At 45.6% G+C, this 144,179-nt stretch overlaps 1 protein-coding gene and 1 long non-coding RNA gene across 6 annotated transcripts; one reads left to right on the top strand and one right to left on the bottom strand.

Moving 5' to 3' along the window:
• Window positions 1-25,350: 25,350 nt before the first annotated feature.
• Lbh (LBH regulator of WNT signaling pathway) lies at window positions 25,351-49,306 on the top strand. Of its 2 annotated transcripts, none has more exons than XM_013155986.3 (3): window positions 25,351-25,525; window positions 28,892-28,994; window positions 46,832-49,306. In XM_013155986.3, exons 2-3 carry the CDS (start codon window positions 28,917-28,919, stop codon window positions 47,018-47,020), a joined length of 267 nt encoding a protein of 88 aa, XP_013011440.1. In that variant the 5' UTR covers window positions 25,351-25,525; window positions 28,892-28,916; the 3' UTR covers window positions 47,021-49,306. The 2 variants fall into 2 exon arrangements, with proteins under 2 accessions (XP_013011440.1, XP_003473056.1); XM_003473008.5 differs by lacking the exon at window positions 25,351-25,525 and adding an exon at window positions 26,025-26,244.
• A 14,347-nt stretch (window positions 49,307-63,653) lies between these two features.
• Window positions 63,654-127,402, bottom strand: LOC134471453 (uncharacterized). Of its 4 annotated transcripts, none has more exons than XR_010040914.1 (3): window positions 126,447-127,400; window positions 125,798-126,023; window positions 63,654-63,902 (listed from the first exon to the last, which is right to left on the bottom strand). It is a non-coding gene; the product is annotated as an uncharacterized LOC134471453 (long non-coding RNA). The 4 variants fall into 4 exon arrangements; XR_010040912.1 differs by lacking the exon at window positions 63,654-63,902 and adding an exon at window positions 97,372-97,665 and having other exon boundaries at window positions 126,447-127,398; XR_010040915.1 differs by lacking the exon at window positions 63,654-63,902 and adding an exon at window positions 99,260-106,006 and having other exon boundaries at window positions 126,447-127,402.
• Between the last annotated feature and the right edge of the window lie 16,777 nt (window positions 127,403-144,179).

Below are 144,179 nucleotides of genomic sequence, written 5' to 3'. Positions count from 1 at the left end.
TTATTGTGAATGCAAGTTGGACTTTGTCAAATGTTTTTTTATGCATTTATTGAGATGCTTATATAGTATTTGTCCTTGGTTCTGTTAATATGGTGTATTACATTTATTGATTTGTGTATGTTGAACCATTCTTGCATCCCTGGGATGAATTTTACTGAGTGATGGTATAAAATCTTCTTAATTTGATTCTGTTTGCCTGTTTCTTACTGAGGTTTGGGGGGGGGGTCTTTGTTCATTAGGGAGACTGTAGTTGTCTTTTGATAGGATCCTTCTTTGATTTTATTATCTGGTAATGCTTGCTCCCACAAATGAAACTGGGAGTATTGGCTCCCTTTTAATTTCATTAAAGAGTTTCAAAAGAAGTGACACTATGTATGCTCTAAATTTCCTGTAGAATTCAGCAATGAATCTATCAGGGCCTAGGCTTTTTTTTTTTTTTAAACCGGTACCAGGGATTGAACTCATGACTCTGCTTGCAAGGCAGGCGCTTATGTTGCTGAGCTAAATCCCCAGCCGCTAGGCTTTTCTTTGTTGGTAAGTTTTTGATTACATCTTCAATTTCATTGACTGACATTGGCTTATTTAGAATATTTCTATGGTTTTTGTTCAGCTTTGCTCATTCATATGAATCTAGGAATCTGTTCATTTCTTTATATTTTCCATCTTATTAGAGTAGTTTCTTAAAGTAGGTATTATTGAACTTCTGGATTTCTGCAGGGTCTGTTATGAGTGAATAATTATTTCTAATTGCATGGATTTGAGTCTTTTCTTTCCTCTTTTTGTTAAGTTTGGTTAAGGGTTGTCCACTTAATCTTCCAAAGATTCATTGATTTGATTCATTGATTCTTTGTATTGTTTTCTTAGTTTCTCTTGCATTAATTTCTGCTCTGATCTTTATAATTTCCTCTCATATATGAACTATGGGCTTCATGTGCTCTTCTTTTTCTAGAACCTTGAGGTTCAACATTGTGTTGTTTATTTGTCCTTGCTGTATTTTGCTGATATGAGAATTTATCACTATAATTTCTCTTGTAGGACTGCTTTCATTGCATTCCATAAATTCTGGTATGTTGCATTTACATTATAATTTAGTTGTAGAAGCTCCCTAATTCCTTTCATCTGTGACCCATTGGTTGTTCAAGAGGGTGTTATTTAATTTCTTTGTGTTTATGAAGTTTCTTTTGCTATTGATTTCCAGTTTCATTGCACTACAGTCTGATAATACACATGAGATGATTTCAATTCCTTTGTATTTACTTAAGCATGTTCTGTGAGCTGGTCTTGGTCTATCTGGAGAACATCCCATGTGCAGCTGAGAAGAATGTGCATTCTAATGTTGTGGGGTGGAACACTGTCGGTATCTACTAAGTCTATTTGTTCAAAAGTTTGGTTCAGTTCTGATATTTTTTGCTGAGTATTTTGTCTAGTTGATTTGTGTATTTGGGACACAATGAGGGTTATTAAGGACCCCTCATTACAATTACATTAGTGCCTTACTTGATTTTTATGCCTGTTAGTATTTGTTTTATATAGTTGGGTATGCTGGTATTTAGTGCACATATATTTATGATTGTTATCTCTTCTTGGATTGTTCTCTTTACAAAGATGTAGTGACCTTCTTTTATCTCTCAGTCAGTCTTAGCTTGAAATCCAATTGGTCTGTAAATAGAATAGCTACCCCTGCTTTTTCCCAGGTTCCTATCATGTTAAGTATTGTTTTTCACCTTTTGACTTTTAGTCTATGAATTTAATTTTGAATTAAATGTTTTTCTCATATGCAGCATATTGTTGGATCTTACTTCTTGATATATTCTACCAGTCTGTTTCTCTTGATTGGTGAATTGAGATCATTAACACTGATGGTTACAACCAATATCTATTGACCTATCCTTGTAATATTATTTTCTCTGTTATTGGCTTTCTTTTCTCTCATTTTTAAATTATTTACCTTACCTGGTAGATTCATTTTGTTGAGGTTGATGCCTTTATAGTGCTCATTATCTCTTTCTAGAATATCCTTCAGAGCTTTTGAGGTTTTGGTTTGGTGATCATGAATTTCTTTAGGTGTTGTTATGGAAGTATCTTATCTCTCTATCAGTTTTGAAGAGTTTTGTGGAGTACATCAATCTGGGTTGGAGGTTGTTTTGTTTTAGGGCTTGAAATACTTCACTCCAAGCTCTCCATTACTTCAGGGTTTGTGTTGAGAAGTCGGCTGTGATTCTGATGGGGTTTCCTTCATGTGTGATTTGCTTCTTTTCTCTAACAACTTTTAGTATTCTGTTCTTGCATTGAATTTATGGAATGTTGACTATTATATTTCTAGTGATCATGACTAATTGAAGTTCGGATTCCTTAGTTATCTGACAGTTAAATTCTTTTTCCATGCTTCGGAAGTTGTCTGCCATTACTTCTCTGAACAGGGTTTTTGTGACATTTGTGCTGCCTCCTACTTTTTCACTGACTCAGATTGATCTTATGTTATTCTTTTTTGTATCCTCTGGCAGTTGGTCCCTTGAGTTTTCATGGTCCCTTGCTATTTTTAAGAAATCCTTCTTCTTCATGGGGCTACCAATCACAATTCTGTCTTCTAGACCTGATATTCTGTCCTCATATTGGCTCACTTTGCTGTGTATACTTCCAATGAAATTTTTAATCTCCTGGGTATCTATTTGAATCTATTTCATAAATTTCCTTTTTTCTTATGTTGAGTGCTCATGTATTCAATCATTTTCTTAAGCTCCTCTTTTTTTAAAATCAATTTGATCCAGAATCACTAACCATATCTTTTATTATGGTCACCATCTCTATAGTTATCTGAGACATTATTCCAATTTGATTTTTCTAGAATCTTGTTGGTCTGCTTTGTGATGTCCACTGTTACCACTTCAGAGAGTTCAGGTGGGTGGCTTTCCCACCTCATTGCCCCCTGGGTTTGCCTGTAGTGAGCTGGAAGTCTGGAGATGGCATCTTGCTTAAGTGTCTTCTCATTTTGTACTTCTTTAGTTTAATTTCTCGGTTGATTCTTGCAAATTGCTTTTTTGCTCAGAGATATCTTCCAGGTATACTTGGATTTTGAGTTTTGAGTCTATTTCAAGTTTCTACCTCTTCAGTTTATTGAGGATGAGAATTTGCTGCCTATTTGGACTAATCCCTGGTTCTTTGGCACTACCCTATAGTATTAGTTCTGATCCCTAGGCAATCTCAGTCTTGGAATACCAGGAAGAAATACTGATTAGAACAGTTATGTCACTTTGGCTAAAGTAGTACAATGTACTATAATAGTAGCCTGAAACACAGCCTAGAAAATCACAAAATATGTTAACTATTAATCTGCCACTTTTAACTTTGTGAGCTAGAGTTGTGGTTGTATAACAAAATCTAAAACGAACCAGAAATTTGTACATAGTAAATATACCCTTAAGGTAGCAATTTTGCGTTTAGTGAAGAAAATTTAAAAGAAGTTGGGGAGAGGCATAGAGTAATAGAAGAAGAAGAAAAGAGTAAAAGGAAAGCTAGAGGATGAAGGAAGATAATGTAAACTTTGGGAAACTTGTGAGGAAGACAGGAGGGAAAGAGAGAAGGAAGAAATAAAATAAAAACAGAAGAACAACACAAAAACTACAAACAATATTCACATATATAAAAAGGTAATAGAAAAGAAGAAAATTAAACAAGAATGAAATAAGAAAAAATGCCCACCTCAGAGCATGTCTCTGCTGTCACTGGTAGACAGAGTGCACAGAGCCCAGATCGGTGTTGATTCATCCCAGCAGCCTGCACCTTTTGTCCCTCTGGTTTCTGGCTGTGAACTGGTACCTGATTTGTTAAGCCTGCAGCATTCCATGTGCTCCTGTTGGCTTGAACTTGACGCCTTCACCTCCTGGCAATTGGAACTTGCTTTTATCTCACCCTGACACTGGGAGCCACTAGATGGAACCAACCTGCAGTTCCAAGCTAAAGATGGCTACTGGCCAACTGTTCTCTCTCCTAGGGGACATCTGAATCCAAATAACTCACCAGCCACTGCAATCCAGTGGAGCAATCCAGTGGATACAACTCAGTGAAGCCCTCTGGAGTCAGCAGCAGTCACCATGCTTTTGCAGTGCCTTCTAATATCATTTTTAAAAAAAATCTTCTCCTTTTAACCATGTTTAGGTATACATTCAGTACTAAGTATATTTACAATGTTATGGAACCAATTTCTAAAATGTTCTTTTCTTGCACATGTGAAATGCTATGCAGATTAAACAACTCCCCCATCCCCTCAGCTGGCTTCTCTCCAAGGCGTCTACCAACCAGCTGCCCTCTCCTGGGGGACATCTGAACCCAAATAATTCACCAGCCTCTGCAGTCTGCTGTGTCCACTGCTCAGTTCCAGTGCTGTGCTTTGGCATGGAGGCCTGGGGGGTCAGCAGGAGTCACTGTGTGTCTGCAGGTGCAAGATGCCCCTCCTGAGCAGTGAGTCAGCAAGTCAGAATCGCCATTTTGCTTTCTGTCTCTGAATTTGACTATTCAGGTTCTGCATGTTAATGGGATCACATAGGATTTGTTTTTATAACTGGTTTATTTTACAGAACATCATATTCTCAGAGTTCATCCTGTTATAGTATGTAATAAGATTTGATGCCTTTCTAATATTCTAGTCACTCACGTATAAACAACGTGTACCTCTTTTTTCTACCCATTTATCAGCTGATGGACTTTTAGCTTCCACCTCTTGGCACATGGTAAAACTGCTATGAATATAGATGTGAAAATATCGCTTCAAAATCTTGCCTTCAATTTTTTTGGCTATATACCCAGAAGTAGGATTGCTGGATGAATGGTAGTTCTATTTTTAATTATTTTGAGAAGCCTCTGTACTGTTTCCTATAGCAATCACATCATTTCAAAACCCCAAGACAGTGCACAATGGCTATAATTTCTTTATCCTTGCCAACATTTCATTATTTTCTTGTGATATATCTATGTCTACATCATCTATATCTACATTTTTATCTTTATCCATTATCAAATAGGTTTGAGGTAATATCTCGTGGTTTTCTTTTATATTTCTCTGATGATTAGTGATGTTGAGCATGTGCTTTTTGGCCGGTTGTATGTCATCCTTAGAGATACATTTTAATTCATTTTTAAATCAGTTTTTTTTATTTTTGGCTATCTAGTTATAGGAGTTCTTTATATATTTTGTATATTAGCCCTTTGTCAAGTGTACAAATTGCATATGTTTCCTCTCATTCTATAATTTGCCTTTTAACTTTCTTAATTGTGTGCTCTGATGCATAGAAGTTTTGGTTTGGTATACTTGCATTTGTATATTGTTTCTTTTGTTGCCTGTGCTTTTTGTATAACATCTGATAAATCATTGCTGAGTCCAGTGTCATGAAGTTTTTTGCCCTGTTTTCTTTTAGGAGTTTTAAAGTTTTAGGACTTAAGTATAGATATAGATGTTTAACTAATTTTGAGTTAACTTTTGAATGTGGTATAAGACAAAGGTCCGACTTCATTATTTTTATCCAGTTCTCCCAGCACCATTTGTTTAATAAGAAATTGTCCCTGTCCAGCTTTACCTAATGCTGGTACCACACTTTTTAAAGTACTGTAGATTTGTGATGTGTTTTAAAATCAGGAAGCGGGAGTTCTTTGTCTGTTTCTCTTCATAATAAGGACCTGCTGAAATTTCATATTAAAGGTAGCATGACTTTTTCTATTTCTAAAATAAATGCCATTGGGATTTTCATAAGGATTACATGTAGATCACTTTTGGTATAGCGTGGACATCTTAATATTAGGGCTTCCTATATGAATACAGGATGTCTTTCCATTTATTCTTGCCTTTAAATTTTCTTTCACTAACTTTTGTAATTCTCAGTGTACAAGTCTTATGCATCCTTATTTGATTCGTTTAGAAATACTTTATACTTTTTCATGCTGTTATAAGTGGAATTGATTTCTTAATTTCCTTTTGGGTTGCTCATTTCTTGCGTATGTAAACAACTGATTTTTGTGTATTGATTTTGAGTCAGAGAAACTTATTCACTTTATTGGTTCTAACGGTGTGTGTGTGATCTCCAGGACTTAGTACTTTATTTTAGGATTAGTCATGTTGATGTCATTACCCCTGACTACTGCTTTTATTCCCTTTGATGAAATTACCTACCTCTTTTCAATAGCATATTCCCTTGCTAATGCTCTGGTAGGTTTCTTCCAGCAACAAGCATTTGTATTTCTGTCCCTTTGTGGTCATGTGCACACGTTTCTTTATGGAGTGGGGTTGCTGGACCCAGGCATGTATACAGAAGTCCTTTTCCCAAAGAATGCCCTCCAGCACGGTAATGTCCCTTCACTACCAGCAGTAGTGCATTGTCGGTTTCCATTTTCCCATAAACTGACCAACAGTTTAGCTTCTCCATTTTTCTTGTTTGCCATTTGGGTGGGTGTACCAGGGAATCTTACTCTTCTGATCATGAATGCAGTTGAGCCTCTCTTCCCACCCCTAACTTGGGTTACCTCTTGTTTATCTGTTTAATTTACCTAAATGTTTTATGTTGCTCCTGCTGAATTGCAAAAGGGATCTGGGTATGCTGCACTTGGTGGTTGCAAATATATCTTTTCAGAGTCACACATCTGTCTATACATTTCCTTAGGTGGAAATCATATTTCTGCCATCTTACTTGGGTTTTTCCATCCCAAGGTCCCAAAGATAGTCCACATTCTCGTCTGGAGGTTACCAGGGAAAGTTGGAATGTGTCTGTTTTTCTCCATAGAGTAAGTGAGTTAACCAAATCCACCACCAATCCCCCAAATTCATCTCTTCTTACTGCTTTGGGTTGCTACCTCTCTCCTAACTTACGTTTAGGTTTTGATCTCTTTATTTTGTTTAGCAATGATTCTGGCCCCTATGCCAATACCCCACTGCTTTTAATTTTTGCTATTTCATCATGACTTTGTACTAAGAACAATTTTCTTTAGTCTCACCTTCAAATACTTATGGATAATTTTATTATTTCCAACACATTATAGAAAAAGTTTCTGGAGTTCCTCAAAGCTTTAAAGAAGCTTTAATGAGAATTTTATTAAATTTATAAATGAATTGGGGAAACTTCCATATTAACAATGTTGAAATATTTTTGTCAATGAACATAAATCCTCTATTTTTCTTTCAAATCATCCCTCTGTACACTAACTCTTTTCTGCTTAGAACATACTATGCTTCTGTATAAGAACAATTCCAAATATGTCAAAATTTGGCTTAGTTTGTGTTTGCTATTCTGAAAACGTGCTGTGCTTTTTCTATTGTAATATAATTCTATTGCTGATAGCGATGAAATACTTTTTTAATACAATATGTATCCAGAGAACTTGATGGATCCTTTTATTAGTTTTTATATTTTGATTATGTTGAATTTCTAGTGTGGACCATGAGCACCCCCCCCCCTTCCTTCTTATGCCTCTTATTTATTTTACTGGTCTTCGTTCTTTGGCTAAACCTCTGACATTTGGTAAACGATAGCAGGGACAGCAGGGAATTTTGATAGCAAGAATAAATCTGAAGTCTCTTCACGCATTACGTTTGCTATAGATACATAACAGTAGTGCTATCACTTTAGAAAATATATATTCTATTCTACTTTGATAAGAGATTCTTTTAACATTCAGAATGCCTAGATTTACCAAACTTTCTAATTTTTTTCAAACTTTCTAATTTTTCAAAATAATTATGAATGTTTTGCCTATTAGTCTATCAGTTGAAAATTGCATTAATAATTTATCCCATTTAACTTTCCTAATTTTCAAAAATTTACTTGTTTATAGTTTTTAAGTATACTCCTGCATACAGTTAGCTAACAGTTTGTTTAGAATTTTCAAACAAAGTTTTTTTCATTTCTACCATTTTCATCTGACTTTTCAGTAAAGATTAGATCAGTCTTACAACAAAGGCGGTATTTATTTCTATTTTCTTTAACAATGTATTTGAAGGGATTATCTTATCTTTTACAGTAGATTCAGAAGATACAGTAGATTCAGACCAACCTTAAGAAATGTAGTGGTCTTTGATTATGGGAATTTTTAACTGAATACAGTATTTTACAACTCAATTTGCTATTTATTCTTGTTCCAATTTTGGAATTTTGTATCTTCTATAATTGCATAAGTTTCAGTAATTTTCCAAATTATAATTTTTCATGATCTTGTTAGTCTAAAATTTTTGTTGTGGTGTCTGTTGTATTTTCCATTTTTATTTTATTTTATTTTATTCTGCCTTTTTTTGAGACGGGGTCTCACTACACAGTTCAGGCTGGCCTTGAGCTCACTTTGTGGGCCAGGCTGGTCTTGCAACAATCCTCCTGCATCAGCCTCCTGAGTACTGGGATTACAAGCATGTACCACATACCCAGTTACTTTCCATATTTAAAGCATGGTTTTAGCTTCTCTTTTTTCTTCCAATCTCATCAAGCATTTGTGTAGTTCATTAACTTTAATTTTTTTTAAAGAAAACCAGAAAGCTAGCATATTTTATATCTTTTTGTTGTACTGTATCATTTCTCTAATTTTTAAATTTATATATATTTCCATTTCTTCTTTTTTCTTCAGGTTTATCCTGGAGGACTATTTCCCCTAGATTCCTGTAATGAAAAATTAGCTGCAAGAATGTTTCCGAGGGGCTGGGGATTTAGCTCAGCGGCATAAGCGCCCGCCTTGCAAGCAGGCAGTCGTGAGTTTGATCTCTGGTACCGATAAAAAAGAAAAAGACAAAAAAAAAAAAAAAAAAAAGAATGTTTCCGCAAGAGGTTTTAGATTAGCCATCTAAAGTCTTACTACTCGATACTATTTTTCTTTTACTTATATTTAAATGACAGTTGGTCTATATATAAAATTCTAGGTTTTAAAGTCCTTTTCTAGTTGTCTGTGTCTCATGCCTGTAATCCTAACACTCAGGAGGCTGATGCAGGAGGATTGCTACAAGTTTAAGGCCACTCTGAACTATACAGTGAGACCCTGCCTCAAAAATAAAATAAAATAAATTCCTTTTCCATTAACATTTTAAAATATCACTTCACTGTCTTGCATCCTATTTTGTAGTCAAAGTTTCCTGTCAGTCTGATTTTTCCTTCTTGATCAACTTTTTCAATGTAAATGTTTAGTAAACTTCTGCTGTGTCACTGATGTTCTGAAATTTCATTACTGTATATCCAGATGTGAGCTCCTTTTTGTATCTGTCTTGTTTAACACTGGGAGTCATTTCAATCTGAAGGCTTATATTTGCTTTATTTCTAAGAAATCCTTAGTCACCTTCAAATATATCCTTTTTCCATTGTTTGTTTTCTCCCCTGGCTCTGAAACCTTCGCTCCTAACCTCTGTACCACCTTCCATCTCTGACAAGAGAATCAACTTTTCTCGCACTTGTCTGTGATTGTCTTGTGGGCTTCCACCACACCGTGACAGGCAGAGTTAGGGTCCTGCTTTGTCTCTGCTCCTGGCATCAGTGTCCACTGCGCGCTGAATGACTGAGGGGTGAATGAGCTAAGGGAGTGGAGGAGCGGGGCTGGGCAGGAGGTGTAACAGACACAAAGGAGGAACCGAGTCTTGTGACTGCACTGCACGGCCACACCTCAGCACATGACTCTGTCCGGGTGGCAGCCTCCTGGGCAGACCTCTCCCTGTGGAAGTGAGGAAGTAGGGCAGCCGGCCTGGTCCTGCCCAGGCCAGCCAGCCCAGCCCTGTAATAGTGACCAGAAGTGGTGCCTGCCTTCTCCTCCACTAGCTCTTTCTGCCTCCTTGTTCTGTTCTGACAGCTACGGGACAGCTACGGGAGTCCTGATGGAAGGCCAGCCTGGGTCTCCATCCTCTTCCTTGACCCTCTGTGTTCCTTTCCGTACCTGGAGGAAACATCATACTGCTCTGTGTGTCCCCCAGGGGTGGGGAGAAATCAAGAGAACCTCCATGTGCTCTGGAAGTGTGGAGCCCCACATAATACTCTCACCTGGAGTCTGTCACAGTACACACAGCAGCCCCTGCCCCAGGAGTCTGAGGCTCCAAAGGGAGATCACACAGGGCAATGTGGAGTCCTTGATTTCATCCTGCTGTCCTGGCTCATCCAGGCTCATGGCTACTGGGATCATGGCAAAAGACTTCCTGGGCCAGCGCTAGCCAGATAGAGAAGCATCTCCCTGATGGGGGTTTCAAGCCCCCTTTGGTTCTCCATTTCTCATCATCCCCCCCACTTTTATCCTAACATTTTTCCACACCATCCCCACATCTGTGCCTCCTCTGGTTTCCTTGAGTCTCCACACTGGTTGTTCTGAGCCCGTCCTCTCTTGCCCAGTAGAACTTCTGTGCTATGTCTTTGCATTATAACTTTGCTCTTGGCTTGGCCTAAGCAGAGAAATTTGGTCTAAAGAGGGCCCCTGGATGATCTGGTCTCACTTCTTGGAAATTATAAATATAGTACTTCTCAACAGGGGCACCCGAAGTCTTACCCCAAAGGAGGTACCAGCGATAGAAACATCAGGTCCTCTGGTGGCCTGGTGGGGGAAAACAGGAATAGGTTTGGAGCCCTCCTAGCCACTCTCCTCCCCACCCCATCTGCAGCTTCTCTTGATGGCTGTGCCCAGCAACCCTTGAATATTGGCCAGTTAATGTTATGTTCATCTCCTCAGTTTTATTTTTCAAGGAGGTCTGATGGGATTTCAATATGCTTTTCTTTCAAATCTCTCATCAAAATCTTCCTTTCCTAGAAAAACTATACATTGAGAGAATCCAAGCCTGAGACCGGAAACTAGGGATTGGATTGCCTTGAATATCATTCAACCCTGAACTTGTTTTGGTGAAATTTGCAACATCGTTAAACACTAAACTAGCACCATTAGGGATCACTAATGATTCAACCTTAAATTACAAGGACAGTACCCTGCTATTAACCACGAAGTTCTTTGTCTTGTGTTGAAATTAGTGAGTTTTTCTGACATTTTTTAGTTGGGACATTCAAACTAACTGTATTTTTAGTGTGCCTTTGATATCCTATCTCATAGTAACAATGATAAGTGACATATAAAAGGTGCCTCAAATGTGCCAGGCATTGTGCCAAGTACTTTACACACATTCACCCACTTATTTCTCACAATTATACTATAAGATAGTCACTATTTTTATTACAACAGGGAAAAATAAGACACAAAGGCATTACTGAATTTGCCCAAGATCAGAGTTGGTAAATCATGGAGGTAAAATTCAAACTCAGCAAAATACACCCAAGATATGTAACCATTACCCACTCTATGTTTTGAAGCTCAGAAAAGATTATCGGATGCCCCCTGGTATGTGATTATACCTTTGTGTCTCCTTACAGGAGGGCACCAAGACTCTCTCTCTTCCCCTCTTATCATTATGGTGAGTGTTTGGATTTTACCTTTGCACACGGAGGAGAGTCAGAAGACATGGAGACTTCTGAAGGAGACAGATGATACCAGAAGGAAAAATACTGAAGCTATGTTAGGAGAGGAGAGATAATGTCTGAGTCAAAGTAAAAGGGGTTGGAGCACAGAGAAGGGGAAAAAACTAGGAGTGTTGTGGAGGGCTCAGAAATCATAAGCACGGGCCACATAAACAAAAATAACAAAACGGAATTCAACATCAAAGAGGTTAGTTTTTCCCAAATTAATCTAAAGAATGCCAAATGAAGTCCAACAGGGTTTTTAAAAAAATTTTGTTCTGTTTTACACTAATCACAAAACTCACTTGCAAGAGGAGAGCGCCAAGAATAACTGAGAAACGATTTTGAAAAAGTACAAGGTGGAAGAACTGGCTCTGCCAGATATCAGGATTTATTATCAAAATATTTTGTGAAGAAGACAATACAGTGTCGACATAGCCCAGATTAGCACAGTAGAATAGAGTTCAGCCAGGCTTACCCAGGTTCAGGAACAGGATGGGGCAGAAGTGATATTATACATTAATGTGGAAAGAGTGATTCCTTTCAGACAAAAGTGCTGGGGAACCTTTTGTCCATGTGGAAAACACAACAGAAGATTTCTATGCTGGATTAGATTCCAAGTGGATTAGAGAACCAAAGGGGGGAGGAAAAGCATACTTTTAAAACACACCATCAAAATATAGAAAGATTCTAAAGATAAATATTTCACTAACGACAATAATAAATATTTCAATTCAGATCGATACTTCACTAACAATAGAATATACACAGAGAAAACAGGGACAAAAAAGTTGGTAACTTTGACTCCGTTAAAATTAAAGGATTTTTATAACAAAGTAGAAAACAATCAGATAGCCTGAAAAAGATGATCACGATGAATACAAAATATAAAAAATGTCTCAAATTATCAAGAAAAGACAACATGGTGGGGGTTGAAGGGCAAAGCATATAAATTCATAGAAGAATCCCTGAAGTTCAATAAAGTCTAAAAAGATACATCTTCTCACTATTAATCAAAGAATTCAAATCAAAACAACAGTGAGTTATCATTCACATCCACCAGATCAGCAAAAATGTATGCCGGCAAATGCCAAATATTAGGAAACCACTGTTAAATCATAGAGGCTCATTCACTACTCCCGGGGTTGTAAGGTGATCCAACCAGTCAGGAGAACAATTTGGCAATAACCAGTGAAGCTGAAGGTGATTGTGTCCAGAAATCCCACTCCTAGGCAGAGAGTCAAGAAAGCATGTATGGAGTTGTTCACTGCCACAATGGAAATAACCTAGATATCCATGTGCAGGAGGATGAATAACAAAATTTTATTATAGTCCTACAATGGAATACAACAGCACATGTCAGCATAGATAAAATCTAGCAATTGTAATGCTAAAGGAGAAATACATATCGGTTAATATAGTAATACTCTATATATGATTATATACTATATTATGTAGTAACGTAAAGACATATTTTATATGACAAGTGGGGACTTTGTTTTGCTTTGGTTTTTTGAAGTAAGGTCTTACTGTGACATCCTTGAACTGATTACGTAGCCCAGGCTGCCTTGAACTCAGTAATCTTTCTGCCTCAGCCTCCTGAATGCTAAGATTCCAGGCCTGCACCGTCACATCATGCTTTTGTGAAAAGTTTAAAAGCTGGCGTAGAGCTGAGGATATAGTTCAGTGGCGCAGTGCCTGCTTGGCAGGTGTGTGATTGGGAGTTTGATTGCATGTACAAAAAATCCTGCATAATAATACTTTACAATGAATATACCTAAGTATAGTAAAAACATAAAAACATGCACAAGGATGATTAACATTGGAATCCAGAACAGTGCTTAGTTTCAGGAAAATGGGATAAAGAGGAGTATGGGGTTGGGGCTCGCTTGTATAATATTTACTTTCTTTGAAGTAAAAAGACAGGAAGCAAATAAGGTAATGTATTAATATTTGCTAAGGCTGATGTGGCCATCAGTAATGGCTCTCACTAAATATTCTGGCTGTCTGTCTTCCAAGCAGAGCGGTGCATTCCCCATCCACTGTGAAGTTAACCTGGACACTTCCTTTGTCCAGTAAAATGTGGTTGGATGTGACTTGTATTTCTGGCTTCCCGAGGCAGTGCATAAAACGTTGGGCCACTTGGCAGCCCGGGGACTAAGCTTCTCTCCTCCCCAGTCCCTCAGGAAGTGTGTCACACCCATGCCACCCATGGACAGGAGTTTGGGAGACAAAGGAAACTTGTTTTTCAGCCACTGATTTGGGGGTCACTGCTGTGGCATAACCGAGTCTTCCCTGACAGCATCTCCCATCAACCTTGGGAACCAGAGTCCAGTTTGAAACCAGGAGCTCAGCTCTAGGGAACTCTAAACCAGAACTGTGTGAATGCAACTGTGGTGACTCTGTGTGGCCTTTGGAAAGATCGTTTTACCCTTTGTTTCTGGTTGTCTAGTGTGTCTGGCCAGCACCTTCCTGCAGTCCCCACCAACCAACGACTGTTCATCTCCAGGAGGAAACTTTCCTGCACCAGCTGGCCCAGGCTGTTTTAAGGCTGTCAAGGGCACCGCCTCCCCCAAGTACAAGCTCTAGCAAACAGTTGGGGAGGGGGCAAAGCCATGAGAAAGGGAAGAGAAACTTGCAGCTTGGGCTGATTCTCTCTGTGCTGTGCAGAGAAACACAAGCGGTGCCTGGAAGTCACCATGAAACGTGATGCTTCTGAGAAGTTCCGTGGAAAGAATGACACCATCACCAACCCTTCCCCCCACCCCACCTTTTTTCCAATGGGAGTGAGAAATAAATAGACTGACACATTTTCCAGTCAGGGAGCAATTCTGGAGAGCAAGTTTACCTTGGCATAGGAGCTCAGGTGGGGTGTGAGAAACCTTATCTGTGCCTGCCCAGTAAACAAGAAGCCGCACTCTCCCCAGAGCCTTGGCCACTGAGCAGGTGACGGAGGGAGGCAGGTGAACAGAGCAGGTGAGCAGAGCGAGCCTCGGGCTGGCTGCAGCTACAGCAGAGCCGGTCTGGCCCAGGATCGCCTGTGTTAGGTCAATGTTGACTTAATTTGATCGACAGCCACCTTTACTGACCGTCTGTGGATTGCCAAGGGAAATACCATCAAATCCACAAGTCTCAAAGATAGGTTCTTGTCGTTTAAACTGATGATTCGTAGACTGTAACAGGCACAGGCTCACCCAGAGAATCTCATTAAAATGCAGTTTCTGGTTTGGTAGGTGGGGATGGTCCAGAATTGTTTTTCTAACTACATATCATGGTGCGTGATACAGATGGGACCGATTTGTGGGCTACACGCTGAATTAGCAGACTTCAGACTTTGTTCAAAGGGTCATCTGCATCTTACAGGCAAAGCTAGTTACCGTCCAAGGAGCACTGAGCCGCAGTGCAGGTGCTGTACAGGTGTTTTCTATTCTCTAATCCTTTTACCTCTTCATACAACTCTGCGGGGTGGGTGTTACTGCTCCCGCCCGTTCCTTGGCAGATGAGGAAATTGAAGCCTTGAAAGAGGCTAATTCATGCTTTCTACATGTCGTTTCCAAGAGATCTGATTGCTACCTTCACTCCCCTCCGTGCGATCTGAAATAACCCAAAGACAAAGGATAATAGACACCCTGTGGTGGAGGTGGGCGTCCTCTGCTCCAGGTGATGTACCTCTCCACACCTGGGTGTGAGTAATTCCTTTAGTACAGAATTGCCAGGGCCAAGTACAGGAATTCAGCACTCCTGATATCAGTGTTGGGCCTAGGAAGCCCTGCCTTCAAAATAACAGTTTTCCAAAAAGGTAGATACGACTGGGTTTCCGACCTTCCAGGTACTGATCTGTTCAGTCCTAGGACATGGAGTTGGAGAAAATTCTTACCACCAGGAAGAGTTGCTCTGAGCTATTGGCTTGGAAAGTGCGCCTTGTGAGGGTCATTTGGGACTGCAGGAGAACAATAATAAAATGCCCCAGTGGAAACACCAAAGCAAAAGGCATTTATGACCAGTGTGACCCACCCGAGGATATTTAAACGCCTAAAAGAACTAGGATGTCTCCTTGCAAAAGCAGGAAGAAGCTTGTAATGTGCCTGGACCCCAGAGAGTGAGGAGCTTCCCTGGCTGGTCCTGGTCGTGCCCTTTACTCAAGAAAATTGCAGAAAGGCTGAGACTTTGCTATCAACCCTTCACTCCTGAAAACCTGAATTTTGGTGACCAGGCAGCAATCTGGGTTTGCTCTAGGATTCCCTGAGCACTCTAACCTCACCACTAGTGGCTCCCAGATGTGACTGTGATCTCCACTGTAGGAAGAAGAGGCCACTTTCAGGCACTCTGAAAATCACAGCTACCCTGTACCTGGAAAGTGGCTCCACAGAAGAAAATAGAGTGGCAAATTCCAAGACAAAAGGCAGGTCCCCCCAAAAGGTGTATTTAATTTTATTATTTAAATATATCATTCCAGAAAATATTTGCATTTATAGAAAACCATACAAAAGACAGCAAAGCTGAGAGAGAGAGAGAGAGAGAGAGAGAGAGAGAATACAGAGGGAAGAGAAAATGAAAGGCTGTGTCCAACTGTCACCTTCTTCAGGTCTCCCTCAGTGGTAGCCCAAGCTCAAGTCCTTCCCAGAGAGTCCACTCCGTTGCCTGAGTGAGGCAGGCTGTGGAGGCCCATGTTCAGGGCCAGGCCCAGGGCAAGGCCCTCAGACAGGTAACATCTGCTTCAAACTCCCCTCAGCACTGGTCAAGATTTACTGGACCTGCTGGGCTAAGACCCTCCTGGACCTCTGCCTGTACTTCAGGCTACCTCTTCCCTGTTCATTGGCAGACATCGGTCCCAAGCCTTGTGTCCATAACAGCTTCTGCAGAACTCAGCTGAACCACTCTCCAGGGACCCATGACACAGAGACTTGCCAGGAACCATGACCTCTAAAGAGAAGCCGCAGTGCTGTGGACCCAGGATCTGGAGAAATGATGAACATAGGTGTTGGGGGTGGGGGTAACAACACCCAAATCCAGAGCTGCTACCCCACGAGCATGCGTGGACACACTACCTGTCCAAAACAGGTACAACCCTCTTCTACCCATCCTACCCCCTGATTTTGCTTTCCCAGCTGCTGATTCTACTTGCTAGGGACCCAAACCCAAGAACTCCAAGCCTGTTCCTATCGGGAACCCATCCAGGAACCCCAATAGTCAATATTGGGACGCCGGCCAAGAATCTTGATTATATCGCTAGAATGTCATGAGAAAAATAAAAAACAGAGATAAGTCTCATATTTTAACAGTGTTGGGAAGTCAAAGTCTCTAGATCTGACTTCCTCCCCCTCCCAAACAGTCACTATTGATTTGGTCTATACAGTCATAGGTGGGGCTAGCAAAGGATTATAAGTTATCTAAAGCCTCTGACTCCAGAGGGCATAGATAATCTTATGTTTGAAAGAGTCAATAAAACTCCCAGATGGGTGATATCAACCACCTCAGTCCTCTCCTTTGATCCCACAGGCAAATACACAAAACCAGCCACTATAAATTTGTGATCCCCAACATGTTCCAACATGCTCTCTCCTCTCCCACATCCAAACAGCCCCTGAGTTCTGAAGGTCTCATCACTGTCATCCCCATTTCCCTGTACACCCTGTGCCTTGTGGGTCACCGTGACACCCCTCGGGGGACTCCTTCTCCTCTTGCTATGAGATACTCATGCCTATTGCATGGTCCTGTCGCAATGATGCTCCGCCCACCGCCCACCCTGCCAGTTCCCCGTCCAGAAAGAAGAGAATGTTCTGTTGAAGTCAAGCTCACACTGACACCTGTTTTCCTGCAGTCACCGCGAGGCGTTTGTCGCTGCCTGCAAGAAATACCCAAATATAAACACAAGGTGATAAAACAGGGTGAACTGGAGAAGCGTCTGTTTCTATTTGGACTGTGGTCAGTGTTGTTTCCCTAGCTGAGACCCAAAGAACTGAGCACCTGTTCAAGTGTGGCGATGTCCCTGGAACGTAAGTGTTATAGCTTGTGTCTAGATGTCCCCCCCAAGCCTCATGTGGTTATAGAAGGGCTTTTTCAGAGATGGGTGGATCCAGAATGTGTCACACTAGAACTGATTCATGGTGCAATGCTAGGGTTACAGGTGTGCATGCTGCCCACCCCGAGTACCCTGGATAAGGCAAAAGGGGCAGAGGGACGCTGTTAAGGTCCCTTGCTTGCTTGCTGCCTTCTGGGTGTGGTGAACTGTCTGTCTCTCCTCTTCTCTGCCATGTGCCACTCTGCCTTGGAGCCAGCCAACTATGGACTGAAACTTCCACCAACTGTGAGCTAAATAAGCCTTTCCTCCATGAGAAAAGTGAGACAGTAAGTGGATGTGCTCATAGAGATATGTGTGGTCCTTAGAACAAAAGAGGAGCCAGGAAACTTGCTGGCACTTGACACCATGGTGTCTCTTGATGTTCCTGCTGACACAGGACAGCTCACAGTCCTGTGTGCCAGTAAACAAAGCATCATGCGAGACCCAGCATGAACACACCCCAAAAGGTACTTTGAAGAAGACACGGGAAATCAACCATTCATTTGGCACCATCCCCTGGGGAAAGAACTGGCGTGGCTCCTCTTTCTCAGAAACCAAGAAAGGGTTTTGCTGTCTTTGCTGTTTTTCTGCTAACGAGCAAAAAAATGAAATAGTTGATACGGGTTTCACTTTTCTTTCTTTCTGCTGTCTTCAAACGGCTACAATAGAGGAAAATTCAGTGCTGCACCTTTTCTGCTAGGGGAGCCAAGTGCTTGTCACTATTGTACCTTTACTGCTCTGTAAACTGACAGCGGGGTACATTCAACCCATTTTATGGATGAGTAAACTGAAACCTGACAAGGGAAGGGAGCTGTTGGTCCTTACTAATGTTGTATGTCAATTCATAATGTATAACAATACATCTGGTAGAACCTGTTAATTTTTATTATTTCACAACCTCCTCCTCTACTTCTTCACCTCTTTCTTCCTTTATTCCTCTTCCTCTCCTCCTTTTCCTTCTTCCTCTTTTCCCTTCCCCATCCCTCTCCCTTTTTTTTTTTACAATACAATAGACTGGAACCCAGAAGCATTCTACCGCCAAGCTGCAATCCCAGTACTGTTTAAAGCTTTTGTTTTGCAACAGAGTCTCACTAATTTGCCTAGGCTGGCCTTTGCACTGTGATGCTCCTGCCTTAGCCTCTCAAGTAGCTGGAATTACAGCAGTGCACCATTGTATTCGGCTGTGTATTTTCTTTCTTCCTTCCTTTTTTTAATGCAGAAATAAGCAGGCTTTTGTTGAAGATCATGGGAGGGTCCTGGAGATGAAGGTAATCAAATGATAACAACACTGGGAAGCGAATCCAAAGGAACCTCTCCAGGCAGGAGCAGGAAGCAGAGTCAGGATTTTCACTGGTACCCTCTGCAGACAAAAAGAAGAGGCATCAGGGAGTGCAGAAAGCCCCCAGCCCAGGACAACACAGTGCACTAATTTCTCATGTTTTTCCACACTAGCAACAGAGACTTTGAAAAACCAGGCCAGAAAACAGCCTGGGATTGTACTTCCCATCCTTCTGCTTTCTCTCTCCTGGGCAGGGATGAGTAGAGCATGCTGCCTCCTCAGGCACTGTGACTTCCAGACAAGTCTCCTGGGGGTGAGGGACACAGCTGCCCAGCTGCCACGCCACCCTGCCGGTAGCTGGGGCTGCTAGTGTCTGCCAAGGCCAAGACTTGCCAGACACCTGCTTCCAGCCCTGTATGGAGCTGTGAGACAGTGGCTTATCGTTGGCCTTTGCTTCGGTGGGCACAGGACTTCCAACAGCGAGGCCAGGGCCACTTCTGCTGGTGCATACCAGGGCGAGGGCCCTGGCGGCTGGGGACCCACTTGAAGCAGTCCTCTTCAGTCTGAAGCCTTGACCCTTCTTAGAAGGCAGGCAGGGAGCAAATGACCTGCCCACCCACATCTTTTCTCTCCCTCTCATTAATCACTGGAGCTAAAAATGCTGTTGCCACATTAGAGCGAGGGTCAAGGACTCCAGGGAGGTTTGTTCTGAGGGGCCATGACACATACGTGGTCGATTTGTATGTGTGCCTACTGGTGGCACCTGGCCCAGACTTTTTCCCTGTACCATGATGACCACAATCCTGCATCCTGATTTCCCTCTGCCCTTTCCCTGCCTGAAATGCCACCCTCCTGTGAAGTATTTGAGTTACTGCTGAGACTTCTCTCACTTAGTAGCTGCCTGAGCTCAGGAACTGCAGGATGGGAGTTCCAGGAGGCTGGTAGGAGGGGACCTTGGGTTCCTGAGGTCTGTGAGCTCAAGTGTGAAGCCAGAGGGGAGGGGCGAGGAGGTCTCTGAAGACACAAATCCCCTATGCTAAACTTGACTTACTTAACACATCTACTGAGGTCCCTCCCAGGTGGGAGAGAAACACGGCTATTAACCCAGTTGACAGGCAGAAAGGGAAACTGGATAGATTTCGATAGCACAGGTGACAGAGATTTTTTTCAGCAAGAAATTCTGTGCAAGGTGCACAGTCCTTCATGTAGAGCACAAAGTGCTTTCCTAACAATAGTTATTCCATTTAGTGTGTGCTAATTGGGGTCGCAGGAGGGTCCAGCACCTATTGCAAGCTCCAGATGTTTCTCTGCTCACCCCCAGCTCCCAGCAGCTGGCTGGTTCCTCCCTGACCCTCAAGCCTTGTGCTGCTCTGGTTGGCAGAATGGCCTTTATCTGGCCTCTAGCCTTTGCCACTCTCTCGGAGCCTTGAGCTTTCCTTGCTACAGTTCACTCAGGAGGTGTTTATTGAGCACCTACTGGGTGCCAGGCAGTGGAAGTATAGCAGTTCACAAACAGATACAACACTCACCCTCAGGAGCTTACGTCCTGGTAGTCAGCACCCCTTTCCCTGGCTCTGGGCCTGTGGCAGAATTAGTCATGTCCCACTCCTGGTCGCATGTCTCTGTTGCAGGAATCAGCATCTGGTCTTACAGGGTGCTGGCACCTCAGTCCCTTGTCCCCTCCAGTGTCTGCCACTTGGCCAGCACCACGAGCAGCCTTTTATGTCTTTGTTAGCCACTTAGGCTGAAGGCAGGGGCCCTCATTTGCTTAGGACAACTGCCGTCTCTCCTTAGCACGGTGCTTCTTGGGGGCAGCACCAATGCAATTTAGGGAAACTGTCTTAAGGCCATGTTCACCTGGGAGGCGCACTGTGTGCTCGTGTGGGCTGTGCTTCACTGGGATGGTTTCAGGGGTGATGAAGATGGAAGAGACCAAAAGTTCTCCTAACAAAATTCCTTGCAAACGCCACCACCTGCCTGGCACATCGCGGGTGCTAATGCCTGCTGGAATTGTGGAAAGGGCAGGACGGTATAATATGGACCTAGCTATCTGATCCCGAGGCGGTGCCATGTGGGTGTGAAGTGCGCTGAGCACTCCAGTGGGGCCCGGGGCGGGCTCTGGTTACACCGGAGGTGCTCAAGTGCCTGCTCTCTGGGGCATCACGGGCTGCTGCCTGCTCCTCCAACGCGGGGGGCGGGGGGAGGCGCAGTGGGTGCCAGTCTGCAGGGAGCACTGCCCCTGGGGGAAGCTTAGCTGGCATCCTGTCTACTTGAAAACTGAAAGTGCCTTTCTCGTTGGGAAGCAATTAGAGTGTTTTCCTCTTTTTTCGTAACCCCACAGGTACGGTGAGGTTTCTCCAATGAAAGGAAAGAAGCTTGGGGGGCCTGGGTAGTGAGGAAATCTACACTGTTCTATGTCCCCCAGCTCTTTGTTTCTTCTGAGGACTGCCTCAGCCGGCCCCAGGCACCAGACCTGTGCTATTCCAGCAGGGATCAGCTTGCTGGTGATAGAAAGCCCTCTCTGCTGGCTGAGGAAGTGCATTCCTGGGAGGATGTGGAAAGACAGAAAGCCAGATAGAGCCAGAGCTAGTGCAGGAATGTGAGCACTTCCTTAATTGGACAAGAGAACCTTGAACTGGTTCCAGCTGGAGTGTTTTCTTTTAGGGCCTGAACCCTAAAGATTCCATAGAATTTTCTTTTTCCAAAAAAAAAAAATCCACTTGGTTCAAAGGCCCCTTGATAGAAATAAAGCAAAATCCAGGGCTGAGTCTTTTTGATGTTTGGTGGAAGGCAAAAGTTGATGGGCAGCCAGATTCCAGGCTGCTTCGGGGTTCAGAGGGTTCTGGAGGGAAAGGAGGAGGCATCTCCTGGGGTGATACGTGGCGGGGGCACCCACAGCCTTTGTCTAGGCTACAGAGTCCTGACGCTAAGCACGTTTATGGCGGAGGATCGTTTATGGAAGCAGTTTCTCTGGGCCTTATCAGTACCCTGACATGAACAAAAGGAGACTTCCACGGCCAGCCTGGATTGCTTTAGGAGTCACAGAGAGGTCAGGTATCTTGCCTGGGGACAAAGCAAAGTAAGCCAAAGCCTGCAGGATCTTGTCCGTGAGTTTGAGTGGCTCTGTTCTGTTGACTCCTGACTTCTAATGGCCAAGAAGGGAAGGTGTGTTCGGACTCTGAGGCCTCTGTTACCGTCATGTGCCCCTCCTGGGAGTGCTGGCCGAGGTGTAAGTGAAGATGCTCGGAGACAGGGACCTCAGCAATGGCCACCAGACACGGTATCACTGCTGGCCTCTGACGTCTGCCGCCGACAAGCTGGAAAACCCAACTGAGGGACTCGGGGGGAAAGGACACAGTCCCTGAGCGAAGCTAGTAATAGCCTGCGGCGGATAAATTAACCCCCCTGAACTCTCCTTTCCCCCCAAACACCTGAAAAACAAGCCCCAAGTCTGCTCAGTGCTTTCTAACTTGCCAACTGTTTTCATAATAATCTTCTCATTTTGTCCTTACATCAGCCCACACACATCCTTGCTGTTCAGATTTTTTTATGTACTCAAATGAGTTGTACTGCAAAACTGGTCAGAAACTCCTCCCACCCACTCTTTTCTTCTTTTTCTTCTTTTTTTTAAAACCCTAAGCCTTTGGCTGATATCTCTAAAAAGCTCCTAGATTCCCAGAGTGGGAAACTTGTTTACTGGATAGGTAATACCAGGAGGGCCGGCTTTTGCTATTGGAAATCACCACACTTCTGTATTCAGCTCATTGCTTAGCGGAAAAAACAAACAGCATTCTAGGGAAAACAGGCTTTGGAACTGGCAAGCCCCAGCGTCAGTTTCTCCATCCGTAAAGTGGAGCCATAGTGCCTGTGTCTGAGGCGGTTTTGGAGCAGACAGGCATGTGCCTCAGCGAATATTATTCTTTTCCTTTCTCTATTTTCCTCCCCAAAATCAAATAGCTACTCCATGAAATCCCTCTACCTAGCCCAAAGCTGGTACTGAAGTATTAACCTACCAGTTTCTTTGCTACTAGGCAAATGGAGTTCAATACTGTCTTTCTGCAAGCCAAAGAGATACAACGTGGGTATGTAACACTAAATGAATTTAGACAGAGGCTTCCTTTTCAACTAGAAGAATAAAGAGCATGCATAGCTCAGTTCCAACTGAGGTAAATCTAATAAGTTCTTAAGTTCATTACATTTATTCTTTGAACAATGTTATTTTAGGCAAAAGAAAGAGAGCTGGAAAACAGAACTTAGGCAACATTGGAAAGCAAGAGCTTTCTGACGACACCTAAGATTTTATTGAAGCTGAATTGTAGTTCAGACCTCTGGCTCCTCAGAACAAAGATAGGAGGAGGAAGGGCAGAGGTCTCTAGGTAGTTAGCTCCTTGGGTACTTGTAGACAGTTCTCAGCAAGTGTCAGTGATGGAACGAGGTGGGTTAGAGTCCAGATCTTGGGTTTGATCTTTGCTGCTGACTTCCTGGCAAAAGCATCGCACAGTGTAGCTTTATACGGAAAGAACATTTGACCAGTGGTCTGAAGGCCCAGGTTCCACCTATACCACTTAATACCCTGGTGACCTCGGACATGCCATTTAATCTCTTAAGTGTCTTCTCACTTGTAAAATGAGGAGACTGGGCTGGGTGGTTTGGAAGGTCTCTTTCAGCTCTGAGTTTCTGGGGTTCTAAGTAACTTCATTGGACTGTATGACTGTACCTTCATGTATTCAAGGGCAGGAAGCATTGAAACCTGTCCCACTGGGCATTGGGGAAAAACTCTTTCATGCTGTAATGCCCTGGGTCTTTAGAGAAACAGAGGAAAGTCAATGACACAGAGAACCTAACAGAGAGGGCTACTCAGTGTGTGAGCAACCTGAGAGCTCCAGGGGCTGCCTCGGCCCTTTGTGGCTGACCTTGGGCATGTCTCCTAAGTTATTTCAGCCTCAGTTTGCACATCTGTAACCCAAAGACTCTAAATTAAGCAAGTTAATCTTACCGCACTTTTTTGAAAGCTGAGGTAATGACAATGCTTTGAAAAACTGCAAGGTGCTACGTAAAGAAATCACACTTGCTCCTGTTCAGCCTACCATTTTCTAAATGAATGAATGCATCACTGAAGTATTAGAGGAAAGGAAGAAAGTATTGGCTTGGAAGTTACAACCTAAGGTTTACTTTCCATTCTAATTACTGACAGTTGAAAGTTAGCTGAAACAGGTATTCAAACAAAGTTTTCCAAAGCGTGAGCACCAGGTAATTACCTGGGTGTTCTCCAATGCAGGGAATCTGCCAAAGGCCGCCCTTCCCACCCTCTTCTCCCAAAGGAGCCCACTTTAAGGCATGGAGTGTGTTGGGGAGGATGGGTTTCTAATCATCATCTAATCATCACACATACCTAAAGTCTGGGTGTTGTATGTCACCATGCCTTTTATCGATGTCTTGTCAGAAAGTGCTCCTTGGGAGAGAGCAGAAGGCTTCTGTCCTGCTGGCCTCAGGGCATGATTCAGGTACCACTGAGAAAGTCCCAGCCTGGAAATCAGCTCTCCAGGCACTGATGGCAACTTTGGTTCCCAGGATGACAACATGCTGTATCCAGACAACCCACAGTACAATTTCCCACTCTCTGCAGCAGGCATCAACAGCCCCTTTGTGGGAAGTAACCCTCCTCCCTGAGGGTCTACAGTTAGTACATAAAAGCAGAGCCCTCCCTCAGGACACCCCCCCCCCCCCAGGAGCAGGAATGAAGCTGGTTCTTCGTGGCACCAGTGGATTCGTGCTTTAGCTTGAGGGGTAGGGACAGACCACTGATTTTTCTGTTTGGAGGGACGGCTTATCTTGAAACCACGTTTTATTCGGAAGCATTTTTAACTCAGGTTGTATATGCGAACGATTGGAAATAGCAATGTTCTTTTAATTTATTCTTAATGATCCTTTCTATCAGAGTTGCTTTGGGAGGGCGATGAGCCTTAGGAGGGTCCCTTCTCCTGGCTTCCTCACGGGGCCGCCTGTGAGACAGGTCCCTTTTATCCCATAGTCCTTCTCCCTGAGAGAAGCTCTTTTTACAAACGTAGGTACTGATTCCATACATTCAGGGCCCTTCTTGCAGAGCTGACTTAAGGCAGCTAATTTAACTTTGCTTAGTTTGCAGGACCACTGCTCCCCTTCCTCCAGCCCTCGTATACACAAAGGTTAAGATTAGAAGGCTACTGTATGTGGCTAATTGGAGCAGAGGCCACAGAGAGGCAGCGCTGGGTGCCGGGCCAGATTCCCACGGTTCCGAGTCTGAGGGCTGCGCAGCTTGGCCGCCCGGACAGAAGCTGGAGCTGCAGTTTTTGGTCATTGCATGCGCATTCCTCTGAAGCCCTTTGTTTCTGCTGTTAGGGAGACTCCCTGGGCAGATCCGGGAGGCAAGGCAGAGGAGCGCGCGTGTGCGCCGCCCACTGCGACCCCTACATCCACCGCAGGACCGTGTGTGTGCATGTGCGTGCGTGCGTGCGTGCGTGTGTGTGTGTGTGTGTGTGTGTAGTGGAGGATAAAAAGCCCAGCAGTCACCACATTCTTTCTCCCATGAGCAAAACATCTCAGGGCTGCAGACCAGTCCATTGTAAACCAAATGGTCCCCGCGAGCAGTGGGTCCCCCAGCTCCGCGATCCTACTGCCTTCCCTCTGGCTTGCGCGCAGTTAGCCCAGGATGGACACGGCAATCGAGGGGCCACGGGCCACGATTCCGGGGGAGAGGCCTCATTAATTTGGGTGAGAATCACAGAAGAGGGGTCTGAGGCGTGGGCCGGGGACTGCGAGCGAGTGCCAGGCGGGGCGCGGCGCCCGGTGGCCCGGGTGGAGGAAGGGCGCCCTCCCCCGGTGCAGCCCGGCTCCCGCCGGCCACGTCCTGCGCGGGCCCGTCGCCCTCCTCACGCCCACCGCCGCCGCCTCGGGTCCCCGCGTGTGCGCAGGGAGGGGGCCGCGGAAGCCAACGTGTCTGTGAGCAGGAAGCGGCAGCCACACCGAACTCCAGCCTGGGCGCGCGCGTGTGCGTGTGTGTGAGTCGTGGGGAGAGGGCCGGGCCGAGCCGAGCCGCGGCGAACCGCTGCGCTCCGGGCGCAGAGCCCAGCGCGCCCCCGAGCCGCCGCCCGCCGGAGCTGCGAGCTGAGGCCATTCATGCTTTTGGTGACGTTATTCCAGGAGTGGGTGAGAGGGGGCGGGGCCTCTCCGGGCCAAGCCCCGCCCCCGCCCCTATAAATACGGCTGCTCCGGCTCTTTGTGGGACCGCGAGCTCCGGAGAGTGGGGCGCGCCGTCTGCAAACCGACGCTTCTGGCCGCGGGGCCGTCTCGGGAAGGCGGACCCGCGACGCCTGTACCCACGCTCCGCGCCCGTGTCATCTTCACTCGGGACGCAGTGACCGTTTCTAAATCACAAGGGCGTGGGTCAGCCTCCCCTAGGACTTCATGTCTGTATATTTCTCCATTCACTGGTGAGTATGCTGAGCCCGCGGAGGGCACCCGTCTAGCGGCCGGGGTTGCGGGGCTCCGGTGGGCTCGAGTCGGCTCTGCGCGCGGTGCATCTGAAGGCGTGGGCTCCCAGCGTTACCCCGCCGCCGGAGCCCCTGCAGGAGTCAACGTCAAGGTTGCAAAGGTGGGGGTGGGGGGAAGTGGTGCTAAGAGAGCATCCAGACAAAGGAAGTGAACGCCGAACCTCCACTTCAGGGACTGCTGGAGAGTGTCGGGTGCGGTGGCGGTGGGTGGGGAGAGCCAGGAGTCCCGCCTGAACGCTCCTAATGTGGCTGAATGCGGAGGGCTGCAGGAGACGCACGCCCTGCCTGGGGGTGGGGGCTCTGACTCTCTCCGGACGCCCCCCCCCCCACCTTTTTCTTTTTGTTTGGGTGCAAGTCTCGGCGTCGAAGCCGGCTGCTGGGGTGTGTACGTGTGTGTGTGTGTGGGGGGGGTGATCTGGTGCAGCCGCGGCTTTTGCAGAGCTCTGGGGGTGAGAGGAGGGAGCACTCTCCCCACACCTAACCCACAAGCACCAGGGCACACGCTGCAACCTCTCGACCCCTGCCCTCTCCAAAACCTCTAACACCGACGACGCGCTTTTGTGGGCGCCAGGGCTGGGGAGGAGCCCCCCTCGCTGTGCAGAGGAGCAGCGAGCCGGGACCCTGCTGGAGGAGGCAGCGATTTGCCCCTAACCGGGAAGGATGCAGGGAGAGGCCCCTGTCTGCTGGGACTTGCGGGCAGGCTGTTTCTTCCTTCCTGCGCCGGGGGAGAGGAGGAGCGGCTAGGGCGCGCTTTCAGGTGGCAAAGTGGAGCCGGGTCCCAGATCCCGGCAGGCGCCCAGCCTGGGAAAGCAGGGCTTCAACCAGGCGCGGTGCTTCCTAACCCGGGAACTGGAAAGTTCATGCTTTTCGACTTTCAACTCTTGGGGCCCGCGCCACAGACCCGGGTGAGGACACTCCGGTCCTCTGCGAGGCTCAGAGCCTGGAGAGCTTTCTGTGTGTTCCTCTAGCCCCTTTCTTTGGGGTCGCCTGCTCTGGAGGGAACTCCCCTGAAGCCCAGGTCTGAACCTAAACTGAAGGCCAATCCTAGCATCTTCCTTAGTCTCAAGTCTTGCATCCTAGCCTGGCTCTGAACTCTCAAAACAAAGTAAAAACTGCCCTACCCAGAGGTTCTCGCTCTCTGTCTCTCTGTCTCTGCCTCTCTCTCTGTCTCTCTCTGTGTCTCTCTCTCTTTCTTTTTCTGTGATATGGGGCAGCAGGTGCTTTAAGGTGGAGACTTTGAGCCTCTGCCCTTAAAATTTAGCAAGGTATAGAGCTGGGGATTTGGTTCATCGGTATAAGTGCCTGCCTTGCAAGCACAAGGTCATGAGTTTGATCCCTGGTACCAAAAAAAGAAAAAAAAAAAAAAATAGCAAGGTAGATGTTACAGCCCCTTAGGGCTGTTAGCCCCTGAGAAATTGAGATTTAGCATTATTTTATTGGTCAGAATTTCATAGTTGACAATACTTTTTCCTAGCCGTTAGCCCTTCACATAACCATGAAAGGTGCATTGTAAGCATCTTAGTGACAAACAGCACCTGTAGCTCTTAGAGGTTCTGTGACTTATTTAAGACCATGCAGCTCCAGAGCAGCACAGCCTGGACCACAACCTACTGCTTCTGTAGCCAGATACAATGCCATTTCTACTCTGTGTAGTAACTGAAAAATAAAAATGCCTTAGATATAGTCTCTTTCAAGCCTGTCTTTCATTATTTCTTTTCTTTTTTTTTTAACGACAAGCACAGTCACAGTGTGAAAATACTGGGTGCTGTGTAGTTAGTACCTGGATTTGGAATGTGTATCTGGCATACCAGGACTCTGAGTGTGCCGATGGTTTGTGCAAGGATAATGGAACCTCTGTGTCCTGCTTAGGGAGTACAAAGCACTTTCACATGTCAGCCAGTGGTGGGCCAGCTTGGCCCCTCTGGAAATTTCCTTTGCAATCAATGTCCGGGTATCCTTAAGGCTTTAATCCACGGGATGTTTTTCAAGCTGTGAGCTTGCAGCTGCTGCGGCTGGGGCTAGAGAAGGGGGTTGGATGGCAGATGTGAAGCTTGCAGAAAAGCTGAACCCTTGGGGCTTTAAGTGGGACATTTTGCCAAAAGGAGCAGCAGACAGACAGACATTTAGGAAGGCAGCAGGATTTGGACTTTGTCTCCCCGAGGCTTTGCCTGTAATTCTTATTACATAATAATAATATGCAGTCCCTCTTTGCAAATTCATGGGAGGATTACTTGTATTCTTAGGTGGAGAGGTGAACAGGAGACCTAGCTGAATTTAATACAGACACATGGATTCATCTTTTTTTCCTAGTTCTGGCCTTTAAAAGAAATCCAGAGAGCCTTTAAAAAAATGCATCCAGGGGCTGCAGTGTACAGGAGACGAGGGCAGAGCAGGGGTGCAGACAGTGGGCTTAGTTCGGGGTTGGGGTGGAAGCCCCAAAATGTGGGCCTTGAGGTGCTTCCTCAGGGTGGGAGCTTATGTGGCCCTGAGCCCCTTGTATCCTGTCTCCAGACTGTCTCCTGCTCTCACAGCAGCAAAGCCACTAAGAGAAGTGCATAAGAATTTTTTGTTCTGGGTTTCTTGGCAGCCCTGACTATCTGCGATCAGCCAAGATGACTGAGGTGATGATGAATACCCCATCCATGGAGGAGATTGGCCTCAACCCCCGGAAAGACGGCCTTTCCTATCAGGTGAGTTGAGTGCTTGCTGGGGCTGGAGGCAGACTTGATTTTGCATCTACTGCCTGCCACCTGTAAGAGCAGCATGACCTGGGGAAAGTTCCTTAGTGTCAGTAAGCCTCAGTTTCTTCTTCTCTAAAATGGGGCAACTATAGCCTTCCCCTCACAGGGCTGTGGGAAAGATTGAGTGTGATAAAAGAATAAATGTAGGCATCGGCGTGTCCTGGACACATGCAGGTTCAGCAGACATTAGCCATTGTTATTTTCAGGCCATCCTGGTTTTATGAACTCACCCACTCACGGCAGCAAGAGTGGAAGAGATCAGAGTGGTCTGTTGGGCCAGGCTCTGGACAGCAGGAATGTGGCTGGGCGGGGTAGCTCACAACGCGAGGGTGGTCTGTTAGGGAAACATCTGTGTCAAACACTGCTTACCTCCTCGGGTTGATGATTGAGCAGCTGATTCAGAGTTAAGTTTCAGAGTATTTAGAGTTGAAGAGGGAACTACCTCAGGGGTGCTGTTGCTGGACCTGAGCTGAGAGGTTATCCTCTCTGGTGGATACAGAATGCACAAGGACCACAAAAAGAGACCAAAGAGACACCTTTATCCTCTCACCCCAGTGCCCTTTCTGGCTTGTCATGTCCAGGAGTGACTGAGGACTTGGTTTACCTCCAGGGAAGCGAACTGGGTTCAGATTGTCAAGCATACTTTCTAAGCTGCTGGGGGAGGAAGAGAGGATTTGCAAGGGAAGGCTTTGGGGACTGCCTCCGGCAGACACGTGGGGCTGGCAGGAAGGGCACACACATCAGCGTCCTTGCTCTTTGCCAGCTGTAAGTCAGGCCTTCTCATTCACCCACAGAGCTGAACTCAGGCTGAGCCTCCCCACACCAGGGCTGTGCATCGTGTGTCTGCAGCTTATGTCGGTGCTGGCTAGAGTCTAGACTTACTCTGCTTGGCCGTTCCTTAGAGCTGCTCCAAGGCCATTTAGTTTAGAAAGAAAGAAACCAACAGAAAGTCGAGGTGGGTACAGCGGGATGATCAAAGAGAACCGAGATGAAAGGTAAGGTTGAGAACCAACTTTAGACACACTCGGGAGGTTCAAGGCGGCTCCTGTGCTTTATGTGAATACAGTCAGGCTCCTCTTGCTGGCTGCAAATGAGGATTCCGTTAGCATGCAGCGGTGAAGCCAGCAGAGGGGAGCATGCTCTTTCCTGGGCTGGTTTCATGCCCTCCTCCCCCGAAGTGAGTCTGAGGGTGGCAGTCAGGGGGGGTCCCCCTGCAGAAATTTCCTGGCCCACTTACCCTGGTGTTTTGGAGACCAAGTTTCCAAGCCTCTGAGTCAGACTGAATCTGTTCGTGGTTGCAGGTGAGATTTTCTTTCAGTTCTGGGTTTTAGATTTCCATCACAGAACCTTTCCATGCGTACTCTTTTGGGTGTGTTTTCTATGCTCCTTTTCATTGTGTCCCAGGGCAAGGGGCCTGGCAGTTGGAGGCAGTTTCCCAAGTCCCTGGAATCCTTAAGGCCATTCTTCCGGATCCCAGGGATACTGCAGGTGATAGAAGAAGACTGACTTGGGGCTCCAATGGCAGCAGCAGGGGTGAAATAAAGTCACATGTGGGCTCCTGACGTATCTCAATGCTGCCTGAAGAAAAGATCCTTTACTGTGGTGCTGGACTGAAGGCCCAGATTGCACAACTCCCAGAAAATCTGTCCCTGCCTCCTGGGTAGGCAGGAGCTACCGCCCAGAGCCAAAAGATCTTACCTGGACCCTCATGACAAGCTTGTCACAAGATGATCTCAGAGCTCTTCATTGCCTGATGAAGGGAAAGCGGAGAGGTTGTAGAGTGTGTGTGTGTGTGTGTGTGTGTGTGTGTGTGTGTGTGCGTGCGTGTCAGGGCCTTTACACCGAGCTTACATTCCCACTTCTTTATTTTTATATTCTGTCTTGAGATAGGGTCTTGTTAAGTTTTCAAGGTGGAACTTGAAAGTGCTGGGAGGTTGTGGTGTTTACCATGCAACATTAATGCTTTGTCTGTTCAGCCTGCTACGCTAGGAGCTTGTGGGAAACCAGCTTGTTCATGAAGATCTGAAACACATGCAGCCTGGTTAGTGCAGGTGTGGCCAATCCAGAGGCCATGGCCAATCCAGGAGTGGGTGGCCATGATGAAACTGGACCTAGTCTGAAAAGCCATGGAAGAAGGAGTCAGGGTAGGGCTGGCCTTTGAAAGAAAAAGAGGACTGTGGAAGAGGAATGCTATCTCTCAGTTTTGTGGCAACTTCCGAATACCCCTCAGCTGGGCTCTGTTTGTGCCAAGTGTGGGGCTCTGCGGGGAACTAGTCTGCCAATTGTCCAGTGATGGATATTTTCAGGCTCTGTTCAAAGCTGGTGGCATCCAATGAAAAGCTTTCCCACCAGAGCTCTGAGGGTTGGTTGGGCCTGGCACTTGGCTAGATCGGGTCACTGTGCATGCTTGGGCTTGGCTCAGGGCTGACGGTGGGAATGTCAGAACTGTGTTCTTGGCTTTACTCCTGAGGATAATAATAGTGTGTGGCTTTTAATGAGACCTGTTTTTCCAAGGAACTGAGAGGGGAAAGGAGACATCAATCCCAACTTGGAAGATGAAACAAAATCTCACGTTTGCAACTTGACCTTGAGACAAGGTCAACAGATGAATGGCTGGTTGAACTGTGTTAGTTGTTCACCCACCTTCCATATCAATAATGAAGCCTTCCTGATTTCTCCATGCTAAGTGTGCCCTTTCTTTCACTGCCTGTGGTGTTTTGTGCTTTGGATGCTAGACTGGGCTTCACAGATACAGATCCTGCCTTACCCTCCCCTTGACTGAGTCCCCTGTGACCTCTGTACCCTCCAGCCACCATCTATGTACCAGTACCTTCCCAAGAGATGCAAAGAGGATGCTGGTGGACCCTCCTGACTTAGAAGCTGGCCACTATCACTTCTCACAGGCCTGCTCAGGGCCATGGCTCAGGTGACATATGTCCTCCTCATTCCCTGAAAGATTCAGCTTAGCCCCATCTATTGTCCTGTGGTCATTAGTGACTTTGTGCAAGCGTAAATGAAAATCTTCAGAGCTGATATCTTGTTTTGCTTCCCATCCATTTGGAAGGTCAGTCAAACAAATGAAATCCGCATCTGCATGTTTATTTGGCACGAATGATGGCACCCAATGGTGTGGGTAGTACACACTTACTAGGTAGTACAAGCCTGAGTACCTGTGGAGTGGGTTGTGGGCTCAGAGCTGAGCGAGAGGTCTCCATGAGGATGCAGCTCCCTCAAGATACCACGTCTTTGGCCTCCGAGTCCCCGGTCGGTGGGACAGGGATGTCTGCTGTCCTCGGGAAGAAAGTCAGTGGCTGCCTGGTGGACCCTGTTCCCTCCTTGGCTTCAGGACTTGGAGAATGTAGCATCTGGCAGTGCAGCTCTGACTGTGTCTCCTTCTATTCTATGCCCCCTTGGCCTGGCCTCAGTATGGGGTAGGGTCCAGGGAGTTTGTCTGTGGGAGGTACCCACACCGCACTTACCCAAGGGGCCTTGCTGTCCCTTTCCCTCAAGCACAGGTGCAGAGGCTCCTACGGTGTTATTACCCTTGCTAAAGTCTAGATGCAGTTATGGCTCCATGGTTTTCATTTAAACTTGTCCCTTCTAACGGGTCCGGACCAAGGTCTGACAGCACTGTCCTTCCCTCAGCCCCGGTAAGTCCCTCTCTGCCCAGCACACATGCCTGACTGGCTGCCCTTGTGTCCCATCTGCTATGACTCTTAGTCACCTACACCTACTGCTTGCCATTGTCTCCTAGGCAGGCAGGCTTTGAGGTCACCTTTTCAGGAAGAGGAGGGGGGCTGCCCTGCCAACCAGAAGGGGTAATTTCTTCCTGCACTGTGGTGTTCCTGGGTCCCACACATTCCTTTTGATCTGAGCTGAGGGCTTCTTGCATGAGTCCTTCATGTCACAGGGTAGAGGCAAAGGATAGAAGGAGGAACCACGGTGGGCTGAGCTTTCTTGACTCTGCCTAGTGCAAGCTTCCCACATTCCCAGGACCTCAGCCATAGCTGTACCCAGGGGAGAGGACAGAGGGTTGAGAACTGGCCTCTCTAGGCTAGTACCTCCCAGGCCCTCTTCCCTCTGCAGCTCAGCCACAGGCAACCCTTGCTCTGGCTCCTCCCTCTTTGTCTCTGTAAGAACAGGTTCCACATAGTTCCTGGAGTCAGGCAGAGAGCTTTCCAAACTCTCCTCACATCCGTCTGTGAGGGGCCCATCTTCACAGAGACCTGTAAAGCTTCACCTGTGCTGTGCTGTGTCCTGCGGTACAGAATGCGCAGGTAACATTAGGGATGGGTTCAGCTTCTTTGAACCCAGGGAACCCTAGGGAAATTTCTGCCCAGCAACTCATCTCTGTCCCCGAGCTCCTGCCTTGAGGCCACTCTGGGCATCACCAGCTGCATGGGTGTCCTCCTCCCTATACCCCTCGATGCATTGGTTCCCCAGCTGTGGCACCCCACATGCTCTCCAGAGTCTCAGAGGCCCTGAGGAGTGGCCACACGCAGGTCCCATGGTCCCCAGGAAATCATCTTTCATAACATCAGACTTAAAAAAGCTTCGCTGGTCCCCCGAGAGACATAAAACTAAAATTCCAAAACACTTGGCAGGAGATGGCAGGCCAGGGACACATGTTATGGCCTGCAGGCAAGCTTTCTTTTTCTCATCTGGACTCTCTCCACCTCCCTCCTTGGTGTTGGACAACAGGCACTGAGGGCCACCAACTTGGGAGGCACCAGGAATCCATCTCTCAGAGTGGCCGTGCCTGTTCCTGAGCTGCCAAACACCTGGCTCAGACCAAGTCCACTCCATGTGAGGACCCAGCAGCTTCCTTCCCGAGCTGGAGGCCTGGACACAAAGTCACTTTCAGTGTTGGGATTGAGGCCTGTAGAGAGCTGGAATGGCCCCCCTGGGACTCTCTCCCTCTCCCCACCCTCTTGGTTACAACAGTTGGTCTGTGCAGGGCCCAGGAGAACGTGCTTTCCTCACTCGCTGGCCAGCACACCGGACATCACACTGGACCCTTACAGCCAGCCTGCTCTCAAAGGGCCTGTGTTGGGCCTGACGCCTCCTCTCCAAGTGGTCCTCTGTCATGCCACAGAGCCGAGGGCTCAGACTCTGTCTGTTCCCACAGCGCTGGGCACAGTGTCCTACAAATAGAGGCTGAATGTGTGTTGAATGATTGGCCCCTTTCTTTCACTTTCCCTGCAGGGAGAATAGTCCCTGTACCTTCCAACCCATGGCATGGATTCTTCTAGGGTCAGCATTTTCTCTGGGTTGACCCCCATCTCCCAGGTTGGAGAGAAAGGAGGATTGTGCCATGGAGGAAAGGGATGGGTTTGGGTGGTAAATCTTGTGACCGAAGCCAAGAGCTATTCCTGGGTGTCTAGTGAATGTCCTGAGATGATCTTTCAGGCCCGAGTCCTAAAATAATCCCTGGCGGATATGAAGACAGGACCTCATTCACTCGGGGCCCAGGCTCTCTGGGGCTTCCTTCCTTTGCAGTCGGGCCTTTGTGGCGGTGCCCAGTGGCTCTGCCTCTCCCCTCCCCGCCTGTTCTTCCCACCTTGGCGGGATTTGGTATCAGTAAGTCACATCCTGTGTCTGCTGCTTCACTCTTGGACTTGGTAAAGGGCCTTGTTTGCACAAATTCATCTTGAAAAAAACCTCAAACTTCCCCAAAGTCTCCAAACTGTTGTCAAGCTGGGGCCTTACAGATCCCCTCAGTCCCTTTCTGACTATCCAAAAAGCTCCTCAATTAACCCATCTCTACAGAAGGTCTTAGTGGCTCTGCACTGTGGGTCGCTCCTTTTAAGAAGCTCCAAGCCTTTATCTGAAGCTGTGCTGATTGCTTGCTCCTCAGCAAAGAGTTTTGTTTGAGCCAGTGGGAAGGAGGGGCTCTGGGTCTCATCCATAGAGTAGAATGGACCCGAGTAAAGAGGACCTCACAAACCTCATTCCAGAGTCTGTTCCTATCTAGTCTGACTTTCTTCTAAGTTGACTTAGAAGAGTGGTTTCCAGACAGAATATGTCATTTGGTTTTGTTGTTTTGTTTCTTATCTTTTTGAGACAGGGCCTTGCTATGCAGTTGAGGCTGGCCTTGAACTCACTTTGTAGCCCAGGCTGGCCTAGAGATCACAGCAATTCTCCTGCCTCAGCCTCTCAAGTGCTGGGATTACAGGCATGCGCCAGATAGAAGTTTAAGCATATTTTCAATTCTTCATCTGCCTTTATTTTGAGAGCTTAAAGCCCTTGTCTGATGTGGCCTCTGTGGACAGAAACGTCATGCTGGCCAGTTCCCCACACATACCCACGAGGGACACACACACACACACACACACACACACACTCACACGACTAAAGGGAGGTTGTTAATAATTTCATATTGTCATTCATAAAGTATGTGTTTTGTTATTTTTATGCTTTTCAAATTTTTTGCGCCGGTTGTGAAACTTTTCTCTAGATTTATTTTCCAATCTCACCTTGTATAAATCACGACTGTTAGTACATTAACTTCTTGTGTCTTCTGTTCTGACGCACACGTACCTTTACGGTGCCAAAATCCCATGCTGTTACGCTGTGCAGGTTTATGGAACAGTATCTGTCACCAGTGTCATGGAATTAAAACACATCTACAAAACAATCCCAAACTGTCATTTTCAATAAATGTATAATATGGCCTCATAAAGCTAGAGGATGATCTAGTTCAACTGTTCTACAATTTGTAAAATTTTAGGTCTTTTAAAAACAATGTGGTAATTTGTAGGCAACTATATATAAATATCTGTGCATAAGTTATAGTGCATAATTTTCCTTAGAAAATTATTAGGAGTAGAATTTCTGAGTCAAAAAGCAAAATTGCAACTATGTGTTCACATTTTCCTCATATAAGCTATGTTTATAGAAATTTAGGAAAAACCCAGAGCAGGGCAAAGAGGAAAAAAGCCCGTATTTCTATCTCTAAAACATCTTGGTGTATTTACCTTCAGCATTTTTTGTGTACTTAGATTTAAAAAATGAATATGCATATGCTATATTGAATCACTTTTTACTTGGTATAATACTGTGTTTCTGTTCTTCTTTGGTTTTCTCTGTAAAATGGTATTTTATTTTGTCATGAATCACTTCTTATTGTTGACTTTTTAGGTTGTGGCTATTTTGCCCATACAAAGAACATTATTCTGAACATCTTTTTATATAAATTCCTGCACAGGTCTGATTCATTTCCTTGGAATAAATTCCTGGAAATAGAATTACTGATTCAAAGAAATTCAACTTCATTAAGCTTCTTGATTATATATTATCTTAAAAAACAGACAACATTAATAAGAGTCTATAAAAATTCAAGCTTCCAGCATGGAAATACCTAGCAAACAAGGTCTCAGGGATATAACATCTGTAGAGATGGGTTAATTGAGGAGCTTTTTGGATAGTCAGAAAGGTCTCTGGTTGTTTTAGCATGTTTAGGAGACATTTGTACATCTTCCTGGAGTTTGTTATTTATTTCAGGTATTATTATAATTGATAATGTTGAACAAAGTTTTTCCAGCATTGTAAAATAGCTAGTGATGATATTCTCAACTACAGTAGATATATTGATATACTCCCTGGATTACAGATGTATATGGTCAGCAATTTCTCTGCTTGTCTTTTATTCTATTGATGACACAGGAGTGCCACGTGACCTTGAAGAGACTAATGAAATTGCTTTAGCCTGGAGACCCATGAAATTTATCCGGGTGCATACTTGGTCCCATGAACCATCCTGGAGTCCCTGGGGTTGTAGTTCTGGCCCATGGAATATTCACGGTTGAGAAATATTCCTTCCTTGGGATTAAGGATGCCCTGGGCTCTTAGAGGTAGCTCTAACTATAATGGCTGTCTTGCACCCAGCACCCAAGGGCCTTCTCTCTAACAGGTCTGCCAGGCTCCAGGTGCTTTGCGGATGTGAGCAGCCCAGGCCTGTGTTCAGATGGGGGCCACACACTCTTGGTGGTTTACAGGCAACTTTAAAAATATTAGTAATTTTTATGGCTGCTACCTACAACACCTCTACCTAGTTTTCCATATGTAGTGATAGCACTTGGTTTTTTAAAAACAAATATGTTTTAAACAACCAAGTAAAGAAAAAAACAACATATGTAGGTATAACAGGAGTGGTGAAGGTGATTCAGAAGACGTACACACAGATGCTCCCTGTGACTGGGAAGTTGCCTGTGTGGTTCTAGGGACGTCACTGTTGTTACCATGGTGGACTCTGGTATGGTGTCCTCCCGGATAGATGCATTCATAAAGAGAGGTGATCCTAAATTAGGATGCCTGTATTTCTTTGGTCATTTGCCCCCTTGGATGTGACATCCTTCCTGGCTGTTTATCTTGGCACTTCAGTATTAGAGATGTTCGTGCCAAATTACTTTTTAATAATGCTTCTGTGTACACACTACTCCACGTTTTAACAAAGTGTTAGAGCAGAAAGACAGCTGCCCTGGGGGTTCACAGACACATTCCAGGGGACATGGCAGTGGGGAGGGTTTTCAGGAAGTCCACGTCCACATCCTCGGCTTCCTTGAGTGGCTTTTTTCCACTGCAGTTCCTGAGGACAGGCCTTACTGGCTCCCACCGAGACTGTCCTTTTTCCTATTTATAAGGGAAAGAGCCACCCTGCTCCTGATTCTTTCAAAGTTCTTCTCCAGAGGGGGAACTTAAGGGTCATGAAATCAATGGACCATTCAAAATGGTACTGTCCAGGAAGTCCCAAAAGTCCCACTCCTCCTTCGTGGTAAGCAGCCAATCCAACAGAACCGCACTTCCTGTTTAATAATTGTTTATCATCCACTCATTGGTCAGTTAGATATTCATAATTACAATCAGCCAACCCAGAACTGTTTTTTTAATTAATACAACTTTAAGATCACCATATACATTTTTGAAAAATGTCAATTTATGCGTACAAATATATATTTTGTCACAGCAAAGAATAAAAAACTAAAGACTTCCAAACATAAAAACATAGTGCATTAATAAAAATTCTGTGGAGAAGTAGAACGGAAAGATAGTTTCAGGTAGAGAAGTACTTTCAGATTAGACTTCATAGATTTTAATTTTGTTTACTATGCAATGTTTGATTTCAAATTGTGATATTTATAACTCATTGAGTATATCTGAAACAGTGGTATACCTGTTTTATTTTAAAATGTGAATACTTATAGTATATCAGAATATGCAAACAAAAATGTAGCTATAATGTTCTCTTAGGAAATGTAACCAAAATGTTTGCGCGTCCTGGAACCAGAGTAGATGGGCAGCTTCAGAACTGGCTCAGTCATCATGATACAGGGTGATCTCTCCAGCGGCATGACACTGTGTCACCCAGGGTTCTCTGGACATGGTACTGACATAGAGTTCAGCTCTGAGGGCTAACGGACCCAAACTCTGTATTACTGGTTTCTGAGCTCGGCTTTGTTGCTGTTGGTGCCATCTCTGGCAGCTCATATCAGCTCTTTGGTCCTTGGTTTCCATATGTGTAAGCCAGAATTAATCTCTATTGTTTTTCTTTTCTGTTTTAGTAAGTTGAGTAAAAAGGTGAAAACCTCCATCCTGCTCTTATATCTTCACATGGGATTGAAAACATCTGTTCTCTCTTCCACATGTCAGCCTTTTAGATATTTAATCGTCTGCTCTGTTCTTCCTATGTACAGTGTATGCTGTCTCTCAATCTGGACCTGCGTGGTCATCTTCTAGGCTAACGGTTTCCAAAATTTTTTCAACATTATTCTTTACCCCCCAAAGAGCTTTCTAAGTCTGGATTATGTCTCAATATTTATTGTTGTGGAAATTAAAACAGAATTTCTTTCCATTTTTAACTTAATCCATTTAGAATAATAATAAAATCATTACACATTGATATAAATAACCATATGTTCCTAAAATAAGTTTTCCAAAACAGAAAAGTTTTAATGAGAAAAGAGTCATTGTTTTACATTTTTGCAAACTTATTTCATGTCTGGTTTAATGGAAGATGGCTGGATTCTCCCGGGGTTTCCTATGAGTCAATGCATTGGTTTAAGTAAATGAGGAAAGTCTGGCCTATACAGATATATAGCTAGGAAAAAAAAAAAAACATTTCACAGCCTTTTCCCTTTTGATTCTTCTCCAAAAGTAGTTAGGTAGTTTCTTAAATCTTATGTGGTGACTGAAGTCTTAGCAACCAACATTTTTGTACTTGTACGTTAAGATTAATCTGTTCATCTTGTACATTGGTCCTGCAGGGTTATTCACGGATCATTTGGAAAATGTAGGTTTACTGAGTTGCGTGGTTCTTGCAAATGTTGACGTATTTCGTTATGCAATATTAAAAAATCACATTTGTTAATAGCTCCACTGGTCTCATCAGAATCTTTCAAGCATAAGCTGTCGAGTTCATGGGGACTGATACAAATTTCCCAAAATTCTGCTTTTCACTGGAAAGCTCTATTTTTATCATTGCTGACAAATACTATCAGTCATTTACCTTAAAGCGACAGCTCAGTGTGTTCATTTTAGAGAAAATAGCTTCCAAATACCTAAGATGAAATAACTGTAGTTTGGTCGTCAGTCTGGCTCATTCAACTGGATTGTATAAATGTTTTTCTTCAAGATGATCATTTTATTTTTGTAAGTGGCAGAAATGGTTTAACGTTCCTTTGCACCACCCCAAATACTCAATGTGCATTTAAGTCAATATTTAATAAGAATTAATTTCTACTGCTTCATCAGGGACATTAAGATTGTTCATCGTGAGTGTGAGGTGGTGAAATATGCTTTGCATCCATGCATTAATTGTTGTGAAGGTGCGTGCCACTTCACAGTTACTTTTTACACCATTATGGCAAGTGTTAAGACGGTGGGAAAGGCAAATGACATCTTGGTATGCTCTTGAGATTATTGTAATACGACGAGCACTTCCTCCACGAGAGGATCTTTGAGTTGAACTTTGAGACCTGCCTCTCCAGCTTGAGTAGAATATGTCAGATAAGAGCGTGTTACATCTATGAGCTAGAAAGATGGGTGAATTTCCAGGAGTGTGGCTGTTTGCTTTAGTTGTTAGCATCAGCGCTGCCATTGTGGTCACGAATTTCCGGGCATCTTTTACTCAGCAGGAAACTTTTGTTTGAGGACAAATTTTTTTTTTTTTTAATTTAAAGAAAGATGGGTGATTAGCTAATGACCTCACTTGGTTGACAAGATGAGATGATCTGGTAAAGTGCTGCACAAGTGATAGTGACTGAAAGCCGATCACAGGCCATGGGGCAGAGCTGGGAGGAAGTCTTTAGAGATTTGAAGGAGTCGTTTACTTTTGGGAGTGGGCTTGGGGACTACAAGGTAGGGGTTAGAAAGTCAATTCCAGGCACAAATGGGAAGGCTGTGGGACCAGCTAAATAGTCAAGATTTTTGTCTCTGAAGTGAACAGTGAAGAGATGGTTGAAGTGACAGTTGGGTTAGTCTGGGATTTCTGAGAGAGAGGCAGTCGCCGCATAGGAGCTTTAGAAGATACCAATGAAGGAAGACAGAGACAGAGATCCAGAAGAGTACAGCCTCTGTTTGCTTTCAAGAGGGCAGTGGTGATTCTGTCAATAGATGAAGATATTTGAAATCATCTATGCAGACTTTTCTGACTTCTCTAAAGAACTCTGAGGAGACTCTCTAACATTCCAAAAGCTTCATCAGTTCTCTGGGTCCAGCATTATCAGTAGCAGTGAGTGCTAATTAATTGGAACCTGGACCTCCTGACTTGCAGGATGGGTGTGTGTTTAAGAGATGTTTATGGATGATGGTGTTTATCCCAAGGATTTCCGATTCTTTCAAGCTTCTGGGCTAGAGGCTTAAGTGTCTTTGATCCAGAGGAAGGCGATTCAGCAGTTGTTATAAAGCCCAAATCTCAGCACAAGTGCCCTGTAGGATGCAGTCGGGGGGAAGAGTGGGGTAGGGCCAGGTGAAGAGTCCAGGGCCCCGGTCCAGGGAAGAGTTGATCAAGGTGAGACAGTGAGCTGACTGTCCACCACGCAGACTGGAGTGTATAGTTCTTTCCTTGGGCACCTTAGTAGCTTGTTTTCCTGTGAGCAATTCTTTGTGTTGTGACAGGTATGTGTCACTTTGAAAAGTCAATCAGGTTTAATAACGATAATAGCAAGAGATAAATATTTCCAAGACCCCAGTTTCTTGCTTTCACCTATTGCTTGGAGGCCAAGTGGGGGATATATTATTCATCTGAATTGGCTGCTTCTCATTCATTCCCTTTGGCCTAGCTGGAAGCTAGGAGAGATCTGCGCATTGTTACAAACCAGCCCCTCCTCGGAAGGAATAACCTCACAAGGCCCATCCATTGTTGTTCTGTAGGAACGCCCCTCTCACCCACCACCCCTACCCACCAACTCTGGGAAGCTGAGGGGCAGGAGAGAGCTCACTTACCCCAGTGCGTGCTCCTGGAGGGGGTCAGGGGTTGGGGGGTGTGTTTGCAGTGAGAGCCTCTGGACACCGAGTCTTCTACCCAGCCAGGGTTTGTACCAGGCAGATGTCTCCTTTCCGGCTGGCCTAATCCATTCTCCAGGGGAACAGAGGATCCAGGAAGGAAGCAATCAGGTCCTAGCAAATGAGGTTCTTTGTTCTCCGAGGAACCCACCTGGGGTTTGTGGGCCCACAGTGCTGCTTTTTACTCTTGTCCCAAGTCACAGCTGTCAGCTTTCCAGGTCCTTGGGGACCCCAGGTTTCCCTAATAAGAACCAGCATTAGGACTTTAGGATTTTCAGAACATGCTCTCTTGCATACCTGTATTTGATTCTCTCCAAAGCCCGGTAAGATCAGAATTAGCATGAATCTGAAATTATAGGGAAGGCAGCGAGGAAAATGGGCTGGCTCCTTACTGCAGGGTCGGCCCCGTGTAACCACATCAGCGTTACTGCAAAGTGGAAGATATGACTTCTCATTTTGCTCAGGAGGCAACTGAAGCTCAGAGAAGCTGGCATTGACTTGCCCAGGGTCACAGACACAATAAAAGATGTGGGCAGGGTGGAAACCAGCCTGTGGGAATAGTGAATTTCCATAGCAGGTTTGGAGTTCTTTATTGTGCTCCTGAAGCAACTGGAAAGGGGATTGGCTTTCTGTGTGGTTTTGTACACTGGACCTTGGGGAGCGAGCCCTGGCTCTTTGTTTCAGGCTCTCTACCCCCCCCCGCCCCCCCCACCACCCCTGCCCACCCCATACCACTCCTTTACTCTGTTCCTCCCTAGCAAAGAGGAGCAGATCATCAGCACTGCCTACATCTCGGCTTGCAGGGCTAGTCATCAGCCTCTTGTGTCCAGGTAACCACCTTTCATCTCCTCCACCTGCTGGTGTCTGTTTTCCCTTATTAGCATCCCTTAGCTCCTTGCTGAATGCTCCACCAGCTTTGTGGCCAGCTCTACTTGTTTGTCAGAGATGACGGCTGAGAGACACACACACAAGGGAGGGCGGTTCCGGCCAGAGTCGCTCAGATTTTCCACACCAAGTGCCAAGCATCTCTCTCCTCTCCCCACCCAGAGGCAGCCAGGTCTAGGTCACCTGGCTGCCAGGCAGACAGCTGATAGCTAGAACTCTAAATTTGGGGCCTTTGAAGCCATGGTGTAGCCTTTCAGTTCCCCTCTGTGCAAGAAAAGAGCTGGTTCCCACTGGCAACTTTCATGTCCAAGTGAAAAAGCCATCAATTCCCTCTGGAGCTTGACCAGGCTCACAGCTCTCTGCTCCAAGACCACCCAGATGCTGAGCCATCCAGATGTCCCATCCTGCTTTTGTCTTCAGGTGCTCAGTAGCCACATGTGACCATATTGGACAGCACAGAAAACATTTTCATGACAGCAGAGCACCTGCTAAACAGTTGATCTCAGTAGCCAGAAATTCCAATCTGTTGCCATTAGACTCCATCTCACAGACCCTCTCTTCCTCTGAGAGCATCCTACAGCTCCTTTGACCTTTCAGAGGAATCTATGTGGGTTCCCAAAGTGAGCTACTGGGGTTTGTGGCTGCCCAGCTAAGGCTGCCTCTGCAGAGGCAAGATGCCTACTATACCCACACAGGAGACACGCAAGACAGCGGTGTTCTTGGAGTGCATGATTAACAAGACTTCATTCTATTTGCAAAGGAAGGAACCCGGTTCCTGAGTGACATACAAGCCATCAGCCTGGGCAGCACAGTGTGACAGGTAGATGCAGAGGGAGAAACACATCAGGCTGGTAGTTCTACAGCTGCAGATGGATTCTTCTAGACCTACCTGGTCCTGGGATGAGGGTGGGAAATGCTTCTTTGGAAGTTTCCTTCTGACCCTTTTGGAGATGAGCCTTTGCTAAAGATGGGAGGAAGAAGGATTTTTTTTTTTTTTCTTTTTTACAGTCCAGAGAGAAGGGGAATTTGGGGCTTGGAGGTTTGAGAAGAATCATTTTCTTTTTGGAAAACTCGTGGTTCTGTATTCTCTACCAGCATCTGAAGGCACAGTGAGTGCCAGGCTGACTGGCTACCTTAACCCTACCTGTCACGTGCTTGGCAAGTCTGGTTCGAGTCCTTTTTACCACTGCCTTCCCCGCCCTGTCAAATTACAGTTGCAACCTCTCATTTTTCTTCTGCCTGATGATTAAAAAGCATGACTTAGTGGAAAAATGTCGACCTCTTTTGGGGTCAGCCTCCTAAGCAGCTGCCGGAGATAAGATCGTGCTGGCAAAAGACTCCACAACACTTTGCAAGGTTTTCTGTCTGTTGCGTGAGGCTTTTTGGTCCTGGGTACATGTTGTTTATTTCTGGAGAGAACTACAATTTTCAGAGGCATACATTGGTATAATCTGATAATAAAGAATATATCTGATGGAAGGGTTAGAATAATTATTATAGTGGTTTTTGAAAGATACGATTCACAAGGTTTGTCCAAAAATAGTTTAAAAAATAGCTTCTGCTATAAGCAGTTCAGGGAGCAAAGTTCTTTGGCAACTAAGCAATCTTAAAAGTTCAGTGCTCAGACTTCCCCCAAGGACTTCAAAGACTTAATTGTAGAATTCATGGTATGAAAGGTATTGTTTGGAGTTATTTTAATTACTGCGTTAGTATTACTGTTTCTTGCTTGAGGTTGAATGCTTGCCAGAGTCCTGCCAAACCTGCTCCAGACAAGACATGATGATTTGCATATTGCTTACGTTCTCCAGCACTTTGTCCTCTCCACTTGCCAAGCACTGGTACCTATCAGGAGGACTAAAAGAGCTGGGGGTGGTCGAGAGGATTTGACATGTCATATCATTGATGTTAAGTACATAGTGAGGATCTTGGTTCTCTGGCTTGATCCAACATCTTCAAATGAAGGCTTCATTGAGTTCCTACAGATGTTATTGAGATTCTGCTTGACACAAATTTCGCCCATTACTGTCCACACTTTTGCATCCCCCTGCTTATCTGAGGAACAGACCTAATCCCAGGCTGTGAGGCAATGAGATGGTTTCCTTTCTTACAGTCTTTCTGTCTCTCCTGCCAGGGCCTTGCCTTTTGTCCCTTCCCTCTTCCTTGGGTGATTATAATTAAAGTCAGGTTTTCATTTCTCCCAGATGTGTCACAGGTAGGCCCAAGCTTTTGCTTGGGTTCAAGGGTAGAGACTGGTGAGGAGTTGTGTGAGGTGAAGAGACCATCTTCTCTTGATAGCTCATGGCTCTGTCTCAGGTCCTGAATGCCGGCCTCCCACAGTGGACTGGGCATTGGACTCCCGAGTCCTGCTCACCCTTCCTGATCAGTGTCCCACATGTGAATCAAAGATGTGTACCTCATGGCATCCTGTCTCGTTTTTAGAAAGGCACAGGCACTGGAAAACAGTAGATCAGGGTTGGAATCCCTGTCCAGGGGCCAGGGCAGCGAGGGTGGGCCTTTTAGAGCATTCAGGGATCACAAATTGCCCCCTGCAGCCTGCATGCCGTAGTTTACCACCACTGGTCTAGGGTCTTAGTGCTCCTAGGGTGGCAGCAAGGCCTCCTCAGTAAGGAGATGTCTGAAAGGGTTCTGGAAACTGTGGTGTCTTTTTAACTCATCGAGGTTCCTCTGTCCACTCCCAGAGCTCAAGTTAGGAAGGCACCCTGTGTCACCCCCTAGAAAGAGGGGTTCAGCTCCACTGGAGAAGTGAGAAAGCCCCCAGAGCGCTTACTTGACTGGCTCCCTGCTTGTACATCTTCCAGTGTGTGGGAATACTACTGCCCAAGGGAACATTTCAGGTTGGCCACGTAACAGGACAAAGTGCAGACTTGTGGTCAGTTTCCCTAGGACCCTTTGACAGGTCCAGGCCTGGCCTCTCTCACTTGTTTTCCTTCTGGCTGCCATTATGATACTTTTTATGAGCCCTGTTAAGTCTTTACTGATGCCTGGTCGTGCGGCTGGCTTAAGGTTTAATCCCCAGCAATAGGCCTTTATTGGATAAATAGTTAATAATCGTTGGTCTGCAGGGATGGAGGAGGCTTCTTGAAGCCCATGATTTCCAGATGCCCCACAGGGCCTGGGACATGATTGGAGTGTGACTTGACTTGTCTTGGGGTTAGGGTACAGTAAGATGTGTGCCCTAAGAAGAAGAAGTTGAGAAGGCCTCAGCATTTCTCCTCCCGCGAGGAGACCTCCAGAGCCCGTCTCCATCCAGAAGGAGCAGGCAGCCGCCAGAGATCTTTTCAGCTGAAGGTCTTCACTCATCCCAGACATCCTTGAATGGATCTTCTGACCCCTCTGGCCTTGGGCTTCTTGTCTATCCTTTGGAGAGGTGGGAGGAGATGGCCTCAAAGGTGCCAAAGTGTCTGTGATTTGGGGAGCCCTGACTTCTCAAACCAAGGCTCCTTTCTGACTCCCGGGTATGTCACTGAAGGCTTTGAGTGGCAAGGGACCAGCAGGCGGGTGGATTAAATACTTAAGCTGCTGGGCAAAGAATTGGGTCAGCTGTAGTCACAGGGAGTGTGGGCAAAGAGAATCCAGGGAACCAGATTTGGCCCTTGATTTTATAGTCTGACTTGGGGTTTCTGCTAGCTCTGGGAGAGACACACAGTAGGCTTTAAAAAATAGCCTCACAGTGGGACTCTGGAAAGAGGAGTAGCATCTTCCCAGGGGCCAGGAGGTCCTAAGAGGGAAAAGGAAAAATGCCCTGGATTATTTCGTTCCCAGTTTCCTTGAGACTGGGGGCCTGGACTTGGGCCTCTCCTCGAGGGTAGGATGGTCCTGGGGGCATGGTGAAGGGGTTCAGCAGATCTGGGTTTGAGATTCCTTTCATTTCTAAGTTGTGTGGTCTTGAACAACTTACTTGCCCAAGCCTGCCATTCTTTAAGACTGCATAAACAGCACCTGTTTCTGACTTGCTGGTTTGAAATGTAAAGAACCTGCTTCTAGTTCTTCTAGTAGTTACTGGGTGCCAGTCACTACTGTGGCAGGAAGGAACTTTATGTTTTGGTGGCTGTTGTATGCTTTCTACAATGCTTGCTGCAAAAAGACACGGCTTGCTGTGACAGCGTGATGCTTTTCTCTGGATGTAACAGTGAAACAGTTATATCGACCTTTTGGATTCCGTGGGCTTGTCCCCAAACTTCCCACAGGCTCTGGCTGGGGCCAGTTTCTCCCAGCACTTACACCTCTAGCTCCCGCCTTGTGTCCCCCAAGTGTCCAGAGGGCCGTGTCCAGTCCCCGGCAGGCACCCAGTGCCCTGCATGCACATGAGTGTGAAAAGAAGCCCGATTCCTCTTTCCAAATACACACATGACCAGACGGCTCCTCTGCCTTTATTTCAGATCTTCCCTGACCCGTCAGACTTCGACCGCTGTTGCAAGCTGAAGGATCGCCTCCCCTCCATAGTGGTGGAACCCACAGAGGGGGAAGTGGAAAGCGGGGAGCTCCGGTGGCCTCCGGAGGAGTTCTTGGTGCAGGAGGATGAACAGGACAACTGCGAAGAGACGGGGAAAGAAGGCAAGGAGCAGTAGAGCCCTGCGGGCGTTCCGAGGTCATGCCAGCCAGCATCTGGACCTGAACTGTGTTTTTCCCATCATGATGGAAGAGGAGAGTGAGCCGCGATCATTCTGAAAATGTCAAACGAGGCTTCCGTTCTGCACCTGCAAATCACCCGAGTTGGTTTTCTTTTCTTTTCTCGTCTCTTTTGAAACGTGTTGAGCAGTGGAGCTCTCTGACAACTTGCAGAATCTTCTGAGAAAGGAAGCTGCTGAGAGCCGGGGTGGGGGTATGGGAAAGGCACTAGGGCAGAGATCAGTATCTGGGCTCCAGCAGCCAGAGGCGGGGGGCGGTCTGGTGGGCTGAGGGGGATGGGCAGACAAGCAAGGAACTTTGGGGGCAGGAAGGAAAAAAACCTTATGTGTTAAGAAAACATTGAGCAGAAACCTGCAGCCAGCCAGGAAGTGTTCAGCACACATTCTCTGGTTGCCAGAGCTTCAGAAACCAATGCTTCATCTCGTGCCTCATCTCTGTCTCACCCATCGCCAGCTTTTGCTTTTATTTCGGGTGTGTTGGTCTAAGACAGAGAGGAAGGGACAGGGAAGCAGGAGAAACTGGATGCTTGCAAAACTGGCTAGAGGGATATTCAAGAAAGGAAAGGAAAGGTCACCCTGTCCTTCCTACAGATGCTGCCCCCAACAAGGGCAGGCTCAAGGGAACCCCAAAGACCTGAGGGTTTTAAGAAACAGTGCTTTTACACCCTTCTTCCATTTGCCTCCAGCACTTTGTGAGTGACAGGGCACTTCCCGCCCTTGTTGGTTGATGCTTGGGCATGAAGGTTCCCTTTCTCTGACCCCCTCCCAGACTTGTTCTTAAGAGTCCCACAGAGCAGGGGTGTATAGGGGTAGCTCCCCCGGGGATGCCCTCCTGCAGTGGTCACCACTGCAGCCAGCCAGACAGGTCCACAGCCTGCTGTAGACCACAGCCCACCTGACCGGCAGTGGTGCCCCCGCCCTTTTGGTTCTTGGCTTGACTTTCCGGTGGGAGCTGAGAGAGAGCGTGCTTCTTGGTGGGGAGGTGCATTCGCATGCAGGTCCCTCAGGCTGGCACAGCCCAGGGTGATGGAGCAGGTGTGAAGGGATCCCCGCTTTTCCCTATCTTGTCCCCAGATGTGGGTGGGAGAAAGTGTGGGGAGGGAGCACTCTGGCCCACAACCCACCCCACCTTCCAGTTGTTTCTAACATGGACAGCGGTTGCCTGCAAAAGTCAGCCTCTGGACTCTGCTTCAGTCATGGCCCAGTCACAGCGACCTTCTGGAGCAGCAGGCTGCATCTCTCTTTCAGAGCAGGACTGTGTGGCCAAGCAGTGGAATTACAGCCTTCTTCGGGCCACACTCACCCAAGCAAGGCACAGTGCCCCTTGGGTCTCCAGTTAGCATTGACCCTGGCCTTGGACTTGTGTGTCTAGTGGCGTTTAATACCTCAAGGTCGGGTGGCTGTGGGGCGCGTCAGGGCAGGGGGGTGGGGATGCGCTGCTGACCTGGAGACTTGGTCCTGGCTCCTGAGTCACCGCTGCCCCTGCTGCTCCCTCTGTCCTCTGCCTGTGTCACACACACCAATGGCAATAACTTCTTCTGGCTCCTCCTCCCAGGAGCGGGAGGGCCTGCATTCTGTGCCTCGCAGGCCCCTCTCTTCCTCCTCCTCCTCCTCCTCCTCCTCCTTCTGTTCTGGCTGCAGAGGTCAGTTCACCCTGACGCCCCCTTCTCCCCAGCGTTTCTCATCCCTGGCTTCCCTTCGTGGATGTGGGTCTTGCCTCTTAAATTCCTGTGCTTTGATGTCTTCCTCCTACCCGCTACCCTGGATCATCTGTTGCAGTCTTGACATGTGATGGGAATGTGCTTGTAAACCATGTATCAAGTCGATTCTGTGTATATGTGTGTTCATGGGGTTGGTTTATTCCTTTTGCTGGTCACTAGACCACCGTGTACGACCATCCATGGTCTGAGCAGGCCGGGGGCTGACCGCTCAAGTCAGGCCCCTCCGCAGTTGAGGCTGTTGAGGGGACCCAGCTGCTCTCGGACAGTGGCTGAGCTCCTGTCTGGCCTCCTCTTTTTTTTTTTTTTTAAAGTAATTTGTGTGTATTTCTAACTAATCGTATTGAAAAAAAAAATCCTAGTATTTCAGTAAAATGCCTGTTGTGAGATGAACCTCTGTAACTCCTATCTGTTCTTTTTTGAGGCTCAGGGAGAAACTAGCATTTTTTTTTCCAAACTACTTTTTGTCACTGTGACAGTTGTAAATAAAGTTTGAAAATGCTTTCCACTCTGGTCTAGCTTCCTTTTTTCTTCCTGCTGCACTGGAGTTTGAGTCCATTTGGGCCAGAGGTCCACCTTCACCGGAGACCAGATTGAGAGGAAGCCAAAAGGAGGGAGGCCCCTCCTGTCTGCTGTGACCCCATCCAAGGATTTTTATCCCTGGGCTGGAGAAAAGCCCCCTTTCTTTTCTTTGATGTGAGTGATTCCCAGTTCTGGTACCACGTGAGAATTACCTAGGGAGTTTTAAAAGCAAATACCAGGGCCTTATCCAAAAGATTTGGATTTGAATGCTCTGGGGTGGGCTTCAAGAATTAGTACTTTCTAGAATCACCTGGCAAGATTTTAATCTTGAAGCCAAGGTTTGAATAATTCTTCTAAGGGAAGAGAATCCCAGTACGAAAGGTCAATCCCAAAGGGTTTGGGGGGTGCTTAGATGAGTGATTGTACACAGGTATAGACACAAAGAGATCAAGCAATAATTCAAACTGTTTGAGTGTCCATCACTTCTCAAGTAAGAGATGGGGAACACAAATGACCAGTGGTTTTAGCCAGATAAGGTGGCACGTGCTTGTCATCCCAGCACTCTGGGAGGCTGAGGCAGGAGGATACCAAGTTTGAGCCCAGTTTGGGCAATTTAACAAGACCTTGACTCAAAATATAAAATAAAATAGTGGTGGAATATGTAGCCAGTGCAAAGATCTTGTGTTCAATCTCCAGTCCGAGAAAACCAATTAGTGTTAGTCTTGGCTTTTATAGTAGTTTGAGTGTAAAATGAAACAGCAAATACGGTAAATGTAAAGGAAAAAACTGAGGTTGGGAAGGTCAAAAGGGTGTCAGGAAGAATGACAAGAAGGAATCAGACAGGTGATGAGTAGCAAAGAAACGAGGGGCTTGGAATGCACGGGGGCAATGCTCGCTTCTCCCAGGGAGAGCAGCTTGGCGGGTCGGGGTAGGAAAGGAAATCATGCAGGGGAGCTTCTTAGGCTGGGTGGAAAGCTCAGATTTTATTCTAAGTGCAGGCGCTAGGGTGGTCTGATTGACACTTTTATACAACCTAGCTCAGTAGAAATGGTTGGCATCGGGCAAGACGGAAGCCTGGAGACTGGGAAGCAGGGGCTTTGTGGAGGTCTTATGAGATAGAGTCAGGCTTTGTAGAACAAATCTTGGAACATTTTTCTAACCCAAGACTGAAGTTTTTTTCCTTTCAACCCTCTTCTGGTGCCCTAACCATAATGAATGCAGCTGGTAATCAAGTGATCTATGCTGAGGGTATTTCCCAATATTACTAGAATATCAGTCATGGTGACATTAGTCTTAAGGAAGCCCCTCTAGCTGTGTATCTGCTTCTCTGCAGATATCTTACAGAATTGGCTCATCCTCGTGTTGGTTTGTACATCGCTTCCTTCTGACAGCCTGAGGCTGGAGTTTGTTCGAGTGTGGACTCCTGGAACATGGCCTCTCAGCATTTCTCTTTATTTGAAAATCCTATGAAACTACAGTCAAAAAGGCCATTATGATAACTGAAAATTACCACGGTTTCAGAATCTAAGCTCAAAACACAAAAGCAATTGCATTTCTGTATACTAGTAATGAAAAACAAGAAACAAAAATTTAAAATAGCATTTAGGTTAGCATTAAAAATATAAGCTACTTTTAGGGGTAAATCTGACAAAAGATATACAAAACCTGGTCAACAAAAACTACAAGACTACTTCTGAGAAAATTTAAATAAGGCATGTATAAATGAAAGCTATACTATGTTCATGGGTATGAAGGACGTGCTATGGTTGGGAAGTCAGGTCTTGGACTGGAGGATATCACTCCATAGCACAGTTCTTGCTAGGATTCACAGGTCTTGCTTGGATTTGTGCTCCATCGTTCAAAAAATGTCATTTTAGTTATTTTCCAATTTATAGATGCAACATAATCAAAATATCAGAAAGTTTCTCTTTCTGTAGACATTAATGATCAAACTGTGAAATTCATATATAAGTGCAAAGGACCAGTTAAACATGGTGGTATAAGCTAGTAATCCCAGAATTATGGGGTCTAAACAAGGGGAATCATAAATTCAAGCCTAGCTTGTGAAACCTTAGCAATTTAGTTAAATGCTGTCTTCAAATAAAAATACAAAGAAGGGCCTGAGTGCCCCAGCAAAAATATAAATAGGCAAATAAATAAACAACACAAGTTTGAAAGAAAACACATAGAAGACTTTTTGACTCTGTGTGTGTGTGTGTGTGTGTGTGTTGGGAATCTAACTTAGGACCTTGCACTTGCCAGGCAGGCCCTGCACCACTGAGCTCTGTGTCTGGCTGGGACTTTCTATTTCAAAATGTATTACAAAGTGACAATAATCAAAACAGTATAGTATTGGCTTCAAGATGAAAAAACAGATCAATTTAGTGAAGCCCAGAGGCAGACCCACACATACATGGTTAACTGATTTTTGACAAAAATGCAAAGGTAACTGAGTGGAGAAAGGGTTATCTTCACAGCAAATGGTGTGGAACAACTGGACACACTTAGGCAAACAGCCCCTGGGGTTGGAAACGTGAGTCTTAGTTTCTGTCTCCCCCTTTCTCCACGTGACCTTCTGAACAGAATAATTATTTGCTCAGAAATAAACGTCTCTTCATCCTGTTTTTCATGGTTGGCAGTCTCTTCCATACTGTCCCACTTTGCCCCAGGCCTCCTGAAGGAGGAGCCCTGGGTGACAACTGAGGAGCAATGCTTTCATTCTGGGGATGCTCAGCATCCCACGTGTGATTCAGGGCCTGTCTCTTCGTGTCTAGGCTCTTGTCTGGGAAACGGAGAGAAGACAACTATCTCCTGCTCAGGGCCGTGAAGATGAAGCACTCAGTTGGCCTTCCTCAGGCTCAGTCTTGTGGATTTTCCTAGGTAGAGATGTCTGTCAGGTAGACGGCTCACTGGGTATCTTTGGGGGTGTATAATCTGTACTCTAGATTTGTGGTTTCTGTGTGGTATTGCAATGGCCAGCAGAAACACTGAACTGACACCAGATGTGGAGACAGGTTTATTTACATCAATGGGCCCTGATTGGGATCATTCCCAGAGCATCAGGCCCTGATCTCTGGTGGTCTGGGGCTTACACGGGATAAGCAATCAGGAAGTACAAAGGCACACTAGACCGTCAGTTGGGGATTGGTTTACACAGCGTGCATCATAGTGACCGGCTACGCATCCCAGTGAGCAGTCTTTTCTAAGAGACAGGAGCAACCCGAACTGGATCTAGAACTGTTACTGAGAAACTAAGAAACTGAAGTCTACTTGCTGGGTGGGGAGGTACAGGACATTCATCAGTATAATCTTTAAATCAGAGTATTCGTGAGACAGCTCCCTCCCCTCTGTTCACCTGGATAGAAATTCTCCTTTGAAGAGCAGTTCATTTTCAATATCCTCTGCCACTTTAAGTCAGAACTATGCAAATTCACTCTTTTCTAGTACTGGGTGTCACAGAGCACTGGTTTCCTCCCATTTCTTCTCATGCTCATCACACTTCTGCAAATTGTGGGGTTTTGTGGCTTTGATGTTTTTATACAAACCCCTTCAACAATTCTGGGAATTATAAAGACAGCAGAATTTGGGGACTTCATCTTTTAAATCCCATCGTGGAAGGAAATTCATTATTTGCATTTTGATTTTCTTCCGGTCACTGGCCCGCCTACTTACCAGAAAGTACTCAATGAATTTATTTTTTCCAACAAAGTGAACGTTTTTATGTTACTCTGCAAATGAGAAAGCCGAGGCCGGGGAGGTTTGTGGTGCGCTGCATTTAGACTCAGAAAGAGCAGGGTTAGGATCAATAGTGTGCTGGGAACCGGAGAACAGCCAGCACTGGAGAAAAAAAAGCTCTGGTTTGTACTGTTTGCCCGTTTCCATGGCGTCCAGATTTCCAACATGGTTTAGTCCGTGGACTGAAGATGAAATGGGATCCCACCAGCATGAGCACCCTCAGCAACTCCAGAGTCTTCAAAGCATCGAGAATGTGGGCTCAGCTGCATTTCCTGTGAAAGGGGTCTAACTGTGCAGCCAGGGTGGTGCCTGTTCAGAGAGCTTCTGTAAGTTCTAGAGCTTTTCCTCCGCCCAGAAAAGAGAAACAGCTCCAGAAAGTTATCTGGCATGGTATTTTTCAGGCTGAATCGTGACTCATCATTAGATTGGGAAATCAGCTTACTTGTAGGCTACAACCAGAATTTTTAAAAGAAAAAGAGCACAAAATTCTGGTGGTGGCTCACAGGCCAAACTGAGAAGCAGTCTGAGGAATCTAGCTTTGCAGAAAGCAGAAAGCAGTAGTTGTTCTGAGCAGAATTGCTTGGGGGAAGGACAGAGGCAAGCAGGAAAAGTACTGGGTTCCCCTCTCTGGAGAGGAAATGGGGTGGGGGGGCCCCCAGGGTGGAGCCTGAGTGGCCAGCGTGCTGGGGACAAGCCGGGGAAGGCCACTGCGCTCTTGTTGTCCTCAAGGCCGAGGTCAGGTTCCAGCCAATCGCTGCAACCCGAACCCCGAGGTGGGCGGCCCCAGGCAGGAGGAAAGAGGCTGCAGGAAACCCTAGCTGTGCCCTGGCTGCAGCTGGAGCCCACAGCAGCAGCAGCAGCAGCGACCAGAAAACCTGCAGCAGTGCTATCTGATACAAATAACCCGGGTCGCCGCCGGGCTGTGCAGGCGCACGGATGCTGGCTGAAGGGCTGAAATGTCACCAGGCTGGGGCTGGGAGCGTGCCACTGGGCGCTATAGTGGGCCTTCATTGTTAACTGGAGGGCAATTTTCCTGCCCAGAGTCATTTGAGCTGGGGCCAAGCATGAGGGCCATTTGCCTTCAGGGTCTCTACACCCCTGTCTTCTTGCACAGGGTGATTTCAAAATAAAAAAAGCAATAACAAAAACCCCCACTCTCGCCAGACCTTAAATTCTTCATAACCTTTCTTCTACGTAGATTCATCATCTAAGGGCAGGGCCCAGGAGGTTTTTACCCAAAGGATTGTGTTATACACAAGGTGCTCGACACCGTGAGCTATGAAGTCTTCCCAGCAGCCCTCAGCCTTTGCTTTGGCCAGCGAAGGCTCTGACACTGACCCAAGCATGGACTCTCACCAGTCGCCCAGCGCTCTCTCCAGACTATGAGCTAGGCTTCCTGCTCCCCGTGCCTAACCTCTGCCTGCCAGCCTGCCCTCCTGCATGCAAGTGCAGGGTGTGGTGAGTTGAGGGTCATAGCAAATGTCCCTTATTTTACTACAGCAAAGCCAATCAAGAGCCAGCAGCCAGACAAATACAGTCCCCGCTTGGCTGGTGGTCTCAGTGTCCTGGCTGATCCCCGATTTGAGCCTGGATCTCAACCCCCCTTGCCTACCCCAGCACACGTACATCCCCTCCCCACCGCCCCAGCACTAACAGGATTCAGGACCCCGTGTTCTACGCTTCACAAAGCACATTTCTGTTCTTTCATTCACTTATGTAGCATCGCTTATGAGAAAGCGGACAGAATTCAGAGCATGTGTGTGAAATTGGATGGAATACAAATCGCTTCTGTTTTCCTACAACTGCTAAGTGAAAGTTAGCATTTTTTGTCATTAGGAGTATAAGGAACAAATGACAGTGTGTCAGTAAGCAGCACCTGCCATTTGTCGCTAACACAAATGACAAATGTTTTTGCTTTCATGGTACAGGTATCACGACATAGTATTTGTTGTCACAGTTATTTCAAAATACACTTGCTGCTATATCTTATTAGGCGAAGCTTAATGGAGAAGGATGCTGATGGATGTTTTATGCAAATATATATGTTTTAAGAAATCTTTTGATACTCATACTTTTGAATAGTGATTTTTTAAATTTTCTTTGCCATTGTCAAACAAACAGTTACATACTAACCTGAGAGAGCTGTGCGGGTAAAGACTGCAGGGCAGAGAGAGGCCTGGCTGGGAATACCAGAAAGGGCTTGGCCATCTGGAGAGCCCAGATGCAGGTAACCCTTGTCCCAGGCTCTGGATTCCAGGCTCACTTCTGGTCAGAGAGGAAAGATCTCATCTACCTAAAGCACCGTGGGCTCCTCCTGCACAGCCTGGGGCCAAGCAGGGAGGATTCCCTGTACCTGCTCCACTTCCTTCCAAGCAGTCCAAATGCCACCCATAGCCCCAGGCCTGGGTGATTTTCTGGAATACAGACCTTTCCATGCTAAAACCAGGACAGTCCCAGGTCAAACCAGTGTGGCTGGTCATCCCACTTGAAAGCCAAGCCCCACCCCTTCACCTAGGACTATTCCACCTGCCTGAAACTTGGGCCGTGATTCCCATAAGCATCTTCTCTGTCCATCTCTGTCCTTATCTGTCATCTGTGTCTCTGGTCCTCATGGTCCCTTCTCCACCAATTCCTGCTTTAGCGTCCCACCAGTGTTCCCTGCCAAGTGTTGGGAGTGCTTGTCTTTCCCCTGGGGAGCTGTTGAGTGCCACTCTCCTTCTTGTTTCAAAATGAGGTGTAATTTGCACAAACTGCTCACTTCCCAGATGACTAGCTCAGCCACTGTGCACCCAGGAAACCAGCACCCGGGTCAAGGCATGGTCTATCCCACCCTCGAAGGCTCCCTAGTGTCCTTTCCCTGTCCCCTACACCTCCAAAGGGTAACCACTTCTGTGACTCCTGTCACATGGCTGAGCCTGACCTTCCTGCCAATAGAAGCAGGCCCTTTGCAACCCTCAGGAGCTTTCCAGGCTGAAGTTGTGAGTGGCCCCACTTTATCTGGCAGGACCATGAAGCGGGAAGGGGCAGGGGAGGGTCAGGGGAGGGGAGAGAGAACAACTCATTGAGGCCAGAGGAAAGAGATAGCCTCATTTTCAAATGAAGACTCCAAGTAAGGGACAGCTCATGTAATCACTGCTTTATCTGCCCAGCAAAGATGGGGCTCCGAGACATGTCAAAATTGGCAGAGTTGAGATTAGAACCCAGAACCCCAGACAGATGGTCTCCTTTGAGCCCTGAGATGTATTCTCTGAGTGAAAGCCAGGTCTGCCTTCCCTCAGCTGGCAAGTTTGTGCCAGGGCAAGGCCAATAGGGCACCCTTTGCCTCCTCTGCTCAGCCCTGCCAGATGCCCCTCACACCTGACAAGACCACAGAGGATCACTTCTCACCCTCCTGCAAATCAGACTGGAGGAGGAGCCTTGAAACTCTCCCAAGCCTCCGCCCAGACTCCCACCACCTCTGGGAGCAGGCCCAGGCCCAGGCACTGCTGAAACTCGTCAGGCCATTCCAACAGTCCCAGCCAAGTTTCGATAGCAGAAATGCTCCTTAGACTTTGCAGTGCACATGGGTCTTTTGGAGCTCTCGCTAAAAGGCAGATTCTGTCTCATCCAATGTGGGAGGCGTGAGATTCTGCATTTCCTATGGGAGGCTTGGTGTGTTGATGCTACTGCTTCATGAACCATAGCTTCTAGACCACTCCACCCTTTCCCTTCTGCATCTCAGTTCTTCATGTAAATATATCTTGGAATGATTTGTTTTGCAATTTTTCTTTTAAGCGTAAGGGTCCTCACACACTCAGATAATTATCTATTTGCCTGTCTCTACCAGAAAGGTTACCACAATGGCTTGTAAGCTTTCTGTGGCCAAACACTGTCATCAGGAGCTCTGAGGAGTTACTTCTCCTGCTCATGATCAGCAGTGATGGATGCTTCAGGACCCCGAGGTGGCAGTTCTGACCTCAAGGCTCCAAGACTGTTTTGGACTAAGTCACTGAGTCTTCTTCATTCAACACTCTTTTTAAGAATTGTGAGTATTGAACTTCTGGATCTGATTAAAATTGTAGCCTGGAGATCCAAACCCCTTCTAGTCTTCAGTAAATCGTAGCTATACATTGTATCCTCTAATACACTCCTACTGGTTCTGTTTTTCTGGAGAACTTGGATACAAGTGTGCTATCTCTCAAGGAGCTGCCCTCTTGTTCCCTTGGCTTGACAAGGACAAAGGACAGCAGTGACACACAGCCCAGCTCTAAAGCCAGTGATGCCTCTTGTCATGTCTCACAGCTCTGCTGCCGGCAACCAGTGGACACCGAGGGAAAACAGGTTCTTAGCCTGTGTCCCTGCAGGGGCTGAAGAGGAGCTGCCTGGGATCAGGCCCCAAGGTGGTAGCTGGGCACGTCCCCTGCCTTCCGCAGAGCCCCTGGAGCCCAGGGAGGCCGGCCCCAAGTGGGAGGCAGCTTTGGGTAGTGGTAAGAAAATAGAATTTGGAATTGACAATCTTGAATTCAAATCTCCACTTCCCTACCATTCACTAAGTGGCCGTGAGATTCAATTTTCTTGTTTTTCTCCTCCTCCTCCTTTCCCTCCTCCTCCTCCTCCTCCTCCTCCTTCTTCTTCTTTTAGACAGTGTCTTGCTCTGTAGTTTAGATTGGCCTGAAATTCATTCTGTAGCCCAGGCTGGTCTTAAACTCACGGCAATCCTCCTGCCTCAGCCTCCTGAGTGCTGGGATTATAGGTGTACACCAGTAATTCGATCTTCTATGGTTTAGTTTCATCATCTATAAATTGAAGGAAGGCAAAAACTCATTATGGGAGTTATTATAAAGTAATTTCTCTATAATATGTACTTATGGCAACACAGTCATTCCCTAGTATCTGCAGGAGACTGTCTCCAGGACCTCACTCCCCCCACCATACGGAGGATGCTCAGATCCCTTGTGTAAAATGGTGTGTAAAATGCACACACCTTACCTCCGCCCTCCTGTGTGCTTACATCAATGCTAGGTACTTTACGATACCTGCACAGTGTAAGCCCTATTCACACAGTTTATACTAGATTGTTTAGGACACAAAGGCCAGAAACAAAAGCATTTAATGTTCAGTACAGATACAATTTTTTTAAAGAATTATTTTCAACCCAGACTTGGTGGAATCCTGGGACGGGGCACCTACATGCAGGGAGGGATTAGGCGTGTGTTCAGCTTTCGTCACCTCTTACCATTGTAGGGATGACACGGGACGTGCTGTGGCAGAGGTTAGCCCAACCCCTGGCCTGCAGAAGTTGACCTCAAACACTGCCTCCTGCTTCTTCCTTGATGATGTCATTTCTTTGTTTTAAACTTTTCTATCTGATGGTGCACACCAGGAACACCCAGGGATAACGCTCATCACAGGGCACTTGTGTCTGCACACTATATATATCTTGCTCCTTTCCTCCCATTCCCCTCCCCTCTTCCATCTCTCTTCCCCTCCCTATTTATAAAAGTTTTTTCCCCTTTTTTCTTCTATTTTTTCTTTCATTCCTCCCTCCCTTGTTCTCTTTCTCATTTGAACATTTTCTTGCCATTTCCCTGTATTTATTATACAGTTTGGTCTTTATTTATACTTTTGATTTCCCACACCAGAGAAACCATGAGATATTTGAATGTGAATCCCATTTATTTCACTTAAGAGTGTTGTCTGAAGGTGTAACCATTTAGCTAGGAAATGTGTCAAGCTTATTCTTCTTTGTGGCAGGATAGTACTCCATTATATCAAAAAAATCATTGTTTTTGTCCATTTATTAGTTGATGGGCATTTGGGCTGTCTCCAAGATCTGGCTGTAAAACTGCTGCTATAAAGATGGGTGTGCATAGATCACTGTGGCACGATGCTTTTAATTCTTTTAGAAAGATGCCAAGAAGGAGGGTCGTAGCTGAGTCTCATGGAACCTCTAATTTTAACTTTTTGAGGCATCTCCACAGATTTCCACAGTGGTTGCACCAGTCTACACTTCCCACCAACAGTGGAGAGGAGTTCCTTTTCCCCATAATCCTGCCAGCGTTCATTATTGGTTGATTTCTTGATAATATCCATTCTTTTTGGAGTGAGATGGAATCTCAGGGTTGTTTTAATTTGCATCTCTCAAATGCCCAGTGACGTTGAACATTTTTCAAATATTTGTCCTGTGTACCTCTTCGTCTGAGAAGTGTTTATTTATTTCAGATGCTCAAGTTTTGGAATGGGTCATTAAATCTGGGAGGCCTGATTTTTTAAAAATTCTTTTTATGTTCTAGATATTGGTCTCTTGCTCAAGGAACAGCTGGAAAATATTTTTTCTCCCACTGTGGATCGCCTCCTTAGTCGGTTGGTGGCTTCTCTTGCTGTGCCAAAGCTTTTGAATGAGATCCCAGTTGCTGATTCTTTGTGATATTCTTGTGCATTTGGGTTTTGTTCATAAAGTCTTTGCCTACATCAGTGTCTTCAAGAACTCTCTCCCAGCAGACTTAGTGTTTCCGTCTTAATATTTAGATCTTTGATCCATGTTGATTTTAGTTTAGTGGTGGGGAATGATACAGGTCTAGTTTTAATCTTTGGCATATGGAAAGCTGGTTTCCCCAGCACCATTTATTAAAGAAGCTGTTTTGCTTTCAGTGAAAGTCTTTGGCTCCTTTGTCAGAGATAAGGTGGCTGAGTGCATCTTGAGCTGTTTCCTGCATTTTAAAATCAGTTCCATTAATCCTTGGACCTGTTTTTGTTTTTGCCAGTACCATACTGTACTTACCACAATAGTTTTGTAGTATAATTCAGGGAAGGGATTATGATGCCCCCTGCCTTGCCTTTGTTACCCAGAATAGCTTTTGCTATTCTAGGTCTCTTCCCATTCCAAATTAATTTTAGGATTGCTTTGTCTAATTTTGTGAAATATGCTATTGGAATTTTGATTGGGACTGCATTAAATCTGTATAACAATTTTGAAAGTATGACTATTTTCACTACAAGATGTATCTTTTCATTTTCTGATATTTCCTTTAATCTCTTTTTTCAGAGTACTGTAGTTTTCAATGTAAGTCGTTTACTTTCTTCATTAGATTGATTCCTAGGTTTCATTTTTTTGGATGCTATTGCAAAAGCTACTGTTTCCCTAATTTCTCTCTCAGTGAGTTTGTGATCTGTGTACAGCAATGCAACTGATTTTTGAGTGCTGACTTTGTATCTAGCTATGCTACTGAATTTGGTTATGAAAGCTAGAAGTCTTCTGGTGGAATTTTTGGGGTTTTCTATGTGCAGCATCATGTCATCTGCAAATAATAATTTAACATTTTTCCTTTCTTGTCCTTATTCTCTTTCTTATCTAATTGCTCTGGATAATGTTTCCAGAACTATATTGTGTAAGAGCAGTGACAGTGTACGTCTTTGTTTTGTTTTTTATTTTAGAGTGAAAACTTTTAGTTTTTATCCATTTAGTATGATGTTATCTGTTGGTTTGTAACAGATGGCTTTTGTCAGATTGAGATGAAAATAGAATTTGGAATTTGACAATCGATTCTAATTTTCTGTAGGGTTTTATCATAAATGAGTGTTGGGCTTTGTCAAATGCTTTTTCTGCTTTTATTGAGGTGATCATATTGTGTTGTCCTCTGTGTATTAATTTATTGATTTGTGTATGTTGGAATCCTTTTGCATCCTTGGGATGAATCCTTCTTGGTCATGGTGCATAATCTCGATTGGCTGCATTCTTTTTGCCAGTATCTTATTGAGAATATTTGCATCTATGTTCATTAGAGAGATTGGTCTGTATTCGTCTTTCTTGGTTGGACCCTTCTCTGGTCTTGATCTAGAGTAATGTTTGCTTTTGACGATGTTTTTGATGCCAAACAAACCATTTCTCTGCTCTACCCGCATCTCAGGTAACCCAGGAATGTGGAGTAGGGCTGAACGTCAAGCCATTACTCCTAAATCTTTAACTCCCCATTGGGCTTCCCTCCCCGGCCAGCCTCTTATGGCCATTTGCAGTCTGTATCTTTCCTAAAATTTCTGGGATCCAGAAATCTGTACGCCTCAACTTGGGGCAGTTTTCTTGGGTCTTCAGGGCGGGAAAGAGAAAAATATTGGCACATGAACTGTTCTCCATGGCTCCAGCTCACAAGCTGCTATGGATAATCATTGTTTATCAACTCATTGGAAAAAATGACTACAATTACATTTCATATGTTAACACAAAGGAAATAATGAAAGCTCTACTGGAATGTCTGAGTCATTCTTCAGAGCTTTACAGCTCCAGTTCATTATGACCCGTCTCCTTACTGTGTTCCTCCCTGCAGGGGAGAGGGCAGGGCCACGCAGGCTGGTTGTCTGATGCCTGCCCGCCTGGCCAAGTGCCGTAGACCACCTAACACTACGTTTGGGGACTTACAAGAGCTATGAAAGCTACCAGTGCAGCTTGGAAGGTTATTCTTTTATGATGGGTTGCTCCATTCCTAGAGCTGAACTGGCAACTTGGGTGTGTCTTTTGCACACACCTAAAAACCTGGGTGGATTGAGGAGGAATTAGAGTCAACCAGGAGATCCTGCTGTCACTTGGCGCCAGCGTTTTTGCACAGATGTGAGATGCCAGCTCCTCTGTCAGTTTGTTTATTTCAGAAAGAATTTCTTCTCTTAGAACAGAGCAAGGGATTCATCAGTGACCCATTCACTGATGCACCACACGGACTGCCACCAAAGAGATGTGGAAAGCCTTGGACACCATTGGAAGCCATCATCCTGTGTTGTAGCCCTGGAAACTGGGCAGAAATGAAATGCTGACCCAACCATAAGGCCAAACAGAAAACTCAACAGGGATTTTAAAAGCCTTGCGAGGTCATGAACCCTACTAAGAAACGGATAGAAGTTATAGTCATTCATGTCACAAATGCCACCACAGTGCCAACAAGCTTCAGGGAGTCCACAGGCTTCCCTGGGAGGTGGGTCATCCCTGGAAATGGAAAACTGGACAGGGATTGGTGATCTAAAGAAACCTGGTGATAAACGCATTTGTGAAGTGTCCTGGGATCCCAGAATCCCACATCCCATATTAAACAGGTGCAGAATAGGGTTTCCTCCATAAAAATGAGAAGCAGTTCAGATTCTAAGACCGATGGGTCCCTGTCCCGCGTCATAACCGCTATAGTCACCCTCTCTGGGGAGCTGTCCTTTCTCTTTTGCAAAGATCAAGATGTTCTTTCCAAACCAGGAAATCAGATCAGGTCAACCTCGGCATGAGTGCCCATGGTCAGGGCCTAGCGGTGACTCAGCTTCTCATGGGTCACTCTCTTCTCCGAACACAGGATGATCTCAGATCTCAGCCGAGACTGCAATCTTTGGTCTCAAAGGCAAGGCTGCTGGACAGCAAGGAAGGACAGGTTTCCAGGGCCAGTGCGTAGACTCTGTGATGCCCATGCTTCCAGAATCTTGGCCACTGTCCATCCATTCTTCAGCTTGGCCATGGAATCTGGGCTGAGTGGGTGTTGAGCAACGGGTCCAGACAGGAGAAGTCTGTGTTTGTATAGCAGTTTTATGCCCACCAGTCTGTGAACTTTGGAACACTCATTCACCATAACAATACGGTAATTATCGGTAATGATTTGTCGGCCTTTTATACCCTGTACAAAGTTCTCGGCAGATGTTTTTTATTGTGGAAAGTACAAGTAATATTGACAAGCTTACCTATTTTTAAGTGCACAGCTCAATGGCATTAAGTACATTCACAGTATTGTGCAACCATCATGCCTATCTATTTCCAGACAAGTTTTTTACCATCTCAAAAAGAAACTCAGCTAATTTCCAGCTCTATGAATTTGCTCAATCCAGGAAGTCTCACACAAGTACTTGTTCTTTGGTGTGAATGTATTTTCACTTAGGGTAATGTTGTCTGGGCTTTTCGGTGTTGGAACCAGTAACAGAATTTCATTCATTCGATGCCTGAATGATATTCTATTGTGTTCACAGACAACATTTTATCCATTCATCTGTTGATAGACAGGCACACTGGTATGCATTTGAAACTTGCATTTAATTCCTGGGGGGTCTACACCTATGAGAATAATTGCTGTATTGTACAGTAATTCTCATTCTGTTCTTTCCTTTCTTCCTTGTTTCCTTCCTTTCTTTTCTCTATTTTTTCTTTCTTTATTCCTTTCTTTTCTCTTTCCGTCTCTATCTCTTTTCTTCTCTCTTTTTTCCTTTTAGCCTTTCTTCATTTCTTTCTTCTTTCTTTTTCATGCTAGGCATTGAGCTCTGGGCCTCAGATATGTTAAGACTGACTTCTACCACCAAGCCTCAACCCTGGATCAACTCATTTTATTACAGCCCTTTTAAACACCAGAACACTGAAGTTCAGAGAAATGATCGAGTCTGACAGCTTTGGGGTTGTAAATATTCTTGTGCCCAGAGCTGACACCAAGTGAGGCATTTTGAGTGCAAAAATTTAGGAAGATTCCCGCCTAAATACACGCATCACCTTGCTATGGTTGTGATCAGTAGCAATGCCAATGCATGTGACAGTAAATGTTTTAAAATCAGAAGGAAGAGGATATAATCCAGCTTGGATTCTATTTGTCTTTATATTAATACAGTTCTAAAAGTATAATTATATATGCATATATTTGTCAATTTATGTGTTTAGCTATATATTATATACATATTTTTAATAAAGGAAGTGGTCTCCAAAGGCAAAAATATCTAGAATCACCCAAAGGCATAATGGATTTGGCGTGGAAGCATATATGTGTAATCTCAGCACTCAGGAAGCTGATTCAGGAGGATTGATCAGAGTTTGAGGTCATCCTGGATGACACAGCAGGTTTAAGGCCAGCTTGAATCATAGCAGAAACCTGTCTCAAAAAGAAAAAGAAGAAAGAAACACAAATCAAGGTCATAATGGTCCTTACCAGGATGAACTTTTATTAAGCTCAAGGAGACCAGGACCCAGGAATTAAAGAGTCACGTTTTCAGATTCCTGCAAGTACTGAGCCTGTACTGTCCTGAACCCCAGAGTGAGAGCCTCCTTAAATTCAGTACCCTTGGCACCTGGGCTTCTTTGTCTGAGTCCTGATCCACCGGGTTGCTCCCTGTAGCATACTAGGAAAAATATTTCCAGCAGAGTTCCTCTCTTTGGTCGCAAACATTGTGCCACTAAAGGAAAAAAGGGGGCTGGAGGGTGTCCAGTTTTAATCACAGAAAGGCTACTAAGTGTTTGCCCGTGGAGCACCCCTGGGGAGACCACTGTGACCCCCAACACTTAAAACACTCACACTGCTTCCATTCCTCAGAGCTTGCCGTCTTTCTGTTTGACCTGGAACGTCTCTGCTTGTAATCCTTCCCAAACCATTAGCTAAATCTGCCAGCCCACGGGGCCAAAGGAGGGCAGGTTTCCTTTCTTGAGGGCTCCCGCTGCACTCAGGATCCTGACGCTGTCATCCCTCGGGGGACCCCCTGCAGGCTGCTCTGCCCCTTTGCACGACACGGAGCTCTGTCCTTGCACATCCACTTCTCCAGGGAGAAGGTGTCTGGGAGGAATATATTTTATTTATTAATTGATTCATTCAGCAAATCGTTGAGTGACTACTCTGTGCTCAGGTGCTAGAGGCACACAAGTGAAGAAAACAGTAAAAACAAAACAGAAGAAAGCAAAAACCAACCAACCAAACAAAAACCCTGCCTGCCCCTTTGGCCTTAGCATTCTAGAAGGGAGAGATAAGAAAGAAAATATAAACAGCAAGGTGTAGTGGACCTACTTGTGATAAGTAGCAGGGAAAAAGAAAGCAGGAAAGCTGAATGGAGCTAGGAAATGCAGTTTCAGACTAATCAGAGGAGGTCACGTGGGGAAAGTTACATTTTAGCAAAGACCTGAAAATGTCAGGAAATAAGCTATGTGACTATTTGGGTATTCAAGAGAATGGTAACTGAATGTTCAAAGGCCCTGGGGCTGCTGCATGTCTCTATGGCATCTGCCCCTGGTAACTTTCTCAATGCTGTGACAAAATGCCCAACACCCACAAGTTAAAGGAAGAAAGGTTTATGTAGCTCATCATTTGTAAAGGTTTCATCCATAATCAACTGGCTCCAATACTGAGTGGCTTGGCAGAGGGGCAACCATTCTTGGTGGTGGAAAATAGCAAAATCAGCAAGGGAAGGCAAGATTCTTTCCGTCCCTTATATTGTAGGCAGGCTTCCCACCCTAGGGTGGGGGAGCACTCACACCCTTAATCCCAGCCAGGACTGTGCCAAACCAATCAGCGGACAGATGTATTAATCACCACCCTTAATCCCAGCATCACCGCTCTAGATTCAGCCACCCCTGAAAAAGCCCTGTGATCACAGCGTCTGGGGGAGACACCTGGACACAAGCCGTAACAGCACCCTGTGGGTTGACCTTTCTTTACACTGTGACAGTCTCTTATGTTCCCTAATGGGGACAGTGGCTTTGAGTCCCTGTTCACAAGGACTCCCTTTTCTATGAACAACAGGGGTGGCAGAGTGATGCATAACTGTGTCTCCAACTCTCTGATTGTCTTCCAAGAAAGTCTGGGAATAATCTGGTCTGTTGTTTAATAGGGCTGGGATGTGACCTCTGAAGCCATAGGATGACCCAGACGCATCCCCAACACAGGGAAGCAGAGGAAACAGCAGAGGGAGAAAGAGAGAGACAGAGAGAGAGAGAGACAGAGAGAGAGAGAGACAGAGAGAGAGAGAGACAGAGAGAGAGAGAGAGAGAGACAGAGAGACAGAGAGAGAGACAGAGAGAGAGAGAGAGAGACAGAGACAGAGACAGAGACAGAGACAGAATCAGACAGAGACACAGAGATAGAGATACACAGAGAAAAGACACAGACACAGACAAGGAAAAGCCAGAAGTCCATGCAGACAGAGAGAAATCAAACTCCAGCACAGAGACACAGAAGTGCGGACTCCTGGCTTCCTGCCTCCCTGGTTTCTTCCCTTGGAGTCCCCTGAGGGTCCCACCTCTCTCACTGGCCCTGCCACCCCTGTCTTTCTGCTGAATGGCTGAGCAAGCCCCCGAGAGTCTTCCCCTACTCTTCCTCGTCAGCCCAGGAGGGTCCCCTGTCCTCTGGCCTCTGCCCTCCCAGAGGTGCGGCCTGTCCCAGCCTGAGTCCTGCTGACTTGGGGCAGCAAGGGAGACCAGCAGAGAGCATCCCTGCACCACCCTCTGCACTTCCCCATCCCAGGTGTGTGACCTTGGCCAAGCCGCTGAGGTCTCCGTTCCTCCTTTCCCTTTAATATGGAGGTTGGGGTCACGCCCTGCCTTCCTCCCGGATCCGGGACCACCTCAAAATCTCCACAATGGAACCCGTGTGGGAGTGATCTCCTGGGCATATGCTGCACAAACTCTAGTGGCCACAGCCCCTCGGCCCACACCCAGCTTTAGCTGGCTTCCCTGTGCCCACTGGCCCTGCCCCTTACCTCCACAGACTCACCTCGCCTCTCCTGCCCAGCCAGGTTCCACCCAACCCCTCTGCCGTCCTCCTCTCCCAGCAAAGTCAGGAAGCTGGTTCATTACTGAGCTGTTACTCTGAATCACCCTTCCCACCACCAGCCTGGATTTCCCCTAAAACTCCTTTGATCTATAAAAGCCTCCCTTCCCTGGACAGCTCAATGTACCTGCAACCCTCCCACCTTCCCAGCCTTCCTGAAGGTCCTGCCAGCCCACACGCTCAAGGCACAAAGATGAGACCAGCTACTGCCGGGAATGGCGGACCCTCCACACTATCCGAATCAGTCAGCGCTCACTAGACAAACAGGTTGCAGGCAGGATGTACAAATATATATGAATTTACAAGATGGGCTCACAGTGGCCACCCACAGAGGGTCACAGGATCCAGTCAAGGCCTGGAGCTCACGGCAGTGCCCTGTGTGAGCCTCTGGGAGGAAGCCAAAGGTCCATCAGTGGCAGGCTGAGGAAGCCAGATGATGCCCAAGACGAAGGCCACCAATGGCACACCCTTGAAGAAACAGAAGCGAGCCTGCCTTCGTCATTTCCCTGTGTACCATGCAGGTGACAGGCCACCCTGGGCTGGGTCTTGTGTCTTCAGTAAACCCCTTCAGCCATGCCCAGAACAACTGACCCAGTTTAGCTGGGTGTTCCTTACTCAGGCTGACGCCATCAATTAACTATGACACTATTCTGTCTTCAAAGGTGAAGTACCAAATGCTCCAGGTCAGGTCCTGGCCAGCAGGGGCGTCTGGTGGGCAACGGGGCCAGCTGACCATGAAACTTGCCACGCTGCTCAGCGCTGTCCCGAGTCTAGGTTTTGCTCACTGCCGGTCACCCCTCCTCTTTCCAGTCTCCATCTGCTCTCAATGCCATTGCCCCCTCCTCTAGCTCTGCTAACTTGAAACTCTCCCCTCCTCTAACCATGCTGCCTTCCCGTCCGTCCCCACACTTCGCTTTGAGAAGCTCATTTCCCATTTGTCTCACAGCTTCTCTGACCTCAGGGCCTGGGTTTGGCACACATGGCTCCTCATGACCTCCCCAACATGCACGCTCCCCTCATTCCCTCCAGGTCACCTCGCCAAGAGCACAGAAGCCGCGCCAGGATCCTTAGTCCTTGACACCAGCACCTGTCACCCGTCTCCTGTTGTAACTGAAGACAGAGCCTGACAACTTACCCAGTACTTCCTGCAAGGTGGGACTGTCCCGTCTCCCTGCGTGTCACAGGATCCTTCTTTCCTCTGTATCTTCGGGTCCTGTCTCTCCTTCCCACGGCCATTTCCAGCCCCTGGGTTCTCTTGTGTCCTGAACGTTTCCTTGACCACTGTTCCCGCCATTAGCTGCCACCAGACTCGGGGTGTCCACCCCACTTCCTCCCTCTCATGTACACCAAGTCATCTGTCTCCCAGTGACCAGTGGCACAGATGCCAGATCAGATCCACCGTGTACACCTCCCCCGTTTTGAAGTTCAGAAACGCCTACATGCGAACTGCTGTGGGCTTCAAGACGACCTCCACACACAGCCTCTCCTACCTGCCGCCAGCTCCTCCTGTCCTCGGTCTCCGAGGCTGGAGCGCCTCACGCCAGGCCCTAGACCTTGCTCTGCTCTCCAGCTCCTGCTCTGCCCTTTGCTAAACAACCTGTGTGCATCCCAAGTGCTACTTCCCTACCTGGGACTTTTACAGTCCTACCACAGCCCAGACTCTCCAGGCTCCACCTGTACATCCAGCTGCTTGCGTCTGCTTCGGTGGCTCTCAGGTCCCTCAGACCCAACGCAGCCCAACTCTGATTCATGCATGACGCTCCAGGGCTGACGTCTCTCCAGGGTTCCAGTTCTCCATGAACTGCCCACACCAGGACTCTGGGAGCACTTCTCGGTGACCACTATCTACTCTGCTTCCTAAAACCTCCATTATTTGCTCTCGGTGTGCATCAGAATTATTCGAGGCCGAGCTGCGACCCTCTATCACAGCAACAGCCGCAATCTCCTCCTTCCTGCTCTTCCTCTTTCTCCTCCTTTTCTTAGCAATGCCCTAATTCGAAGGTTCTGGACCCTGGAAATTCATTTGAATCACACACATGGCCAGTACTCACATCTCATGCCAAACAACAGAAAGTGGACTCTCATGCCTTATCCCAGGCTCCTGGAGGACCCTAACCTGTACCTGGGCTGAGAACCACCAGTCCAGTTGGTCTCCCTGGCCTCCGCTGCCCCACCGCACCTCCCACAAACAGCCAGGGGAGTCTTCCTTACATCGCATAGCTCACTGCCTGCTCCCTGGCTCCCAGGACAAAGATCAGCACCTTCCCGGCTGGCCTCTGCCCCCTGGCGCTGCGCGCCTCCTGCAAGCCTGGGCTTCTCTCCTTCCTGGGTCACCTTCAGCTTTTGGAGACCCTGTGCTCCTGCTTCAGGACGACACGCACGCTGTCCCCTCCTCCTGGAGCACCTCGCCTCACAGTTACCTCAGCCCTCGCGGGTCAGCGGTCTCCTGCCTCCTGCTCCGCAGCGCCCACCCCGCCGTCCTGCTTATTCCCCTCCCAGACCCTGCCAGTTGTAACTATTCAGCTATCTGTGTAATATTGTTTCATTTCTGGTTTTGTTTGTTTAATTGTGGTTTTCATTTATGATTTTTAAAAAATTTGGTTTCCTGGGTGCATTTTAGATATACATCATGATCACATTCATCAAAGAGAATTTGTACATGATGTAACATTTTTTCTGTTTTCTTCTTTTTTTCTCCCACCCCCTGCCTGTCCTCCGTATTTGTGTTTGTGATTTTTGTTTGATTTCAGCTGCTCTACTAGAATACATGAGAAAGCATATCTTTCTTCCTTCCCTTTTCTTTCTCTCTCTCTCTCTCTTTCTTTCTTTCTTTCTTTCTTTCTTTCTTTCTTTCATTTTTCTTTCTTTTCCTGTATTCCTAGCACTTAAACCAAAGGCCTGGCACCTAGTAGATATTTAATAAACCTCTATGGAATGACAATGAGCAAACACACTCCTCATACCCCATAGCTTGGCATAATTTCCTTCCACTTAGAATGCACTAACCCTGTCCACAACTTCTGGACTGCCCACCCTGTCCCCTGCAAGCTCCTACTGATCCTTCATGGACCCAGTTTAAAACGCCCTTCTCCACAATCCCTTTCTGGTTTCCTCAGGTAGAGGTAGTTTCTCCTCTGTAAGCTGACAGTCTGCATGGTATTTGATATTTTAGTAACTTTCCCATGGACCTCCCAGTGGCTGCAGCTGGAGCTCAGGGTCTTCTCTTTCTTCTGGAGCTGGTAACTTTGTGGCCAGATGAAGGACAAGCGAAGGAGCTCAATGACTGCACTGTAATTCTAAAGTGAGGAAGCTACACACAGACTGCTCCACAGCATGTGGGCGGGACTCCGCAGTCTCACAAATAGTTCCTATGCTCTACCTCCTCCGGCCAGAGCTCTCTGGATTTTCTGCTTGGGCTTCTCCAGACAGGCTTGGAGCAGTCCTTCAAGGCCCACTGTGGCCTGGTTCTGGAGTGGGAAGGGGTTAGGACCCTGGTCTAGGGGAGTCACAGCTCCGGATCATCCCCCTCTGTCATCACTGACCCGATGTCGCCAGGGAGCCTGATTCTGCTTTCAGGCCCCAGGCTGGCACCGATTTCAAAGCCAGTTGTCTCCACAAGTGGGGAGTAGGGCAGATATCCAGGGCGGAGATGCCTGTGTCAGGGTTCAGGCATCAAGGAAGAGATAGAGGAAGAGATTCTCAGTCGTGCACTCAGCTGCCCTGCCCCACCAGAGCCTGGCATTTTCCACCCGACTGCAGGTGGCAGCCACTCACCCACCAGTGGCACTCAGCCAGAGGAAGCCTCAGAACCACTCCCGGATCAGTGAGTGGCTGGGCAGCTGGGCCGAAGTCAGCTGTGGTGGTTCACGTCTGCTGACCAAGTGGAGAGAAGCTGGGTGCACGGGGAGGGGCTGGCTGGCCACAGGAAGCCATCTGGGGGACACAGCTGGGAGCCACACCCTCCTTGTCCTCCGGCCCACTTTCTCTTCCCTTGACCCGTTCCATTGCCTGGGTGACATGGCGGGGGTGTCAAGGCCTCTGGAGAGGCTGCCTGCCGTGCGGTGGGAGCAGTGCAGAGGGCAGGGGACCTTTCCAGGTGAGAGAGATGGAGCCCAGGTTGACATTGTGGCTGATATCAGCAACAATAGAAGCTGATGTTTACTGACAGTTTCCTAAGCACAGGCCAAGGCCATACAAAGTGGCCCGCTGAAGATCTAGCTCTACCAGGAACGGAAATCTTTCACTTGTGTTTACCTCCTCCAAAGCCCTCTGAGGCCAGATGCAGGTGGCGGATGCAGGGCTGAAGTTCAGGGAAGACACCTAGACCCTCTCCCATGTGGTTTCAAGGTTGGGGAGTCCTTGACCGTGCCCCAGAGACTTTCCAGCAGCTCCCTCACCAGCAGCCCCACCAGCCCCCAATGGGCATGACCCGCAGGTGCCCTCCTCATGGCCAGGCCACCTCTCTCTCCTTCCTGCCCCAGACTGCCCTGCTGTCCCATGGGGAGAGTCATCCTTGACAAATTCCATCTCCACAGCCTGCAGGAATGCAGGCAGGAGGTAGCAGACACATTCTGCCACTTCCTGCAACTCAGGGGGCCCCCAGCCTGCGGGCAGATGGCCTCGCAGTGCCTGGCTGGTGGCCTGGTCTGTAGCACCCCCTGTGCTGGCTCTCCTGGCTTCCTGTCTCCCTCTCCCCTCATCCTTTGCTCTCCCTTCCCAAGCCATGGCTCATTAGGTATAATTGTGCATCATTCACGTTAGGAGACACAATACAGCTGCCAGGCTGAAGAAGAAGCATGAATTCTGTTCTGTGATTCGTAGGAAGGTCACCCTCTCAGCTGGGCAGAAGACAGAGGTAAAAAGCAGAAGCTCAAGCAGAGGTCTCGGTGACAATGGCACCGGGCTGGGTGGAGCTGGGGCTGCACAGACAAACTTGGGGTACTTGTCTATTTGGGGGTTGCATTGCCCTTTTCTGGAAGCAACAGTGAGACAAAGGAATGAAGCCTGCAGCTGTAAAGCTCAGCTATCCCCCCATTTACCGCTGTGGTCTGGTTACATCTGGAGAGCATCACCGGTCCTTTTGAACCCCAAGCACCTTACATGGAAATTCTGTGCTTTCTCAGATTCTGGGGGTCTTAGCGGTGCTGCTTGGATGGGGTCCCTGAAATCCAGTTCTAGAAAAACAATGCCTGCAAGGACTAAGTGTTTCTTTCAGACACGCTCGGGGTCCTGTACGCTGTGCTCCTTGGGATGGATACTCTCAGCCCTGGTGCTCTGCCCCCGAGAAAGGACTTTCCATGAGACCGCCTGTTCCTGGTGCTCAGATCGCTTCCCTGGCCCACTGCTGCTCTCTGCTTGGACTTCCATCCTCAGTGGCCTGACCCTCCTCTTCTGTCAATCTCACTCGCCCCAGCAACCCTAACTTGCTATTTCTGTACCCACGCTACTTTTTAGAGGGCCGAGTGACAGAAACCAATACCAACACACTGGTCACTCAAGGGGGCCCTGCACTGTGCTCAGCTCCCGTGTCCTCTGGGTTGGGACCTGTGCAGATCTGATATCCTTCCCAGTCACTGGACTCACAGCTCTACCTCTGGGCACTTTTCTAGCAGCTGGCGGACCCCGGACAGGAAGATGATACCAGTCTTTGGTTTGCAGGCCAACTCTCTGCTCTCTTCACAGGGTGGGCTCTGCTTCGGCCCCGTTCCACTGTAGCCCCCAGAGGAAAAAGAGCCAGGCTCCCCGGCTCTGAGAAAAGATACGGGAGACAATTTCACTCCTTCCCCTGCAACCACCCGCCTTCTCACCAGTCCCCTGGCAGGAGGATAAGCTTCCCTACGAAGGACAGGCAATCCATTCTTTAGGGCTTTTCCATATCTGCAAAAACATTTTTATTTCGCTTTCATTTTGCAAGATTTTTTTCTTTTTGTTTTGCTAGTATAGAATTCCAGGTTCAGAATGTTTGCTTTCATTCATTAGAAAGGGTCACTAAAAAAGCCCACTGTGGTCTGCACGGCCTTGTCTCCAACCACAGCGTGACTGTCATGTTCTGTGTTTCATGCCTTTCTCCCGGCTGTTTTAAAGATTTTTTTCCTCTGTTGGTGTTTTCAACAATTTGATTATGCACTAGCATGAAAGTTTCCTCGTATTTGTGATGCTTGGAGTTCAGTTTGCTTCCTGCATCCTTTTATCGAGTCAGGAAAATTGTTCGGCTATCATTTCTTCCCTGTAACTTTCTACTCTTACGAGACTGCAATGATTTATATATTAAATCGTTTGACGTTGCTCTGTAGCTCACTGAACACTGTTTATTCTTTCCTTCAGCCTGCAGTGTCTAGTCGATTCTTATTTCCTCCTACTATGTGTTTGCCTCTTGGAGTTTACATTTCTAAAATTTTGTTTTCAATCTAGAAGTTTGATTTGGGTCTTCCTTTATCTATTTGTGTGTGTCTTTCACATTTTTTCTTTTATATGCTCATGACTTTTTTATTTTCCAGAACACAGAGAATATATTTGTATCTGAAAAAACTCATGCACGTTATTTTGATCATCTATATCATATCTGTATTTATTTCTATTTCTGTGTCATGTCTGTTTCACTCGATTAATTCTTCTCCTGACTATGGATTTTATTTTTCTGCTTCTTTGATGCTTGATCATTTTTTTATGGGATATCAGATAATGTCAACTTTGTATTATTGAATGCTAGAGGGTTTTTTTTTTTCCTTTAAATACTTTGAGTTTTATTCTTGGACTTAATTAAGCTAATTGGAAATGATTTGATCTTTCACAACCTGCTTTTAGGCTTTTTGGGGGAGACAAAGCAACCTTTAATTGAGACCCAATTTTTACCATTACTGGTATAGGCAGTGTGTGCCATCAATGATTTTTAAGCAAAAAAGGGGCCCAGTGGGGTTTGCATTTAAGAAAACCACTCTGGCAGCATGATTCTTGTGATAGGTAGCATGGACGGGAAAACAGAGAGAGACCCTTAGTGGAGCTCCCTGCATACCCAGCCAGAGGTGTGAAGAAGCCCAGAGCTCCAACAGCAGCCAAGGCAAGATCCTGGAATGGCAGGACTTGGATCCGTGGTGCTTGATATGGATAACACAAGAGGGAACGGGGTGAATCAGAATGATCTGAGGTCTGTCACTGGGGCTTCCAGTGAATTCTGAGGCAGTGAGATTCCACACACTTTGAACAGGGTTGCCGGAGACCCCAAGTTTCCAGTCACTGCTCTGGCACCTCTCTGTCATACCAGGAGACTGGTGCAGGAGAGGCAGAGCCAGCACCATGCAGTGTAGCACTTCCCCCAGGGGGATCTGCTGGGCCTCTTCTGCCAGCTCAAAGGAATGTCAGTGTTGACAAATGAATGTTACAGGAACGTGCTATTTTAGACTGAACTCCTGCACTGGGGCCCAGCAGAGCAGACTAAAGGTCAAAGTGGATTTACCCACACTGAGTCTATGTCTCTAGACCAAAACTGAGCTGTTATCTGACAATCCAAGAAACCGAGAGTGACAGAGCCAGCCAAATTCCCAAACAGCCTGGTCTCATAGAGTTTATGATGAAGTTCCCTCTGCCTTGATCTTCACGTAATAAAGGTAATTGGGAGTGACCTAATGTGAACGAATCAGTTATTTTTCCATTACTGTCTCTGTGTCTGCTTACAAGGAGAGTAACTTTGACATGACCAACATGTTCTTCACTTTGTTTCTGCTTTTTTCAGCCCTTCTCTGTCTACAAAACCAACCTCTTCTGTTCAGCCCCCTGGAATATTCTGTTTTATGAAATGAAGTGTTGCCTGATTTTAGAATAAAAAATAGTCAATTAAGATCTTTAGCCAAATTGTTGTAATTTTGTTCTTGGATAGTGTCCAGCTGAAGACATTGAAGCACCCATGATTTCTGCTGCCTATGACATCACACACTTTGCTGTTCAAAGGATGATTTTCTCTGTGTACATGTACCATCTGGTGCTCAGGGAGCTTGGCAAATTACGGTCTTTCAGAGCACTATGTTTTTATAATGTGACATGATGCCTCAAAATTACATTAATAGCTCTAGTGCTGTAATTATATTAGACTGGGATCGACAGTTTCTCTCTCTCTCTCTCTCTCTCTCTCTCTCTCTCTCTTTCTTTTCTCTCTCATCTCTCAGATGAAAACAACTTAACGAAGAATTTCATTTATAAAATACTGAAAGGGCCCCTCCGGTTTCCTTTAAACTATCCAGAGAAACTTCCCAAAGACCAGAGTCAAGGCCCAATCTGCAATCCATCCTCTATCCCCATTTTCAGAAAAATATATTCCTGCACAAGCTACATTCTCTGACGCACTAACATATTGTCTAGCAGGAGATCCGAGAACTTTAAAAACATGTTCAACTAGAATCACTACTTTAGGAATTAGAGTATACTTTGCCATGCCAGTGTGAGGAAAGAGTTAAACTTCAAAAAGACAAAAAAGAAAGTTCAGCAAGGGGGACTTACTCACTTCCTCTCTCTTACCTCCTTTAGCAATGAACTTGACCAAGAGTAAACGAGGTGTCTCTGATCAGCTTGTCCGAATATGAAAGTAGCTCTGACCCCGCCAGGTAGTCAGGAAAGCCATGACCTTGTCCTACCTGCAGAGGTGATCGTTTTCCCTAAGATAAGAAGTGTATGGGGCTCCAAGATGGCTGCTAAAGAAAAGGAAATGCTAAACTATCACAGTTGGTTTGCTTTGCAATTTGGTGGAGCTTTCTTTCATTTCCTCTATCTTCTGTGTGTTTCACACATACAAACACACCCAAATATGCCAGCCTAAATATACTGGTACAGCCACACACAGGGTTTGCCGTAGTTCTTAGTGAAGGTCATTAAAAGCAAAAACAAAATGCAAAGCTTTAACTGAAGGTAATAGAGATCTATCTCAACACTAAACATCCTTTTTAAAATGAAAAAGGAAAAGAAAAAACCACCTTAAGGAAGGGGTTAAATTATCCATGTAATTAATGTCCTATCAATTACCTGAAAAGATGTGGGCTCTAAGTCTGCTTTCCAAAGCTAGGAAAATGCTAACCATGGTCTCTGTCTCCTGGCACCAAGCAGCCAGCTCTCAAATGATTCTAAATACCAAAACATGCCCAGGCTGTATTTCTTAAGCCCTGAAGCTGAAATTTCCAACATAACAAACCTGAAAACATTTGGTTTCCAGCAGTGCCTGGATGAGTTCAAGCCTGATTTTGCCCAAGTCTGGGGGAAAAGAATGGAAGGGGAGGAGCCCTAAGTAGGCTGGGTAAGGAGGAAGGGAGGGGGTGGGTGACTGTTAAGGAACAGAGAGAAGAAGCCAAATAACATCCACATGGTGGGCTGAAAAGAGAGACAGCCTCTGAAGGGGTTCAGGCGAGACAATATGTTATTAAAAGATAATTTTCTGAAAAAGATAAAAATCACGATTCACATACAGATATAAAAATAGGCATGATAAAGAATTTATTTATTCTTGCTACCAGGAAACCAGGCAGATGTTCAAAGGAAAACTCAAAAACACACAAATTTAGACGGAATAAAGGAAGAAGTGCAAGATATATTGCAAATGGAATCAAAATTGGTTTTTCTCAAAAGGGAAAGAACTCAATTACAAGACTATCAGACAGGACAGAATTTATGTATCAAAATTTATAGAGCATCGCAGAACAGCTCAAAGACAATGAGCAGTAGGATCTGATAACCCAGAATGCTGTGCTATAGGTGGTGCATAGTTTTCTAACTGAAATTTTTTCCTATGATACTCATAAAAGATTGTTCAGGGAAAATCTCATTCTTTGAGGGGGAGAGCATCCCTTTCTAGAGAGAAGAGTTGTTGAGACTTCTGTGTCAGGGGTTGGGTCAGAAAACAGCAGATGTACCTAGTAATTTTATACTTTTAAATTTAGTCACTACACACACACACACACACACACACACATACACACACACCCCAAATGTGTAATCAAAATTGGAAAGCTAAAGTGACCATCTTGACTGACCGTATAGTCAAGCTTTCACAGATGAGAAGCCTGGACTAGACTGGGAATGGCTCAAGGTCACTCTGTTAGTAACAGTTTCGGATCCTAGAAACCATTATAAAATGGTCACAAAGAATCCATGTAGTCTCAGTTACTTTCTCATCATTGAGGCAAAATACCCAGTACTCCAAATTTTTGGAGGAAAGGTTTGACTCAGATTTTGTGGAGGTTTCAGCCCATGGTCAGCTGACTCCAAGGCAGGGTGGCGAGGTGGAGGAGACACAGCTCATGATGTGCAGGCAGGAGACAGTGAAGCAGAAGCGGTGAACAGCAAAGGCGGGAGCAGCAAGCCTATCTCTCCTGTCGATCCTGCTACAGCTTCCTGTGGGTGCTGCCCACACCCATGGGGAGCGGTTGAATCCAAGAACCATACGTTTAACCCAAGCATCACACCGTCAATCCATATTCACACACCCCAAAACAGCCACCTTTGAAACTCCCCACCTGTGACCACATGAGGCTTTGGGGAGCATCTAGATTCAAACCATGGCACATGTACACAAAATATATGTGCTTAATCAAAATGCATATTCTGGATTGGGTCTAGAATGCTTACCACGTGGGTGACCTGCCTATGGGGCTTACCTAAAGTACACAAAATATACCTCATCTAGTTACAATAAATATAATTGAAATGACAACCTTCTAGCAGTCTTTAAAGGTTTGAATGCCCTTTCTTTCTTTCTTTCTTTCTTTCTTTCTTTCTTTCTTTCTTTCTTTCTCTCTTTCTTTGTTTCTCTCTTTCTTCTTTCTTTTCTTGTTTTTTCTTTTTGGAAACATTTTAATAGCCCATATCACTCAGAAGAAAAAAAAAGGATAAAGAAATTTGAACAATGCATTCTTTTTCCTTGAATGAATTACCCCACAGCAAGGAGAGGCATTCCAGATCATTCTGTTGTTCCTTCAAAAGTTAACTGTTCCAGCATTTAAGAACTGAAAGGCTTGCAGGAATCTTTAGCTGTACAGATGGAAAGAGAAGAGATACGGTGTAATGCCTCCACATCTTAAGCTGTTCTTATTTCTGCTCTCTTATCTTTTACCCAATTCTATAGCCACGACTGAGATAACACTGCGGCTCTAAGGGAGGAGGGTGGGGTGGGAGTAAAACCATCTCATTCTTCAGAAAACTAGAAAGGGAGATCAACATGATTAAATGGAAACCAGAAACAAGGCTTTAAAGAAAAGAGCCCACGTCACTTTTGATCACCATTTTTCTGTAACCCTCTAGGCTGGGGGTGGAGATCTTGAAGGAGAAACTCAGCTCCTGAGTAGATAAAATTGACAAGGGTGAAGACGAAGGCTGAATCACAGGCACTGTGGCCGAGGAAATGGACTGCAGGTTCATCTGTTGTGTGTCTTCCATGCCAGAGATCATCAGATCATCCAGAGCTCCTCCTGAGGTGATTTTCATGAGTTTACAATGTGAAATCATGGCTCATCCACCATTAGGCAGCTCCCTTCTGACAGAGGCCGGTGAGAGCCAGGACCAACGGGGAACCAATCAGAGGTTGTGAGGATTCCTGGCACCAGAATTCAAGGACAGCACGGTGCTGTGAAGGATGACCTGATACCTTTCCTTTGGGGAAACATGCTGGGTGGACCCCACTTCCAAGCACCGTCTGCTTTAGGGATGAGAGTTACATTAAAATGTGCACCTTGATGTCAGGTACCTTCTATTATAATACAGAATCTACTTACTAAAACCTATAAATGTACCACACAAAAAGTGAGCCCCATTAATTTTCCTATTAATTAGTCATAATGGATCAAAATGGGTTCATCAATTATAACAAACACTAATGTTCCATATTAATATTAGTAATAGGGGCACCTAAGAGGAGTGGGAGCTCTCTTTCTTTCTGCAAGCTTAAACTTTTTTCTGAAAAGTATGATGAATTATTAAAAGTTAAAAGCACACGTCAGGCTGTTTCTGCACCTCCGATTGGTGCTTACTGGATGGTTACCCATCAATTGAGACCGTATGTACAAGACAAAAAGCAAACTCTGGGATTAGAGGATATTTCAAGACGGTTTGGTCGTGGGGAGCCCAGGAGTGTGAGAGGCACAGACATGAATGTATCTGCTAGACCAGGAGATAGAAAAAGTCTGGAATTAAGGATGCAAATTCGTGAGGCTCAGCGTCCATTTACACAGCCTTGCAGCACCAAACGTGGCTGTTTCCCGCCCTCGCGCTTGCCCATCGTGTGAACTCCAGATGGCTGCAGGTGGAACAGGGCACCCAGACTCCCCACCACCACGGGGGGGCCTGCTGCTCTGTGTCCTTCCTGCTGCTGGAACACTGCAGTCCGTGTGGGTGAATGAGAGGCTGTGATTCACCAGCCATGGGGCTGGATGGTTTGCTGGCTCTGGGGTGCAATGGATGGATTTTCTGCCCATATTGGGCAGGAAGGAGGAGCATCCTTCCACTCTCACTGGGTGATCCGTTCACACCTGCCACATCATTTGCAGATGACTTCAATCGGCTACAGCAGCCAAGAGAAAAGAGGGACTGTGTGGGCAGAGAGCACTGAATCATCCTGCAGATCTGTCTTCTGAATGCATAAAAATGCTCCCCCGGTGTGTCCTGACCAACTTCTGTGCTCAGTTCCCACACAAACATCCCCTCAGCCTCCTCCTGTTCCTCCTCTGTTCCCTGAATGTCCCCTTCTGCCCACTCCCCTAGGCTCAGGTTAGGGTTAACCTTATGGATCCTGCTGCTCTGGGCTTAGATCTTATTTCAAAATTATATTTCACTTTCTGAGCTTGAAACTTTTCCTCTGCAAAACAATGCTAATATTGCAATGATCTTTTTGACAACTGAGATGATGTGTTTTGAAAAGAGCCTAGCATGCACTAAGAGCTAATAATGTTTTGGAGCATGCGCAGCTTAGCAGATAGTCTTCTAAGCACTTTACACGTTTATTAGCTTGTCTAGTCCTTACAGTACGTCCACATCAACCCTAAGATGCAATTTTGGTGATGAAAAAACAGCTGCAAAGAAGCAAAGTGTTCAAGGTCCCACCCAGAGCTAGCAAATGGTGGAAGCAGAATCTGCCTCCATTCGAGAGTGCTGGATCCGAAGTCTGCCCTTAAGGTTAACCTCAGTGCTTCTCAGGGGTGGTCGCTGAACCACCCCAGAGACACAGCAACAAACTGGTTTGACATGGCCTCGGGGAGGCTTGCTCAAGTCTGGGAACTATTTGCCAACACTTCCCATTCCCTTTCCTTAGATGACATCCCATCCCCTTCCCTCCTTCCACCTCAGCATTAGGAATTTTGTGTGTTATTGTCATTTAGGTTTGGTTTTTCTCATCCCCACTCTAGGGGAAGTACGGTCCCTTGCACAGATCATACAGTTAGTGACATCTGACCAAATCCTGCCCCAGGGCCCCAGTACTCAGCATCTTCACACATGACTCCCACCACATCCTACCTCGTTCTCCCTCTCTCATTCTATGCCCATAAGAGGGCTTCTGAACCCCAAATAGCAAGCTGCACATTATCAGTCCTGCCTGTGAAGATAATCCTGGCTCTAATCCCCAATGTGCCAGTTCAGGGGCTCAGATCCAATGCAACAGTTTTTCGAGGTGCTCCATGATCTGCATTAGGGCAAGCAGCAGAGAAATCCCATGACTGAGTCTTTACCTGGCACCAAGCTCCTGATGTGGGGACCTGAATCTGATAAGCACCCCAGCCCCTTACCACCTGGAGCTTGCCTTTTGGGGTCAGTCTGCTCAAGTTGCAGAGAAATGAACCTGAGCCCCAGACGGTGGCAGAGTCCTCCTCCCCTCCTGGACTGCTTCCATCAGTCTCAGACTTTTGGTCAGTGGGCACCGTTGCTCTTCACAGTCAACCCTTATTGCCACTTTCTCTACCCTTGCCATCGACTCTGAATGCTTAGTGCTGAGATATGCCTCAAGACCATCTTAATCTCAGGTGCTTACCCGCAGCACCTTCTGGAAAGGAGCCCTTTACAGAACAAGGCTCATTTCCTACAAATGCAGAAGAGGCTGCTGTTCCATAAGCCCCCTGGGACAGGCTGCATAGACCAGAAACAGACAGGTGTGCCCCTCCTGTCCCCCCAAGACCCAGCACCCCTTGTGTGGCCTAGAGAAGTCTTTGTACCCAGACCTTTCTCTTCACCTGCCATGCTCCAGACCTGACCTTCCCCCCTTTGGGATTTCCCAGCAGCAGCTCCCTGGGGAGCCCTGGCCTGATGATTCTCGAGTCCCCTGTGGGCCTGAGAGTCCAGGTTAGGTCTGCAGGCAGGGAGGTCAAAGCTAAGGAGCTGTGTCAGGTGACCTAAGGGCCAGCTCAGAATGGGACTTAGCAGTTTGTCCTCCAGCTCTCAACAGACATCTAAGCTACTATTGTTCACACCTTGAGAAGAGAGGAGAGAGACTCTTACATTACGGTCCTGGAAAACAAGGCAAAGAAGGAATGAGCTGCTTACCCCCCAAATACTTCAAATTAGAAGCTTGGTATGAAGCTTGGCCTCTCTAGATACCTTGTCTGTGCTCAGTCTTGTTGCTGGAGCCTGTGGGTCAAGCCAGGGCACTGCAGAAGGAAAGCTGGGTGCTAACCACTGGTACTGGGCCTATGAATCATGCAGCCTGGGGCAGGGTGGGATGGGAAAGAACACAGGCTCCCAAATCCCTGGGACTTGAGCTGGAGGCCCAGCTCAGTTCTTTCCTTGGTATAGGAATTGGGCAATTCATTTATATTCCACTCTTCCTGAGGCTTCATTAAATAGTCTTGTCAGTTGGAGAAACACTAGTTTTGTAAGATTATGGGAGCGTTCTAAGAATGCTGTATGCACAGGGACCAGGTGGCACCGAGCGTCAAGAATTGCCACTCATCTTGCCTGCCCGTCCACCACTCCCCTCGCCCATACCTCGCTTCTTGCTCACATTTGGGTTGATTCTAAGCACTAGGGAAAAAAGGGTGCTCACAGCTGAAATGGCCTGAAACCCAGTAAGAAAACTCGAGGTATGTCAAGGGGGTTGCTTCTGACTGTCAGGAAGGTCAGAGCAAGTGGTACCACTGTAGATGGTGCCCTGGGTACCCTGAGGACCACAGAGTTTGAAATGATTCCTGGATCTTGGAGCAGCATTCCGGTGTCCAAGAACACAGCCCATCCTTGGGGAACTGGAAAGCCAAGGCAGGAGGTGGCTCTCTGGGGACAGAGAGGATAAAAATGGAAAGTTATAAGCTCCCTTTCAAGGATAACTTAATCTGCAGAAGAGTTACCTAGTGGAATAGAAGCTCCTATAAGTCTAGGCTTTGCCTTATATCTGTACCCAGGTCTGTGCTCATAGTGAAGGCCTATAGTATTTCTAAAATTATTAAGTGACTGAGTCTCCAAAGTCTCCAGGGCGTTCACCAATGGATAGCTGGGAAACTCAGATCTAAGTGAATGGCATCGAAGTACCCTTCAGCTTTTTGTGTCTGTAATAGTCACCTCTGAATTTCCATTCAGCCTCTTGTAATTACCACTGTTAACAAGACAAAGATCACTTCCAACACCACAGTTTCCTCTGGCTCCTCCTTGTGCACAGAAACTCCCTTCATCTCCAACCCTGGTAACCACTGATCTATTTTTTGTCCCTATAATTTTGCTTTTTCTAGGATGCAATATAAATAGAATAGTTTGTACCCTTTGGAGACTGGCTTCTTTCACTTAGCGCTGTGTGCCTGAGATTTATTCAGACCAATTTTTTCTCATTATCACAAAGCAGTATCCTACACTGTGGTTGTATCACAGCTCATTTATTTATTCATCCAAAGAGAGACCTTTGGCTTATTTCCAGGTGTTGGCAATGATGTGTAATGTTGCTGTAGACATGATGCACAACTGTTTATGTGAGCACAAGTTTTCCTTTCTCTAGTATAAATACCTAGAAATGGCATCATTGTGGAGAATGATACATAAATGCTTAGTGGTACAAACAATAGATAAATTATGTTTCCCAAAGGCTGCGCCATTTTGCCTTCTTGCATAATAGTTTTGGTGACTTCATATGCTCTCTGGCATTTGGTGTCATTCATATTTTTAGTTATCCTAATAGGTATGTGATGCTCCCTCATTCTGGTCAAAATTGGCTTTATCGTAGGGACTAATAACTTTGACCACATTTCCACGCAGCTGTTTGCTATGTATCCTTGTTTGGTAAAGCACACTTTTAAGCCTTTGGTTTGTTTAAAACATAGGCTTGCATCTCTTCCTGTGTTCTAAGAGTTTATTTATATTCAGGATATTGCTGCTTGTAGTCTAATATGTCACCTTTAGTACATATTTGTGGCTTTTCTTCCTTTCTCTTTAAGATATCTTTCACAAGAATAAAAGTGAAATCCAGTGTATTGATTATTTTTCTACTATGGGTTATGCTTTGCCTGTCATATCTGGGAATTATTTGCCTAGCCCAAGATTGCAAAGATTTTTACCTATGTTTTCTTCTAAGAGTTTTATAGTTATATATTTCAATATGGTTATTTTAGGTTATTGTGTTTGTGTAACACACCATTTATTGAAGAGACTGTCATTTCTCTACTGAATTGCCACTGTATATCAAAAATCAACCGACCTATTTGTGTGTGCCTACTTAGGCACTTTTTATTCTGCCTAGTCTTTCATCAGCGCCACAGTCAATTACTACAGCTTTACAGTGTCAGGTAGTGTGAATCTCCAACTTTTTTCTATCTCAAAATTGCTTTGGCTTTATTTTTCCATATAAATTTTGGAATCTACTTGCCTGCAGCTCCAAAGACTCCTGCGGTGATTTTTTACCAGAATTGTGTTAAATTGGTGGGTCAATTTGTGGAGAGCTGACACCTTAGCCATGGTGAGTATCCTAATCTGTAAACAATGCTCCTGTGGGGAGCCTAGACAAGGCATCAAAGCCTACCCCGGGTGTGGGGTACCCTCAGTCTGGGCCCAGCTCTGCTGCTAACAGCTGAGTGGTCTGGGGAAAGTTATTTTTCCTTCATGGTCCTCTACTTCCTCAGCTGTGTAATGGAAAAATTGGACTGATTAAATCAAAAGATCCCCTTTCAGCTCAGACATTCTGTGATTCCCAGTGTAACCTTGACATGACCTGCCAGGAGCATATGTCATGTTATCAACTGTCTGGTGAGATGTTCCAGTACAGCCAGCAAACTCGAGATGCCAGTTCCAAAGCAAATGGCTCCTGTGGGAGCCCCGCCAAGTTAAAACTCAGGGGCTTTGGCCAACTCAGCACCCTCTTTCACCCTGGGTGCCCCAGGTCAGATAAGAAGCCTCCTAATGGCAACTAGAGATATCAGCTTGACTGTGACAAAGGGGCAGGCATTGGCTTCTGTTACCTCTAGCCCAATAATGTCATGTGAAGAATATTCTTTTCTGGGAGTGCACAGGAGAGGAGTTGCCTCTTCCACAGACCCACCTCCTCAAGTCCAGGTGAAGGAGACAAAGGCCAGGTAGCCCCACAGCTCTATTTATAGTGTTCAGACATTGGAGGCAACCCAGAGGCTCAACAATACAGGAATGCTTAAACAAACCTGGAATGCTGGGACTTTGTAGCTATTAGCAATGACAAGTATGTGGATTATGCATGGAAGGGTGTAATAGGAAAAACAATGTCAAATAAAAAGTGTTGAGAATCAAATAGCACTTGCCTACCATTATGTAAGGCTAACATATTTAGAAATCACATCAGTGGGATTTGGAAAGAAATTAGAAATAAAACAGAACCTATGATCGATGTAAGGTTGATCGACTGAGGTCATACGCAAAGTGCTTTGGGTATAGAGGAGAATCCCAGAGGACCTCACAGCAGGGCTGGGGATACTGCAGAGCAGATTCTGAGACTAAGTCTGATGAAGCAACCAAGGTAGAGTATCAAGAATCTGGTCTAGAACAGCCTTTGAATTACATCTCTACCAGATACTTCTGGAGCATGGGTGGCAGATGGTAGGACACTTGATAAAACAAAGCTGGGGCCAGCTGGCACCATGGCTTCCCAGGCATCAGCCCAGGATTAATGTCCTTGGGTGTCAGGTCTCTTGGGACCCTGTGCTGGGCTCAGCTTCAGGGACTCCTAGGCCAAGTGTCCTCCAGTCCTGTTTTCTGCAGCTCCCAAGCTTCTAGCTCTTTACTCCCTGGAGGCCCTGGCCCCCAGTCTTCTTTGGAAGCCACATCCAAGTCAGTGGAGGCCCAGCAGGTCTATGGTCTGTGGGCAGAGAGCCCACTCAGCAGTGGTGTCTCTTGGGCCAGCTGCAAAGGACAAAGTTGGCTGGGCCCAGGTACCCTGGATTCTGACTCCAGCTCCTCTTGTTCACTGGGAGTTCCAGGCACTTCTTGTAATGCGCTGACCTTTGCATGTCTATACAAGGAAGGGTTGAAGAGCCTTCCACAGAACATTATATAATCTCTAACGTGATAACTCCAGAGGGTCTGTTTACTTACCTAACCCCAGGGCACACTCCAGGGCACATCATAAGGACACAGAGTGGCAGTCACTAAGCGGCTCTCCCCACAGTCGTGTGTTTTTGCTCAGAGCCAGCCTGGACTCAAGGAGGGCACTGGAGCAAACACCTTAAAGGCACGTAGTGACTGTCCTAGTTTCTAAGACTCCTCTTTAACACACGCTGGACTCTGGTGATTTTCAGAGTTGGAGGTTCTTTGGGAGGGAAGATAAAGAGCTTGGCTCTCTGTGTCAGAACTGCATCACTGCCTTGTTGATAGTTAATTAATTAATTTCCATGGGAGAGACAGAGCCAGAGCAGAAATGCCAACTCTTGGCTGGAAACAGCATTTAAGCCAAGAGTAACTTTTGTTAACCCTTGTTGGAGTCAGGGATTGCAAGGAAAACTACATTTATACAGGACATATAATTTGTAGTATTAGTTATCCATCCAAGGACTCAAACACAAAGAAAGTGCAAGAAACTTGTCCACACACTAGAGATCTAGAAAATCCAGCTAAGGGCCTGGATTACATGGCCACATTCTGCATGAGCTCAGCTGAAAACCTAGAGCCCATGACAGGACCTATCGCGTCCTGCAGGCCTAGAGCCCAAGACAATAACTCATGCAAGTCTGTTTCACAGGTCTCCCTGGAAAGGACCAAAGGTCAGCAGTGGAAGCTAGAAAGTCTGTGCCAGAAGGATGAAGGATCTGTGCCAGTGGAGTGAGGGTTCTGCACTGGAGCCAAGAAGCAACACTCAAAGTAAGAACCAGAGCTCCCCCAAAAAGTTCCACAGTCATCCTCAGCAGCAATGAGGTTCCAAGCTCCTCAGACAACGAGAACAGCTGTGTTCCTATTAGGAAGCCAGAATGACAAGCTTCTCCTGGAAATTGAACAGCACACCATCTTCCCCTCCAGAGCCAGGCAGTGATGCTCAAAGGACCAGAGCTCCCTCAAAGTGAACCACAACCATTCTCAGCAATGACAAGGTCCTGAGCTCCTCTGACAATGAGAACATCCAAGTTCCTATCAGGAAAGAAGCTTGACCAGCTTCTCCATGAGAACCAACAGCAGCAGAAGAACCATCAACACCAAGGAGGACCTACAATGCTAACCTCCTAATCTCAGGTCTCCTTTTTTGTCTTGACAACAGTCCTCAGGTGGGCCATCCATGCTCAGCACTATGCTGATTCAATTCAGCAGGTATTACAAGTTGCCCATCAGTTTGGAATCCACCACATCTCTGTTAACATCCTTCTCTGCTCAGAGCAGGTGTGGGGAGTTGAGCTCCCAGAAGGACGTGGATTCTCAGGGCCACTGGCTAGTTTCCAAGATGAGGAGGGGAAAAAACAGACCCAGAGCCCTAGCCCCTGTTCCTACCAGAGCTAGGGTAAGAGAGTAGGGGGTTGAGTGGCCCCTAAGTAGGTTAGATGGCTTTAGTTACTCATTCTTCCTTGACCTGAGCTGAGGAAGATCCTCCCGTTTTCTGCTTCTTGTCTGCAAGAAAATGCTGCCCTACACTTCTGGGTTCTCCTAGCTCTATAGACTTTCTAACTGACTCTGAAACCTTCTGAGAGCTCCATCCAAAATATCTCATCTCATATATTCTGCCCTCAAACTTCTTTGGGAGACTTATAGAGCAGAATCTATGATGCTAAGATCTCCACTTCTTCTTTAATTGTTAAGGCATAAATATATCCTAAAGGCAGAAGGGATCCCACTCATGCTTTGAGACATGGCTGTTTGTGCCCACACTTGTTCACATCCTAGAGAAGAGCCGAATTTCTCCTCTCATCCCATTCCCTCCCAGCCCCTGTCTTGAACCGCTGCCTTCCTGAAGCCCTAAGGAGCGGTAACCACAGAACTTGTAATCTAGGAGGATTTGCAGAGTGAAATAGTGCTCTTAATCATCACGATCCTGAGACAAGGAGCATACCCCATGACTGTCGCTGGCAAGCTGGAACACAGGACTCCCTTTCCTATAGAGAAAGTCCAAGCCCCTACCATAGTATATGGCATCCTGCCTGACCAGAGCTCAGCCTCAGCTCTGGACACTCGGCCCCACCCTCCACCTCCATGGCTCAGGTTTCTCCCCATTTCTGTCTGCCTGTCTCCCTCAGCCACTTTGTGAGTGTCCTTCCTCTACCTTGGAACTGTCCTGCCTGTAATCTATCCCTTCACAGCTAACTCCAACTCATTCTGTGGCCACAAGCATGGACAGAAGCACTGCCCGACCCCTACTGCCACCCCCAGGTCTAGGTGAGGTGCCCGTCTTTACAACGTAACAAACCACATCTAATTAAGCTAACGTGATAGCATTCTCATTTTAAATTTCACATGGCAGGAACTGTCTTGGAAATCACCCACATGTACTCTGTGGCAAATTCCAGTTCAAAATAATTCTGATCTGGTTGAAATCATGGCACAAAAATTAGCCTTTTTTTCTTTTCACATGGATGCATTTGAGTATACCTGCCTTGGCACTGATTTCTGGTCTCCAGAAATCTAAAGACACCTAGGATCACATGTGGAAATTTTTATGCTTTAAAATACTGACCTTGTGTCCCTCGAGTAACTATACTTTTCATGCTATTTATAGTTTGCCAGCTATTTTCATGCGTATTGATTTATCTGTCCTTGCAACAAGACAAAGGAAGAGCCTGAGACCCAGAAAGTTTCAGGCCAGCTGGAGCCCCCACCAGCAGCATCCCAGTGAGGAGGTCCGACAGCAGGCCAGGGCTCCGCAGCTCTCTACCACGCATACCTGATGGTGCCAACAGTGGAATCAGGTTCACGGGTCTTCCTAGCATCAGAGGGCTGGCTGGCTGGGAGCACTGCTTATAACTTTGAGATAAAATACTATTCATTGATCATGCTGATAGTTAATTTTATGTGCCGGTTTGAGTGAGCTAAAAGATGCCCAGAGACATAATAAAATACAATTTCCGAGAGTATCCATGAGAGTTTGTGGAAGCGCTGAGCCTCAGAGTCAGGAGACAGAGTAAAGAAGCCCTGCCTTCACCCATGTGGGTGGGCATCATTCAGCCTGTTAAGATGCGGCCAGAACAAAAGCGAAAGAAGAATGGATTCGCCTGTATGTTAAGCTGGGACATCCATCATCTCTTGCCTGTGGGCCCCAGACTTCTTGGTTTTTTAGTCTTCAGAATCACACTGAATCACTGGCCTGCTTGGCTCTCCAGCTTGAGGCCTGCAGGCGATGGGGCTCCTCAGCCTCCACAGTCAAGTGAGTTAGCTCCCATACAAAACCTTCGCTGTGTGCCTGTCTGTCTGTCTGTCTCATCCTCTGAGCCTCCTTTTCTCTCTGCATACATGCACATTTAACATTTCATATGTGCATTATTTTCACAAGTACACATTATTTATACAGTGAAGATGCATTATATATACATTATGCAGCACATAATGTACATTACATGCATGCAAATAATACATATTGCACATATAATATGTATATAACATGCATTGTAATATATACCATTTATACACAGCAGACAGGTAGACAGTTATCTTTTATTGGCTCTGACTCTCTGGTGAAACCTACATCTCTGTCATTACATGTTCTTTATTCTGCTAGATTGTGATATGTTTTCTTTTGGACATATTTTTGTAACCTTACTGTAGTTTCAGATTGGCTGGAATGCAAACTCACGGAGGGCAAGGACTTATTTCTGATTCACGATGGCATTCTCTGCACGTGGCAAACGCCCCGTAAATATTTACAGAAATTGCTTTGATGTTACAGAGGGGCTTTGAGCTTTAAGCACAGCCTATGTGTTGTGAATGCTTGAGAATCATGCAGAGTGAGCCCCAGTTCCTTTGGAAAGAAGGCTGCCCATGAGGCTAAGAGGCCCGGATATCTTTAAGGCGACTGTGCCCTCCTTGGTATACGCTCCTATACACTTCCTATGCACTTCCTATAACCTCCTATGTGCTTTCTGTGTACTCTTTCCATTGACAGAACAGGGATTTACTTGGAATAGCAGAATTAAAACAAATGGCAGGAATCCCAGAAAGCAAAAGCTTCGGCTTGGATTTGAAGTATTTAAGATGCCACCTTCCATAGCTATCTGTGTCACAGCGGGATCCCAGGTCAAGCCCCTCCTCTGCTATAGAGTCTTTGAGGAAGGGGACAGCAGGTGCTTCCTGAGGGCTGGGTGTGAGAAGGCAGTCCAAGGGCGTTCCTCAAGATAAAACCTCGTATATGAGGTTACTGGGGTATCTGAAGACATGAGCACCCCACCAGGGCCAGAAGAGATGACCCACTCCCTCTGTGAGTCTCCCTACCCTAAGGGTACACCATTGCAGCCTCCAGGCAAAGGTGCTGAGCTCTTGGCGTGAGAGCTGGCACTAATTTCCAACTCATGGCTGATTTGGGGACGAAGAAGAGAAAGAACAGCACACTAAGCCACAGATACTGGGGAGCTTATAATAAACAGTGTGCTCCCATGCCCATTTCTGGGGTGCTACTCTTTAATAAACCCTGGGCCTCATACAGGTGAGCGTAAGTCTGGTGGTAGCCAGCAAGCCTCCCTCCTGCAGCCTGTGATTACCTGCTGGCTGGGAAGGAGGTCTTGGCCCCCACAGCAGAGAGGCAGCCAATATGCATAAGTGGATCTGAGCCCAGGCCAGACAGCAGAATCCCAGAGGCCCCATCTTCCATGGGTGTTCATGATCCATCCATCACTTGCACCACAGATGTGGGTAAAGCAGCCCTCAAAAATTCCACCAAGCAAAGGTTGGTGGGCTGTGACCCAGGTGGAACTAAGGCCTGAGCACCCAGAGGAGCTCTTTCCAGGAAGGGGGTAAACGAAACCAGTGGGGAGGCCTGGGATAGGAGAGGCGAGAGAAGGTGGCGTTCCTGAAAAGTTCAGATATTTATTCCTTCCCCTAATTCCCAATTACCAAGTTGGGAATTGAGGATTAGTTCACAAAGCACTTAAAGGGGCCTCAGAGGACATCTAATTCCATACTTTCTCTTATAAAAAAAATGGAAACCGAGGCCCCTTCCCATTAAGCGGCTGGCCCAGGGCTAGTTGCTGGCCAAAGGCAGAGTTTTGAGACCCAGGCCCTTCCCTGCTCTACTGGGACCTGATGGGGTGCAATGTGGCCAGTACCAAACAGAGCTGGAGGGCGCCAAGGCCAGTAGGACAAGCCAGCGAGCATCAGAAAGGTATCAGATGAGGTCACAAACACACACATCAGCATCTTGGGGAGTGACAAAAGACTGGGATGAGGTCTGTGCAACAAAGCAGGGCCGCCCTGGCACATCAAGGGCAGCTGAGGAACTTGCAATACTCCTGGCAATAGTGTGAGAATGTTCACTTCCACGAGTTTCCTCCCACTGGACCACGCATTCCTGGGGAGCAGGATTTGTATGTATCTATCTTTAGCTCCGCGGCATAATCCCTGACCCAGGAAATTTCAGGTAAAGGAATGAATGAATGAATGAATGCAATGAATGAATGAATGAATGCAATGAATGAATGAATGAATGCAATGAATGCAATGAATGAATGAAGGGCAGTGGGGCTCATGGGAGACCAGTGCCAGGGTTGCATCCCTAGCTCTGCCACTTAGCAGCCAGGGCACGAAGCTAGGGCAAGGAACTGGAAAATAAGATAATGACAGCAACACCTTGTAGAACTAGGTGAGGATTAAACGAGACCAAGCCTCTAAAGCATGTAATAAATATTCACTATTTCAAGGGTGCCTATTTAGGTGGCAGATCCTAGGGGAAGTTAAGTCAGATAAGGCTGGAGAGTGACGCAGAACAGGGTGAGGAGCTGGGGCTCAGGTCTGAGGCGCATCTTGGTTTGCTTCCTCGCCACCATCAGTCTCTTCTCCCCTGTCGTCATGATTTCAGGAACCCACCTAGTAGTGCTCGTGTTTGAAAATGGAGGCGATCTTGCCTCTCTCCAGTTCGTGATCTCACGGGAATCCTTGCTTCAGAAGATGACCTAGGCAGGAAGCAGCCTTCTACTTACGTATTCTGAAGGGGGACACTTCAGACTCCATGGTACCCAAGGGTGCAAGCTATCCGTGAGCACATGATGATGACCCTCAGCTATGCCTGTCCATGGGGCCATTGTGGACATGGTAGTAGCATAATTCAGTGAAGGTCAGTCTCCCACTTTGACCCTCTCTCTTAAGCCAGACAAGATGGCCGGAGATAACAAGAAGGCAGGCAGCAGGGTACCCACAGTGGTGGCAAGGAGGACCAGCACCATGTTGGGAGAGTGAATCTCTAATGGCCACCTTCCCTTTGATAAGGATGAGGCTAGGCATTTTAAGTGACCTGATGTTCGTGGCCAGCCCTTTGGTGTTTTCCTGGCCCTTACTTTTGACTTACTTGACACACTGTGGCTTTCATGCCAACACTGGGCCTCCTTCCTACATGAGCCAAGTTGCTTGGCCAAGTGGTGGCACCAGGAGACTGTGGGTCTGGCCCAAACAGTGTCTCCAGTATGCAGCTCCTCTCTGGCTACAGTCAGCATCCTGCCCTCCATGTTCCACCACAGCCTGTTTCTCCTGATCCCAGTGTCTGGTGTGGATCCCGATCTGGCTCTGTACCCACCCGGTCCCATGGAGCAGCACTGAGGCCCTGAGTCCTTGCCGCCAGGCTCTTCCTCCATCTGTCTGATCTCCTGGATGTGGTCCTGTTCTTACCCCCTGCCCAACATCTTGCTCACATCCCCAAACTAAATTCCATTTTCTGTCACTTTCCAGGACAAACAACCATATTGTAATCACCCCCCTTTCGAGCACCTGATGAGAGTATCTCTTCCCTGGTGACATCAAGGTGATCATAGAAAGCTGAAGAACTTCATGGCGGAGTGAACCAGTACAGATACTAGATGGAAAAGTTTCCTGTAGCCTCAAATGTAACTGTTAATAACAGCTTATATTTAAAGGGAGACCCTGTGCACACAAGCTGTGATAAAAATAGATACTGAATGTTTAAATTTTAAAAATGTATTACAGTGAAAGACACATTGATTTTAACTCCCCTCAAGACACTCCCCCTCTCTTGGAGTACACTTATTCTATTTTCCTGTCTCTTTTGGAAGCAGTTCTGGAAGTCTTCCTTTGGGTTTTTAAGAGAACCATTCCTTGTCCACCCAACACGCTTGAGTATCTGTGTCTGAAGAACTAGCTGAGCTACGTAGCGGGCACAAAGATAAATATGATACAGGCCTTTCACGTGCTAGGTCCTTAAAAGAAGCATGCACACATTCAAATACAGGACCAAATGGAAGGTCCAGGGGTGGACAAACTTTAACAACGAGGCTTGGCCAAGCTGGGAGGGGAAGAGTTGCTACTGAAAGGTCTTAAACATAATGAGGGGCTGCAATTCATAAATTATTAAGAGAGCCAGAGACAAGGGTGACAAAGTGATGTCTGAGGAAAACTGAGTGCTTCCAGGGCCTAGTGCCAAACAGCAGGAGTTCCTCACTTTGGAGCAAAAGAGACAGCATTATGCAGATATTCAGAGTTTCAAAAATATTGTCAAGCCAGATACTATCGCCTTTTGGAAGAAGTTTATGAAGGTTAATCCCCATTGCAAACAAGAAGAGATTCAAAGAAATTAAAAATAATATCCTTAATATATTAATGCCCAAATAAGCCCCTGAAGTGATGTTCAACATTATTAGCCACTGGAAATTCAGTGAGAACCACAGTGAGACTCCACTATATCCCATGATATAGCTAAAATAAACAGACTGATAGCATCAAATGTTGGTAAGGACACGGAGCAACTAGAACTCTCAGACTTTGATGGTTGGGTGTGAAATAATACAATCCTTTTGGAGAATTTTGGCAGATTTGATTTTGCTTCTGGTTTCAGTCTATGGTTAGCTAGGACAAGAGCATTGTGGAGAAGTGTGGTAGGGTGAAGCTGCCTTCTGTACGGTGGCCAGAAAGAGGAATGAGGAGAGGAGCACCCACGAGAGGTCCGTCCTCCAAAGGCACAGCCACAGTGAGCCTCCTCTAACAAGGCCCCACCTCCTTGCTGCACATTCAGCTATGAAGATCAACCATAGTCGTACCTGCTGATGAACGCAGTGCTGCTGTGTCCCTGTCACCTCTCTGACTGTCCCCTAATCTAGTCAAGTTGACAATCAGGCTTAAATTACAGGAGGCTGGATTGCAGAATCTGTTCAATTCCCTCTAAGAGGGACCAAGGTCTCTGAACTGGATTTGTGGTGCAGCCAAGCAGACTGGCTTGCTTTCAACAGGTTCCTGGCAGCGCCCTGTGTGTCCTGGGACTGCTGCTTGGGTCACCTGAGAAGGCAGCTGGCATTAGAGTACCTTCACTTCCTCCCCATCACAAAGGCCTACACTGGAGGACATTACCCTAATAGTTAAGCTAGAAAGCTCAGTTTTTGTAAACATCAGAACTATGACAGCCTCACACCCCTTTATGTTGTCAAATACCTTGTTTCTACACAAGCATCAGCATGACCTTTCTGGGTTAATATACAGACACCATTTTTTCTTTAAAATGGAGTTTAATGATCTCTACCTTATTAACTTTGCCTCCAAGCTCCGCCCCTCCAGAGGACAGTAAAGCAAGGGTCGGCAGCCTGGCAACATCATGGGTAGAGTTTTTCCTTTTGAGCACTTGCAATTTAGTAGCAGTTGCTTGAATTTTGTGGGTCTCAGTTTCTGTAGAACAAGGGCACTGGAGTAGACCAGGTCCCAGATGCTCTTTCAGAGTTCTCTGGCCCCGACCACGATCTCAACTTCAGACAGTTTGGCATTTGGTGAGGTGAGGTAACAGCAAAGGGTTAGTGATCTAGAAATCCCATTGGCTGGTTGCCAGGCATTCAGTAGGCACCAGGAGTGCACAACTCAACATATACACACTTCTTGGGGAGACACAGCAGTAGCATGGTCCCTTCCATTGAAGACTTATGATCCACATAAGAAAGAGAACAATCATGGGAAAGTATTTTTAATGGAGAAAAATACGGATATATGTATATATATTTCAGGAAAAAAACAATGCTATGATTTTTTTTTTTGAACAGATGATCCCAGCTCTCAGGATACCAAGGATTGTAAGGAGTTCAAAGCCAGCATAGGTTGCAGAATGAGACTCTGCCTTAAAGGAGAGACATGGAGAGGGACCTGAAAAGCAGACGGTGCTACCCTCATATGAAGGAACCTAGAGGATGTTGCATATTGCAGAAAACTCAACACACTTCTGTCACTTAGAAAAGACATTGAAAACAAACACACAGCAACCTCAATAACCAAGATCAGCCAAACAGCAGTTCACTGTAATAATAAATGTCCGGAAGCTGATGTCCACCATTTTGTGCATCTCTTGTCATTGCAAAGGCCAGAGGTAACTTGTATTAATCTCGTGATGTCTCAATAAATTTAGTATTGATAGTTATGTTTTTCTTTTTCTGATGTATACATCTCTGTCTTTGTGTTGTTCTCTGTGTCTCTGTCTCTCTGTCTCTGTGTCTGTCTGTCTGTCTGTCTCTCTCTCTCTGTCTCTCTCTCTCTCTCTATGTATATATATCCCAAAGCTCTTAGACAATAAAAGTCTTTGCTCCCTCACACAAAAGGGAAAGATACTGTTGTTATTAAAGAAATGAAGACCATGACATTAGGTCACAATATCATGATGTGTGGGGTTTTAGAGGGTAGTTAGGCTGCTCTACAGATGAAGGAGGAACAGTGGGCCCAGACAGGGCCTAGAAAGTGTTATTTCTCATGCTGCTATTCTAACAAGACAGTTAAAGAAGCTCTTTACTAACACAACTACCCATGAGAACATTAAAGGATAAATTTTTGAGAAGTTAGCTCTGGATATGATTGTCACCTTGGTCACAAGAGTTATCGTGAATCTGGCCAAAGGCTGATCCTCTTGGAATGCTTGGTTAGATGCCCAACCTGGCCATCACTGCCTGCTCTCATAGGAATCGTGAGTCCTGGTTCACGATGGGAAAAGCTACCTGTTCTCAGCAGCTGCTCCGATGGATGGGGCAGGGGACGCTGGAGCGAGTGGGCACACAGGCCTCTGTTCAGTTGCCCTTCTTTACCCTTGATGCTTCTGTTTTCTCCTTTGAATTAACTCTGTCTAAGCCACCGCTACTTATTCAGCTACATCTGGTACAAAACTCACAGCTTCCTCCAGCAATAGTGATCATCTGGGTTGATACAGAAATACAAATCTATTTAAAGATCAGCCATCGCAAGGATATTCGTGGGTGCCCACCAAAAGCTGTATATGCAGTTGATTTGTTACTCATTTTAAATTTTCTTTTCATATCTTTCTCTTTAAAAATTCCATGAAAATATACTTAACCTCATTTAAATAAGTAAATTATAAATTATACTTACTTATAATTTTACCTACTTTATTTTTTAAAATATATTTATTAGTGCCTATTAATTTTACAAACTATTGGGTTTTAAGGTGGTATTTCACCCATGTATTTATACATGTACATGTTTTTAATATATTTATCCAACCTGTTACCCCCTCTTATATCTCCTTCCCCTTCCTCTTGTCTATTAAGAGTCCCCCTATTATCTCCATGCCATTTTTTTTTAATTCTACATATTAGGGAAAGTATTTGTTTTTCTCAATCTGACTTATTTTATGTAACATGATGATGTTTTCCTGCAAATGACATGAATCCATTCTTCTTTACAACTGAATAATAATCCCTTGTTCTATACTATTCCATATACTTCATTGTCTTTATCCATTCATGTGCTGATAGGTACCTAGATTTGTCCTACACCTTGGCTACTGTGAATTGTACCATAATAAACACATGTATGCAGGTACGCCTGAAATATGTGGACTTCAATTCTATTGGGTATACCAACAATGATATAGTTGGGTCATATGATAGATCTATTTCTAGTGTTTTTGAGAAAACGCCATGCTCATTTCCATAATGACTGTTAGTACAGTCTCATCAGAAATGTAGAACAGCCCCTTTTTCCTTATTTCCACCACTTTTTTTTTTTTTTTTTTTGCTGGTAGCTATTCTCATTGTAATTTTAATTTACATTGTTTAATGTCTAGAGATGCTAACATTTTTTCATATATTTATTAGACTTTCGTACTTTTTCATTTGAAAATCATCTGTTCTATTCATTTGCCCATTTATTAGTTCATTTATTGCTGAAGATTGAAATGTTTTAAATGTTTGCATGAAATTCATATATGTTATCCAGAAAAATTCAAGCAACAAGGATTTGAGGAGAAAATTTATGTTTCATTATAATGGGCATTCTGAAAATGGAACACTTCATTGAAGGATTAATTGGGCTATTTGTTTTTGGTGTTACGTATTTTTAGTTCTTCCTATGTTCGCAATACTAATCCTCCATCAGAGATCGAACTCACGACCATGTGCTTACAAGGCAGGCGCTTAGCCACTGAGCTAAATCCCTGGCCTCCCCTATGTATTCTTTTAACAGCTTCAAAGTCTCAGGTTTTATACTTGGGTCTTTGAACATTTTGAATTAATTTTTGTATTTGGTCAGAGAGAGATTCAGCCGCAACCTTGTATATATGAATATTCAATTTTCTCAACGCTATTTGTTAAAGAGGCTGTATTTTCTTCAATGTTTGTTTTTGGCTCCTTTGTCAAAAATCAGATGGCTTAGTCATGTTAGTTTGTTTACATGTCCTCTATTCTATTCCACTGGGCTATTCATCTATTTTTATCGCACTGTTTTTGTTACTATATCTTTGTGGTGTATTCTGAAATTGGGTATTGTGATGCCTCCGGCCTTATTATTTTTACTAAGGGTTTCTTTGGCTACTCTGGGTCTTTTGTGCTTCCGTATGAATTTTATGACTGTTCTAGTTCTGTGAAGAATATCATAGGAATTTTGATGGAGAGTGCATTGAATGTGTAGATCACTTTGGATAATGTGGTCATTTTAATGACATTAATTCTGCTGATCTATGAACACCGGAGATCTTTCCATCTCTTACTGTTTTCAGTTGCTTTCTCTCGCTTCTATAATTTCATCTCAGAGGTCTTGGTTAAGTATATTCCTAAGGTTTTATTTATTCCTTTATGAAGCTTTGAGGAATGGAATATTTTTTCCTGATTTCTTTCTCAGCTAGTACATTATGAGTGTATTTTTAAAAAACCTACTGATTTTAATGTTGGCTCTGCACCTTGTTAATTTATTTCTTGATTTCTCATTATGCTTAGTACTGACAATGTGAACTTCTCTATTATGTCTAGTGGTTTCCTTTTTAATAAAAGTTTTATAATAGAAGATAAGACTTGTTAAAGAATTAGGCAGAAACAAGGTTAATGTTTTCCAAATCAGGATTGTCTTATTTTCTTAAGATTTTAAACAAAAGTATACACTCACCATATGAAAAATAAAGACAAACACACGCAGTTTCTCAATCGATAGCACATCAATGGGAGATTTAAACACTCACAAAGCCTGGGTCCTGCCCCCAAAGATTCTGATTTAATTGATCCGTGCTGGAGTTCAGTTGATCTGAATGGTGACTCTGGGATGGAACCTGGTGACTTAAAAGCTCCCCAAGTAATTTAAATGCACAGCCAGCTCAGGAACCACTGGTCTGCAAAACACGAAGAAGGAGATGAATATCACCTATATGCCTCTTTCCAGGCAATGACTGATTTGAGTTTTTAGTGCAGTTTATAGATGAGTCATTAGTGTAGACCATGAGGACTCAGTCCAGAAGAGGGACACTTGGAATCCACACATGGCCAGGAGTAACAACTTACACTGTCCAGATTTCCAGTTCCAGTCTTCCTGGCTGAAAGAAATGTCCTCAGGAGCCAGTAATGAACCATGATTGGTCCAAGCCAGTTATTCTCCTTAAGGAGACTTTAGACAATTTTTGCTAGTTGCCTCCTCCCTTAAAAATTTAATACCACAGAAATACTGTATATCTGTTTATATGCTATAAGCATATATACACTTGTTCTTTTTATTCATTTATTTTTACAGTACTGGGGATTGAACCCAGGGCCTTCAAGCTGAGCTATACCCCCAGCCACCAATACATGTTTTGCTTTTTAGTATGTGTCCTGCCAAATCAAGCACTATCTACCTTTTCTGAGACAAGCTCAAGTTGCCCCTGCCTCACTCGTCCAGGGTGCCGGGATGACAGTCATGCACCACCACACCTGGCTTTCGTCTATACTTTATACAAGGCAATACAGACCTTGATGGTGGGTGGACACTGAAGAGCCCACTCATAAACAATGCACATAGAAAACACTTTGATTCAGGCATTTGCTGAGTTAGGAACAGAGGAGAAGGGGTCAGCTAAGCAATGTTCCTGTGGCCAGATTGTTGGAGCTATGTTCTGTCTTTACTACTACCCAGCTGGGAAGATTCCAGAAAGTCTCTTCCATTTCAGTTTTTTTTTTTGTTGTTGTTGTTAATTTAAAATTACATGACTATATAAAAATACCCCAAGATCAATACTCTAATTTTTTTCTGGTAAATTTCTCTAAATTTGGAAATCACAGTGGAGACCAGAAAGACAATACCAATATCAGTCACAGTAGCCATGATAGCAGCCAACACAAGTCAGAGCTCTGTTCATGGCCTTACAGGTTTTGTTCATTTCACCTCACAGCAACATGAAGATGCAGGCAATATTGTCAAATCCCAGACTACATACGGGGAAGCTGAAGCCCAGGGAAATAAAGCATTCAGTTATACATCTAGCAAATGATTTGCCATGATTTGAGCCCAGGCAACCTAAATGTACCATCAGAAAATGTTGAGGCTGTCCTGGCAGCAATGGAGAAGCTAAATTGTTCCTCTAGAAGTCTCCTTGAGACATGGAGGTCCACTCCTGGGTCCCCAGAGTTTGTGTCTATGGTTCAAGTGTCAGCAGCGGAAAGCCAGGGGGTGAGAGGTAGGGGTTGGCCGCTCCTCTGTTTGGGGCATACACATACCTTGCCGATTAGCAACGATGGGAAAGGAAACACACAGAGGGCTCTTGACAGCTTAATGGGGTTTTAAAAAAATACACATCTATATTTTTAAACTTTTTTTTTTCCACTCGAACATTTTTAACTTCAAGTTCTGGACTGAAATAGCAACTGTTTTAGATAACTTTTTATCCTTAGGCTCCCACGTTTGGCCCACACAGGGGAAAAGAGAGAGGAAAAACAAGGTTAGCACATAGAAAGTATATCTAGAATATACAAAATAGATGCTTAATGAGTGGATGGATGCACGCATGGATGGATGGATGGATGGATGGATGGATGGGCTGGGGGGTAGAAAGATAGAAGAAACAAACTAACCCATGAGATTTTCCTAAAAATTAAGCGTAGACCCCTCTGGAGAGAAATATATAAGGATAACCTGTTTATCACCAAGCAAACCCAGGGTGTTATGGCTTGTATCTAAATGTCCCCCCAAAGCCTCATGCGTTCCTAGGTGAGGTTTTTTGGAGGTGACTGGATCTAGAGCAGTATTAGGGAGCCTTTTAGAGATCAGTGCCCAAACTACAACTCAAAACCCAATTATTTATACCAAAGTGCCAACACTACAATGAAACCTGAATACTGAACTTTTAGTTTAGGAAAAATCAACTCACATTATCTTTTGTCTTCAGAGTAAAACAAATAACATGTGCGCTGTAGGTTTGCCCCCACGGACCTAAGCTGTGTGAACATGGATTAAGGGTGTGGATAAGGTGAAGTCTCACCAATGCAAGGTTTGGAGCCAGGATGGAATGAAGGGAAGAGATGGAAGGCAGGCGTCTACTGCTTGCTGTTTGCTGCCTTCTGTCTCCCAGGGCATGGACTGTTTCTCCTCTGTGATGCCCCTCGGCCATGCCACCCTGTCTTAAAGCCAGCCATGGACCGGAACCTCTACAAACTATGAGGGGAAATAACCCTTTCCTCCTGTAAATTGTGTGTTAGGTATTTTGTCTCAGCAATGAGGAAGTAACTAAGGCACAAGGTTACAGTGTCAAGCTTGACAGTGGAACCACCAGGGCCTGGCCTCTTAGCCTCCATTTAAGCCATCTCTGGAGACAAAAATGTCATCATAATTCAGTGTCCGTCGTGCAGCTGCATCTCCAACACATTTCCTCACACATTAAGAGGAGCCTTTCCTAAACTCTGTGACCAATTCCGTATTTCATCTTTTTTTTTTTTTAATTTTATTTAAAAGGAAAAAGAGAAAAAACAAAACAGAGCAGTGTAAGGGTACAAGTAATACAGAACTACAAAAAAAAAAACAGTAAGAAATCACCAGTTAATAGATTACATATTATCATCCTAGAGATAGTTGCTCAAGTCACAGTATCAAAGCATACAAAGTGGACACTCAAACAGTGAGACTGCAAATAGTTGTGTTCAATGATCCAACCAAAAACATTAATATGGTCTTGATCAGCATCCTCTCCAGCCCATTTTTGTCTTGTTTTCCTCTACTCCATAGAGTCAAAAGAGAAACACTCAAATTCCTGTCCTCTTTTGCAGGTACCATTATAGGAGGTACCATTATAGCTGGTTCAGACTAGGCAGAAGTCCCAGAGAAAGGTTTTCTATCAAAATAGATGAGAAAAACATGGTCTATCATTCCCTCCTTCTCTCTTCCTGGAACTCTGACACAGAGTTTGGAGTTCTGTGATGAAGAGAACACATGCCTTGATCTAACGATGTTGAAGAAAGAAGATGCACAGACCAGGATCCCCAACTTCCTTATTAAAGGAAGTGTGTGTCCCACCAGCCTTCACATATTGTGAGAGAGATGAACTCCTTACTTATTAAAGCTGCTGGGTTAGAGTTTCCTGCCTCTCCCTGCCAAGCATGATTTTTAAATGCGTGATACACAGCTCAAGCATTTTAGGCCTCCCAACATTTTCCCACATGACTTCAGTGCCTGAAATGCCATTCTCTGACTTTCTTCACCGAAGGATAGGCACTAAATAAATATTTTGAGTTTAGAATTCAATTAAAGATTCCATAAAGCAAGACTAAATGATACACGCTCTTAAATGCCGTTCCCTGCCCCATCGGATCCAAAATATTTAGTTTTACCCAGTTTTTGTAAAGAAATTCTGAGGTCAAGCAAACTGGATTACAACTGGTTCCCCCAGTGACTGGTAAATTATATTTCATTTATTTTTTTCTGTAGGGAATAAGATGAAGAACAAGAGTCCAATAGGCTAAGATCAAATCTTGTATCTCCCCACTACCTGTGCTGTTCTGGTTCCTGTCTCTAGGCTGTTGCACCTTTGTCTATAGCATGAAGATAATCATCCCCACGAACAGAGTTATAAGGACACTTTAGTATGGTGACATGTCTAAAGGTCATGACTCAGAATAGGTACTTGCTAATGTTGGTTTCCTCCCTAATCTAATAGCTTTTGTCTTCTTTTCTTCCTTCTTTCCATCCTTTCTTCTTTTTTTCTTTCAGTGTTATTTATTGACCACATGCTTGGCAATGGGCTAACTCAAAAGATACAAAATTGAATTAAGCATAATCCCCATCCCACCATTCACCCCTCAAGTATGATCTATCCCTCGGTTTAATCCAATATTTAACTTCCCAAAGATTTCCTCCACTTTCACAATGCCAAGTGGCAATTCATAGTGCATTGCTCACTCCCGAATTCTAAGTGTATGGTTGACTTTTCCCCTAAATGTCATCCCCCATTCCTAACACCTTGGACCTGGCACCCCTTAGAGACCAGATTCACTCCTCATTCTTCCAAGGCAAGAAGGCACATGATAGATGTATTTTCTCTACCATTGTCCCTGAGGAGTGGTAAGAGGCAGGCCTGATGAATGTCACAGCTGCCTCATCAAATAATGCCAGCTGGTAAGCCCTAGGATGCTCTCTCTTTCTTAATAAAATTGACCCACACTTGATAGGGCGTTTAGTTGTGACACTATGAACAAAGCATTATAACACACTCTCTTGCCAAGATTACAAAGCTGGGTTCCAGGGAGAAGGACATTAGAAACTAGTCAGAACTCAGGATGTGTATCTATTTGAGATAATCTGGCCTGCGGCTTCTGAGAGCACCTTCCCTGTGTGCAGAGGAAACACATTCATTGTTTCCCTTGGAGCTAGACTCTAGTCTCCACTGCTCAAAGCTCCTCCCCCTGACCTCCTCTTAAATGTTCCCAAGATGACTAGGTTGTTCCAATCAACACCAGCCCTCTGTGGCCCTAGCACCGAGCCCTGCCATAACCCAAGATGGAGGCTTGTGGAGAGACCCACCTGCTCCCACAGCATTCTCTCTCTCTGTCCCAGGACTGTATGTGCCACCAGTCAGACCCCTCGCTCAGCTCCCCCAGCTGAACACTGCAGAAGGGCAGAGGGCAGAAAATAACTCATGAGAACCAAAAACAAAACCCCAGTGGAACCTCAGATGGAAACAGCTAAGGGAAAAGGGTCCTGGGATGCTGGGGTTATTAATAACATTTGTGCCTCAGTCCTCTTCTCTAGGGAGTGCGTTGATTCTTGGGAAGGTCCCAGTGTGCCAGGTAAAATGTCTCCCAAGACCTTACACACTGGGCAAGTCCCTTCTCACACACATGTATACAAGCACAAGCACACACGCATTTTTTATCAAGCCTTCCCTTTAACCCCCTTTGGCCCCTATAAAGGAAAGAAGGTTTGTAAAAAATGAGGGTATGAGGCCCAGATGTTACTGGTTCTAAGGATTTGGAGAGTCCTAAAGATTGGTCTCAGCTTCGTTTAGTTGGCAGAAGCTGTAATCTTTACATTTACTTTCCCTGCTCCTGGGAAGATGGGACTACAAGGACCCATTTTGTAATCTGATCAGGGACAGACAGACAGACACAAGACTCACAAACTGGTGAGAAAACGAAAGTCCTAGTATTTTTATTCCCCAAAGTTGCCTGCTGTCTTCTGCTTCACAAATGTTGGTAGCCAATGCATTTATAACTTCCACTCTGCTCAGATTTCCCTCCATCTCTCCCATCTCTCTTTGTTCCCCCCACTCACGTCTTGCCTCAGCATGGTGGGACACCCTGGGGAGTCCTCAGGAATGGGCTATTCCAAGGAGTTGGCCCTCCCCAGTTCACACCTTGGAAAACAGCATGTGAGCCAGCTAGCACCTCTCAGCTGTGAGGAAGCTCCGGCTCCCAGTCTCATGGTGGAGATTCGGAGCTGAGAGGGGCCTGCAGGACCAGCCTTCCCAGCACCCGCCTCGGGTAGAGCAGATGCTGTGCCTGCCGCACAGAAGGTAACATTGAGCTGCAAAGCCTGCTCCAGAGCAAAAGTAAGCTGAGCAGCTCATCTCGCGTCCACATGCAGTCTGAGTCTTGAGGTTTACTCTGGCTCTTCACCTTCTGATCCAGTCTCTGAGCCACATTGGTGAGGGAACAGAAATGCATTTAGCTTGAGCAGGGACCTCAGAGTAAAGCATCGCTGAACCTCAGTCCCAAGAGTGAAAGAGATGCCAGAAAGGGTCTCAATGGTGAGATAAGTCACTGACCAGGGAAACCAGAAAAGGGGAGGCTCTTAACTTCACACACACACACACACACACACACACAGAGGGAGCGAGAGAGCGAGAGAGAGGTAGAGTACCCTCCTTCTTTCCCAAGGGACACTCTCCAAGTGTTACCAGGCTGTCCCCCCAAGGCCAAGAAAAGGCCCCAAGGCCAAGAAACGGCCCCAAGCCCACCACTTCTAGCCATCCTCTGTCATTTGCTGGATGGGCCAAACCAACTCTGACTCCAGCTAAGAAATACCTTTCACGCCTCCCGAGGAAGAACAGCAAGCCCTAGACACTATTAACCTTAAAATTTCAGGTAGAGGCTGATCTGGCCAAAGGGAGGAGAAAGCAGTCAATACTAGGATTATTTGCTAGACGGAACAACATAGCAGAAGAGAAACTAGTGAAAATGCATGTTTAGAAAGAGTTCTGGTTTTATTTTTAAAGCATTAAAAGAGTCATCCTTAATTTTGAATGTTAGATATTTTATTCCAGAAATGAGAGAAAGATAACCAAGACACTGTCCTTAATCTCAGTCTCCCAGAAAGTCTCAGGACATGGACAAAATGTAGGCACATTTCCAGTCACACTGCAGCACTCAAGGCTTTTAGTCCAACCTCCAAAGCAGCTGAAGCCTCCCGATGCAGTATACTATCTACATGCCTAGCAGTAGTCTGGGTTTGGCCCCTCTAATTTTTTACTGGGGCTGAATGTATGATCCTGGTAGGCTGCCTGGATGGCAGAGCAGCAGTGTTAGTCCCTTGCATGTGACACCTTTGGTTTGCTGACCAGGAGCCAGACCTGACATTCCTGTGAGCCAGTTCCAAAGTCTTCTAGAGCACGTGGTCAGATACAATCACAGCGATAGTCCCACTTCTCTGATACCAGTTTTTTGTATTAGTTAGCTTTTCCGTATTATTTAGGGTATTTGCTGGGACAAAACGCCCTGCAGTCACAATTGAAAGGCAGAGAGGTTTGTTTGGCTTGAATTCGGGAGATTCAGTCCATGTTGGTTAGCTTCGAAAATGGAATAGCGTGGTAGCCAGGCATGGTATCACAAAGCTACTTGGTTCATGGCAGAAAAACAGAATGAGGGAATCCTCCTACAGAGTAAGAGGCAAGGGACCAGACATAGGCTCAAAGGCCACACTTTGTGACCCACCTAGGCACACCCAAGAGTGTGCTCCTCCGATCCCTGGGATGGATCCCAAGGCCAATCAAGTTGACACCCCACCCCAACTGCCACATGCATAAAAAGTGTACAGAACAGTCACAAACATGCTGCACATGCTTTTAAAGTATATTCTATTATAATTGATATTACTGTTATTCTCTGTTACTGTTATTGTCTATTACTCTACTGTTATTGACTCTAAAGTTCTTATTATTATGGCCCTAGATGGGAGACGGGGGCTATGACAGGATTGTGTACCCAGACTAGCAAGAAGTTCAATAGCTCTTGAGTTTGTGAATTTCACATTAGAGGAAGATATAGACAAAAGTGATTTATGGATGAGTAGAGGTTAAGCATGCTGGTTTGTACCAGGTACCCGCTCTCCCACTTCTAGGACTTTGATATTTAAAGCTCAGGATATGCAATGGGATCATAGATGACAGATGGTGACCAGAGGAATTCCTGTCCAGGAAGACAGGCCAGTGACGGCTCAGAATTGCATAGATGTATGAAGGACTGTCAGCCCACCTGCCTGGGCCACCTGCAGCTGGCGCTGTGTGGCTGTATGTCTGTGTGGGTATGCACGTGTGTCTATGTGGGACTCTCAGAGGGGCTGAGGTGCACACTTAAGTCTATTCTTTTGACATGAGCAGTCTATTCTTTTCATGTTAAGAAACAAATATTAATTTTAGTTCCTACTGGACTGCAAAAGTTTTGCTATTCCTAATTTCCCAGACTTGCTCAGCAACTCCTTGCAGAATTGGATCATGTATTTGGCAGGTCAGGAGATTCAACCATGGCCCAGGCCCTCAGAGGGGAACCAAGATGTTGACATTTATTGAGGTTGTACTCTGCTCCAGGCCCCATTCTGAGTAAATTATTACTCATTGAAACCTCACAGTTAGTCTTATGAGGTAGTTATCACTATTGTTATCATTTCTAGATAGATACAAGCACAGAACGTAGTATGTTGCCCAAATCACCCAGTGTTTGACAGCTAGCATTTGGACCCAAGCCATCTGGCTCCAGAGTTCAGAGTTCATGGTCTCTGACCTCAGTCTCAATCCCGGGACTGTGATGTGCTCCCCTCAATTTGGGAGGTGAGGTCAAGGCTGTGAGCAATTGACTAGCATACTGGAAAAAAGAAGTTTGACCAAAGCCAAACAAGTTAGCAGAGGAAAGAGGAGGTTCAGGAAAAAACAACCAATTTCATCTCCCTGTCTCTTCTAGACTGTAGCCTTCCTTTAGAGTTTCATCGTTTGTTATTGCCTGCTGGAGGAAAGCAGAGAGAGTATTATAATCAACTGCACTGCACAGAGGATCATCTCCACCTGCAGATTCCATAGTAACAGCCCCAGGTACTCTTTGCATGTATCTTAGTTGATCAGGGAGGAGGGAAAGACCTAGGAAATTAGTTCATTGTTTTTTTTTTTTAAGTTTAGGGACTTGTTTTACATTGTTTTCTAGAACTGGCATCCATTTAACCTTGTATGATAAAGATAATGGCTCAATAGATGCCGAGTACGATATAGACTCATCTCATGTGCTGTTGGGACCCATGCTTAGTAAAGAGATAGACCCTAGATAGGGATACCTGGAGATTACTGCAGAAGACAAAGCCTTAAATATAAGTGAGTCTGCCCCTGTGGGAAGTCATTCAGTCTTCAACAAGAACTTGGGTACAGTCACTGTCAAGAAAAATTTCTTTCATGGTCTTTGGGCCCCCCTGGCTACCTCTCACAAGTCCCCCAAGACTTCAAGCTAGGCTGCTGTTTCTCTGGCTTTCATCCTGCCCAGACACCCCACTTCTGGGTATTAGTAAAAGCTTTGGTTACAAGCAACAGAAACCAATTTAATCAGGAAAATAATTTATTTGAAAAGTACTGGGCTGCCGGTCAACAGTAAGGCTGAAGAACATGATCCGCATAAAATCGAGGCTGGCAAAAGCCAGTCAGTTCCCAGCACGGGAAGGAAGGTGGTGTGGGCTGCTGCTATGGCCAGCATTGTCTCTGGATCTGCAAATATCCTGTGGGAACCCTTCACCCTGGATCCTTACCTTAACCCATCTCCAACAAGCCTGGAGCTCTGTGTGGCTTCCCTAGATTCCAAGCCCCAGGCAGACACCCACAGAGGGCTGTACTTGAGTCCCTGCTAATAATTTAGCTGCCCAGGATAAAGAAAGGGAAGACCACTCACTTCCATAGGCCCTGGAGGCCTCCTCTCTTATAATTACCTTCAAAACAGAAAAGGTTTGAGGAAGCAAAGCATATGAAAAAACCTTTGCTACTGCAGAACTCACTGAAGGGGAGACACTGCTGGCTGAAGAGAGGCTTCCCACGTCTCTCTCGTGGCTTCCCTGTGACATAAATGAACACATTTCATTTTAGCTAAGCTACATTAAGTGTAGTCTGTCACGGCAGCCAAAAGAATCCTGAGAGTTACAGCCATCTATTTGCCTGTGTTCTCAACCTGGTATCAGATACCCCGCCCAGGGGACATCTGGAGAGACAGAGCATAGGGGTACTCTCTCCTCTGGAGTTTTGCTTTCTGAAGTTTTTGTTACCCAAGGTCAACCATGGTCTGAAAATATTAAATGAAAATACACAATGAGCCCACCACCCCTTAAAATGTAAACTAGGAAGGGGGGCAGGGCAAGGAAAAAACAGTGGGGGGGGAATGATTAGAGCATGTTAGGTACATGTAAAAATCTGCCAAAATGATCAAAAACTCATTAAGCTGTTTACTACCATGCATTAATAAAAAACACTGTGAAAAATTGCAGGAGATGTTTAAAAAATAAAAAGTAGTGAATATAAAATTTCAGAAATAAACAATTCATGTTTTACATTATGCATCACCCAAGTAGTGTGACAAAACTTCACTCTGTCTGCATTGTCTTACCCAAGATCAAGAGCCAATCCTTTGTTTAGTGTGTCCATGCTGTGTTTGCTACCCTCCCGACAGTCACTTACAAGCCTTCGTGTTGTAACATCACAAAGCTTGTGCTCAAGTAATCCTTACTGTACTCTAAGCATAAGAGTCGTGTTGCTGGCATTTTCATGGATATTGTAATTCTTCCTTTTATTGTTCTCTTTGTCAATCTCTTACTGTACCTAACTGGTAAGTTAAATTTTATGATAGGTGTGTATTACAGGAGAAAACAGGATATGTACAGGGCCTAGCAGTATCTTTGCTTTGAAGCATTTGCTGAGGGATTTGGAACATTTCCCCTCCACACCAGGGAGCACTGGCGTATTTATTTGCCATTCAGTGAATATTGTCTAAGTCACTAAACATCCTAAAAGCACCACAGTTAAACACTGTAAGAATTGTTCTTGCAAATGCCCATAGTGTCACTGGTAGAGACACAATGCACCTACGCTGACCGTGACAGACATCCTGGTCAGCCTCTTTGGCTCCCCACTGAGGCAGGACATACTTTCAGGACTCTCAGCACAGTGCAAAGTTGTGATCAAGTCATCAAAGATGGCAAAAACTTTATATGATCATATCTGAGTGTAGACCAACCTTCCCTTTTATTTCTAGCTAAGGAAACTGACCCTTGGAAAGAAAGTGTCACTTACCCACTGTGACACCACTTGGTGAGCGGCAGGATGCAGGTTAGAGTCAGTTCTCTGGTCCCAGAGCTGACCATTGCACACTGCCCCTACCTTGATCTTCTCATCAAGGCCAGCTTAGAAACTCAGACTAGCCTTTGAGGCCTGTGTTCCCAGGAACTTTCCTGAGGTCTTTCAGGAGCTCCAGGGCGCCAGGCAGGATGCTAGGCCTTAGGCTGCCACCCTCAGATGCTGATGGAAAGAATGAGGAGCTGTCTGTCAGCAAAGGGCTGAACTTTGTAGGCAGAGCTGGTACCAGCAAAAGGAACAAAGTCAGAGAGCAGGCACCTCTGCCAGGGGCGGATGAGGGCTCCATACAGATTCGCCAAGTCTTGGCTGCAGTTGCTTTAACCAGATAATCACACAGGAGCTAATTAGCACCTTCCTTCCAAGCACTGCCCTCCGGGGCAAGAGGATGCTCAGTGGAGAAGAGAAACCCATTAATTACCTTATCAGGAAGCACTGATAAGAAGCTGGAAAAAGTATTGCTCTGAGGCTCTGAGCTAATTAAAGAGAACTACAGGCTGAAGGGATGTGTCATCCTGGAGAGAGCAGAGCCCACACTTTGATCCCAAGCCCGAGGGTCCCACAGTCCCAGACTGAGAGCAAAGAAGCTCCCCCCTCCCAGGGAAGCATGACCCTTGCAGTTCAATAGCCACAACACCCACCCCCGCACACACACCCTACCCCATAATGTGAACTCAGGGAGTCTGCTGTCTGCTGGGGCAGCTCAGCTGAACAAACGGAGAGGTGAGGCACAGAGCAGGCAGTTTGAACTCACCCCTAGAATGCCACACAGGTAGCAAGGCTAGGGTTTGGGTGGTGTGTACATCTGTTACTGGTGCATCAGAGGCTGTGCTGGGGGTGGACCGAGGTTCAGACGATGGAGCCTGCAGAGACAGGGGCCGTTCATGTTGCAGGGAGTAGAAACCCAACTTGAAGCCAGCTCGGTAGCTCAAAATTTCCTGCCTTTCACAACACGCTCTGGTCTCCTTCTGCAGGTCTTGAGCTGCTACCTTGGCCTCTGGATCAGAATCCTTTCTTTTCAGAGCTCTTAAAACCAATTTTTTTCCCTCTGACCTTTATCTCCTTGTCCACGACCCAGGGTTAGTTATACCTACTTGATTATAAAAGGGTTGCAAGACAAGATGACACACATAGATCACCTGTGATGTGCTGTTTTACAAGCTGGTTTTTACCTGCAGAAATTTTAATTCCAATATAATCAGATAGAAAAACTCTGCACAAATAGTTCCAAGGAGCTTCATCACGGAAGGGAGGGCAGGGGCAGCTCAACCCCAGCAAAATCTGTGGAGCACCCAAAATCCATGTGAACTTGAAGGAAGCAGGATGCTTGAGGTCTCAGGAGACTCTGGATAAATGCCCCCACATCAAGACAAATGATGTCATTTTATCTCACAGAGGACATTAATATCCCAATATCTGTGCTTGTGTAGAGGAGATATTCTCTCAGAAAAGTAAGTGGGGGCACACAGGCTGCTTGTACCCTCTTTTTGCCTGTAGCTGACCAAGGAAGACATGCTACAGGACCAAATCTGTGACCTGGAGCCATCCCTATCCTATCAGAGAATAGTGGCATTCTGTGTAAACACACTCGTTTATACATTCTAGGAGAGCAAGTGTGTCACAGGGACAATAGCATTGTTCCACTGGATGTTTACAAAATGAGAGAAGTTGAAACGCCGATTCTAAGGGTATAACCAGAGACAGTCACAAAGAATACTGAAACCGATATCACAGAAAGTCAGATGATAGCAGATCAAACCCTCACTCCTCAGCAGCAAGGGGACAGGGAGCAGCCCTCATCCGGCAGCGCCTTAACGTGGTGATCTCCATCAGGAAGAGGCAGAATTTGTTCATTTCTTCCCTTTATTGAAGGTGGCTCAGAATCACTGGCTGTATCAGCATTCTGAGAAGTCAGGATTGAGGGGAAAAGTTATTCATCAGGGATTGTCCCTTCAATAAACTTGTTTTTGGTTATGATTGAAGTTATTTTACCCCCTGGATATATGAGGTGTGGTCAAAAATTATGGTGACCATCAATAAAATAATTATCACAGGAAAAGACGAATTGCCATTAATCCCTCTCAGAACACTCCCCACTTTAAACTCAATTAATCTCCACATTCTTGTCACTTTCTCAAGCAGTTCCCAAGGTCTTCTTTTGTGACTGTATTTAATTGTGCTGTCGTGTCCACCTTGACACCCTGAATTTGTTCAAAACATTCATCTTTTGTAGTTATTTTGACTGTGAGGAGTAGACAGAAGCATCCCAGTGCTGGATCCAGTGAATTCGGAGGATGAGGACGAATGTTTTAGGGGCTGACTTCCTGTTGGAAGGCACTCTGAAACAGGGCTCACTGTATTTTTTATCACACCTTATAAAGACACTCACAAAAGAGGATATCCTGAACTGCTTCAGAAGGTGGCGAGCAGGATGGGATAAGTGTATTCTAAGATAGGGGGAGTGTTCTGAGGGGCACTCATGGCAGTGTGTCTTTTATCATAATAATTTTTTTATTTAAACTTTAATTATACATTTCAGTCTCCCCCGTATGGCCTCCTGGCTCCGCCCTCTCCTATGCCAATATGGCAGTTCAGATCCCAGTACTGATTACCATGTAGAGCCATGTGTTGGGGACCTTCTTGTCACACACAGGTACAGCCATCCTAGGTAGTACCCAGCAGGACACCCTAGAAGCTCAGGACCTCCTAGAAGGACATACAAGAAAGAAAGACCTGAGCTCTCCTCAGTTCTAACTAGATAGGTCCCTTCAAAAGATTCTCTTCTCCTCTGTGAAGCAGAGTGTGGTTCTCAAAGCCACTTCCTGCTCTGGCCCTCCGTCTGTGACTGCCTGGGGACTTCTGAAGCAGGAGTGCTGGGCTCTCAGTGTGACGCGCTTGCAGGTCTACAGGTTCTTTCTATCTATATGCTGTCTGGTCCCCAAGAAGGGACATCAGGAACACTTCCAGTGCCCTCTCATGCCCCAGCTGTCCCTGCCCTTCTGCTTTTCCAGCTGTCCCACCAGGGCTCTGGAAAGTTAAGGAGTCAGGACCCTGGAGGGTGCACAGCCCCCTGGTGGGTGGAGGACATAACTGCAAGCACTTCCTCTGGATCTGAGGCTGCCCAGGGGATTCTGATCATTTTGATGAAAAGGTGACCAATGCGGCTTTGAACTCACTTTCTGTTTTCTGGTGGATGTGGAATTATGAGAAACTCATTGTATTATTAAGAATGGAAGTCATTAACATAGTGAGGTGGAGCCAAGTCCCTGATGGCAGAGGATTGTTAAGATAGCCAACCACACGCTCAGACTCTGGAGGTGACTTTTCTCTGGAAGCATTGTCAGCCTCCAAACTCCTGAGCAGAAGCAGAATTGTTGAATAAGTATTTGACCAGGGATGTGATTGAGTGGAAGGGGCCAAGGGTTAAGGAGTGCAGAAAGTCCAGTAGTTTAGTAGTGAAAGAAGATGCTCTGAGTACAGTTTGACCAATAGCCCCAGGCCTCACCTTCATGGAATTTAGAATCATAAGAAGAAGCCAACAGTGAAGAAGTACAAAAATATATATGCAATCTCACCCTGAGAAAGTGCTAGAGAGGTGTCTTAGTTAATTTTTTCATTGTTTGGACAAAATAATCAATACCTAAACTTAAAGGGGAAAAGATTTATTAAATTCACAGTTTGCAGAAGTTTCAATCCACACTCGTCTGGCCCTAAGACATGGCACACAGGTATCACAGAGGAGATGTGTGCGACATGCAAAAGGTAACAAAGCAATAAGCAACAAGCACAGCTCTTTCTATCCTTATATCGTACCCAGGCTCCTCAGGGTGGGTAGCACTCACACCCTTGATCTTAGTGCTCTGGAGCCCAGCATTGCACCGTGAATCAATCCCAGCATCACACACTCTAGGTCCAGCCGCCTCTGAAAAACTCCACTTATGGCTGCATGAGGATGTGGGGGGCATCTAAACATAAACCATAACAAAAGAAGCACATTGGGAGAGGAGGTTTCTATTACAGTAATGGCAGCTAAGAAGGTCTGTCTAGAAGAAGGATCTTGTAGACCTACTGTGAGTCTACAGTCAAGGAACTAACTGGGTTACACGCTGCAGAGTGTGAGGCAAGGTCAAAGCTAGGTCAGGCCAGATAGTAAATGCTAGACTTCATGGTCCATAAAGTTCTTGTCATGCTTGTGTTCCAATACAATTTTATTGATAAAATATAACCAGGCAGTATTCTGCCAATTTCTACTCTAAAACAATAAAGCATGTTTCATGGGATAGGAAAAAATGAGACACAAGAACAAGCAGGAGAAGTTCTCATGGTAAGCTGTGAAGGCAGACAGAGTGAGGTGACAGGACTCTGTGTGTAGACGGAGCCCTTGTATGGGGTTTTATTCTAAAAGCTATTGCAAGGTGTTACAGGAGCAAGAGATAGGAAATGATCTGTACTTGAAGAAATGACACTGGCTACTATAAGGGAAAGAACTAGAGAAGAAGGAGAGGAAGATAGAGAGGAAGACCCTTGGAATCTACCGCCATTACAGTGACTGAGGCTGGTGGTCCACCTGACAGCAAGGAAGGGTAGATGGGTTTGAGATACAGCTTGTTGGCAAACTCGGCAGGGCACGTGCCAGCTAAAAAGGAGACTGTAAGCCTGATACGTAGATTTCTGGCTTGAACAAGTGGGTGAATTTCCATGGGACACAAAGAAACTAGATCAGGGGACAGACTTGGAGATAGAAACTGAGACCAGTTATGGGCATGCTCAAGTTGAGAGGCTTATAAGACATTGGGAGAACTCCAGAGGCCCGATGTGAGCAGAATCTTCAAAGGCAGGAGTCAGGCTCAGCGTTACACTTCTCTTGCTCAGTGCTATCACCGAGTCTGACTCTGGGCTTGGCCACTTTTTAGCTAGACCAACCCCAAGCGTGGAACAGTGACCTGCATGCAGTCATGGAACTTTTTGGTCACTGCTTTTGCCTACACTGATGGTAATGCTGCCCATTATGGACCACTCTGGTTCCGGAAATCATATCTAGCCAACTGGGCTCTTGGTGTTTTAACTCTCCTGGCAGCTGTTCCCAGTCATAGAGCTAGAAATACGTCATTATCATTTCAGCGTGAAGTCAGTATAAAATGTTTTAATGAGATATTTTGTTCTTTCATATTAAGCCTTAAAATAATGCATATTTTACATTTACAGCACATCTCCGTTGGGACAAGCTACATTTCTAGCACCAATGGCAACAAGAAACTAGTGGTGCCCTTACTGGGCAGTGCAGAAATAGAGTGCATATTTTCTTGTGAGCAAATGACAACAGAGAAGAAGAAAGAAACTGACATTCCTTGTACCACACATAAATGTGGAGGACGACTCTTTTCTCTGAATAAAAGGAAAAAAAACTAAGGGGGTGGTAGAAATTTCTTTGTCTGAATTATTTGATAATGACTGTCATACATCTGTCAGCAGGCACTGAAAAACAAAAATGAACACACAGCACACAAGTGTCATCAAAAATATCTGGTAAACAGGTGTTTATAGTCTGCCTGGGCTTTGCCTATGCTTGTCAGTGCTTGAGATTTTTATACTGTACACAAATACGAGTTGGGTTATTCGTTTTGCTAGCAAAATCTTTCCTAGTATATGGTGGAAATAAATTTACATCTGCATTCCATTGTCATTTCCTTGATGATCTGCTGAGTCCTGGCAGGGGCCCAGGCTCATGGTCAGATCTGGGACCACAGGAGTAAACCAAACCAGTGAACCCTCACTTTCAGAGTTTTTGATCTATGAGAGAGAGCACAGCCAGGAACTGTGAGCAAGTGGCTTGAAGGCGGGTATTAGGGGAGGGGGTGGGGTGGGATGGGGAGCACTGGGGTATCAGGTGGGGGGACCTCTGAGCTGAAGTCAGGTTAGGGAGGGCTGCAGCGAGGGTGTGATGGTGATTCTGGATCCAAAAATGAAGGAGTCAATAAATGGAGAGTGGAGGGGAGAGGGGGACAGCCTGTTCCAGGCAGGAGCAAAGTCCAGACGAAAAGCATGGCGCATTCGGAGAACCAGAATCATCTCACTGCAACCAGATCGTGATACATGGTGGGTACCACAAGAGGGGATGCTGGGGACTAACACAAACAAGGCAAGCCGCCACGTTTTTCACCGATGTGGATGGGGAGTTCTCAGAGCGCAGCTCCGCCACCAGGTACCTGGAATTCACCGGGGATGCTGCTTAACAAGGAGAATTCCTGGAGCTCTTCTAGATCTGGATGAAGTTTGAGAATCTTCATTTTAATTAGTTTCCTAGATGACTCCTTGACTGACACCCTCCCAAATACTGATAAAAGTGTTTTTAAAGTCATCAACAAATCTCCTAAACAAACATAATACTTGAAAATAGATTCCCAATCAGGCATGGTGGCACACACTTCTAATTCCAGCACTCAGGAGGCTGAGGCAGGAAAATCACCATGAGTTCAAGGCCAGCCTGAGCTACATGGTGAGACCTTGTCTCAATTAATTAATTAACTATCAAATCATAAAACAATAGTGAGACAATTAGGCACATGTGAATACTGATTGAATATACTACAGAACTATTTAAATTTTAAGGTGTTATAAGATACTACATTAAAGTTTTTTTTTTCCTTAAGAAAGAGTTTTAAGGTTTTAGAAAAGCAGAGACACAGTTGCCATGATTCCCTATGAGAGAGTTGCATCGATGTGACCTGGCAGAAGAAACAAAGTAAGCAGATGTAACAAACTGATTATGAGCTGATTGTCATTAAACTTGGAGCGATGGAGCCCAGCACACGGTCTCCACCATTCTGTTCACTTCTGTGCACATGGGAAGCCTCCCATCATATTTCTATGAGGTTCATTCATTCCAGAACTTTCACAGGATCCGTTTATTTCATTCACTCACAAACATTTACTGCAACAGATTCTGAGCCACTGCAATCTGCAGAGAGAGGACACATCATGCGGGTGAGGGGTCTCCCTGAGCCAGGGCTCCAAGGCAGGGACAGAAACTCCTTTGGAGCTGAGTCAGAGTTGCTTCTCCCCGCGATCAGGATGGAGATTTCTCTTCCCTTGGCTTCTTCTTTCCTTTAGAATGAAAGAAGGAGGACACTGTGGAGTTGGGAATCTGAGGACAATAGCTCTTCTGGGCACTGACTGTCATGCAGGCCAAGGCAAATCACAGGAAAATTTCACAAAGTAGTGGAGGGGAAAACAAACACCAGCTGCCATTCAGTGGCTCACTGGAGGGTGGTGAGTGTTTAGGAAACCTCCCTGCAACACGCACAAAGGCTGCTGTGCTCAGAGCCGTTTTTCCAGCTTGGGAAAGGATGCAAGCAAGGAGCATCGCATGCTCATTGCTGCAGACATGGGCAGCCAAGGCCAATATGGCCATAAAAGTGTATTGCATGAGTCCTCAGAACATTCCCCAACGCAGTGGGAAGGCGGAGACTGGGTGCCGCCCTCTGACCCTGGGCAGAGGCCGGGGTCAGCTGGCTGGGTTGTGTCCCTCCTCCCCCGCTTCCCACTCTGTCCAAATCCACGGTGAACCTGGTTCCTTCACCCACTCCTCTCCAGCCTGAATGATCAGAGGAAGGGAGGAAAACAATGGTACAGTGACAGCGCTGCTGCTGAATGGGGATTTTGGTCGGATGTTGAGCTTACCTGGAATGCCCTGGTGTTATTTTAGGAAGGCAGACATCCTATGGAAACAATGGAGTGGAAAAAAAAATCAAAACAGCTAAAGCAAATGCTGCTGTCTGGCTTTTGCCAATCCAGCCCCACATGGCCAGAGCAGGCCCTGCGAGTCCAAGGCAGGCAACTGAGTGTCTGAGGTTATGTACGTCCTGTTTATCACAAGGAATGTGCAGGATGTGGGTGAAGGAAGGATCCTGGAAAATCCCTGGGACTTTCTGTCACTGACTAGAAGAAGGATCCAGGGACTCTGCACCTTGTCACATGGGGACAGCCAGTGGGTGAGGGGAAAATACAAGAAATACCTGGCTTGCATTGAAAGCTGGCCTCCACTATTTGTTGGATGACCCTAGGTAAGTCACATACCCTCTCGGATCTTCCATGTCCTCATCCACGTGGTAAAGAGGATCACAGGCACTGGGCAGGGGGTTTCTGGGGGGAAACAGAGTCCATGCCAGAAACCTAGCATGGTTGTTGCTGACAGATTTCTGCATGAGCACAACTCCAAAAAGCTAGTTGAGTGTGTGGATTTTGTTGTTCATACATGTCTCATAACTTTCAAAGAAACAAGGAGCTGATGCATACCACACAGATAGCTTTTCTAAGAGCCAAGAGATGCATGTTACTGTCTTTCTCACTGACATTGGCAGAAACTCCTTTCTGAAGTGGGTCTGAGTTTGTGCCTGTCTGAGTAACTAGAAATAACTGTCATCTAAATGTGGGACATAGATGTGTATTTCAGGTGTTTATTTCAGTTAAGAAATTTTCAAGTGTGGCTAGTTTGATCCATAGGCTAGAGGGTAGCAAATAAAAGGGAAAAATAAAATTTTAAAGGATTAGTAAATAGAAACAGAAAATGTGGTGTTGTGTACAGTGGAGTACTATCCAGACATAAAGAAGGGGAATCTTGAGTCATTTGTAAAAGAATGGATCCACCCTGAGACCATAATACTAAGTGAAGTAAATCAGACATGTAAGCTTAAATATCACATAGCTTCTCTTATACGAAAACTTATTATATAAATAAAGTATAAAATAAAAGAGAGATAAAGAAAAAAAGAAAGTTATTGTAATCCAGTGTGGATAATGTATTTAAAAGTCTACCTTGACTTTAGTATAATTGCTTATGTGGTTTATATTTTTTGGACTATTAGGCAGTTAATCTGCACGCATTATAATTAGCTTTATAAGATAAATAAATGAATCTGATGCTGGCAAAATAAGAGAGAGTGGGGGAAGGGAAAAAATTGAAACATACATGTACCAATTCTCACCATGCATGTGATCATTATGTACTGCAAGCATGTACTAATAAACGTAAAAAAAATAAAATAAAAAGATTGGAAATTAAAATGGAAAAGATGAACAACAACAAGTGTTGGGGAGCATGTGGAAAATATCCGTGCTCTCCCATTGCACTGGTGGCAATATGAAATAATGTTACAGCCACCTTGGAAAACAACTCAGCTGCTCCTTAAAATGTCTAACATACAATATTAATCTTGGAATAACCATGATCCAATATTTAGTTACTTTCTTTCGTTGCCGAGACAAAATACCTGACACCCAAATTTAAAGGACAAAAGAGATAAATAATTGTAATTAGCGTTTCTGGCTACAGCCAGCTGGCTGCAAGGAAGAACAGCATAGCAGCGTGGCAGGGAGGAGGAGAAACAGTCCACGGCAGGCAGACAAGAAACGGTAAGCAGTGAACTTCCTTTCCTTTTTATTCCCATTAAATGGGCCTCCCCATTATACACACTCAGAACTATGCTAAACCAATCAGTGCACTAGCTTACTTATCATACACCCTTAAGCCATATTCACACACCCCAAATCCAGCCATCTCCAAAAAGTTCCACTGATGAGTACCCAAGGCTTTGGGGGACAAGAGATTTGGAGCTCTCAGAGGCTACAGTTTAAAAAGTAATAGACTTCACCTTAAAAGAACAGAGAAAAAAATAAGGACAGCGTAGACTGAAGAGAATTAGATATTGTAGGGAGTCATCACCAGAAGTCAGTCCCTAAGGAGACTTTCTCTGGGAGCAAGAATCTGGAAAAGAGAACAAGAAGTAAAGTCCACCACAATGAAGCCCAACGCTTGCAAAATTAGCTGAGGAGAGAGTTCATCCCGATGGTGGGGCTGAAGGGGAGGTCATCCGTGCGTTTTGATTGTGGCTGCAGCTCGAGGTCTTCCCATGATAACGCTGCCTTGCATAGCACGGCGTTCTGATTCCGTGTGGTCTCAGCAAGACTAATTTTATTTATTAGGGGTCCGTGGAGAATCTGTCAAGTGGTACACAGAGACAACGCAGTGGGAAGTCAAAAATGTTGTGGAAGGTGGATGCTGCCCATGCCTCCTGGTTTTCTGCAAGTTCTTCGGTCACCAAGTTGACCATTTCCTTTAGTGTCCAGGTCCCTGGCCAGCGCTCTCGTCCTCTCCAAGCTTCCCTTGACACTGCTTGTCCAAGCCCCACAGATTTGGACAGTTTACATTTGCTCCAATAGAATTTTTTCTAATAAATTATTCTAGTTTAAAAAATAAAACCTCATTATTCTCCATCACGAAGCCATGTAAAAGCTATAAATTTAAATAGAAGGATGTCCCATGAAAAATCAGGCAAAATAATCAGTGGCTCACTGATTTCCTCTGACCCACAACCATATATATATATATATGAAAATGGAGATAAAGCCTGAAGTGAATTTGTGGCTTGTCTTTAAAAATTTCATGTCACTTAATGGATGAGCAATTGTGTACATTGCTATTTTTTCTGTCTCTTTGTATGTATTTATCAGTGCATCAACACAGAAGCAGGCTAACAAGGCTAGGCTGGGTAACGCACCAGCACAGCGTGCAGCAGAGAGGGTCTGGGTTTGATATCACATGGTTCTATGATTGATGTCCGAGACTGTTCCCAAACTTTTATGGACTTTCTGTTGTGAGCATGTTTTTATTTCTGATTGGCACACATTATCCAGTGAATTTCCTGTCCCCACACCCCCTCATCGTCTGTCCCCTGCTCTCCGGGTGGTTTCACCCCACACATGGTGCGCCTCTGTCCTGTGTTCCCCATCGGGCACCGGCACCAGACTATGGCAGTATCTTGCTTATGCTTGGGTAGAAATGGGATAATGGGGTCACAGGTGATGCAGCAGAGGAGTCAGCATCCATCTCTGTCCTACTTTCCCTTGGTCAGTCTTGCTCAGGGTCCTGCTGGCCAACCATTCCAGCCTCCTGGCTCTGCCCGCTGCCCCACTGACAGTGTCTGCCAGCCCCCCTTTTCTCCCCTCTTCCACCCCTGCCACCCATCAAGAGGAAGCCCCGCGGCGCTGCTTTCCTTATGAATTTCCAGTTTCTGTCATTCACAACTCTTCGCTGTAGTAGGTACAGTAATGAACCTCCTGTGCTCCAACCTTGTCCATTCTCCTAAACAAGTGTACAGGCCAGGCCTGGTTAGGAACAGTGAGAGGGAGAGGTGCTTTCCAGAGCCAAATGCACTGTAGATTTCTAGACTGTTCTAATGGTAGGCAGCTGGTGCGAGCCTCGGGATCCACCCCTTTCATGCAACCCCTGTCCTCATAGACGCAGAAGCCAGATATAAGTACACCCATGGGCCCGGCTGTGGGCTAAAGCTGGCATCTCGGCCAGTCTCAAATTCCTGTTGTGGAGGCAGCCTTCACTCTGCGGACCCCTCCCGATGACCTGGCTGAGGATTAAGTAGTGCCTTGGAGTATCCCTTTCCTGATGTTGCCATAACAAATTGTCACAAATGGGTGGCTTAACACGATGGAGTTCTGGGAGCTAGAAGTCTAAGATCAAGATGTCAGCAGGGCCACGCTCACTCAGAAGCTTTTTGCTCTTCTGGTTCCTTGTGGCCCAGGTGTCTTCTGGCTCGTGATGACCACTCCGTTCCCCTGTCTCTGTCTTCCCTTCCATGTGTCTCTATGTCTCAGATTTTCCTCTTTTTACAAGACATCAGTCATTAGATTTAGGGTCCATCTGTGAGATTTTTAGGATTTCCTCCTAAGTTCCTTTACTTAATTACATCAGCAAAAAGTCTATTTCCAAATAAGGTCACATAATAGGTGGCAGGAATTGAACCAGGACATATTTTGGGAGGAAGACACAATATCACTCTCCACACTTGGCTTTAAAAGTATGGCCTCTTGGCTTTGTGGCTCAGAAAATGCTAGAGAAGAAGTTCACAGAGGAGAGAGGAGGGGAAAGGTTGCAGGGCCAGGCTCAGGGCAGTGGGAGAACAGTCAGCACTGGACAGCAGGGCAGGCTTCAGTGCAGAGTCCTGTGGCCACCCCGTCCTGTATCTTCCACCTTCAAGTCTCCAGACATCCAGACTCCTCTTCCAGACAAAGAGAAAACAAGCCACCTTCTTCTGAAATATCCAGCAGAGCTGGTTAAGGACACATAAGTCTCTGTAAGCCGAAGAGCTTGGCTGTCCCCTCCTGGGATCCTGGCTGTCACCCTCACTTTGTGGGGGTGTACAGAGCACCTGAGCTTACTGGGGTCTTCTTTTAGGGTGCAGTGTGAGCATAGGAAAGGAGGGAGTGAGGAAAAGGTATGAATCAGAAGCTCGGGATGTTTGGGGGTGCTTTTCAGGTACCTGCTTTTAGACAGGCTCAAGGAACTAAACAGACAGCACACTCCAAAAAAGCAGGAAGGAGAAGATGATGGCCAATGGGCACCCCATGGTCAAGATGCTGGACTTGCATCCTAGCACGATCTCCTGGCTGCTGTATGACCTTGAGCAGGGGAGGGGGACTCAGCCTCTCTGGACCTCAGGGCCCTCATCTACTCAATGGGGGTAGTAAAAATGCCCGCCTCGCAGAGCTGCAAGTGGTGAATGAAATGCTATACATAAAAAAGACTGCCAGGCACAGAGTAGATGATAAATAAACACCAGCTGCTAGAATGAAAGGGAAAAATCATCAGAGTGGTGTTGATTAGAAAAACAGTAAGAGACACTGGTTGCTTTGTTCAATGAGGAATGCCCAGAAATAAAGTTTAAGAAGAGGTCAGTACTTAAGGCCGAATGGCTCGGCAGGCACAGAAGTGGTGAAAAGGCCCCGTGCTCCATTCTCTGTGGTTGGCAGCAGAGAGCCTCTCCTGTCTGAGGCCTGGCCTTCCAGGCCAGCCTGATAAACAGAATGGACTCGAGCTGTGCATTGCTCTCCAACAGGCCTGGCTCTGGCCCAGCTGGGATGAGTATTTCCTTTCCAGCATTCCAAGAGGCACAGCGCTGAAAGATAATTAAAATCAGCAGCCATAGAGAAAACGGGACTGAGGCCTCCCGAGGGTGGAGGAGATGGGGCAACTTGGATTAATAATTACAGACACCCATCTCTGCAGGGCCCAAAGGACAAGTGTCGAGATGCTAGCTGTCAAGTTCGAATGGTGTTTATCTGTCTGGGTGCCTTGTTGCTGACAGGCCTCAAAGGAGCTCTCCGAAGTCATTTTTGGGAGTCTAGTGGACAAACAGCTTGAACTTTACCTTACTTTACCCTGTAACTCCAAGGAGAGTCCAGAAAGGCTCAGTTTTAATGGTCTCTCCCATAGGCCTGTGACATGGGTCATATCATTCCCCCAGCCATCACTGGAAAAGTGGAGAGGCAGAGAAATGAGGCATGTGACCGAGTGTGGCAGGCAGCTGGGGGCCAGAACCTCCCAGACGTGTGCAGCTGTGACTCAGCCCAACATGCCCTGCCACACATGGTCTCTGCAGTGAGGCAGGGGGTGACTTCCATGTCTGTGAGAGGCAAAGAGTGGAGTTGTCATTGATTTCCATCTCTGGGACCTCCAAGGACCAGGTAGCCAAAGACGACAAAGGCCACTGTGCCAACCCACAGCAGAGTCTGAGAATGCTTAGTGCCACAATTAGGACAAATGAGGTTTTCATTCTCATCTGCCTTTTCAACGTCTATCTTACAAGCTCCTGCCCCTCCTAAGGGCACACCTTGGACTACACCTTAGACTGCCAGCAAGCTACTCTAGGCACGAACCAAGCCTCTCTCCTTCCTCCCGGCTCCCATCCGCAAGGGCGGAGCAGAAGCTGCCATCCTTACCCAGGTTGGCATTCTCTCCACAGACACATCTGATTGGTCCAAGATGTGGATGTTGACTCCAAATAAGACTCCATGTTTATTTTCCTGGCTCGTGTTCCAATAACAGCTGTGACTTGGAATTTTAGGGCCATCAGATTGGGAGCAGACAGAGTCTGCAGTGAGAAGTCAGTTCATCCTGAACGCTCACCCCAGATCGCCTCCTCCCTAGCTATGTGTCTGTAGGAGAGCTTCCTGAATTTGTTGATTAGGAATAGCAATGCCTGTCACACGGCTGCTTAGAGGGTTGCATGAGATAATAGATATTAGGAGCCGGATCTAGAGGTTAGCAATAACTAGTGATCCTCTTTCCCTCTTCCTTCCTTAGTTTCTAAAATCAGGCAAGATCAACGCAGCCTGAGCATTGTGATCCCAACCCACTGTCTAAATACTATAATTGCAATTAAGTGGGGAGTTTAATTGAGCCTAAATATAGGTCTCGCCAGCTCACATAAGATATTTTAACCATGGGAACATATTTATATAAAGGTTTTAATACAAATCAGTTGAAGAAATACGTACAGAAGAATGAGAGTATAAATAGTGAAGCACATGCTCAAGTAGCTAGCTATATGTGATATACAAATTTTAGGGCTTCCATGGTGGCTAACCATGCCTATGACTGGTCATGCCAGCCCCCCGCCCCCACCCCGCTTCACCTGTCCAATAAAAAGGCCCTTTGAACAAGGTCAGGAGGACCTATGTTAGCCAGGCTTCTGCCTGAGTGGGTTGTGCTATTACCATGGGCTGCTAGTAGAGTTTGCCTATGATCTTCAGAGAGTTCACGATATCTCACATCTTTTGATTCCGTAGAGCAAAAGAAATTGCTCCAGTATGCTACACAAGCTAGAAAGTCACATAAATAGACAGCAGAGCCTTTGAATGGGAAGGAAAGGTATTTGATCACCAATGCAAGCAAAGGTAGGGCCAGCCAAAGGGGTGGTATCAACCCACAGGTGAAGCCAGTCACAACTGTAGATCCTTATTGCCAGGGGTAACCAGGAAATGTTTTGCTCCTATCAGAGGCTGAGTCTTATAATACAGAAATTATACAGAGCCAATCTGTAAGCCTGATTAATATCTAAACATTGTGAAAAGAAAACCACAGCAAGGAAGGCAACATTCAAGATCACACTGTTAGTAGATGGTGGGGCCAGGGCACCACCTCAGGGAGCGATGGTATCGGAGTCCCTGAGTTACCATTTCTATACTGTTCCCAGTACCTAAGTGGAAAAGAACCATAGAAATAAGCCCTTTGTGACTCCAGGTTTGGCCCCTGGTCCAGCCTAATGCGCGTCACTGTCAAGTATTTTTAGACACCCCAAACCTCAGGCCCCATGCAGACCTACTGAGTTTGAATCTGCCTTTAACAAGATCCCAGTCGTCTTGTGCACCTCTACAAAGCTTGAGCATCCAGCTCTGCATCTGTCTCTCTCCAAGCCCTAGTGCTCCAGCGAATTCCAAGTCAAAATAAGGTTTCCTGGTCACGTGACTTTAGGGCAAAAACAAGACAAACAAAACCAAACAGCTTTTCAATGGAGCTCTCAGAGCCTTTAATAGGGGACATATATATATATTAAGATGTTCTTGCTGGAGATGGAGTTTACACTATTCCTCAGATGTGTTTGACCTTTAGATGTCTCATTTTTTGAGAAGTTTGCAAAATTAATATACTATATAATTCACCTTTAAAAATGATTGATTTAGATCAATGCCTTGTAACACAGTTGTATAAACAGAGTCCAGAGACATTATCAATTTGTCTGAGGTGGCAGCACTTGGGGACCCTGGAGGTGTTATCTGCCCACACAGCCCTGATAAGGACGCATGTGAGGTGGGAGAAATCCGGTGTGTTGCCGATTCTCACACAATTCTTGGTACAAAGCTCTGAACCCCAGACACGTGGGGGCTATTTTCTCATTCACCAAGGAGGTGGTTCTCCAGAAGACATCACCCGAGTGTCCTGCAATTTTACTCACTTCTGACTTTGTCTGCCTGGAGGCAATCCAGATCCCACAGGTGGAGGACAAAGTCCCACAAGAATGCCCTCCTACCTCTGATGCCAGTTGCAAATGGTAGGTTGTCAACTCTACTCATGACCAACTGGCTACAAACCAGAGTTCCTACAATTGCCTCTTGGGATTCAATTAATTTACCACAGAGGTTCACAGAACACAGAAAAACACTTCACATTTACATATTTATTACAAAGGATATTACAAAAGATATAGATGAACAGCCAAGCAGAAGACATGGACAGGTCATGTGGGAAAGGTGTGGAGCTCTGTACCTGCTCAGGGTATGTGGCCTCCAGGCATCACCATGTATTCAGATCTCTGAACCCAGTCCTTTGGGTATCAAAGGAAGCTTCAATATATAAGCATGATTTCTTAAACCTTTGGCAGTTGTGATTGATTTAAACCTTGGTCCCCACCCCTTCCCTAGAGTTGGGGTTGGCTGATGACACTGAAAGCTCCACCCAGCTAATTGCACGGTTGGTTTCCTTGGCAACCAACCTCCATCCTGAGGCTATCCAGGAGCCCACTAAGAATCACATCATTTGAACAAGAGATTCTCCAATCACCCAGAAGATTTCAAGGGACTTAGGAGCTCGGTTTAGACATTGCTATCACTCGGAAATTACAGAGGTGTTAGAAGCTCTGTGCCATAAAGCATTATGCATCTCAAATAGCTACAAGAAAGGTTTTTTTAAGGTTCTCATCACAAAGAAATGATAAATGCATGAGTTGATGGGTAAGCTAACTACTTTGATTTGATTAATATGCAACGCATACAGGTACTTGAAACATCAACTTGTAGCTCATAATATGTTACTTATAAAGTGTCAAAAAAAAAGACAAATAGAAATTTCTCCTAGCACAAGAAGTTTTAGGAGGGTTTTTCAATGGTTTTAGAACCCTTATGCCCAAAACAGTATCGCTGGATCCAGATGCCTCATCCAAAATGACGTACCAGCCATAGGGAAGATGTGCCTGGGTGACATGGAAAAGGCAGCCCAGAGCTGGGGACACTGTTTCCCCAGGAGATGCCGGCAGCTGACCCCACGTAAATGGTGGCTGGAGCTTCATCATGAAGAACTTGATAGAGCGCCCCCCAGACACAGGCAATAGAAAGGCCTCGAACACATCCCTCCCTCCCGCACATGTCTGTACTATGCATGATTGCTTAAAATCATAGTATAAATGTCTTAAACTATTGCCAGTATTTATTTCCAATGTGGTGGAATGACGTGATACTTTCTTGGTTACCCCTTACTTTGATATTTGCCTTGTTTCATAATAACAATTGTCATGAGAAATAATGAATTTCAGAATTCTGTGTAAATATTTGTAGCACACTAGATACCTCTGCTTTTAGGATGAAATAAGTCATTTGGAGAAAGACTTTTAAATTATTACAAATTATTTTCTAGGTCCAGTGACAGCTCCCTTAGTTCTGAGGTTACACATCGCCTGCCCAACCAGAAGCCTTTGGGTGCCTTCTTGGCTTTGCCATCTGGGGCCCCCCATCTTTCTCTCCACCCTCCCCATGCCCTAGTTGGCTGTCAGGTATAGTCACATCAGAGGCTTACTTGATTCTCCCTCTCTCTCCACCATGAAGTAGACATCTGCCTCCAGTTTGTAGGATCCATTTCTCCTTTATCAAATTGTCTTCAGTGCAGGAGAGAACAGCAACTCCAAAATCTGACTGGATTGCAGAAAACTTTTTGTTTTATAGCAGAAAGTGCTCATCCCAGGCTGCCTTGATGGGACGTAATGAGCAGCCAGCCTCAGAGAGTACACCAAGAGAAGAAACTTCTGGAAAATAAACCACAGGTGACCTCGGTGTATAGGATTCACATCCTCTGGGTGGGGCCTCCCGGGTGCTGTACCTGCCTGAGTTTGTGGGCTCCCGTGGGTGTGTGTGGACCACCAGTGTTCAAAAGGCACAGCTTTGACACAAGACACAGTCCCTAAATGAAACTATCACTCCAAATCATGGCAGACTCTGCTGCTGATGGAAAAGCCAGCTGGTGGGCCCTAATGTGAGACTATTTCTCAGAATCTCTAGCCTTGTACCACTAACCGGGTACCACAGCAGGCACTGGTATGTGCTCCCCATGTGTAAGAGTTGTAAACACCCCAAAATCTGTTGGGACCAGTTCCCAGGTCCTTCTTGATTTACTGCCAAAATTCATTTATCCCCTACTCACCAAGTTCCAGACCCTTGATGTCACCCACCTGAGTCGAACCGAAGACCACCAGAATTTGGAGAGTTCTTTTAGTCCTTTAATGGCCAAAAGGACTTGAGGGCCTGGTGTTGACTGGAAAAGGCCTTGCCTTTCCATAGAACTCGGCACAAAGGACCTTCGTGTTTACAGGAATCTGAAGTATGAAATCACTGGCCAGGGTCAGCAGCCTCTGTGTGTCTGCGAAGTGGCAGAGCTTAACTCCTAAGTGAGATCACTGGTGCTGACAGCTGGGAGCCAGGGCTTCAAGGCCATTGCTGTACAGGAGTTAATGGTCCTGGTGCAGAAGTCCTTCCCAAGGGGGATGGGGATTCCAATCTGCAGACACCCACCCAATCTGCAGTGGCTGGGCGCTCAGAGGGCTCCTGTGGTGTCTGAGCCATCACAGGCACCCGGTGAGATTATCAGCTCAAACTGAGTGCTTCTGAAGTGTGGATAGAGGGCAGAGGGAGATAAGCTGCCCTGGACTTCCTGCCAGGCAGCTCAGAGCCCAGAGGAGCCTGGGAGTCCTGGGACAGTGTGCATCCACCCTGTAATGGTCTCAGCATGCTGGGTTGAGTTTTGGAATCCAAAAGACTGGTCTGCTTGCTACACACGTGGCTGTAGGCAGATCACTTCATCCTTTTGAGCGTCAATGTTTGCATCCGTAAAATGGGATTTTCTTCCCTGCCATACGCATTCCACAGAGTCTTCTGGACTTTAAATAGATCATCATATGAAGCAGCTAGCCAGGCACTACCTAGAGTACATAGGAAACAGTAAGCATCGCCTGTCTTTCTCTTGTTTCTTTCCTTCTTTAGACTCCCATTCTTCTCCCCTAAGCTGATGGGAAGCGACTTAGTTCCATCATTCTTCTCAGAGCCTGGAAGGTAACCGGCCATCTCAAGGTCCCTAGAAGCAGGCAGCACTGGTTTAGGAAGCCAGGAGCAGGCTATGGGCTGGGCTAGTGTCGGATGTGCTGGGGACTCACAGGGAGAGGAGGGAAGAGGGAGGAGAGAGGCGGGAGCTGTACTTCATTTGCAGAGCTGCTCCAGGCAAATAACATCCTTAAATACTACGGACGTGATAAAGTCAAACAGCCTGGCTCAGGCATAAAATTTTTGTTCTGTTTTCGAATCCAAAATTGATTAGCTTGTCAGTCCAGTCCTTTCTGCCCTTGACGTTCCAGCTCTCAGCGAGACCAGGTTTGCCAGGGTCGAGTTGTAATTTCCTGAGCTCCAGCAATGTACGCTTGGGAGGATGCTCAAGGCTGCGGAAGGCCAGGTGCGGAAGGTTCCGCATGGCAGAAAGTGAGCCTCCTAAACACTCCTCTGTTACCCTCACAGATTTAGCTCTCTTTCCTGCTCAGGGTGTGCATGGGCACACTCACACCTGCCACACCCTGTAGGCTGTGTGTCTGCAGGAGCCTCCCAGGCTTCACACGCAAGCATTTCCATGCTGTCAGCAGAGGAGGCGGCACAACAAAGTGAACCTGAGAGATCAGGCAGTTAGTCCAGTTCTTCAGGTTTTCAGCTACTTCCACCTAAAATACACAGATAAGGTGGGGGTGGCTGGTCCATTCTGCTCACATCGCCCAATTAATGACCTCAATGTTTCTGCCACCTTTGTGTGTATAAGGCATAGCACTGATACTAGCCAGGTCAAAGGAGATGGGTACTAACCGAGCCCACAAAGACAGAGTTTCCTGGTACCTGTGGGTGGCACGCTGCATCACAATGTTATTTAAGCAACAAGTATTTATTGTGCTGGGTGCTGGGGACACAATGATGACTAAGCAAACACAGTATTTGCCCCGGGAAGACATTTATTCTGATAAAGGAAAAAGACAAAGTAAATAAATACAATGAAAAAACATTATAGTAAAGAACACAGTGAGTCAAAGACTTCTTTCTATGCTTTTGGAAGCAATTTTTGCTAATTGTGCACAAAAGTAATTAACACTAGTGGGCGGAGTCAGGCTGCCTGAGATGGTTCCCTTTCCCAGCATGCCTCTAACACAGCCATGGGCCCCTTCCCCAATGAAGAAGACAGTGTGAAAGAAACAGATGTGCAGGGGAATCACGACTCAGGCATGAGAAGCCCTGAGCCTGTGGCCTCCAATATTTGCATGATCTTGAGCAGGAAGGCACTTTATTTTATTTAAATTTTTTTTTATTTTAAAAAGCAAAATAGAAAAAAAGGATAGAAATGATACAGAATTTCAAAAAAGAAAAAAGTAAGGAATTAATGCTAGTTAATATATTGCATATTGTTATCTTCAAACTAGTTCAGGTCACAAAATCTAGACACAAAAGTGATCAATCAAATAATGACAATATAAGCTGTATTGTCATTGTTATCTATAGTTATCTAGTATATACATATATGCAGACAGTTATATATGTTTACCAACATACATATAACCTTTTCCTTTCTTCCTCTTTCCTTTCCCCTTCCCAGCAGTTCTGTCCTTTTGAACACTTTCTTTCTTTCCCATTTATTACTCAGCTATAAAAATGGTTAATCTTGAGGTAAATGGATGCAACTTGAGACTCTTGTAATCCACAAACGGGCCCCCCAGAGCCCCCAACCTCGGGCCCAAAAAATGGGGCAAGACATGTTTTTTAAAAAGCAGTGCTGATTTATTTTATCCTGGGTCCAGCGACACAGTGCAGTTGGAGTTTACAAAAGCTGTGTGTCTCCCTCAAAACTTTCCAGACTTTTTGTAGAAAGCACGGTTTACAAAGTAAGGGGTTATGTGTGTGGATCAGGAAATCTGCTAAGGAATGCGGAAGACCTTTGTTTCCCTCTGCAGAGGACAGAGAAGTCTAGCAGGGATTAACAATCTTTGTCAATTTATTTTAGCAGGACATCTGTTATTTGTAGAGGGCAGCAATGGTTAACATATCAATTAGGTCAGGTTCCCAGAGATTTACAATTTTTTACAGAGGGGAGCGTTGATTAACATATCAATTAGGTCACCCAGAAAAAAAAGATGCATACAAAACAGTATAGCAGGTTTACAGGTACTTTGGTCATATAACTTAGGGATAACAAAAACATAATGAAGCTCTTTTTGCTAGTATACAGCAGAGACCATACTCCTAAGTGAAATAAATCAAATTCACATTTATAAATACCATATTGTCTTCCTAGCATCAAAATAAAAATCTGAAAGAGTAATAAGATCCAAAATAACACTAGATGTTGTAATAATGAAAGGAAAAGAAAGCAAGGCACTTTAGCTTCATTTTCCCCATCTATAAAATGGGCACTGTATCAGCTCAGCGGGTTCTTATGAGAACCAAGGAGAACATGGGTAAAAATACTCTGCAAACAGTAAAACATGAAGAACCTAAAAGAAGGTAATAAAGGTTCTTTGCAGAGAAATTTAATGAATCCAAGGAGGAAAGTGAATCCCCTTCCCCTAATTAAAAAAAAAAAAACAAGAAGGTAAGAGTGTCGGAAAGAAGAGAGGGGAAGGGAATCAGACAAAGAGGGGAAGAAAGAGGAAGCAGGGTGGGAGAGGACAAGAGAGAGGGGAGGGGAGGGGAAAGGAGAAGGAAAAGATGGCCCACCAGGATGAGGGGCTGGGAGGCAGGAGAGGACGGACAGTGAGGTGAAGACGCACACGCAGGTCCTATGCGCTCTCACCACTGGACAGTGGAAGATGTCAGCAGGTTCCAAAGCCTTTCCCATCATTCCCGCAGCCCCAGGTCAAGCAGTGGAGACAGCTGACCCAGGGCATCCCTTCCTATGGCAGCCAGGACTCACACTGGGCAAAGATAGTGTCTCCAAGAAGCAAAAGAGAGGAAGAGGTGGCCACTGTACAAGTACTATGATCACGAAGCACCACTGACCAGATACAGCTTTAAACAACTTTTCTCTCGACTTCAATAATTACAGTACAGAAACCAAAGCACCTGCTGTCATGTGAACACTTGCTGTACGCCAAGCAGTGTGGTAAGGATTTCACCTCCTCAGCCACATTTAACCCCCACGGCAACCTCATAGGCAGATAAGGAAACTGAGGCAGGGGAGGCTAAGGAACTCACATGGCTGACCTGTGGGGATCCGGGGCTTTGTGTGTACACCTCCAAAGCATGTCTTTTCCCTCCATATCGTAAGAAAACCAGTAGAGAGTTTGCAGCTCTGTTTTTTTCATTTTTTAAGAGTATACATTTGTCATACATCATGAAGAATTCAGATCTTAATCCTTTTTTTCCCCACTCGCCTCTCCTTCCTGCAACCCTTCTTCCCCTCTCCATTTACAAAAGCTGTTTCCATTTTTTCCCTCAGTTCTCTTTTAAAATCCCTTTACCTCTTTCCCTTCCCTTTGTTCCCTCCCCATTCCCTTTCCCATTTGAATGAGTCTTACTTCTGAATACTCAGCGCCCATCTTGCTCCTGATTTATACTTCAAGTTTCTCATTCAAGAGAAACAGTGCAGTATTTAAACATATGTGTCTTATTTATTTCACATGACATTATTGTCTTGAGGTGCATCCATTTATTAAAAATGTCTCAAGTTTACCCTTCTCTATGGTGGAGCAGTACTCCATCGTACATGCATTCCACATTTTCTTTATCCATTCTTCTGTTGATAGGCATATGGGCTGTTTCCAGGACTTAGCTATTATAAATATGGGTGTGGATGTACCATTATGGTACAATGACTTTATCTCTTTCAGGAAAGTACCTATAAGAGGAACAGTAGGGTCTAATGGAACCTCTAGTTTTAATTTTTTGGAGGAATCTCAAAACACTGATTTTCATAGTGGTTACACCAGTTGACACTCCCACCAACAACAGAAGAGGGTTCTCTTTTCCTCAGCATCTGGCCAGCGTATGCTATTGGTTAATTTCTCGATGATAGTCATTCTTTCTGGGTGAGATGGAACCTCAGTGTTATTTTAATTTGCATTTCTCAAATGACCAGTAATGCTGAACTTCTTTTATGTATTTCATCTGAGAAGTGTCTGTTCATTTCAGATGCCTGTTTTGGACCGGGTCTTTAAGTTTGGGGAAGAAGTCTAAATTTCATGAATTATTTATGGCTTCTAAATATTAGTCTTTGTCTGAGAAGTAGCTGAAAAATTTTTTTCCCAATCCATGGGGAAAGACTATGATTTCCTTTGCTGTGCAGGAGCTTCTTAATTTGATGTGATCCCAGTTGTTAGTTCTTTGTAATATTTCCTGTGTGATTGGGGTTTTGTTTGTAAAGTCTTTACCTACACAAGTCTTTGACTTCTCTCTTCCAGCAGATTAAGTGTCTTTATTTTAATATCTAGATCTTCGACCCACTTTGATTTTAGATGAGAGATATATGATTCATGATGAGAGATATATGATTCACTTTTTCACACACGGAAGCCAGTTTTCCCATGATGGTCTAAATTTGACACTTTCGATTTCCAAATAATAAATATCACCTTAGGGAATGCTATAGGCGATTCTTTTTAAAGGAAGAGGTGAAATTATGGAACTTCAGGGAATTAGACAAATTATTAACCAATATTCCTTCCGTGGATGAAAATAACAAAGATGACATAAAGTTTAGGTGACTTGACCCAGTCACATAATTGGGTAGTGACCACAATGTGCCAAAGGACAAAGGAACCTCTAGCCAGGTTTATGGTGAGCATCTGTAGTACCAGCTACTCAGGAGACTGAGACAGGAGGATCACAATTTCCGGGTCAGTCTGGGAAACTTGTGATACCCTATCTCAAAATAAAATTTAAAAAGGGCTGGAGATGTGGCTCAGTGGTACAGTGTTTTCCTGACATGCATGAGGCCCTGAGTCCAGTTCTTAGTCCTGCAAATAATAGTAGAATAATAAAATCAGCCCAAAGTCCTCCAAAAAAAAAGGAAGAATGTCTCAAAATGTAGGTGTCATTTGCTAGTAGTAGATCATCCAGCTCACTAAATAAGCCATAATTATATGTGTCAAGGAAATGAAGTAGGATAAAAATAGCAAATAGAATTCAACATGCTTACAGTCAAGGTAAATAATGTGTCAGTTTTATGTATCCATGTGTACACACGTATGCATGTGTGTGTGTGCGTGCATGTACATGTATGTGTGTCCATGCATGTGTGTGTGTCCCTATGGGTAGGAACTCTGACTGTGAAGTGACTGTGGGTCACAGTCAATAGCCTTTGAAAGCCACTAGACCAGGAAGTAAGCACAAAGGAGGGAAGACACTCATGAGACTTACAGGAAGTTTGAGCAAAACTCAAGATTTACTTCTCCAGTGCTCACACCACGGCGCTAAAATAACCACACCGCCTATTTTTAGTGCTGCCAAAATTACCTTTCCTTTGAAGGCTGGCATTGATCAGAAGGGTTCCTCGTCAGGCCAGGGAGGCTCCTCAGCAGTGAAGGGGCTGACACAGGCCCCGGGAAGCCATCACACAGGAAAGAGGTGGGGCCCAGGCTGTTCTCTACACCCCAGAGCTGTTGCCCTGTCCTGGCTTCGTCCCCTGCCTGAGGATTAGCCAGGCTCCCAGAAGCAGAGGACAGCATCCCTCACGACAGGTCACAGCTCTGGAAGTCAGGGCCTGCGATGAGTGGTACGGGATGCCTCCAGCCCACATTTAGTCACTGCAGGACAACTCAGTCCTTCAGAGAATAGGTGACAGGGACACAGCTGCTGACCTAGAGGCAGGGTGGATGGATCGTCCCAGCCTTGACCCTGTGGACAGATCTTCTACAGCCTCAGGGTCCAAGTTTCTGTACCTGGAGCCCAAGTGACACCCAAAGCTTGGGGGTAAGGACAAAAGGTGGTTCAAGGACTCCTCTAGGTGTCAGAGGCATAGATGGGAGGTGGGGGGGAGTAGGCAAGGGAGAAATGCAGTAGAAATCACAATCATCAGCAAACTTATAAAGAAGCACCAAGACCACCATTCCTGGGTGTGGTAGAGGTTAGTTAAGGGTCCCCAGTGCTGGTGAGCAGAAGCACTGACCTATTTTTTCACATGTATGGGGGTCAGTATCTATGAAGATTGGGAAATGCAGTGAGGATAAACATATTCATGACATTAAGGAAACTTTCAGTCCTGAAAACAGCATAACTAGAGAACTATCAGGTGAGAATACTAAATAATAATTTGGCTGAGTCGTATAAAAGTAAACACTACAGCCACTTTCAGGAACTGTTCATTATAACTTTTTCCAGGCTCAGTACTGATTCTGCTTTCCTGATCCCTATGGAAGATGAGTTTTGTTACAGGTATCATTCAGTCATGTCAGGCTCTGCTCATAGGTAGTCAGGCTTCACCAAGCATTGCTCCCAGGACAGGGCTATTGTGCCCACAATTTTAAACATCCCTGGGGGCAAGGGGTGCTGTCATTTGAATGTGGTCCTCACAGGTTCACACGTTAGAAACTTAACCCTCAAACTCATCATGCTGATCATATTCAGGAGTGAGCCTTTGGGAAGTAATTAGGATGGGAGGAGTCACAAGGCTGGCGTCCATGATGGCATCCATGATGGAAAGGAAAATAGCTTGTAGGCTTGGTCTCCTCACCATGCGATGCTCTCTGCCATGATTAGATATGGTCAAAAAGTCTCACCACATATTGGCACCTTGACCTTAGGCTTCCCAGCCTCCAGAACTGTAAGAAATAAATCTCTGCTCTTTATAAATTATCTAGATGCAAGCATTCTACCATGACAGCAGAAAAAGTGGGCTACGATTGCAACAGATCCTGAAAACAAGTTCCAGTTACTTCCCAGGAAACAGTATTACCTGGGAAGAGGCAGCCGTTGGAAAACACGAGCAGCCAGAAGTGAAGCCAAGTGTCCAAGCACCCTGACTCCAAGCCTTAGCTGTGAATAGTAAGGAACCCGGGAGGTTCACCATCCCCTCTCTGCACCCCAGGGTCTCGTGGGAAGGTATTGCAATCCCAGATATTGAGTACAGTTATCCAAGAATCATAATCCTTTTTCTAGTCTTCTTCACAATCCAAAAGTTAGATTTGTGATTCCACTGAGAGTTTATCGGTATCCTTGGAAGTTACTTCCAATCTACCACTCCAATGCAACCCATGGTGAGAGCAAAGACACCAAGACATATTCAAAATTAAGGGTAGCCAGGGGGTCCTAAATTCAACCCCTGTGAGAATGTGTGAACAAAGGCCTTGATCCCAGGCCTCTCCCAGAATTTATACTCTTGTGTAGAAAGGGGGTGGCTCAAGGATGAGTGACAGAGGATGGCAGGAACTTCATGAGTAACTTGAGCTGACTAGTCAGGTAATGAGAAGTGTTTCTGCAAAATGCAGAGATAAGATATACAGAAGGATCGATTTGCATAATTCAATTAAGGTAGCAATTGAACAGTTTTTGGAAGCTGTTGCTTCAGTTTCTGATATATAAACGTCTGTGCCCTGGGGACCCATAGCTTCTTTATTTTGAGGCTCCTACCCAGTTGACATTCCTAGAGCTGAATGGCTCTGCCATCCTGCTGTGTTCGTATTTTTTACAGAGAGCACTATTCCAGAAAACAAGACTGTGTGATGATGTTAGAGATCACATACCAGTACCTCCGTGTAGACATGTTTGCAGTGTTTAGAGTCAATTGAAGAGAGAAGGGGATACCATAGTCAGCTCTGTACATATCAGTATAAGGAAATAAGTCTCCATATAATCAAAGTTGCAGCAGTTGCTATGCAAATTGTCTCCCACAGGAAGGACTCATTGGGAGAGAGACTTCAGACAGCTATGCAGCACGGCCATGGAATATCTTGTACTTGAAGGCACATGGAGAGACACCATGAAAGGCCACAGTATCCAAAAAGTAAAACACACCTGAATTCTAACTCTCAATCTGCTCATAAAGTGCAGTCACCTTGACAAAGTCACTAAGAAGCCTTTCCAAGTGTCATTTTTCTTATCTCTAGAAAGAAAATAATGATCACCTGTCCACTGGATGGTGAGAATTAGATGAGAACAGTGAGCTGGAATGACTGACCAGGGCTGGCAGTGAACTCAACACTGGCATTGGGTTCATTTAGAGTTGGCCTTTATGGCAAAGTGGCCCCGCCTCCTGTTCCCTTTAGCTCCCATGCTTGGGGTGGTCTCCGCTCTCCTACTCCACTGAGGCCGATAATTCTTTTTCAGCATGATTTGGAGGGGCTCCCCAGCCTCGACAGGCAGTGATGCTGCCATGGTTCCAAAGTAGTTGTGGCTTGGAAAGAATCTCTGGCATGTGTCATGCTGTCGTCCACAGGCCATGATCCATGGTGTGTTGGATAAGTGCTTTGTTTGGGGGCTAAGAGGTTACGCTTGAGGAGAGTCACCCAAAAGTATCTGTGCTGGGCAGTTCCTCTTCTTATCCCCGGCTCCTTTGTTCCCTGTCCTTGACACCATCTGCTCCAGATCACAGACTGGCCTGGGAGTCTGGGCAGCTGCCTTCCTGATGGAGGCCCAGACTTGTGGCTGAGCTCGGAGAGCGCAGTGATAAGCTGTGGCTGTGGACAAGGCCCAGGCTGGGAGGGGAGGCCCAGAGACCAGCGTGCTGCCTAGGTGACCGGGAGGGACAGCACGAGTGTACCGAAGGCTGGAAGAACAGCATGAGAACTGAATTTTCTCAGCCGCCACCTAATCATGTTGGGACCTGGAGCAAGCCACATCTGGGGCCCCAGCTGCTTTGCTGGTGAAATAGAGATTAGGAAAAATGATCTCAGGTCCCTTCCAGCTCTATATTTCTAAGATGTGTCCTTCTGGTTTGCCGTCATGAATAGGAGCACCATCAGCTAGTAAGTGGATGGGTGGGTTGCAGCCTAAAATAAATATAAGAGCATAATTTCTCCAATCAGAAGATTCTGCCCATACAGTGCAATTTCCTTTATTTTCCTGTAATTGGATTTATTTTCTACCTCAAGCCCTCATCTTGGCAAATGTGGAAAAACTGCTATAGTTACTTCCAGAAAAAAGCAGTCACTAAATGCTTTTCGCTATCATTCCAGTATTGAACTATGTTAAATTCAAAAGTCTTCTTCCCATTCGCTCTGAGGAGCTGATGCAAAGGGCAAGGTCTGCAGCATCCATGGAGAGAGCTGCTAGATTATTGCCTCTTGGCCCTAGTCTTCCTTTGAGAACTAACAAGAGTTCCCATCTGGTCCTCAAACATCTGCAAGTCGGTCTAAACACCACCCCTGTTCCAGCTCTGGCAGCTTGCTCCATGCTGCTGAAAGCCCCTCTGGGACACCCCATTCTCCAAAGTGGGAAGGGGAGTAGGCTGAGACATGGGACATGCCACACTGTCTCTTCTAATCTGTAGCTGGCACACTGTGGTTCCCAAGAAAACTCCCTGAGCTTCTAAGGGATGTAAAGCGCACATCTCTCTTCCCTTGCAGAGGTGGTCCACATTCTCTGGTTCCAGGACCCCACGATGTGCCTAATCTAAACTTCCCTCCTCCTCTCCAGCTTAGAGGACACAGCTCTGAAGGAAGGAAGGAATGGAAAGTACTGTTTAAAAAGTAAAAAGAGATTCTGTGCATCGCATCTTTTGATTATTTCTGTGTTTTGCCTAGATGGAGGTCTTGAGTTTCAAAAGCCAAGTGTTTAGTATCTTTGTTTTCTGGTTCATTAACCAACACTGCCCTTTTTTGCCCAAGAGGCGAACAGTCAGACACTTAACAATCCATGTGTCAAAACCTCTAGGAAAAAACCAGATTGTCAAAGTCCGTGCTAACCTCTGAAATGCCTTTGATATTATCAAATTTCTGTCCTGTTTTGTAAAACTCAAATACTCAGCAACTCCACAGTTACCCAGGATCCTCTCACTGGATCCCAACATGGGGTGAGTGTGTGTCACTATGACCCTGAAACCCCACAGGTGTCCAGGAGGACTTAGAGGAAAGGGCTGCTGGGTGAGGGTTAGGGTTAGTCACAGATGACTTCCTGGAAAAGATGACATTTAAGAGGAAGCTGGTGTTTTAAGTCAGGAATGATCAATTACTGGAGAAAGGAAATCACCTGCCAGGAACGGGGAAGTGCGTGGTAGCTGGGACACAGATGATGAGGTAGAGAACAAAAATGCTTGAGAAGTGAGAGATTCCCAGCAACAGGCTCATGGGGTCAGCACCTAGCATCTGCTTCCTCACTCCTGGCTCAGGAGAGGAGGATCATGTTTAACCCTTTCTATAGGACCTAGTGTGAGGCTTTTCATACAGGAAGTGCTCGATTACTTATTGTGCATCAGTTGACCAAGGATGGGGTTATTGAAGGGTTAGGGGGCTGGTTCTACATAAAGGCCCTTAGAAAATTACAGCATCAACTTGGAGTCACATGATCTGTGAGTTTATGGCCCTGCAGTTGCTATTTAATAACTAAAATAAATACTGTTAAAAACTAATAGGAATGTGTAAAATCAGCACTGGCCAAATCTCAGTTGGCAGGCAGGAAAGCCTGGCTCCTTGAGTCCTGCCTGGTTCCGTGGTCAAAACATGTTCAGGGTAGAGATCCAAAGGTGAAAAGTCATTTGCTTCTGGGAGCAAGAAAGTTACGCAAAGCCAAAGCAGCAGGTTTGCACTCTCTAGGGCAAACGACATGGCATTCTCAAGTCCCCATGGATAGCCAGCTAAAATTATTTCACAAGCACATTCATGGCAGTGAGAGTCCAGAGAGGCAGCCAGCTCAGGCAGAGGTCTTTGGAGGAAGCTGTCGGACCCTGATCTTGAGCTAGGGTTGAGCTGATTCAAATGGGGGAGACCAAGGTTTTCCAGAAATATCTCGTCTGTCTCTGAAAAGCCCACTGGCTCCTCTTTCTCCCCTCTCCCTGCCTGCCTTTACCTCTTATCTAGTCATTACTTAGACATTTTCTGTCACCTCCTTACACACACACACACACACACACACACACACAGAGCCAAACACACTTCTGTACTGAACAGCTGTGTCCATTCATTTCTCAGTAACCTAGAAATGCTAACTGCAGAAAATCTTTTTTTTTTTTTCTGGTTAAACAAGTTCCTTATATACTGGCTCCTCTTCCCTCCTCTTCCTCAGTCTTCTCTCTAGATCCTTCCCTCCGCCCCTCTTTCCCTCCATCCCTCCATGGTTTTATTTAGGAGTTGACTGTGTTTTCTAGAAACACAACACAGAAAGAAATTCCTCAGAGGCACTGCAATAAATTATCTGAGTTATGCATGAATGATGGAGCCCTTGGGTAGGAGACATGAAGAATGCTGATCACGGAAAAACAAAATTCAGGAGGCCAAATTTTACAGCAAGCAATTAGTATTAAATAAGAATATATCACTGGCAACGGGCCATTGGAAACTGGCCGCCCAGCCTTCTTTTGGTTACTTGGGTTTACTAAATGGAACATAAAGATCCATAGCCAAAACACTGGAAGACCATTTCTTTGCTGAAGAAAAGTGGGTAAAGAGGCTGATGCCCAGCCAACAAACACAGTGGAAAAATAGGAGCAATACCTTTCACTCTGGGAGTGTTTTCACTTCTAAATCTTCCGTGGGTATAAAAGGGCAGACCACAGAGCCTTGGAAAACCCTGCTGGTCTAGAGGTTCAGTGGGAAAAGTTCTCTGACTCCACTGAGCTCCGTGCAAATAAAAATGTCACTTTTAAAGAAAGAAAGCTGGCCGTTGTTTGGTTAAACATTTGTATTTGTGAAACTTCTGTGTTGTGTTAGCAATTCTTAACATAAAAATGTACATTTTCATCCAAATGATTGCTTGGTGCTGTGCCCTCCTCACGGGGAGGCTAAAAAGAAAACTATTTGGGTGACAAAATGGGAAAAATTAGTCACCGGTGATTCACAGAGACTATAAATATGTGGCTGTATTGTTCTTTTATTTACAGTCCAAAGAGAATGAGATGTCTGGAGGAAGCAAGAAGACACACAAACAGGGCCCCGGGAGAGGGGGCCCACTGCATGTTTGGCAGAGTGTAGACCTCCCCTCAATGCCCTCCCCCGCCTCCCTACCAGGCCCCTCGATCTCAGTGCTGGGCACACAGGGCCAGCTCCTGCAGGATCTCCCAAGCTTTGCCCTGGGCCTTAGTGATAGGGCTAGTGACCACCCTTATGTCCTCCATAAGCTGTCACAGCATGGCCCTGCAGGCTGACACTCAGTTTCCTGGATGCACAGCACAGGGATGAGCATTTCCATGGCTTTGCCCTACTCTAAGCCAGTGGGTAAAGGAAAGGCAAGGATGACAGGCCTGTGGCTGGCAAAGTTCTACTCCCTGCTCCCCTGAGTTCCAGAAACTCACCCCCAAATCCTCTTCACACACACACACACACACACACACACACACACACACACAAATACGTCATCCATTCGTGCAACATTCATCCATCAAGAGTCTCGAGCCTCTATGTGCCCTAAACAAGGGGACAGCCCAGCTTGCTCACCCTGGTGGCTCTATCTGCCTCGATACGTGCCCAGCAAGGCAGTGCAATGATGGCACGAGGACCGGAAGTTTCTCCAAAGTGGCAGCACAGAGTAGGTGCATCTCGTCCTCCTTGAAGTTAGGGAAGGTTCCCCAGAGTAAGGAATGTTTCAGCCTAGCCATGTGAGAGTTGAGAGGATGCGTGCCACACAGACCAGACCCAGGGCAGGCAAACACAGAGTGCAACAGAGGCAAGTTTGAGCTGCAGAGAGTGTCGCCTCCTTGGTTTGAAACAGAAATCAGTGACGAAATGCTCAGATGTGGAGGGGTGGGGACCTCAGGGCTAGGAAGCCTCCCAGGGCTTCATCACGCTGTTCTCAGAACTGGGGAGCAAGGATCTAATCCAGGGGTTCATATTCATCTGGAGGTATTTTTCTACACCCTTTTAGCCTCTGACACCCTCTCCTGCAGGTCTTTGGGAATCCCTGTTCAGCACTGAAGTGATATCAAAACAGACCAGAGCAGGAAGGATTATATCAGGAGGTCAGCAAGTATGAATGGTAGCTGGCAGGTGAGGGTATGAGTCCTGAAAATGGGGCGAAGTCTAGGAAGTCAAATTAAGAAAATGGTCCCAGGGACCATTACCCCTGGAATCTCAAGCCTGTGCCTACAGAGCATGGACCCTAACTGACTCACATAGGTAAAGGGTCCAGGTCAGAGTCACACCTGGAAGAAGAGCCCTCAAAGCTGAGGCTAAGAACACTGAATTCCAGTCTTTTAGATCCCCTCTGTTGACAAGATCTGGCCCTTCATGGAGTTTCGTCTTCATTTTGGATTGACAAACTCCTCCTCAAAGGTTAGAGATCTGTGACCCAAGGAATAAAAAAACCAGGACATCCTCTCCTGACACTCGACCCACAGCCTGCCTCTTTACTCACTCTTGCCCCATCCCAGGTGATTTCCACATCCACACAGGTGGCTTTCATCATTCCCTGGTCTATCAACACCTTTGTCTGCACCCCTGACCCATATGCATGGCCACACTTCAATAAGCACCCAGCATGAGCTCGCAGGAGCCATGCTCCAGGCAGGTCAGTCCTGGTTCTGCTGCTGACTAATTGTGTAAACTTGGGCGAGTTAACTCACCTCTCTATGCACCAATGAGAAAGCAGTAGAATCTGTATTACTGGGTTCTGCGGGGATACAGGGTTTATGTGACACCTGACACATAGCACTCCATAAATAGTATTATTAACAGAATGGCACATTAGCACTGATGACACAGTGCTATTTCTCCAGCTAAGCACAAAGCCTGGAAGTCAGCATGCAATTTCTGTGTGTTGGATGAGTGGATTTTGTCATTGTTATGAACTGCTTGGCTCTTGGAATTAAAGGTGAAATTAAAATCTCCACCTCTGTAGCCACAACCTTTATTCTTCTCACAGGACTCTCTTTTAATCACCCTTCCTGTTGTTAACTCACTCCTTTTCCCAGCAGGACTCCCAGGGGCCAGCTTTTCCCACAGGCTCCTCTGGTCATGCTCCCTGCAGAGCCTGGCCTGGATAGCTCCTGACCCACCTTTTCATACTGTGCCCTGTGCCCTCCTGCCCACACCTACCCTGCCTTTCCTGCACCTGCACACTCCTACTTCTGTTTGCACTAGATAATCTCTCCTCCTCCTCCTTTGTTGAGAAAAAACATTGTCAAATACTGTAGTTTGGATCTGAGAGGTCCTCCAAAAGCCCATGTGCTACTTAATGCCTGGACTTGGCATTAATGGGAGGTGGTGGAATCTCTAATGTGAGATCTTCTGGTTGACAGCGGCATGCCACTTACCCTTCCTGTTCCTCTATCTTTGTGTTTCCGGGTCAGGAGGTGAGAGCGGCTTTGCTCTGACACACATCTCTCACCATGATGTGCTGCCCATCCTTTGGAGACTTAAACCAAGGGGTCCACCTGATCATAGACTGACCCCTCAAATCTGTGAGCCAAAATGAACCTTTTCTTTTCAATTTTGTTGTAATGCTAGAGACCTACCATACCAAAGTTTTCCAACTTTCAGTCTCCCCACAGCTATAAATCCCTCCCCTACATCTTCCTTTGTTTTGCCTTTCACAGGTAACTTTCTTCATCGTTACTGCCCTTCTCTCATTTGCAGCTTCTCAGCACACAGACAGGTTTACAAGCCCCTTGTTCCCTTTGTGGGGGCAACGGACTTGTATGGAAAGGAGCAGACTGGGGTGAGGATGCTATGACAATTCTCTGGGAAGACTTTTGTATAATTCTGATTCTCAGAGTCACAGTAATATTTTACCTATTCTCCAAAATAAATAAAATCAACACAGAATCTATTCAGAACCCCAGATGAAGTTCCAATGGTAATAAATAAGCTTAACTCTATTACAAATAATCATATAACCATACTAAAGGGGCATAGAGAAGGAAAGAATTAACCTGAGTACTTTTAAAAACCAATATTTAATTATGGGATATCAGGCTAAAGACAAAGAACTACACAGACATGCTGTCTTCTCATGAGTACATTCATGTCTCACAAAGAATTTTGACACTGAATGTGTAATAGAATTGAGCAAGTGTTGACACACAGTAGATAAAGAGAGCTACATTTATCCCTGAAAAAGAAAAGACTTACAAATAGAGAAAATGGGGACTCTAAAATGAGCCCTGTAGTCTTGGGTTGGAATTAAAGGTATTAGAGTGGATTTGATTTTTTTTAAATTTTATTTTCAAAATAATAAAACCAAGCCAAACAAAACAGAGTAAAGCCAATCAAAACAAAATAAAAGTGATACAAGAGAGAGGAGCAAAGATGGCGGATAGATAACAACTGGCTACAGAGGCTCCCTGAGATAGTCAACTTAGAATTCAACATAATACAGACTGAGGAGCCCCAAACAGAGGGAGATGAATTCTCTTGTCCCAAGAAGAAATTAAGACAACTTGCTGACCATCCCAGGTCCCACTGCGACTTGCCAAGCCATCTGAGGTCCAGCCACTTTGACTCACTGAGGGCGTAATTACATTGAGTTCGGGGTTCAGCGAGCCAAATGGAGAGCTGAGTTGGCAGGGTGCCTATATTGACCTGTGGTGAGTGACAGGAGTGGAGCCATTCCATAAATAGGGAGGCTCCAGTGGATGACATTCTGGGACTAGGTAGGACTGGCAAGTACAAGGGGCAGCAGTGACTTCAGCCAATGGTTCCCTTCCTGAACAGGATTGGTGGAGTGAGCTAGGCCTGGGTCATGTGACCTGGCAGAGACCCAATAGGTTATCTGAAATCAAGTCCCTACAGTGCACACACTAACCACACTAACCCAGTGAAGCCTCAGAAGTTTGACTGATCCAGAGGGGAGGTGGTGCAAAGTAATATAGTGCAGGTCACAGCAGCTTGACTGATCTGGAGGGGAGGGGCCAGAATACACTGTCTCCGTCTGCACCTCACTAGCACATGGCAGTGTGAAGGGTCATCTAGCCAGTGCTCTTCAGAAGAATTGTAACCAACGAAAGATACTGGGGCCTCTTGGAAGAAGCTATCAGTAAACAAGTGAAGCAAGGAAGAGGGAAACTTCATAGAATAGAATTCCAATTAATAAATCCAGCAAGAATGATGAAAACATCATTAGTCAAACACTTCAGGAGTACACTGGATGAGTATGTCACACACCTCAGTAAACTAATCAGAATTTACATCACAGCTCACATCATATGACATCGTGTATCTCCTAACAGGATACACCGAGAAGCACTCACGCCAATCATGATTGATCGGAAATATAGCAGAAAGCCAAATCGGGAGACATTTTACAGAATGCCCGTCCAGCACTCTTCAGAAGCATTAAATTAAATTCAAAGTGAAAGTAAAATACACACCCATTTACTACATTCTTTGTTCTTCAAGTCGAAAAGACAAAGAAAGACTAAAGACTGTCACAGATGGAAGGAACCAAGGAGATGTGACAACTGAGTGCAATGTGAGACCCTGGATTGGATTCTGAAAGAGAGAGAGAGAGAGAGAGAGAGAGACAGACAGACAGACAGACAGACAAACAGACACTGAGGGTGTGCAAATTTCATTACTGTATCAATGTCAACTTTCTAGTTCTGACTATTACATGATGGTCACATGCAGCCATGTGTGTGTTCCATGCAATTAGGAAATCTGGGTGAAGGCATAAAGGAACATTTTCATAAACCTAAAATTATTTCAAAGCATGTTTTTATAAAAGACTCTCCTCTTCCTTAAAAAAACACACAAAAGCTTTCCTTTCTTATGTACTGCTAGGACCCTGGGCTTTGTGGAGGAGTCACCATCCATCTAGTTTCCAAACCAAACCTAGACTCCTTCCTGCCCCCACATTGCAGATAG

The sequence above is a fragment of the Cavia porcellus genome, unplaced genomic scaffold (assembly GCF_034190915.1).
Source record: "Cavia porcellus strain 051 isolate PalLab524CR breed Dunkin Hartley unplaced genomic scaffold, mCavPor4.1 scaffold_1, whole genome shotgun sequence".
In the NCBI taxonomy this organism is placed as follows: Eukaryota; Metazoa; Chordata; class Mammalia; order Rodentia; family Caviidae; genus Cavia; species Cavia porcellus.
The sequence above is the reverse complement of the archived record's forward strand: the minus strand, read 5'-3'. Positions and strand labels throughout refer to the sequence as shown.

Coding starts and splice junctions, on each gene's coding strand:
- Lbh (XM_003473008.5), top strand. CDS start 26,219: ATGTCTGTATATTTCTCCATTCACTG. Junction 26,245..28,891: donor GTATATTTCTCCATTCACTG/GTGAGTATGCTG, acceptor GTTTCTTGGCAG/CCCTGACTATCTGCGATCAG. Junction 28,995..46,831: donor AAGACGGCCTTTCCTATCAG/GTGAGTTGAGTG, acceptor CCTTTATTTCAG/ATCTTCCCTGACCCGTCAGA.